A 144179-nucleotide genomic window follows, 5' to 3' on the forward strand; every position below is an offset into this window, starting at 1 on the left:
ATTTCTAATCTGTGTAACCATGAACTGCCTGGAAAAGTCTGCCACTTGCTTCAGGAGAAGGAATTGGAATAGTGGTCAGATACTTTCTGCTTTCCAGTTTGGAATGCATAGAACCCCCAGATTCTCAAAGTCTACATCTCATTTGAAAGCCTAGCCACATTTGAAATCAGGATGCTGTTTGATCAGACTCACCAAAGAACGCTATCATGATGATACGATCATGGTAGGATACCATCAACACATGATGAACACTTTCCGAACCCATCCCAAAGGAAGCGGCTCAAAGAACAGTGGCTTGAGCATTAAGCTGTGCTATGGGGGAAAGTACAAGAGGTTAAGCTGTAGTCCCTGTTTGGATTTTGGACACACACATATACAAGCCTTCACAGGTGTATGTCATAGAAGGAAGTATGCAGAGGCCTTCAGGCACTTGCATCATCTGCTGTGTCCTGTTTCTCTGCTGCAGCACTGGGAGCTTCAGTGTTCATACAGAAGTACTGCAACTTATCTCTGGGTCTCTCCTCTCTTGTGAAAGATGTGGAGTTTTCTCTTTCTATCCTTAGGAAGCAATGAAGAGTAGGTGTGGAGAAATCTATCTCTTGTAGCAAAGTTAGGCTCCATCTGTTCCAGCAGTCAGCTGGCAGAAGGGTAAATTCCATCAATGTCAATAATGTTTTGCTTAGATTTCTGTGAACTGTATAAGGAATAAGCACTGCACACTGTATGTGTTAGTAAAGATTTATTGTGTTTGTCTTGAAGGTGTCAGGTGGCAGAGAGGCTTGAGAAGAGAAAATGAGGGGAAGCATATGTGTTAGCTGAGCAGCTCCTGCAAAATCATGAAGATAAGCAGGCACTGGGACGACTGTGCTGTCATGGTAGTGAAGTCAGGAGATGTGATTCTCCTCCTATGTCTCCCAGTGATCTTGGATACCATCTCATCTCTAATCTCTTGCCTAGCTAGACGGTCAGTTTTCTGTTTTCAAAATGTACTCTATTTTCAAAATGTACCAGAGAAGAGGAGGTACTTTAAAGTCCAGTCATTCTTCATTGGTTACAGAATGAGACCCAGGGGAGGGTCAGAGGTTTAACAAGTAGAGATTGGCTTAACACAGACAATGAAGTCAGCAATATTCCTTACAAGATTGACTTATTAGCTGCATAAATGTTATTATCTTTCAACCAAATGGCTTTGTATCTAATTTACTATCCGATAAAAGGATAGCCCGAAAACCAATACTCTTGTAGTTATTCAAGTATGCTGCTTGCAATTCCCTGCTTTTATTTATACTGTAGTTTATTATCAGTCTGGTTGTTTGTCATAGACAAAAATAGGAAGATCATGTTCTTTCTTTGGCTTTGCTGTGTTTTAAAAAGAAAGCAGGTGATGACATATTCTTCATTACTGAGCTGATTGATAAAAAGAGCAATTAAGCAATACACCTATTGACAGAGGGAAGCCTTATGGAAAGAAGCCCTATCCTGAGTTAGTGTGATGTCATCCTGATAATGTAATTGAGATTTTTGGATGTATAAGAGAAGAGTCTTTTCCACACAGAGAGAGACTTTGTTTTCTGACATCACAGTCTTTCTTCTGAGGTCAGTGCAGGATCTATATGCTTCCCTTTGAGCTTGGACCAAGTTCCACACTCAAACCTGAAGCCCCTGCCCTTCTACAGTACAGACCCTGAGCCTTGACTACAGGGGAATAGCTGGGATGGTGCTGGCTCAGCTGAGCTGCAACACACATCATAGACTGCAGTCCTATGATATCAGACAGGGGGTGTCAGCAGGGAAGTGGGATGAGTTTATTTCTTCAACTGCTCCATGCACGCAGCCAATCATTTTGGGGTTTTGCAGGCAACTAATTACTGATGTTCATTAGCTGGCAATATTAATGGGCAGTGTAGGTCAAGGAACACACTGTACGTTAGCTTGGTGTCATGACCACACTCCCTCGCTTGAGGTTTCTGTCTGAAAAGATCAGGTTTTCTCCTGCTCAGAATCTTATGCACTTGGGGCACTCACAGACAAGTGCATATGTGTCACTGTATATCCTAGAGTCCCTTATCCTGCTAACTGCTACCAGACATCTCTACACCTTCCTGCCTTAGTGAGATTCAGCAGAAATATATGAATGCTCATATCCTCCCATTTTCATAGAATCATAGAATAGTTAGGATTGGAAAGGACCTCAAGATCATCCAGTTCCAGCCCCCCTGCCATAGGCAGGGACACCTCACACTAAACCATATCACCCAAAGCTAAAAAGCTCCCACCAAGGCTGCTATGTTTTGCGTGGGAACAGGTACATTTTCCAGTGATTTTAGTCTGGGAGCAGCAAATTCATTCAGAAGGGAGGAGAAGACAATTGGAGGTTTGCTATTTCTTGCATTGCCATGTCAGGATTCCTCAGAACTAATTTTGGAGATTAAACTTCCTGGAAAAGGAGTGTCCCTTACACGTATATATGTGGAAGGTATGAGGAGGCACTTACATGACTTCAGTTCTTCCATTATATGTTGTTTGAATTACTGGCTTTATAATCTTATTATCTGTAAGTCCTGTGTTGTTTTATTTCCTTATGAAAAGGGAACATAAAGAGAAAGCTGCTAATATCTCATGACCTAATTTAGCTGGAGCCATGCTCTTCTTCAGCATCACAATGTTTACGTCAATGGAGAGCTCCCAGGCCTAATGATTTGTCACTCCTGTGTTTAGATTGCCAGTCATACCTATGTATATTGCACTTAGCCAGTCCCACACCAGCTTTCATAGCAGTCTGTGTGGAATTACTCTCTATTCTACTCAAGTCTTTTATCCTGGGAGCAAAGGAAAAGCCAAAAAACCATTGAACCTCCCTCCCATCTGTTTGGGTTGTTGATTAACCTTTCTGACAGTCACAGGTTGTACAGACCTCTTAACACCATCTCTTTTCCAAAATGGAAAACCCCCTGCCTTTTGACATCCCTGATCAGGTTTAGAAGCAAGCTGTATACCGAGTTTTGGTATTGTGCAACACTCCTACTGAGCCCTCAAGCAGGATATTAAAAGCCTACACAACATTAAGCTGAAAACTAGAGGTGTTTGTACAATGAGGCAGCAATTTTGATGATTATGCTCTTGAACTTCAGTGTTTCTCTGTGGATGGGTCAGAGAGTTTTCGTGTCCTTTTTCCCAGCACTGCAAACCAGCTGGGTACAAGCCAGATCCTGTCTAGAAGCTGTGCATTGTTGTATTAGCCTGGGCCAAAAATTCCTGACTAGTGACAAGGCATTTAAACTTGGGCTCAGTGCCATGTTAATGTAATTGGATTTAAACATGTCTGTTTTCATGGAACACACATACGATACAAGTGAGATTGTGGGCATCTGCCTTGACAGCCTGTGACTTCTTCATGTTCATCTCAGGGTGTTGCCCTGCATTGGTTTTGCTTGCACTTTCCAACTGGGAATTGTACCCATATATTGTGTATACAGAGATATAAATACAGAGAATTGCACCAAAATAACTTGTTTTGAAGGATTCTGGCAGCAAGATTGTCCTTTCTCATAATCAGATAAACAGAATATCTTCTGCATTTCTGCTGTGTTGATGACTTATCTGTCATCTGAAAATATAGAGGCTTTATGGTATCTGAAGATATATGCTGCATTAATTGTTGCCAAGCTTTCATGGCTATGTCTACCTCAAAATAAGTCTTCCTTCCATCAATTCTCCATCCAAAGAAGAAACCACAATGACTTTTTTTATAACTCCTCCATAGCTGTCCTCTTACTGTGCTTATGGAAAACGTGTTGGAATTTCAGCTTATGTTCTAGCTAGAAATAGATAAATCTGTTTATACCAGGTAGTGATTTGACTGGAAGACTCCTTGCCACACCCAAAATACATGAAATGAGTAGTTATAAATATTCTCTTTAATCATGGAAAGGAGCCTTGTATCCAAATGTATGCAGACTCCCTTAAAGACATGGCTAGGTTCTCCTTTCATCATCAACAGATTTGCTTTGTGTCTCTCAGTTAGCTTCCTTTAACTTGTACCACTGGTTTATGCTAGAGTTAGGGACAGATCTTGCTCCCGGGCAGCTGAAGAAATGCCTCCCTTTTCCTCATTTTTTGTGTCTTTTGTTATTTGTCATATGAACTGCTATCATAAATATTTCGATGGAAATGCCCAATAGGAAAATTGTATGGTTTCTAAGTTCAATGAGCCATTAAATAGATTCTAATAATCTCAATAAAAGTTTGGGATATTTAATAATGAGAAGCAGATATATAGGTTACTTGATTGCTACCAGACTCTCAGTAAATATTGTCAGTGGCTCATACACTGTGGGTTCCTCAAACACCCTCAAAGAGACTCTGGGGGTGGGGAAGGGATCAACCAAATTATGTATAAACAAAGTGTTTTTCAAGAGAACATGTCTTTTTTTTTGGAAAATGCTTTTCACCACCTGTTTTTTATCATCACTGTGTAAGGGTTAGAGGTTTTCCAATAAGCAACTAAAGACCTAATCAGACTTGGCCTTTCTAACAATTCACACTTGTATTGCATGTAACAGCATTGTGGGTTTCCGTGGCCTTTTCTAGAAATGACACTCAAAAATCTGAAATTTGAGATATATATTTACCTTCTCCAAGGCAAAGCACCCTTTCCTCCAAGAAACCAGGGAAGATGTTAGTTTATTCAAATTACATCAGGGCACAAAGCCAGGTGGGAAACTTTAATTACTAGCATCTCCCTCTAGAGCCCTTCTCTTTGACTATATAATGCATTTAGGAATTGCCTAATTAGGTGATTGATAATTGATTGATAAGTTAGGATTTTAATGTACATTGCCAGTGTCCCTATTTAATCTATGCAGTGCAATCAATGAAATATTTATCAGGCCAGATGAAGTTAGTCAAAGGTCTGAGATGTGCTTCTGCAAATAGTTCCTTGAATAAATGTGAAGTGAATTTGTTCCATACCTTGGTCTGTGATATATGGGCTCACCACACCAAAACATTTATTTTAGCTGGCTTATGTCCTCATTGGATGTTGGATCTTGCGGCCTCTCAAAGGCAGCAGCAAAATGCCTCCTACTACAGAGACCCCCCAGTTGGTTGCATGTTCTCTAGAGGTTCCTTCCTGCGAGGCAGGACCACTTCTGTCCATCTTTATAGCCGTTTACGATATTTGATGAGACAGATCCAAGCTTCAGGTTGTACAGCTGCAGGAAGCAATAAACTCATTAAACATTCTCCTACCTTGCGTTAACTAGATAAGAGGTTCTCACGTGAGCTGAGTTGTGCGGCTTTTAAGTTTGCACTGAAGGAAGTAAGAGGGCGGGGAAAGGAGAGATGCTTTATCTGCTGTACACCTTCCTTGCCCTTATCTCCCTGTGAAAATGATAGATGAAGTTAAGATGCCTGTAATCCCTGCTGAGTGAACAGAAAAAAGCATGAATGCTGTTTCCAAAACATTTGCAGCAGGGTTGCACAACCTTCCTGCGATTTGCAGAGTTTGCCCAACTGTTTGTGCAGCTGTAGTTCTTCTTGGAGCCCTGGCCATGCCCGAACAGAGCTTCTCTGACTTAGCAGGTGGCACCTGCCATTAAGCAGTGTCGCTCCTATGTTGTTTGACTGACTGCATATAGATGTACGTACCTTGTGCAGGGTGGGACAGTTATCCCTCTGAAGACATTAATTCTGGGGGTTCATGCGTCATGTTAGTGTTAAGCAGCTGGCAAGCCAGGTCTCCTGTCTCTCAGACCACTATTTGTTTAATTAGAATTGTAGAATCATAGAATAATTTGGGTTGGAAAGGACCTCAAAGCTCATTGAGTTCCAACCCCTTGCCACAGGCAGGGATACCTTCCACTAGATCAAGTTGCTTCAAGCCCTACCCAACCTGGCCTTGAGCACTGTCAGGGATGGGGCAGGCACAGCTTCTCTGGGCAGCCTGTGCCAGCACCTCACCACTCTCACAGTAAAGGACTTCTTCCATATATCTAACCTAGATCTCCTCTATTCAACTTTGAACCCATCACCCCTTGACCTATTGCTACAGTCCCTGATGAAGATTCCCTCTCCAGCATCCTTTTAGGCCCCCTTCAGATACAGGAAGGCTGCCATGAGTTCTCCATGCAGCTTATCCAGGCTGAACAGCCCCAGTTTTCTTATCTTGACTTTAAAAAGGAAGTGCTTCAGTCCCCTGATCATCCTTATGGCCCTCCTCTGGACTTGCTTCAACAGTTCCATGTCCTTTTCATGTTGTGGACACCAGAACTGTACACAGCACTTCAAGTAGGGTCTCAAGAGAGTGAAGTAGGAGGGGCAGGATCACCTCCTTTGACCTGCTGGTCACGCTTCTTTTGTTGCAGCCCAGGATATGGGTGGCTTTCTGGGCTGCTAGCACACACTGCAGCCGGCTCATGTTCAGCTCATCATCAACCAAGGCTTATTAATCAAATATATTTTGGTATTTTCTGCCTGATGAATCCATCTATCTATTTTAAACTTCTATTACATTATCTATTCAGTATGGGAACAGATTCTTGGTTGTGCTTTACATAGCTTAAGAGGACTCTGAGGCACAAAACCTGTAGCTGTTACTTTGATAATAACTAAGCTTGTATTTTGGGGCATGCATGCACATGTGTAATTGGGTACCTCTTACATATTTTAGAAGCATAAGCACTGCCATTAAGGTCAATGATGAACACTGGAACTTGTTGATCAGCTTCAACTGGGTAAAAAAAAATAAAAATCAAGCATATTTTGACTTTATTTACAGTGATTTAACTTCAATGACTTTAGTGAAACACACTGCTGGAGAGAGCAACCAGAATTAGACTGAGTAACCAGTATGATGCATTGCCCTTTCAGACAGCTTGGGTTTTTTTTATAAATGGTGAGTCCCATATCTGCACAGAGTTTATGCTACATTTAGACCCTTGCCAAGGAATCCAATCTTTAACACTTGCACAGAATTCCATTAACAACAGCAGGGGCCCATCCAGGCAGCAGGACCCACACGTATCCAGCTAAAGGGTGGCGGCATATATTTACATATATATAATGTATATATAAAACAGAGCATTAGTCATAAAAATGTCTTGTTTCCAGGTAGGAAGGAAGCTGCTTTCACACATTGTGCGGCAGCACTGCAAGATAGCTTTGAGTCTCTTATCAAGCCGATGGCACTAAGATAGTGGGGGGCAGGCAGAAATTATGTGCCTGGAGTTTTGCCAGAGCCACTGAATTGCATGCTTAGTTCTTTCTAAAAGCACTTTGGGATCCTTGGTACCTTGTACTTCTAGAGCTGTAATCACCAGTAAGATGGTGCTCACTTTCACAGCCAATTATGAAATAGGTGGAAGGTTCAATTTTTTGCTGCCTTTAACATTCAGGTGGCTGGAAGTTCAAGTGACAGCCTTTCTATTCCCTAGTCCCATGCAAACAGCTGCTCTGTGACAGCGGGCATCAATGACTACTTTCTCATTTCTTTCAGGGTAAGAAATCTATCTTTAAGACCTGCTTTTGAAAGCCCAATAGAAGGGAAGAAATTGAAGAAAAACCTTTCTTGACAACACTGAGATTCTGTGTGCTAATTAATTGATTAGCAAATGAGGTGGGGATGGTTCCCTGTACCCTTCCTCAATCAGCTGAGATTCATCCGTATCATTATAATAAGTGGAAAAATGTAGTGGAAAGAGGAACATATGTTCTAAGCTAACTTTCAATCATGGCAGGCTCACATAGGTCTGACTCGTTTACAAAGCCTCTGCCACTGCAGCAGTTCAGTTAAATGGTGCAATGCTTGCAGCATTTGTATATCCATGCATGTCTCTAGTTCTCCAACTTGGCTGTCAAAGTCTTTTCTTTGCAATGCTTCTTGTTCTCTAGCCATAATAATAGCATAGCTTTAGCTGGCACCTTGCTTATGACTGGGCACTGCTTGAAATGATACAACAGGATGGCTTTCAAAGAGTGAATGCTGAGCCTGCAATTATGAATTCAAGTCTGCAAAACCACAGATGCAGCCCAGTTACAATAGTTTCTCAGAGGTGTGCGGCAGCAGAGCGTGGTGTTGCACGATGACTGATGTGTGGGGTAAGTAAACTTGTACCTCTAGCTTTCATTTGTGGTACTAGGCTGTGATCAGGAATGTTATTCAAGATAGAATGCCAGGGTAAGAGGTTATCATCCTTCTTGTCATGATCATTACCACTGATCTGGGTGGTTCTGAAATAACTGATTATGTAGTCCCTTCCTACCATGAGCTTCCCTCCCCCCTTAAAAGATGTGTGTTTAAACTTAATAATTTAGTAACATTTATTTATTCTTTAATCTATTTATTTATTTAATGATTGATTGATTTTCTGAATTGGATGGTTTTGGTCTGGGCTACACCAGTGGGATGGGGAGATGTTTTACACAAATTTACCATCACAAGTGAAGATGGCCTCACTTTTGTCACTCGTGGCTGGGCACTCCAATTGTTTCTCCCATACTAGGCTCAGGTTTTTGTCACAACCATGAATGAACTTTTTGCTAAGTGAATGAGCTGAATCAGCTCTCCAGAAAGGTTATGTGAGCACTAGAACTGGTAAAGCAAAGGACTGGGCTGTGCATTTGGGGCAGAGAGAAAGAGAAATGAGCACAGTAGTTTGCTAACAGTCCTTGGCTACATACGTGAACAGACAAGGGAACTGCAGGAAGCAAGTCTTGTATAGTTACACTGTTAGACCTGGTAACTTCAAGACAGATGATGAGTTGACATCCAACAATGGTGGATGTTCGGCTCTGTATTAGAAGTGTACAGTGAGAGAGAGGTCCCAAAATGCAGCCTTTTGAGGAACCAGTCTGTAGTTTGTGGCTTCTCCAGGCTGCAGCTGGAAACACCATCTGCATTCTGAAGCACATGAAGGATATGTTTGGTGAAAGCTCTTGAGCATGCTTGGTTGAAGGGTTGCTTCAGTAGAGCCTGTTTCTTTGAGTCTGATGGGATACTGGTGGGATGAGGAAACACAGTTACTGCTTGTCACTGCCTGGGTCCACTCCAAGCCACGTCAGAGCAGCTTGGTGTGCAGCTGATCCACTGAAATTGCAAATACAAACTGCTTGCAAGAGGTGATGAGCATCAAAAGAAGGAACAGTCTCCATGGGATTTAATTGCAGTATTTGGATTTGTTTGCCTACTTATGCCCTGAATCTTCAAGCTCCCCAGGCTCCTGTAGGAGTGTGGAGAGCTGGCCTGTGACTTGTGCAACACACCTCTTAGGCCAGATGTTCATCCATGTGCAGATAAATACCTTTACTGTTCTAGTTCATAAATGTGGGTAAATGAGAGGACTAAGCCCTGATTTCCCTTGATTTTCAATTCAGGCATGTCTTTGTAACCCATCCTGCTCCTATTTATACAGATAAATGTCAGCTCATCAGGGACAAACAGTATGATTTCCCACTCTTCCCGGTGCTTAAGCTGGCCCATTTTGTTATAAGTGATTAGGCCATTAACTCACCAGCTCCAAACAGTTCCAAGAAGGAATTAAATGCTGTGAGGAAGATTTGTTCAGAGGCATTTTAATATGCTCCTTTCTTCAGGGCAAGATCCATAAGCTTCTTGGTTGTAACCAGTGACCTGTTCAAATAGACCCTGACCCTGAGCACTTCATTGACGAACATATACAGTTTCACCCACTCTTTTCATCAGACTTTTCAGTCATCTCCTGTGTAGTAGCATCTTTCATAGCAGCTGAGAGATACAGTAGCTATAAAGCATGAAGAGTAATGGAGTTCATCCCTAATTGAATTGGACACCCCAGATTCATGCTGGAGCTTCCTGTTCTATTAGAGGCTATTTCCTCCACCTGGGTTGACACTGGAGAGGTTATACCATGGATCTGCAACTTCTCTAAATAATAAGAGTGGAGAGACTCGGTCTGGAGAAATGTGAAGCCTGAGAAACTCAACATCACAAATACCCCATCTCCCACACAGCCAAGGTTTGTGTGAGCCTGGAGGATCTCAGCAGCAGAAGGTGATGACAGGGATTATTTTGCACCATATAATTGTGTTTAAAAAGATGTGCAAACTCCTTGTTTTTTGCAGAAAGTCTTGGCTTTTTTCATGTGTTCATAATGGGGGCTGTGGGTAGGAAAGCAGAGGGAAATGTACTCTGAACTCATGCTTGGCTTTCAACAGCTTCTCTTTAGAGGCACCCAAAGTCTTGGCTTTAAGAAGGCTTGAAGATCTTCGAAAATGCTCTACAGAACAGGGATGATGGAAGGGTGATGCAGGAGCTCTCACTTTCTCACCTGGATTTTGTAGGTCACCCTGATTCCTGGAATTACACTCAGTGTGCTCATGTGTGAAGTGGGTCTGGGAAGGCTACAAGTGGGTGCCGCCAGGTTGGCTCATTCTCACTTGCACAGCTTATCTTGTAGGAGATGTTGGGAGAGCTTTTCAGCAAATGCAAGGCCAGGCTGTCTCTGTAGCTTAATGCTCACTGACTCACTGCAGCAGAGGTGGCAAAAGTGACCTATGGCAGGGATGGTTTTCAGGTGGCAACAGGTCTCTGCTAAGTGAATTTATCCATGGCATATCATCTTGATGTTTCTTTGCAGTGACATAGACATAGCTGGTGTGATGCTTGCAAATGAGTTTCAGTCCCTGACTTAAAAACACCAGGCAAGCATTAGATAATAAAGGCTACATAGCCTCCATGTCTCTTCTGATTAGAGGAAAAAGAGACCCTTGCATTTCCTCACACTGTGGTCAGTGCCATTCAGAGGGTTCTAATGAGTTACACAGAAAGAGGTAGGAGTAAAACAAGGGAAAAAGGCAATCCTCGCCCTCCTATGAAAGCAAAGCCACAACAACTCCCTGTATTTAGATAGTCAGGACTGGAAAAGAAAATGGCCTCACCCATAATTTATGTCTCACTGTATAGCCACAGAAGCTTTGCTGCTTGCAAATACGACCCTTAGTGGGTTATTAAGCTGAGTCTCGAGAGACTCACATTAACACATCCATCCTGTTAATTAATTAGCTGAAATATGCATGCCTTCCTCTGATGCTAGCTTGCAAAGGGTAACATGAATTTTGATTATACTTAATCCCATGCGAAATACAACAGACGCTCACGCTATGTAAATACTGATGAGCAGCTTAGAAACCTTTGTGAGCCAACAGGATCTCATCACAAGTGCTGGTGTCTGGCAATCTGCAAAAAGATTTCGACACAGAGCTGCCGTGGTATTCAAAATAAAGTGGTGTTCATTTCGTTGTAGGTTTGGTTTTGGCAGGAATGGAAGCAGTTTTAATATCGATGCCAGTCAGGCAGTCATTTTACTGAGGAGTTACTGATACACTTTTTGAACTTTCTTTGTGAAAGAGATATAAACTTATTTGCACCCAGAAGCTTTGCCATCGACAAAGCTGCTATAAAGCTTAGGTGGTGAATAGCTGACTCTGAATGTCCTGCTACACACCTTTCCCAAACATTTGATACGCAGCAGGTGAATGCGTAAAGCTTATCAGTCCAACCCAGTGTTATTTCCTGTCATAACTTTGCACAACAAAGGAAGTTTCTGTCCTTGCCGAGCTTTGGTGTTGCGATATTGTACTGAGGTTTCTTCAGAGGAACCACTTTAATCCTTGGGAAGCTGAAATCACAGAGAAAGGGACAGGGATATTGCTTCTGCTAACTGCAATTTTATCAGTACCCAGCCGTATCAAAGTGTGCAGGTGTGCCATGGGAGGTAGCTGCGGGAGATGGAGGGATGCTTGCCCAGGCTTCTGCTTCAGCAGAATGAAAAGAGAACCGTGGCCATGTTTCCAGTGTTACATTTCAGTATCCTAGTGCTATAAAAAAGGAAACAAAAAGAAAGGCTGGGATTTATATTTTAACTTATTTGATTAGAACTTCTTTTATGACATCTTAGGGAAAGATCTTGTAGACAGTGTTGAGTGTCTTTGAGGAGGATGAAGGGATAATGCATTGACCTCTATGCCACCAGAGTAGGTTTTCTTCCTTATAAAACTGCTGTGTCTTTGTAGTGTAGGCAGTTGGTCTCATAATGCCCTGTGTATTTGGCATTGGCATGGCAGGAGTAACAAACTCATCCACGTGAAGGTGACTCAGGATCCACTGCTTTTGCATGAATGGCCAGTGCAGACAGAGATTAGGACTTTGCGTTCATGCCAATGGAAATGCTCTTGCTGGACTGTCAGCCTTCAGAGATCTGCCTTGTCACCTGCCTGAAATGCTAAAAAGGCTGACAGAAAGAGGTCTTCTCTTCCTCTTCCTCACCAGTCTGCGTGATGAAGGGAGAACACAATGTTGTGTGCATCCCCACCTCTAACCAGAGCCTGGGAGGAGGTGGTGAATAGGTCCTGAGCCCACCTCAAATGGATGAAGTGCACAAAGCAGCAGTGCCAGCCAGCACACTTGCCTTCAGCTGAAGTGCCATGGCTCCTGTCACAAGGAGCTTTGAGTGCTGAGGCTCTGATCCTTCCCTGTGCACATTGGGGCATCATCCATCAGAGAAGAGAGCAGCTGGGGGACTGCAGCATCCATGGCCCAGGTATGGTGTGCATGTTGCATCAGCTGTGCTGGAGGAAAGACATGGAAAAAGAAAGGAAAAGAGATCCTCTGCAGGTTCCTTTCATACAAAGTGTGAACCAACATAAAAACACTCAGTGTTTGTTAGCATAAACATGAATTTAAACAAATATATTTCTTTAAAATGTCAAGGCCTTATCACATTTGCTGAGTATTTTGGAAATTTTGCTGAGTATTTTGAGTATACGGGAAAATTTTACTAAAGCATGCATATGCGTGCACATATATATCCATACATACACACAAATCTGTGAAGTTCAATTGTCTTTGAGATGCAGTGCCTTATGCAAGGCAGTGAGTGTGTATGCTAAATGGGGGCTTGTCTACATACACAAATCGTTCCAATTTAACTAAATTGGTTTCTAAATTAATTTAGTTAAATCAGTGCAACCCCTTTAGTAGCTAACATTGATTCAGCTTAATTGAGTTTGTTCCCAAATTAAGCTAAATCAGCAAAAAGCTCTTGTCAACCAACTTGAGCATTAAGGGCTGGAAATTTCTGCATGCAAGTCAGGCATGTGTGAGTTGGGGAATATCCTGATATCCCCAGTGTCCCCATATGTCTCAGTGGTGCAGTGTTCAGGGAGTGCTGCTACATTCTCTGCTCAGTGGAGCTGATTTAAGGACAGAGGCCATTTTTGGGATGACCATCAGCAGCTTTACTTCCTCTTGGCCCTGAACAAGGCTCTTGATGGGTGACTTTGTCATTTCATTAGAGGTCAGTGTCTTTTGGAAGTTTCTTCCACAACAATTATGTGTCCGGTGAATGACAACAGTTTTTATTGCAAGCCATCGGTAATGGATGTCAATTAGACCAACATGGCCACAGCGTAAAATACTACCGACCTATTTACTTTCAAGGAGAGAGCAGCACAAATTCTTTTCTTCTTCTTTTGATCCAGAAAGTCAGACTCTTAAAGCTGTGGGCTGACAATATCTCCTTTATGTCCAAGGAAACATAAAGCATTACTTAAGAAAAGAGATGCAAAGTGCAGACAGAGCTGGCTTTTCACTGGGTTATTTACTCCAGAAGTTTTTCTTGGATATCGCCTTAGTATATATCAATAATGGGACAATATTTCTTTATGGGGCATATAATTCAATTAAACATGTTAACGAGACAGTCACTTTAAAACAAACATATTCTTTACATCTACTGTCAGAAAAGAAAATATTTTGCTTTGCAGATGAATCAGATATGTATTAGCCAGAAAGTGACTGTTAACCAGAGTAACATAAAAACTACTGTAAAATGGTACTGGGAAAAATCACTTCGTATTCCTTTAGAAATATTGATTCATTGTGTTGGCTTTTAGACAGAGCACTACAATTCAGCAGACAGGGTAAGTGCATGAGTCTATAATAGGTTATGCTTTAAACAAGTATTCCCACTCCCATTTTCTTCTCTTTTTTTTTCCTTAAGTAAAGTAGGATTTCTGTCTGACAGGTCAGACTGGAAGTGAAAAAAGAGATCAGTGCAGGGGGACTCAGCTCTGCTTTAACACCAAAGGCTTCATGGGCTTTTACAGCAGGAAAGTCTTTAAGACTCTGAGGACTTCAAGAGATCACGAAGGCAGGACAGCAGCAAACCTGCCTCTTCAAGGGCCCCCTAAAAGCTTTCACATCAGGCACGTGTTGTGGACAACAGAAGGTCCTTGTTTAGTAATGAATAAAAGGCCAGCAGTTTTGCTTCTCCACAGCCAGATTTTTAAGCCATAATTGGATCTTGTAACACTGCCAAGGTAAAGGCAGAGGGCCACGACAGGGAAGCCTGACACTGAAAGTGAACTGAAACTAAATATAGTTCTCATGCAGTTTAAAAAAGCACACATCAAAGCCCAGAGCACCCGGCCCCATCTGAGACTCTTGCAGTGGAACAAAATGAGAAAACGACGATGATAACATATGTATTTTACTGCAGAACTACAGGCAGGCGAATGAAATAATCTGAGAGAGGCTTTGGCTGGTTGTGATTAAAGACCATTATGCGCCAAGTGATCCGAGACAGGATCCAAAACTGTGCCGCTGAGGAAGCTGCTGGACACGGGACAGAGTGAGCCCCGTGTGGGTGCTGGGGCAGCAAGGAGCTGAGCATGGCCATGCTCAGTGAGAAACTGGTGTGTGTGCTTCTGCTTGTAGGTCAGAATGATTTGGGGCTGTGTGGTGAGGTTATATCAGTAACCCTCCTCCCCCACAATAACAAACCTGTTTCACTCAGGCTGTTTCAATTGCTGTGTATCTGAAAAGCAGATGCTCCTTTCTAAATGACAATGGTATCTGCTGTGATGTTTAAGTCTCCTTGAGGGCTGCAGTGCTAGCCCCAAGAAGCTGTGGGTCTCGCTGTGCTAAGTGATTTGTCTGGGTGTGGTGGCTCTTTGGTAACTTATCCCAAAGCACGAAATGTCTGTAGCAAACTCAATTGGTACTTGCGAAAGGCAGAGTGCTGTGAATATGGACTTGGTTATCTTGGTTATCATATACTAACAATCTAAGATCCTGGATGGAGACTACTGATGGCAGCAATAGTCAGGGAGAGGGTAATTTTTTTGCCTTAGGATAAAGGGCTGGACTAGTTAACTTGCTGATATTCCTTCTAGCCCTACACAATGCAAAGTCTGGATGCCAAGTGTGGTGCTCTCTAAAACCAGATTAATTCAGGATTGGGAATTTGGTCAGCACCATCATTCAGACCAGGAGTTATCTGGAAAATTGCAGTCTGGGTTGAGACTCAGATAACCCAAGCCCTCACTCAAGTGACATACATTCTTCAGTTTGGTGCACACCACAAAAGTGGAAACAAAAGAAAAATGGAAATGAACATTCTATATTTTTTTTTTCCAGCGTGGGAAAGCAAAGCCATTAGAAATGGAAAGCTTTCACAGTGTTTTGCATTCAAATTGCACCTTTTATCCTAAGAGATCAAGTACTTCACGCGTAACTACAATCAGTGCCCCTCTCAACACAACCATTTCTGGGGTGGAGCACAGGAGAGAAAGATTAAATACATCTAAAGAGACAGGGGCAAAAACCCTCACAAGAAAAGTGAGTATCCACAATTATAGAATCATACAGTAAGGGCTGGAAAAGACCTTAAGATTATCTACATCCTTAAAGCAATTGCATCTAGAAAGCCTACAGAAGGCACGAGCTGTGTGGATCACCTTAGTCTATTGAAGAGGAGAACGAGAGTGAGTTTAATCCAGTGGGAACTCCTGTAGATAGTTTCCCTGCTATTAAGGCTTCCAAACCCTTTTCCAAGAGATGCAGTAGATTTAAACTACATGTGAAATGTCTGTCTGGCCAGAAGGAATTGCACGCTTGACTTCTGAAGAGAAACACTAAGGAAATAGAGTTTTCATGAAAAAAGCATCTGTTGGCTTTCATTCTTCCCTTTCATGGGAAAAAATGTGTTATGAAAAAATGAAGTTTTCCTCATATGGTCAATGTGGAGCTACTGCCCTTTAGCCCACTCCTTCCCTCTAATATACAAGGGGATTCCACAGTCATGCTGCTGTTAAATCAGTTGATATTTAACCCAGGAGGAAGCCTGTATGTGGGGGTCTGTCTAAGAAATTATATAGCAGCTTTGTCTATCTGTTGCTGTACAGGATTTCCAGCTTTTCAGCAACCTGCATGCCAAACCTAAGGTCTTTTTTTTCTTTTCCTTTTGGTCTGTCTGTGTGTGTGTCTTCCATTTATCCCACATGCAGCTCTTTTGGAGAACAAGCCCTTCCTACATCCCTTATGTCTCAGCAAATAACCTTTGTGTCATTTAGGTCTATTAAACCTTTATCCATTTTAATCCCAAAAGAATATGATAAAAGCAATAATACATAGCAGCAGAGCTGTAAGCCTTAGTGGTGGTCTGGTGGGACTCACCATGGGACTTAAGGGCTGATATGGAAGGTAAGAAAGGATGTCATTTGTCCAGGAGGTACAAGGAAGGAGAAAGGAGACAGTGCGTACCAAATGCTGGTGTTTGGGAAGGAGCAGAAGAGAGAATAGTTGAACATTTCTAGTAAAAGAAACAAAACAGGGGTGTTTATCGTAGGCTCTGAACCTGGTATTGATCAACTCACTGGGACAGGTGGTGGACATCCTGGATGTGATGAAGATGATGCTGCTTCAGAAAGTGACGGGAAATGGGCAGGGGAGCAGCTACTTTGAAGGCATTTCTGATTAACAGAGAAGAACAGCCTGACAATCCAAAACTTGGGTGGTAATCTGGATGAAAGCAAATATGAAATGATAAAGTTCATTATTCCAAGGGAAAAAGCTAGAGCAGCTGAATATGGATAAGGACTCAAAAAAAGTAGACTTCAGCAAACTTGGGGAACTGGTAAGTAAGGTCTCTAAGGAAAATAATCTCAGGGATAAAGGAATGCAGGAAAGCTGGCAGTTACTAAGCCTATTTTAAAGGCAAATTTCTCTGATGCAGAAGACAGATTGGAAACAGAGTGAGAGACCTGTGTAATTGCCTCAGGAGCTCTTCAAAGACCTGCAAGTGAAAAGGATTTGACAAATGGAGAATGCAGAGACCCCAAGCAGAGTTTCCACTGCATTTCTTTCCCTACCATTAAGTGAAGCTAAAAAGAGCAGGCTGGAGACCAGCTTGGAAGAGCCCTGGTGGAGGGCTGAACACAGTGAGCTGCTGTGGAATGTTGTGTGTTGTATGGAAGAGTGTACTGGATGAGCGAGATGTTGGTGAGCGTATGCATGAGAGTGGCATGGAATGAAAGGAGGTATGAATGACCTGAAGGTGCAGCATCCAGAGACAATGCTGAGAACCTTGTGAGACTGGCAAAGCATTTCAGCTTTTCTCGGTCTAGTGGGATAATGAACTGTGTTTTCCCCATTGTCTTTTGTATCTCAGCTTTTGCTCTTCCACTATCCAGTACACTAAAAGAAGGTCTTAATGTGAACTGGAGATTGATGTAGTTATGAGACCCAAGTCAGTAGAAAAGACTGCAGACTTTGCAGACTCTATCTAGTAGAAATCTTTGTTTTAGAGGGAGAATTAGCTGTGCAGCCCTGCACACTGGAACAAGCCAAGGACGTTTATCTCTGCAGCCCTTGCCTTGGTGACACAAAAAAGCCAGCATCTCTGGAGCTGCCTCTTCCCACAAAGAACCACAGTGTCAGTGCTGGTGAGGGAGGAAGGTGACTGAAGGTTTTCCATGGGAGAAGCCTGTGCCAGCCTGGGCACAGCCCACATGAGCTGAGAGGCTGAGGCTGTAGCTGGTGAGCAGCAAGGTGAGTTTTACTGATGGGGAGTCACTGTAGAGAGAAGCAGGAGCTCTGGGATGCAGGGCTGAGCAGCAAGACCTTGTGGAGTGACTGTGAGAGGCCGGGGAATACAGAGCAGAGGCTCTGCCAGGAGTGGATGAGGGACCATCTCTGCTACTTGAGGTAGTGTCCAAAGAAGTTAATTCTCCCTGCTGTCGCATCTCTGTATGAGCAAGGTTGCTTTCTGCCCTGCTCCCCTCACCCTCCCTGGGCATGAAGAGGTAGAGCATGAAGAGGTAGGTGAACCCTGTCAGTCCAGGAGAAGGCAGTCTCTTTGTTCTTTGCCTCCATCCCAACACCCCACTGAAGGCTTTCTGTGGCACACCCACTGCCTTGCGTTACGTGGGTCCATCCATGCTTTAATTAAAGCTATTATTAGTGCTGCTATGCTCAAAGCTCTCCTCAAACTGAAGGGTGAACACAGCTAACTAAGGAGCAGTTGGATCCTTTCTAGTTGGGATGGTGACCCACCAGCCTTCGTGAGTCTGTGGGGTTATCCTGCACTGAGCCCTCCTGGTAGGGCAGTGACATGTCAGTGCCTACAGGGCTGCAGTGATAGAGGAGCTACTACAAGGATCAAAGGAGCCCAAACTCACCCTTTCACTACTGTCAGGCTTGTGTTTATAGCTGGTGTTTTACATTCCAGGATCAACCACTTAATTGCTAATGAATTTGCCTGATGGAATAGGGACAGGGCAGGGAAAACAAGTCATAGTGCCGTGTGCATGTACATGGGGAATCAGGACTGTCAGATGAGGTGCCAAAGTGAAAAGGAGGAGAAGGGAAGGATGAGTAAAAAAGGCCAAGTCAATGTTGGCTGTCGGAGGGAGGGTGGGGAAGGTCACACTGCTAACAGGGGCAAGCTCAGTGTCCAGGATTTACAGCCAGCCACGCTATCTTTCCACACACTAAATCTCCATGTCTGGCAGAACAGAACCCTTTTTCCAGGCCACAGCCCTCACAAATCTTTGAGAAATCCTTAAGTCTTTCTGAATAAGGATTTACACCAGGAAATTTACTGGCTTATACCATAGAGATATAAGCATAGTGATCCTACTTGTACAATTTTCCTTCTGGATATCTTATGGAGGAGTAGACTTGCCTTCGTTTCTGATGCTTTGCAAATTGTATGTGACACGCCATTGAATAATCAAGTATTAAATGATAACGAGCTGTTTATTCATTACCTGCATCCCTTGATTCTTGTCCAGTTTTACCTGGCCTTCAGAATAACTCTGTGTTGATCAGCGGGTGTATGTTCTGCAAGCTTTATACCACAGATCACATTGTAAGAACAGCAGACCTCAGTGCTCTTTGAAGCAGACCAATAGGCTTGACTTCAGAGTGTTAAAAATACGGTATTAGGAACACGTTTTCTGTACAGCATCACCTGATTACTTTCCTCTCAGTGTTGTTCCTTACTTGGCAAGCAAGGTAGGACCTAAGTGTGTATACTCTAAATAATCTTTGGAAACTCTGAATGGAGATGGCCAGTTACTGTGTGAATAATAACCTCCTAAATATATTATCCTCTGAGAAGTAAGTTTCCAGCAACAGCTGTAGAGGTGAAAGACATGATAGTCTAAACCCAGGAGTCCCTGACCTCAATGGGCAAATAAAAAGTCCCTGTAATCCAGTAAAACACCACCTATATGTGCAGTAGTGGGAAGGCAGCAAGCAGAAGTGTAAAAGCAGCCCCAAGCCCCCTTAGGAGCTGAGTTTGAGAAGGCAGGCAACATTTCCATGGCATCAGGCAGAACCACCGCCACCACTGCCACTTTAGGTATGACTTCTAGTCCTCATTTATTAATGAGCATTTGGCAAATTCATACAAAATCTTCACTAAATCACTTTGAAACTTTAGGTATAAAATTCCTGGGGAGGTTCAGGGCAGGAGCTCTGACAAACTTAGCAGGAAGTAGCTACACTGCAAAATGTGTTGCTTGGTTTGATTGCAGCAAAACTGATTTATTTTTCTTTGATAAAATTGAACCCCAAGCTCAACATTAATTTGTATTGCTGTTTTCTCTACCTAGTGGCATGCTTGGTGAATCCCATTTGTTTTCACTCGATCAGCTAGTGTTAATGATGGTAGAATTCAGATACAAGAAGGGTTTTGTTATTGAGTTTCAATTGAAATCTTTTAGGCAGACATAAAGTCCCCCTTGTCTGCATGTGTTAAACAGTTTGCTTGTTATGGTTTCAAAAGGAATAAAGAATTGATGCAGTTCCCCTCAAGCTGACAAAGTTTATGACTTCCACATCAAGGAAAGACAAGGATTTTGTGGTTCCTTGGTGAATGCAAAACTCCTCCTTGAGCCAAAGGCCGTCTAAACAGAGGAACCTGAAGCATCATAATGGCAGTGTGTTGGCAGTGAATGCACATGAAAACATTTTCTGGAAGCAAAAAACCCAGCAAGCGATAATTTGCTGCACACTTTGAATAATGAATGCTTGAAGTCTGAAATGTTTTGTGTATTTTCTTCATGTTTTGAGGGCTGGGGTCAGGCAATATCCAATTGTCCTCTCCCTGAGTCATTAAAAAGACTACAATTCAAGACCTTTTCTTTTTTTAGGCCATGGGTACTGACAACAGGATTTCCTGCTTAGTGCGTAGATACTAAAGATTTTTAGTGTTTTGTGGACCATGCAGTTAAGAGAAGCAAAGTGTATCCCATGTTTTGCTACATCTGTACTCTGTGCTTTGAATAGCTGTTGATGTAAAAGATTATTATAAGATGAGAGAGAATCTTCTGAGTTTTGCTTAGGTAAGAGTGAGAACAGAGGCTTTTAGGCTAAGAATAAAGGCCTGGAACAAGACACCTGGGATCATCAATTTCAAACTTCTGCAAGTGGAGGCAATGCTGAATTGTGTTTAATTCAGAAGTCAGGAGCTGTTCAAGTTCAAAACACTTCCTGACTCTATGATAAACTACAAGCAGTGAGTACAAAAGGCCAAAGTCTCAAGTTAGCTCTTTTATTGTATACCTGTGAACCTGTGCAAGCCTCTTAATAAACAATGCATGTACTACACTTGGAAAATTCATGTGTCTGAGGAATGTTTCATTCCTTAAAAGGAGGATTAAGGTAGTGAAAAGGAAAACACTTCTTGTAGGGTATAAAGGGAAATGTCAAATGAAATGCTTCATACTCTGAAAAATGTTGTTATGAGTATTTTTACTGAAGAATAAAATGATGCACTTTTATCTTGACTGTTTAAGATGTCCTAGAATGCTTAAGGTAGATTTGACTTTCAAAGAGAGACTGGAAGATTGACAGATTGTATAGGGGACACACACACACACACACACACACAAATAAAACCCCTAAAACTTCTAATTATTTTTAGATTTATGTATATTTTTCTCTTATGATGCTGGAAAAGCCTGAATGATTTAAGTCCATGCCAACACCAATGCTAGCCATTTGTGCAAGAGATATTTCAGAACACCAGTCATAAGCCAAAAAGTCTTCTGGCTGGAGTTTTTTGTGAACCTTGAGATTATGTATAAGGCACAAATCACTTCTCAGTGTCAGTGATTCCTCCATCCAGCTCTGGTGGTTTGGTGCTGACATTCTTCAGTGGTGGCTCAGCAAATGGTTGCAGAATGTTCATTTTCTCCTTGCAATAAGCTACATTTCGCTCTTCCCTGGTTTTCTTCTCATTGGCAGGTCTCCGTGCCTTGCCAGTAACCATGCCAAGTAGTATGACAGAGAAGAGGGGAAAGACAGGCGTCTCCTTCCTAGAGAGCTCTGCCAGTGACACGCTGGCACTAGACGCAGTGAATGCATTCAAGACTCCTGCTGCTGAGCTTGTCAGCTATTACAAGAAGACAATTTCCTGCCAGACAACACAGTTTTGCTGAATTTAGGCATCTTAGCCCATTATGCAACAGCACCATCTAAATTACTATAATCTCACTAATGTAACAGCCTCTTCTTGGCATTGTAAGCCAGTGGCTCCAGCACTTACCAAACCGACACAGCTAAACACACCAGACCTCTCCTCTCAGATTTGTCATTTAACCTCAGGCTGGCTTTTGAGAGCTCTTCAAGGTCATGTTTTGTTCACCCCCTGAGCCTCTTCTTTGCTTTGGCAGCCTTGAAACATTTGATGGTGGGAAAGTCTTCCTTGTGTTGCAATAATGCTGCTCATCGTGCTGTCTAACCTAATTCACTGTTTCTTTTTATTAGCCTGCCAGTCCTAGACTGTAGACTCTCTGGAGGTGGACCATTATTTTGTAAAAGTTTTCAGTTTCACAATGGACCATTCTGTTGTAAAAGACCTGATCTGAAAGCTCCTACGGCATCATCCACTTTGGTAGAATAATATTCAGAATTACTACAAAGTGTGAATAAATGTAGGTGCTAGACTTCTGCTTGGAATGACTGAGCTGTTTGACCATGCAACAAACCATGCAACAGCAGTGGTAAATAACTGTCATTTTCTAGGATGTCGTGTACAATGAAGAAATTTCTTTCTCCATTTAAAGTTGCATTTCTTCACCTGAAATTTACATTTATTCCTTCCAAATTCTGGGTTTGGTGAAAAGTCTAAGCCTGAGGCTCTCTAGCTAAGAAGTTTGGAGTCAAACATCTTTGGCACAAAAAACAAAAGATGCTGAGCATCCAGTGGTGGACAGACAACCTTCTAACTCTGGTCCTTCCAAAGCCATTGGACTCTGTACTTGTGATCTCCAGAGACAAACCAGTAAAGCTCATATTTAAAACTTGCTTGGCTTTGTCTTGTCCTCTGATCACAAGACAATTAAAGAAATGTCACTTTTAGCTTTGCTCTTAGCTAAGGAAAATTCTGCAGGGATCTGTTCCTGCTTGTGTCTGTGGGAGTGAGAACGAGGAGTTCTGTTTAGATTTCGAGTTCTGTTGAAGTTGTGGAGTTCTACCAGTATTAAAGGAAAACCAGACCCAGAGACTGGAGACTTTTGCTCATGATAACTAAAGCTTCGTCTAGACTGGGGATTTATCCTGATTACTAGGCATGGATAATACTCTCTGCTGGATGTGTTGACTTTCTCCATTTGTACCGTGTGAGATCTGGTAGTGTTTTGGTGTCTGGGACAGGAACCTTCATACATGGGCCCCATGGATACAGAGACAGGGAAAAGGTTAAATTCTCCCAGACTTTTCCAGAAATCCTCAAAGACTTTCTAAAATAGCTTTGCTGTTACATATAGGTCAAATGGAGAACACATGAAGGTGTTGGTGGGGACAAAAAGTGAATATTAGCATAAGAAAAGGTTAGTTCTATTATACAAGAGTGCTGTAGGACACAAAGTTTAGAAATGCCAAGTTTATCAGTCCATCTAGCCCCTATCCCAATAATATATTAAGTCATCTCGCTATACAGTTTGCACTGCTTTGTCTAGTCTAGTTCTTAATGACTCAACTTATGGAGTCTGCACCGCTTCCCCAGGGAGAGAGTTTTCCAGTCTGAAGTGTTATGATATTTTTCCTGATATCCAGCCTACGATTTAATTTCATCCTATTATTCTTAGCCTCCTCCTTGCTCTCAAGCCCACCTAAACCAATCCTCTTTTTTTGGTGTTTACACCTTTCAAAGTCTCATAGGCATTTCTTTTCCTCTTAGCTGTCCCCCCTCCGTATGTTCTTATATTTAGCCCATTGATGCTTTCCAATGAAATACTCTGGACTGTGAAATGAGGAGCACGTCATGTGTAAAACAAGCAGGGTTGCTTTTCTGCTCCACTTGGCACTGGTGAAAGCCTCAGCTGGCTTAGTGAATTCAGTTTTGGATGCTGTTCTTTAAGAAAAGACTGACAAATTGGAGAAAGCTCAAAGGAGAATAACAAGAAATTATAAAAGATTTAGAAAGTCAGACTTATGAGAAGCAGCTGAGAGAGACAGGCATGTTCAGTCTGCACAGAAGACTGAAGAAAGACATAATAGCTGTCTACAAATACATGAAATGATGTGATAAAGGGAACAGAGGCCAGTTATTCTCATTAGTCAGAGAGGAAAGAAGCAGCAGAAACTGATTTAAGCTGCAGAAAGGAAAATTCCGGCTACATATGTGGGAGATGTGTTTCAGCTACTCAAACAATTAGGCAATGGAACAAGCTGCTGTGAAAGGTTATGGAGTTAGAATGGCTACAGAGAGATTCCAGACTAGACTCAACTGCTGAGGGTAATGAAAAAAAACCCTCATTTTGGAAAGGTAGCCAGATGGGCTGCTGATGACAGGCTCTATCAAGCAAATATAATTTCATATTAGGGATACCATGTACTCTAATATTAAGGCCCCAGAGAGATAGACGTGCTGTCTGTTCATCTCTTCAGCTGTCCATCTTACTGCAAAGCAGAGAAAGGAAGGGTGAATGATAGTCTTGTGGAGACATTGAGAAGACATGGAGATGGAGGCTATGACTAACTACCTGGGTGTAGAGAGGTGCAAGAAGGTTTTGCTTCATGTGTAGACATGTGGCAGCTTCAGTTCAAAGGTTGAGTGGCTGAATGGGCAACACACATCAGCTGAGTGAATAAGCTCAGCTAAAAGGTGAAAGAAGAGTTCAGGCCAGAGCATGGGCAGAGCAAGCACAGGTATGTATTTTTGTGGGTCAGCTTATCCCACTGGACAAGCTTGTCTGAAGTCACTGAGAAAATCTATGGAGGAACCAGATCCATGTGTCTGTATTCTCAGGCCAGCTCTTTAACCACAAGACCATCCTCCTCTTTGTAGCTCTGCTTTCTTACCACCTCCTTATGAACTCAACAGCCAGCCATCTGATCCTGCCTGGCTCATGTGTCTTGAATTCCTACGAACTCATGTGAGGAATTTTCATGTGTTAAAAAAACCCAAAAAAACCCAAAAGGAGAGAGGAATGGAGACTAAGCTGATGCTTTGTCCTGATGTTCTCCACCACGCACTACTAGGAGCTGGCATGGCTGTGGGCTGCATATGAAAATATCAACATCTCATGACATGGTAGCTGATGATTGGCAATACTAGAAACAAAAACCATAGCCTGCTGTTTTAATCAGAATCTTCACTGCACTCTGCTTGCCTGGAGCTGTACCAGTGTCATGAGCCTCTTGCCAGCTGAGCAGCACTGATGCCAGCAGTGGAGAATAAGTAAGGCTCTTCACTTGCTATTGTAGACCGATTCTTGTAATTGATGGCTGTGGCTTTGATCCTTAGAAATCTGTGGGGCTCAGCCCTCCTTGAAGTGAGAGCAGTATTTTTACATTGCTTGTGGTATGTTTAACATATTACGGGCGTTACTTTCTGGCACCGAGTATTGAACTTAAAACATCATTGCATAATTCCCCAAGATTGCATTACTATGAGCTGGCTGGACATTCCACCAAGTCAGGATAGTGCACCATCTGAAGATGGTTTTCGCAGTGGAATCACGAAAGTGTAAGCTGGTCAATATCCAGCCTGGATGTTCTGCATGAATTATTGTCCCTTGTCAGCTGGTATGCCTTTATTCATGCGAGCTACCACAGTGGAATTACCATTCTTCCCTCCCATTAGTCGTCACCACTACGCAAACTTTATTTGGAGGAAAAAGGTCATGGCAAGGACTCTCAGCTGTCCTGGCTGTAGCTCACAGTGAAGAGCAAAAGAACTCGGGCAATTCCCTGAAATACATGAAGACACTGTGAATGTAGCTTTACTTTTTACCTGCCTGCCTGTGGGCAGCCGGGTCTGTTTGAGTGGGATCTGAAACCCCTTCTCCTGGCTGATGAGAAAGCTGTAGCTTCCAGCACTACCTGGCACCATGCCACCCAGGCGTGGAAGGGGAATTCCTAAGCCAGCATTCCAGGGAGGTTTTCTCAGGCGCTTTGGGCTGTTGGAATTGGTTTTGCAATCTGTGCTTTCATCTTCCTTGAGATTTTCCACTCCACAAACTAGGAACTATTGTCCTGGCTGTATCTTACTGGGGAGAAATGGAAGGGAGAAAGCTTTGTGAAAGGGGTGGTGTGAAAGCTGCTGAGACCTAAGTTGGACACACACTCTTATTTTCTGTTTCTCAGTCTCTTAAAGTGACTCTTCAATCCTGCTAAGAGCCTGTCTTGGCAGAAGGTAGGAATGAGGTGTGACAATAGTCCTTTCTTGTGATTTATTTTCCTCTAAGAATTGTATATGTGTCAGACAATATTACCTATGAGCAATTTGTGCTTTTCCACAAAGCCTGATCTCTGCCCCACAGGAGCATCCAGTGTGTGTGGTACTTCTGTTGGCTACCTTGCCTTGAAAATCTGTAATTGTCATAATGATTGCTTCTGAGCTTAAGCCTTGAATTTGGCAGCGTTCAGATGTCACCAGACTCTTTTTGTAGCCTGCTGCTATAGAGGAAGAAGATGCAAGTCCTTGAGAATTGGCACATCTATGGAGAGATGTGATGAGGCATGATAGGACTTAACTTCCCAGCATGTGTTGGAGAGCTTCTGTTTTTCCTATTGTACAGAACCACATGAACTCATGGATTTAACTCAAACATATCTAGATGAATGTTCTCTCCTTCCTGACTTTCTCTGCAGAAGTGCACTAAATGGTCCATAACCTCTCCTTTCCACATTGCAGGGTAGGCCACTTTGAAGTCTATCAGGGTTACCGAGTGTTTCCCACTCACAGAATTAAATCCCAAATAATAGTGTAAATAGTCTTCTAAGAAGACCACCTTCAGTGGTTTATGGTGGATTATGGTTGGCAGAGTTTGCCCTTTAGACTTGATGCCTCCTCAGATGAAGACAGTGATTTCTAGATACACAATGCGTTCATACGGGCAACTGAAGCAGTGCACTGGAGCTATTGCCACTCAAGAAATATGGAGCAGAACAAATGAAATTGTCTCTTCCAGTACTTCATTGGAAAAGAATTTCTAGGCAAGATGCCTAGCAGGCACACTGCACTATATTCTTAGAAAGCAATAGATCTATTTAGGACTGCTGTATCTCTTTGGAATTTACTATATGAAAAAACCCTTTTGGCAGGATCTCATCTTTAGTACTGACTGAGATTTGCAGCTTCTGACTGACAAACTAATCCGAGCATTTTATTAGAAACTGCTTCCTCCTACGTCCTGTTTGCATTACATCTGAATTCAGGAGGATCATGTCAGAATGAGAAATGAAGCAGATCGCTTGCTGAATTGTGAGCCCCCATACACTCACGCACACACTTATATATATATATCCATCGGTAGATGTGCAATTTTTTTGTGTTATACACAATAAATGTAATCCACATTGCTTCTAATCCCTTCCTAATGAAAGAGCAGATGAGCTAAGTGACTGGGGATTTGTAATTATTTAAAAGGGCAGAAACATAGTTTTCTGTTTCCTTTTTTATTAGTGTATAGGTGGCATAGTCTCCATTAGAAGCATCTGTTCTTGCTCTAGTCTTTTTGTAAAGCTGGTGAACTTTAATGAGATATTTCATAGAGTCTAGTTCCAGCTTTGCATATTCTTGAGATCCACAGCTCCAAGATGAGGCTGTTGTGCTCAGCATTCATCCAGACTGGATTCAGAACTGTAATCCAAGGCACTCTGTGGACACAGTAGGAGGATAAATCTAAAGTCAGTGCTCTAGACTAAGGAGCAAGGCAGGTCTGGGACCTTTTCAAGTGATTCCTAAGTGGGCAATACACTCTGTATATGCTTCTTCACACAGAAGCAAAGTGTGGTCTACTGAAAACCTGCAACTGGAGTTTTGCAGTCCTTGCTGGAGTAAGGCAATTTAGTCCTCTTAGTCCATTTAGTTCATGGGACTGTCACTTACAGGTATAGTTTGGCCTTACACTAAAAATAAACTCTAATAATATATAAGCTAGGATAGAATGGACCATTAGGAACATACCCTACTACATAGGTGTGAATCACGACAATAATATTTCATCTTGAGGCACATTTTCCAGTGGTTAGAGAACAAGGTAAGAAGATACTGACCTTCATGTGAAAAGTTCTCTGATAAACTTTGGCTGAGAACAATAATCAGCTATGTCAAGTCCTTGAGAATAAGAAATCACATGGAAAATAGTAAACAGTTATCTGGAATTAAAATGTGGCAGATGGTACAGCAGATCTGCATAGACTTCTCAATCATTAGAATGAAAGCTCTTTAGAGCAGCAGAGCTATCACTCACAATGTGCTTGTAAAGCCTCCAGCACTGTGAGGCTTGTACCTTCTTGTGACCTTTACATGCTGCATGAAGAACAGGCTAAGCACCACGGTGTGAAAAAGAAAAATCACAAATGGAAATAATTTTCTGAAATTTGGGCTAGTTTTATTCTGGCAAAAGAATTTTGCTTTGAGTCCAGCCTTGTAAAACACAGTTCTTCTTGTCCTGTTGCTAAATGAGAGAATATGAGCAATCAATGTCCCACAGAGAAAGCAGCTTGCATATGTAGTGGCTTAAAAGGAAAATGAGAATCATCCAAATCACTGATTCTGTAACCCTTGCCACTGCTAGTTTGGAAATTTAATGGAATTATTGCCTATGAAAAACGTATATATACATCTTTGTCCTTCAATATAGCCATAACATATGCTTTAGAAGTTGTGCAGGATTATTGTCAAAGTTGTGATGCTCTTGTGATGCAAACTATAATCGTGAGATACAATTCATTATTAAGACTTTAAATACTTTTCTATGCTTGTGTTTGAGCCAATGAAAAACAATTTGTTCCCTCTACTAAATACATTTCAGAAGCACTTTTGTTTAAAGCTTAGCTGCAAAAGGAGATATTGTTCCTGTCTGCTGAAGACATTTCACTGTTTAGGTTTCCTTTTCCTTTTAATTTTTAAACATAATTCTTAAGGTATACTTTCCCAGCAGAATAGCTTGTCATTTACACGTGCAAACCCAGGTTTAGCTGCAGCAAGAAGAAACAAGCAAAAAACCAGTAAATGAATCTCATATATCGCCTAATTTTTGGTGAGCAACATTTAAGTATATCATGTTTGCTCTGATCTCATAGCTACGCTGACACCAGCATTTCAACTGCATGACTTCAAACTCATGAATCCAGAAGGACCACAGATGTGAACAAGAGTTCAGATTCTGTATGGAATTCTGCAGGACAGGAGGGGCAAGGTCATATTCAGTGTGCAGAAAAAAGCACACTGTGTGTTCACATGTTCTTTAGTTTGAGAATGGAGCTAAGCCACTTGTCCTTTATCACAGATGTGAAGTAGGGAAACAGTACAAGCTTTTCACAACCCACTTCTTTGTAATGGAGAGAAAGGTTATGCTACACCTCTCTTCCCCTGGCCAGGATGCTCCAGCAGCTCAGTGCTGTTGGGGAAAGTGAGTCAGCAAAGAAAGATGTTGCCTAAATCTGTGTCTTTACACTGGCCATGGATGGATTTTCTCTTTGGAAAGAGAAAAAGCTAAGCCATTTTCTCAAGGGGAATTAGGGAAGTGGAGAAGTTGTTGTGGCTGACCCTGATGTCCTCTTTGTCTGGAATAAATGTCTTAGTAAGATCTCTCAGTCTGAGCACCTCTTCAGTTGGAATGCTTCAAAGGGTCAATTTTCCTCCACATGACTGTAAAAGCTAAGCATTTTCCAGGTCCTTTGCAGACCGTGTTCTGGGTTTGTGCCATTTGAAGCATTTTTTAGCAGTTTGATGGCAGGATTTAGAAAACTTGTCAGGTGGCCTTTCTTGTGATTGAGTAACTCAGCAGTGGGCAACTCTATCACAGATATACATAATGCATCCCAGAAGCCTAATTTGGAAAATAGATTTTAGTGCTGAACATCATCAGTGGTATCATTTACTCTGGGATTTGATCCGCTTGGGTAGAACCATCTTGAAGAAACTGTGCAGAACGGCAGTGCTTGGCTGAAGAGAGACCCATTCCTCCTGCTGTTCAATAGGATGGCGAGCCTATATTTTCTCAGCAGCTCCTCCTTCTGAGTGAACACCTCATTTCGGTACTGACGTGGCACAGCTTCAGGTCTGGTCACAGCTGGAAGCTCAGCTGCAGTGAGATAAGAACCTGGGGTACTTGTTTAAATGCACAGCCTCTCAAGGACATCAGCAGGGTTATAGCAGCAGACAGTTGCCAGGGCACCAAGATTTCCTTGTCTCCCCATCTTAAGGCTTTCTCATCTCACATTTTGCTGCCTCCATTTCCTCATACATGAATTAAGTTTAGCAAGAAGACGTTATCTCCCTTTCCAGAGTGATGTGAGGCTGATTTAGGGGTATTTATACAGCTCTTTGCAAATGTAGTTAGCCTACAGTGTAGGTTACTATGGGCTGAGGGGGATGATTGAGTTAATGAGATTTCTATTCAGGAGACTGTACCTTTTGAACTACCAAGAGATGTGTTTCAGGACTCGGTGTAATGAGAAGTGAATCCTACAAGGTGTTGAATACCTCCTGTGAGATGCTGAGAGTTCTCAGTGCCTGATGGAAGATTGTCACAGGAATCTGGCTTTATAATCATAAATTTGAAATTTGAAATGTAATCTCATAGAGGATCCGTGTGGAGGATAACGAAGACAAAGAACCCTTTCTGGTGCTTAAAAGCTTATGAGAGAGGGGGAAAAAATCCACTCTTCCTTTGCTGAACGTTTAAAAAGAAAAAAAAGAGGAGGAGAAGGGGACAAATGAAATATGTTTTATCTATTTTACCTACTTTGGCAATTAAGATTGTAATCTAGATGATTACCAGAGCTTGTAATGAGATTACACCCTCCATTAAAAAGAATGCTGCAGTGTTGCAGTGAAGAATGCTTTGGATCTGTTTAGTATGCTATCTGTCTTAGCAGAAAGCGGCAAAATGCATTAAACACACTAGGAGACAATCCTGGAGACATACACTCCCAGTCTGATTTTCAACCGGGTGAGCTGGCATCAGATTTGTGGTTCTCTTCTCATCAGTACCTGTAAGCAGATCCACTTAGAAAATAGTTTCCATAATTCTCAATTCTTCCATAACTCCCATTTGGACATAACCCCTTACCCCCTTGTCTTGAAGACCAGAAAATTTGCAGACTGCTGTTTTATCGCAAAGAAATCCAGAAAAGACATTGTTTTAAAAAAAAAATTTTACTTTTCTATTGATCTATTGGTTTTACAGGTCTCAGTTTGTAGAGCTGTAGTAACAGCTCTGTTTCTGCAGTGTAGAGAGACTGAAAATCACGTGTAAAACTACCTGGCTCGTGCTGGGCTCTGTTGGTTTCTAAAAGATGCTCAAATGTTGCTAGAAGGCAAAGCTGTTACTATAACTCTTTCTTTGGGTATCCACCAGTGGAGTTTTCAGTGAACATAAATAGCAACAACACAGTAAATAGTAGATAAAAATCACCTCAGTGTAGATGTGGGGCAAAATGTCTTTTCCGTCTTTACAGTGTGGGTAGAGCAATGTCATCCTTTACAAATCCAGGGAGGAGGACAGGGCATGTAGGTCATCATGGTGCTTCTTTCTCCTGCTTATTCCAAACCTACCCGTTCCTAGTAAGTGTAGCACATGCAATACTATGCTGACCTTTCCCTGGTCCTACTGTTCAGCTTATGCACCATTAGGACAGCCACCAGGATGTTTATTTCAGTAGTACAGCCAAGAAGGACTGATTTTTTTCAACACTGATGCCATCTGCAAGACAAACTCTAGAAAACTTTCCAGCATTGTGTCATGGTTTAAACCAAGTCCGCACAGCTCATTCACTAACTCCCTCCACTTTTGCTCCCCCAACTCCCGGAGAGTTAGGAAGGAGAATCCAAACAATGTAGCCCCCACAGGTTGAGATAAGCACTGTTTAATAGCTAAGGCACAACACAAATCACTACTGCCATTACTACTACAAATAATAATAATAAAGCAAATAACAAGTGAAGAGAATACAACACCTCACCAGCCACCGACCCATAACTCACCCCACCCTGCCCAACCGAGCACCGACCGATACCTCCTCCATCCCCCCAGAGCTCCAGCCCATCCGGGTCTCTCCCAGTTACCTCCTGGGTATGACGTGCTATGGTATGGAATACCTCTTTGGCTAGCCTGGGTCAGGTGTCCTGTCTCTCCTTCCTCCCGGCCTCCCCTCCTCCCTGGCAGAGCATGAGCTCAGAAAAAAGGCCTTGGGCAAACCAAACACCTGAGCAGTAACTCAAAACATACTTGCTATCAGCAACCATTCTCAGCCTGAAAGTCAAAACACAGAACTGCACCAGCTACTAAGAAGGAGAAAAATGACTGCTACTGTTCAAACCAGGACACATTGTTTCAAGAAGCTACTACCCTCCCCACAACATCTGCACCTTCTCTGGATGCCATTGACAGCAAGAGAAAGCCTGCCATGCTCTGTCTGCTCCAGTGCCATGCTTCATGGTCTCTTTTATGAGCTTAGCACACTGAAAAAGTGGATTTACATTAAACTGGGTGTTGGGCAGCACTGGCAGAGGTACATGGGCACATGTTCCTGTAGTGCTGTACAGGGCAGTGGCAAACAGCTGAGGAGCAAGTATATCTTAAACCACCACAGTTGTTCAGGTAGAGAACATACAACAGAGCTGCAAATGTGGTTGGTTACTGGTCTCAAGACAGAGATATTTTTATTTTGGTTGAAAGCAGGCACTGACTTCAGGAGCTAAATTTGGCCTATAAAGGGCACAGCCTCTTGATTTGGGGCACCTTCTGCAGTGAGATTTTCCGTGTGTGAGATGCTTATTTCTCTGCTGGTTTCACTGGGAATAGCATCACAATCAACACAATAAAAAGGATGTCTGCTTCCATGCTGGTTTGTTTTGGTTCCTACATATTTAAAAGTTATTAGCTTAAAAAAATGGCTTGGTCTTTGTCTTACTGAGATGAATTAAATAAAATTAGTTGAATGTGAGGAATAACTGTATTCATGAGATAATCCTTAGTAATAGAATATTGAGGTTTTGGGAAATTTTCAAACTTAAGATCAAATGTGGTATTTTAAATAAGTAGCTCAGATATATCTACTCTGCTCTAGGTTCTGTAAGGAACAGGGACTTGCTGATCCTTATGGGTCCCTTCCAACTTGGCATACTGTATGATTCTATGATTCTGCCTGACACTTTGTGACTGGTTATTAGTTGAACCTCAAGCATAAAACTATTTTGATGTCAGTGGAAAGGAAAGGGGAAGATGTGAGGGAAAACCTGGGGAACTACAGGCCAGTAAATCAAACATCCACACAAGGCAAGATGATAGAAACTATAATAAAGTGGAACATTAGTAGGCATGTGGGTAAATATGATGTATTGAGGAAGAGTCCCTGTGGCATTTATAGAGTTGTGCGTCATAAATCTATCCTTTGAAGGAGTTAATAAACAAGTAGACTAGGGAGATCCAGGCGACACTTGGGTTTCTGGAAGACCCTTGACAAGGTTTCTCATCAAAGGCTTTTAAGGAAACTGAGCTGCAACAGAATAAAAGGAAAGGTCCTCACACAGATGAAAGAGTGGTTAAAAGGCACAAGAAAAAAGGGTAGGATTAAGCTGTCAGTTTTGTCAATGGTGAAAAGCCCCACTGGTGTTCCATAGACATGCATGGTTCAGTATTTTCATAGCTGGCTTAGGAAAAGATGTAAATAGTAAGATGACAAAGTTTTCTCATGATACTCTAGTGATAGGACAATGAGTAATGGGTTCAAACTTCAACAGTGGAGATTTAGGTTAGATTCAAGGAAGAAATTCTTTATTGTGAGGGTGGTGAGGCACTGAAATAGGTTGCCCAAGGAAGCTGGGAATACTCCATCTCTGGCAGTGTTCAAGGCCAGGCTGGACAGAGCTTGGAGTGACCTGGTCTAGTGCGAGGTGTCCCTGCCCATTGGCAGGCAGGTTGGAAGTAGTTGATCTTAAGGTCCTTTCCAACCCAAAGCATTCTATGATTCTATGAAGTTGTATATGAAAGGTCACTGTAAATAATTTAGGAAAAGACTCATAATACGTGACAAGAGTGAACAAATATAAAATAATACCTATGGAGAAAAGCTTACAGAGAACAGGCTATGAATTCTTGGGGAAACTAATGAGATCTTGGGGAAACTGGGAAAAAAAGTACAGGAACTCTATCAAAAAGTCAACTCAATGTTCATTAGAAACTAAAGCTGTATATCAAAAAAATAAAAGGAGAATAGAGAATAAAATATTCTGTGTGCTGTACGCAGCACTGTGAGGACAAAGTACGATTTTGTAATTCCCATCACTAAAATGATACAATAGAACTGGAAACCAAGCAGAGGCTGGACAATGAATGTGAGCGAAACTATGAAGGTATTTAAGCAGTGCCTAAGAAGCTTAATAGCAGAAGAGGTTGTGGGAGGCAAGTGTTTACACAGGCTTAAAAAATGATTAGGTAGATTTATGAAAGATGCGCTGAGGTTCATTACATGCAAAGATACTTCCATTGCTGCTCAAATTTGTGAACCATAGCCTGCTGGAGACTGAGCTATACTGAGCAAAATATAATGTACATGCTTGCTTGGTTCTTGCACCCTTTTCCGGGGCTTCTGACCACAGTTGGAAGTAGAATATTGGATTAGGTAGACCTTTGGTATGACTTTACAAGAGCATTCCTAGTGATTTAATGCCTCCAGATGTGAAACTTAGATGAAGTTTAAGCTGGTTTTGGTTTGTCGCCTGAGGTCAGTGAGGGATCAGGAGCAAAGCTGGGTGTGGAACATTAAAAAACCTCTCTTCACCTCTAAGCCTTGTAATTATTTCATCTTTGAATTATATTGCAGATCTAGGTTTGTAATCAGCCTTGGAGAGAAGCCAGAGTACATACTTTTGTTTGGTTTAGTGACACAATTTTAGGGAAAAACTTTTTTTTTTGTAATAAAATAAAAAAGACAAAATTTCCAATGGATCTGACCTGCAATTTTCTTTAGAAACCTGAGATTCTTTGTATGTTGCAATCCTAGGCATTCACAGGTTAAGACAACTGGTGGTCAATCCCTTCACTCCCTGGAGACAATAATGTAGCAGTAAACTTTCTGTAGAAATGAGGTGCAGGGAAGCAAATGACTGACACTTGGTTATAAGAGATCCCATGGCAAAGAAATAATGACTGAAGGTCCTGTGGAGTAATGCTGTGGTCCTGGATCAGCCCACTTCTCTCCTATAACACTCTACTGCCTCTTAAAGTGTGAAGCCTTCTGCCTGTGCTCCATCTCTGCTAGGCTGGAGCTGAGACTCAGCAGCACAAAGCCTCAGATGCTTCAGCTTTGGTCTTTGTTCTGCAATGGAAAGACATTCCATGGCTGTCTTCTGTGGAACCTGGCACAGGGAGGACAGTCAGGGAAGTGTAATGAGGCAAGGCTGAAACAGACTTGCAGTGTTATGCTTCTGCAATGGCCTGGGGATATTGTCCTGACTGTGATGCATTCCCTGAGGACCTGTCTCAGCCCTCTGAAGCAGCCCTAATTGAAGAGTATAAGTGTGTCTCAAAGTCACCTTGGTCTCGGCTCTTGGGCTGCGGGTCCTGTGCTGTTGCTCTCAGAGAAATTCCCTTGGGGAAGGATTTTTTTCCATCACTGATTTTAGTGAGACCTAGTTCAGGCCCTCAGTGATCTCTTTTACACTGTATTGATTGTTGCTTCACTGCAGCAAGTGATTAAGAGGCAAGGGATAGTGTCGTAGCCATTAACTGCCCCAAGCAAAAGTAATTTCTCTCTCCTTTCCTTTCGCAGTAATTGTGAATTTCTTACTAAACCTGGGAATAAATCTGTCTAGATCAATTCGGTCCCACTGTCATCTGTGACAGTAAGTTCCCTTTGTGTTGTTCCCATCAACTCAGGGGATATTGTTTATTGGAGGTTTTTAATAGAGAAAGAATAAATGAATGTACATGATATGGGGGAAATCCATCAAACACATACAAATCTGTAAGGTCTTTTGTGGGGGGACAAAAGTCTGTCTTTCTATAAGTGGTACTCTTCTACTCTTAGTATTTACTCACTAAAAATCTATGCAAATGATTTATCCATCCCATGTCCACTTTTGATTTTGTGACATTGCCATTATGATCGTTTTAATTCTCTAAACAGTTGTGGTCCATGGGTTGATCTCTGGATCAATATGGTCTAGTGTGAAGCATCCCTGCCCATGGCAGAGGGGCTGGAATGCGATGATCTTAAGGTTCTTTCCAACCCTAACTATTCTATGATTCTATGCCCAGCTCCTGAATTACTCTGCTACCTTGATTTATTTCTGAGTTTTACATTTGTACATATGAGAAGAATTAAGCCCTGGAAGTTTATTCTCAGTTTATAGATTTCTTCTCAAGAAGTTTCATCTACAAAGCTTTCCAGCATGCTGCTGTTTAGTTCCATGTTGATGGGATTAATCTTGTTAATGATTGTCCTGACTTCTTTTTTGAAGTGTAAGCTTTATTGTACTGCTTTTAAAGTTGTTATCAACTTGCAGATTAACATTGCAAATTCCAGGTACAAAGGTGACTAGAACTTGTATGAAGGTTTTAAGAAATTTGTTAAAAAAGTAATTATCCATAAAAAAGTAATTATACATAGTTGTAGTGTGCAGACACTGAGCAGATTCTCCAACATCCCAGGTCAATCACTTTGGAATGCCTCTGTAGTTAATAGAGAACCTCTTTTAGGGAGCAATTCAAAGCTCTGCAGTCAGGCTTTCACTCTGCATTGCCATCTGAAGAACCCCTAATTTCTGCCAAATCCAAAGGGAAATGGACAGAGGCTTTCCCCAGCTGAGAAGTGTGGGGTTTCTTTTTGGACAGTGAAGTCAGTACCTGAAGAGATGGACTCATGCTCACCTCCATGATTATATACCCAGCACTCAGGAAGGATGCCTTTGGGCAAAGAGGGAATCCACACATGCACCTCAGTGGCCATGGAGCTGCACCTTTCAGTTCAGTGCTTTGGTAGGATAATGGAGAAAATAGCAATTCTTGTACACAGTATCTACTATGGTTAGAGGTCACAGAGTAATCTGCCAGCATTTCGTTCTTCATCCTGATGCCTTGTAAATAGAGGCAAGGCAAACTTGAAGTTTGGAGGAGAGGTGCTCCCAGATTAATTCTGTATTAATTAATTCAGATTGTGTTGTTTTGTTTTCATTTTGAGTGTTTTTATTCATTAAAGAATAAATTCTGTCTTTGAATTTGCTTTAATTTCTGAGGTAGACTGAGACAGACCCATGCCCCTGCCCAGAGCAGGGGAGGTTGGAACTAGATGATCTTAAGGTCTTTTCCAACCCTAACTATTCTATGTTCTTGTAGGCCATTAGCATATGAACTAAAGGGCCATAGCTCATTTCAGAGCTGAAGCAGACACTGAACCACCTTTCTGAACTGTTCTGGTACAAAAGGACCACTGGAAAAAAACCCTGAAACTCTCTGTATACTCTGGACTATTCATTAGTCTATATTTTTCTCATGTACCCCTCTGATTTACCCTTCTAAGATAAGCAATCCCTGTCTCTATCAAATCTGTATTTTGTTATCCTTCTTTGATCCCTACAATTCCAGAGTTCCCTTTTGACATGGTGCAACAAACTGCAGAGACTGTTCCAGGAACAGCTATGCAATTGGTTTATTATGCATCGTGTGTCTTGCACTACTCTTTATGCTGTTCCACATTCTTGCAATGTCTAGTCAATGTTTTTTAATCTTTCTTTTTTTTTTCCTTTCCTGTAGCTGGATATTGACCTGAAGTCTTTATTGGCTGTCTTGAAAGAAAGGGATCTTTATTTCATTGAAGCAAATAACTTTGAAACCTTTGAGGTGTATGATTACTTGATATTTTTTAATGCAATGTCTCTTATTTTGTATGTAGGTCTGTTGTTCTCTAGCACATCTTGTTCCCGGTGTTTAAATGACATAGTGGTGGGAACTTCTGGAAGGGAAAAAAGAAAGACCTGGGATAATACAAGTTTCTTGACAGGACCTTCAGTGCCTGGCAAGATCATGGACAGATCTTGTAAACTATGCTAAGGCACATGGAAAATAAGGAAGTGATTGGTGACAGCCAACAAAGCTTCCCTAAGGGCAAACTGTGCCTAACAAATCTGGTGGCATTCTACAACTGGGTTACAGTGTAGGTGGATAAAGGAACAGCAACTGATGCCACCTACCTGGATTATGCCAAGGATTTGACACTCTCCTGCAAGACGTCCTTGTCTCTAAACTGAAGAGACAGGGATTTGACAGATGAACTACTTGGTGGATAAAGAACTGGCGGGGTGGTCACACTCAAAGGGTTGTCATCATTGGTTTGATGCTCAAATGATGAGTAGTGTTCCTCAAGGCTTGATTCTGGGGCTGGCACTGTTTAACACTTTTGTTGGTGACATGCACAGTGGAATTGAGTTCACCCTCAGCAAGTTTGCCAATGACACCAAGCTGTGTGGTTCAGTTGGTACACTGGAGGGAAGGAATGCCATCCAGAGCTACCTTGACACAGTTAAGAGGTGGGCCAATGCAGTTCTACAAGGCCCAGTGCAAGGTCCTACACCTGGGTTGGGGCAATCCCAAGCACAAGCACAGGCTGGGCAGAGAATGTGGTGAGAGCAGCCGTGAGGAGTACTTGGTGGCATTGGTTGATGAGAAGCTCACCATGACCGGCAGTGTGTGCTCACAGCACAGAAAGCCAACCTGAGCTGCATCAAAAGAAGTGTGACCAGCAGGTGAAAGGAAGTTATGTTTTCCCTTTACGTTGCTCTCATGACAACCCATCTGGGTTACTGCATCCAGCTTTGGGGCCCCAAATATAAGAAAGACATGTAAATGTTGGAGGGAACCAGAGAGGAGCTATTAAGATGATCAGAAGGCTGGAACACCTCTTCTATGAAGACAGGCAATGCAGTTGGCTTGTTCAGTCTGAAGAAGAGAAGGGTCTGGGGACATCTTATAGTAGCTTCCAGTACCTAAAAAGGAGCTACAGGAAATCTGGAGAGGAGCTTTTTACAAAGGTATGTAGTGATAGCAGAAGGGGGAATGGCTTTAAACTGAAAAAAAGGGTAGATTTATATAAGATATTAAGAAAAAGTTCTTTAGTTTGATGGTGATGAGACACTGGAACAGGTTGCCAGAGGAAGTGGTGAATACTGCACTCCTGGCAGTGTTCAAGGCCAGGATGGATGGGCCTTTGAGCAATGTGGTCTAGTGAAAGGTGTCCCTGCCTATGGCAGGGAGTTGGAACTGGATGATCTTTAAGGTCCCTTCCAACTCAAACCATTCTGTGATTCCAAGAGTGCAACACTGACTGTTCTTCTAAGTGATACCACAGGGACTCAATGCTGTCATGTAGTACATCTGACTTGGTTTATTGGCACAAGATGGTGGCTATGCACCTATGCTTTTGGGCAGAGGAGTTTTTTCTTGCAGCTTCCATGACAGATTATTGAGTACCAATTGTCAGCGTGTGGTTCTGAAAATTTCTTGTTTCATACGAGAAGGAATATGTCACTGATTCGTAAAATTAGGAACCATTTGTATTTTAAATAATGCAATGATACAATAAGTACTAAGAGAAAAGTTAATTGAATTGTTGAGAGTGTCTGAAAAATAGCAATAATTTTATGGTTAAGATTTAAATGTCACTGGAAAAGTTCAGATTATGACCTGTTTTGGAGTGTCCTGCCTTGAACAGTTTTTGAATAGCAAGTAGCGGATAGGAAGAATAAATTTGTTTAAAGCACATATATTTGCAAGGGTTCCAAAGAGAAGTGTGACTCTTGATTGCTAAAAACCCTTCTCAGCACTGAAAATGTGAAATGTCAGGTCTAAGTTCAGACCTATCTCCCTCATTGCAATAGAAATGATGGCTGCAGTTATGATGGGCCAAGTACATGAAAGGAAGCCTGTAAGTGGAAGCACTGTACTTATTACACTGACTATTTGGGAAATTGTATCTCAGATAAACTTTCAAGTACACAGACTCTTCCTCATCTCTCTTCTGTACCGAGTGGGTGGCTATTCCAACACTGCTCTTCTCAGCTTCAGAACATTCTAAATAGCAGTTGATTAGCAGTAAATTAGTTCAAGGAACATGAGAAGGAGTTTTGTGCCTCAAACTATCTGTGTTGACTTTTGGCTCCCCAACTTAACTCTCCATACAAAACTGGCTTAGCTAGAGCTTAAAAACAAATATATACCTTGGAGTATATCTTGGTGCACCTAAAATGACCAAAACTTTCAGAAACAACTAAATCAGGATTACTGTGCAATGTTTTTGTCAAGATACTATTTTGTCCCACCTTTCAGAATCTGGTAAATAACCCTAAATCATTACTTCAGGTTATTTATAATATTATAATACTCTTATAATATAAAAATTAAAGGAAATCAGAAGTTCTTTGAGTCTTACAACTTACCGGTTAATAAAAATGGTTTGTTTTCCAGTAATTTTGCATTTACTATTTACATGCTGCCTCTGTATGTGTTGTGTTGCTTTGTTTGTTTCTAGATTTCCAGTCACTGAGAGATGAGCTGACGCCTAAAACCCTCAGCCCAATACCTGGCTTCCTCAGTGCCAGGCTAGGAATTAGTTTGTACTGCCAAGATAGTAAAAGAACTCCTCTCTTCTTTGCATAGCAAACTAGCACCATTGAACAGGAGGTTGAAGTCATTTGTCATTTAAATTTTTGGGTTATATGAATTATCAAAAACCACCTTCCAGAAAAGATGACACTAATTGAGCCTCTTGCATGGATTCTACTTCATTGGAGAACTGCTGCTTAATTTGCATTACTACCAGAAGTCCGCATCTTAAGCCATGTGAATGAGGGAAAGGAATGATTGGTCAAGGGTTGCTCCTTCTGCTTTGAATCATGTAGGTAAAGAGGGCAAATTAAACTGCTGGGTGCCCAAGCTGCTCCGTGAGGGACATTTCTTCTATTTCATCTGCACATGCTGTTATACCACCCTTAATGCTCACGCACAGGATCTGATGTTGTTATGCAGTGCCGAGTGCATCTCACTGAAACCAGATGCTGTCCCTCTCCTTTTTAGTGCTAGGAAGTGGAAAATGCAAACAGAAATTTCCTGTCCTTCTAAGTAATCTTGAAAGGGCTGATTCAATGAAGAGAAAAAGTCTGGCATCACCATAGGTCTGAATCTTTCCCTAATTTTTGGCCTCAATGCTTTTATCTCTCAGCAATTGCTCTACTTTCTTCCTAATTCCTTTCTCCCTAAGGCTCAATGAAGCACAAAGGGAGGAAATGTGGGAAGCCAATGCTGCTCTTGAAGTGGATTACATCTCTTTCATTTTGTTCTGCTATGTATAATTTGATCTTTCTGATCAGTGATACATCCTGAGGGACATACAGTACGGTGCTCCACGGCTCATGATAGGAGAGGTTGATGGCTTCATGAGACATGGTATACAGCACAGCCAAGGTTCCTCTGCTTCTGGGCTTGCAAGCAAAGCAGATGAAGATATCTGCTTTGACTGGCTGAAGAGAAAAATGGTGGCATTCATGGGCATAGAGATTATTCCAACTGGTTGGATTTGGAGCCATCACAAAATGACACTATAATTTTATTTTTGCCTTTAGTTTGACACTTAGTACATGAGCAAAAATACCCTGGCTGTGGTCAATCATTCCAATTTAAGGAATTACTCTGGGGAAACCACATCTAAGAATCATTCCAAGATACAGAACAGGACAGAGAAAATGCTATTTATCTGATGTGTGAGGAAAATCTAATTAAACTCTTTGCTCTATTAAAGTAAACAAATGCCTCCATAAAAATGTCTTTTGCTGCTATTCTGTAGTGCTTGTCATGTCCTTCTTACAGGGCTAATTTGGAATCTGAAGTAGCTTCCCTGTAATACTTGTTGGCTGGTCAAGGGGTCAGGCATCAGTCTGAGAACAAGGAAACTGCCTCTGTTGTTGGCTTAAGCTGTTGCCTTACTGTGAAAGCCAGGAATGCTGATTTACCTTGCTGTGTTTATCCCTCTGCCTACCTTGTGCATTCAGACAGACTCTTCATCAGGGCAAGAACTTGGTTCCTGTCACAGTGCCTGCCACAAAAAGGCATTTGATTGATGTTGACCATCTCAAGCTTTCCAGCCAGACAAAATCATGCCTGATGCAGACATCATCTTGGCCCTGAGAAGAGGCACCAGGTTTCAGATGAAAGCTTAAGAGAAAGCTGCTATCACAGAAAAACAACAAGGAGTGAAATGTGTGCAAACAGATGCTCAGCAATGTCAGGGTCAGGGACAGCAATGCTGTGGCTGATGGAGGAAAGCAGCTGCTCCCCACTGTGTGATACGGAGCTTACAGGTACCAGCCAGCATTACTTTGTCAGAGAAAGGGTGGCTTGAGGTGCCCCTGAGGTTTTCTCCTGGTTAATTTCCACTGGACACACCAGCCAGTATCACAGTTTTAAAGAGACAGCTTTGCTTATTACAGCCTTTTCATGAAAGGAGCACACCAGATAAAACAGAACAAATCACTGCAACCAGTGGGTGCCTTTTATCCCAGTTGTGCTGCTGGTCCTCAGTGGCCATGCAAAGAAAGCTCTCTTCTGACACATAGAGAGCAAACTAAAGGGCTTGGGAAAGATCTGAATATTGTGTGGACAATCACTCTGTCTCTACAACCCCAAAAAAACCATTTCAATGGAGTAATAGAGTTGATTTAGTGCAGAATGGAACTCCTTGTTGCTGCTGCACACAGCTAACAAGCAACCTCAGACTCAAAGTGTGAGCAATTACTAATAAACAAATGACCCAGTTAACAAATGGCTCCAGCACCATGTTGTGAGCATTGTGGAGAGGTCCGGGGCTGGAGGTAGATGTAGACTCCTCTCTTTTTGTTGCCTTTCCTACAGCTGCTGAGGTTAAGAAACACTTCAAACAGGAAAACCAAAAGCACACATTGTTTCTATTCTGTTCAGGATGCCAATCCTACCTTCTATTGGCATTTTTGCAAGATTTTTAAGCATCTAATGCTGGTTGTTCCCACAAGGAGCAAGGACCATAAAATGGATAATATAAAGCAAAATATACATTTTCTTCTGTTAACAACTTCCTCACCATCCACTGGGCTCTGCAGTTCCATTTGTAAGAGTGAAAGCAAGCTGAGTACTGGAGGCTCTGGGATTTTTATGGTCCCACGGCCTGCTATCTCAATAGGTCCTTATCTCTAGCAGTTGGTCTAATGAAAGATACTACCACAACTTGCAGCTCATGCCTCCCAAGTATTTAACTGACCTTTGTCACTGACACCCAGGCACCAAACCACCAGAATTTTAATCTTTATAATGCCTATGTGAGATAGGAAAAGGTGTTTTGTCTGTGTTGAAGGAAAGAAGTTATCATGTCCTCACTGCTACACCGCAGCTCCTGCCTAAAGTCACCAGGAGAAAGCACAACACCCAAGGTGGGTATACTGCCCTGTTGCTCCCCACTGTGGCTACAGCTGCCTGACTTAGGTGCTGTGACTGCTTCTCTCCATCCATCCCTTTGAGAGCCTTCAGAACACCACAGGTGGCCTGAACTGCTTGGACGTCATAGGATTCATGATGCCTAATTTTAGATCCTTCTGGTTGGTGGCCTGAACATGGCCCTAAATAACTGGCCAAGGTCATACAGGAAATCAGGCTTGTTTTCCAGCTTCTAGGACGGATTTCCTAAAAATTGCATCACTTCTGTTGAAATACTAGTTATGGGATGTCAGAAGGGGGGAGTTGTGTTTACTGCTTCTTTTTCCTTTTTCACCTTGTTCTGTCTTTGTTTTTTTTCAGTGCTCAATCAACTGTTTAACCAAACTACAGATGAGTTCTTTCTATTCACAGGAAAAAAAACAGATTGAAGCATAGAGAGAGGATTATTTTCTTAAGACTACAGGTAATCAAAGACAAATAATGAAAAAGCAGAAGAATCTATGTTCACCTCGAAATACAGTCTATCAAAACCCAATATTTTCTTGGCATTTTAATGTAAATGCCAAATTATTGAAAAGCAACTTTTTATCATTGGACAAACATAAAAGCTTGAAAGGTTAAAAACAATCAATTAGCAATACTCAGATTCAAGGTACACAAATGCTGCTTCATCATTTCATACATCTTCTTGTTTATGCAGCTCCACAGAGAGGAAATCATTGGCTTGGCACTCACCGATTAAAAAATCCTTTTTTGTCAAGCTGAGGTTTGCTGTAGGCAGAATGCAAAGTGCAAAGTCTTAATGACTGCAAATCTGATCTAAATGTCAAAACCATTTTACTGTGTGCTTGAGTAGCCCTACATACATCTGAAAAAATAGAGACTCTTATCTTGTAATTATTAATTTCGGCCCACAAGTCATAACCCAGTAAAGGTCCCATGTCAGTCCCAAAGGTCCAGCTCAAGCTGAAGACATAGGTGCTGCATTGTTTGATACTAGATGTAGTGAAATACAAGTTTAGTTTGGTTTTATCACAGAAGCATTATTTATTATGAGCTTTTTTTATCTGACAAAGCTCATAGTCATGTACCCATAGACCAAGAATTCTTGTGGGTTTGGCCAAGCTGTAAGTGAACTCTGGGGATAGGGCAACAGTTTTAATGTAATTTTGGGTTAACAGTCTCTAGAATTGCTTGAATGGTTCCAGTCCATCCACTTCAGGTCAAAAACAGCCTCTAACTATTCCTTCCCTGGGACCCGCCTTGCTGAGTGTTCAAGGCAATCCATGATCCTTTAATGATCAGCTACTTAGCACTTTGCCCTGTACTCCTTGTGTTCTCTTTACCTTCACTATTCAATGAAGCCCACGGAGCTTTTTACTGTATATTGAGGGCATGCTGACCTACTCATGTTCACCCTCAAGGCAATCCTTACCCAGCCAGGGCCACGTGAGCTGCTCTTTTTCTCTGTTGTGAAGCTGCAGTAGGGACATCAATGTGCTATTTCCCAGGCTAGCAGCTGATCTCTTCTCCAGGAATCAAATCTGGTCTCTGTTACCACAGCTGGCTCTGAGGACAAGCAGGAGGCAGGATGCAGATGGGAAAAGATCAAGAATAAGAGAGCTGAGGTTGGCATGAACTGTTTCTCAACTCACATGCTATGAGGAGAAGGGGAATCCTCTTGTCTCAGTCTTAGTCTCTGGACTTGCAGGCTTGCTCAGTGGCCTCCAAGGGCTGACGTGAGAAAGTTTCAGTGTAGTGGTTAGAAGGCTCGAATGTAGCCACAGCCTTAATGTCAGGGTTTGCTGACAGTATATTGGAAACAGCTGTGAATTCAACTGGTGCCTAAAGACTGGACATTAAAGCCCCACAGCTGTAGTCAACTCAGATAAGGCAGAAAGTTTATTTCACTTCTATGATGCTGCAGGGATGTTTAGCAATAACCTGGTTGCAAATTACTCTTAAGCTGCATAAACACCTCTGTATGAACACAAGCTTCAAAATCTATGGCTGGGATGTGGCTGGAGGGCTGGCTGGGACACAGCAGAGGTGGATTCAATGCCTGCTGCAGAAACACCTTGGCTGTGTGGTGCAAGCCCAAATCCTCTTAAAGATTAAGATGCCTGACTCTCACAATGCTAATAGTTGGGATCCCAGCATTTAAGAGCCTTTGAGCTCTTGGGACTTGTATCTCTCTGCCTAAACACAGAATCATAGAATAGTTAGGGTTGGAAAGGACCTCAAGATCATCTACTTCCAACCCCCCTGCCATGGCCAGGGACACCTCACACTAAACCATAACACCCAAGGCTTCATCCAACCTGGCCTTGAACACCATCAGGGATGGAGCATTCACAACCTCCCTGGGAAACCCATTCCAGTACCTCACCACCCTAACAGGAAAGAATTTCTTCCTCATGTCTAATCTAAACCTCTGCTGTTTAAGTTTCAATCTGTTACCCCTTTTTCTATCACTACAGTCCCTAATGAATCGTCCCTCACCAGCATCCCTGTAGGCCCCCTTCAGATACTGGAAGGCTGCTATGAGGTCTCCATGCAGCCTTCTCTTCTCCAGGCTGAACAGCCCCAACTTTCTCAGCCCGTCTTCATATGGGAGGTGCTCCAGTCCCCTGATCATCCTGTGGCAATAGCAATCTAAAGGGAAATGGTCAGCAACTTGCTACTCCACTTAGATACACACAGGTCTGTGGGGCCAGATGGTATCCATCCAATGGCACTGAAAGAGCTGGCAGAAGTGCACACCATGTTGCTTTCTATCATTTATCAACAGTCCTGGCTAACTGGGGAGCACTCAGTTGACTGGAAAATAGCAAATGTGATGCCTGTCTACAGAAATGGCTGGAAAAAAGATCTGGAAGATCTTCCTGGAAGATCTGGAAATGCTGGAAGGAAGATCTACTGAGACTTTAGTAAAGCCTTTGAAACTGTTTCCCATGCATTTTCCTGGATAAAATAACTACTTGTGGCTTTGATGGGTGCACTCTTTGCTGGGTAAAAAAAAAGTCTGGATGTCCAAGCCCAAATTGGTGAATGGTTATATACAGTTGGCAGCTGGAACAAGTGGTGTTCTCCAAAGCCCAGTATTGGGACCAGTTCAGTTTAATATCTTTATCAGTGATCTGGATGAAGGGATTGAGTGAAGTATGTTGCAGACAACATTGAGTTGGGTGGGAATGTTGGTCTTTGGGAGGATAAGGAGTCTCTGCAAAGGGATTTGGACAGGCTGGATTGATGGGCTGTGGTCAATGGTATGAGGTTCAACAAGGCAAAGTGCCAGGTCCTGCACTTGACTCACAGCAACCCCAAGGAACGCCACAGGCTTGGGGAAAAGTGTCTGGAAATCTGCTTGGTAGAAAAGGGGTGCTGGTTGATGAAGCTGAATATGAGCAACTTGTGCCCAGATGGACAAGAAGGCAAAGAGCATCCTGGCTTGTATCAGAAACAGAGTGGCCAGCAGGACTAGGGAAGTGATCATTGCCTTGTACTCACCATTGTGAGGCTGCACCTTGAATTCTGTACTGAATTTTGGGCCCTCACTACAAGAGAGACACTGAAGTCTTGGAGTGGGTCCAGAGAAGGGCAACAAAACTGGTGAAGGGCCTGGAGCACAAGTCTTCTGAGGAACAGCTGGGGATTGTAATGAGTTGGGTATCCATCTCTTCTCCCAGGTAACAAGTAAAAGGACAAGAGGAAATGGACTCAAGTTGTGCCAGGGGAGATTTAGGTTGGATATTAGGAAAAATGTCTTCACTGGAAGGGTTGTCAAGCATTGGAACAGGCTGCCCAGAGAAGTGGTGAATCACCACCCCTAGAGGTATCTAAAAGATGTGTAGCTTTGGTGCTTAGGGACATGGTTTAGTGGTGGACTTGGTACTATTAGGTTTATGGTTGGACTTGATGATCTAACGGGTCTTTTCCAACCTGTAAGATTGGAAATGATTTGAAGATTCAGTAATTCAATGGTTTAGTGGTAGATTTGGCTGTGCTAGGTTAATGGCTAGATTTGATGATCTTGCAGGTTTTTTTCCTACCAAAATGATTCTATGAATTTCAGATCTAACCATTTGCAGTAGCATTGAAACTTAACTGCCCAAGGAAGAATGTCTAGAGCATGTTTGATTCCAAAAGATGTAATCAGACCCAAAGAGCCATTCCTGAAGATGCAAAACTGTGGGTACTAAAATATTTGGCAGATATCAGATCATTGTGTGAGCTAATAATTAAAGGAAAAAGCATATTCAGATTATGAAAAGCACACTCTTGCAGTAGCAGGTTTTTTTGGCAGGCTGTCAGGAATCATTCAGCATGGGTTTTGTGTATTTATTATGCCTTAGCACACACTTTGAACTTTTGCAGCACAGAGGGTCTTGCTGAAGATCACTGAATGTTACTGTAAAAGAGAAGGAGTGGAGATCAATCGCTATGTGCCACTTCATACTGGTGAGAGGAGGCAGCTGGCCACAGTGGATGTTTTTTAGATGTGTTTTTGATCTACAGCCTGCTTTCTTTGGTACATAAATATGGTTGTGTATCAGACCATGCCAAGGCGGTTTCCTTGTCTTTTCTGCCAGACTTTCCCTTTTTAGACAATGAATTCATTTATGTTTCCTCTGAGCATCCTGAACCGGCAGGGAGTGAGTTGGGAGGCAGAGATTTCTGCTAAGCGGGCATATGGTGCTTTTAGCTTGTGGTTAAACATAGATGGTACAAGAAACACATGTTAATAATAAAGATGTTAAGTGGGTACCAATGGACCAGGCTGATTGCTAAGAACAGATCTTGCAGTCATAAAATAGTTTAGAGTCTGAAGCACTTGGGCCAGTGCACTAATTATTACACATTTTAGGTCTATTGTCTTGGCTCTGGGAAATGTATTATTTTTAGTGATTTTCATTACATGTTGGATTTAAAAATAGACTGAATTACAGCTGGTCGTTGTTCTGCTGGGATGAATTATCGTTTGTTGAGGCAACTGCTTATTTTGTCTTGTCCCATGGCATTACGTGAAGCCAGACAATAAAAAAAGAAAATATGAGTGACATTAACCTTTTGAAATAGAAGGAAAAGGAGCCTTAATGAAATAGAGCAATCAGGCAATTATATTGCAGCTCTTAGTTATCATATAAAAAGGAAACTGTGTCCTATATCATTTAACCCTTTACCTTCTGCTGCAGAGGTGGAGTATATGCAATAGAAACACAGATGTTTTGCTAAATAACTAATTGGTGCTAATCAACAGGGCTAGAAACAAATACCTTATTTAGAGATCTACAGAAGAGCAGAATTATGTTGATGCTGGGTATCTAATTGCTGCAGTCTTTTCTGTCTGATGTTGCAGTTCTGAGTGATAACTGATTTTTCCCACAGATGGAAGGCAATAGCCTTGCTAAAGGTGGTGGTACTGTTCTCTATCCACAGTTACTTGATTCTGACTCTCAGTCTGGCTGGGAGGTGCTGTAAAGAGTGGAGTGTTTTTCAAGCATGTTAAGAATACAAGCTTCCAAATAGGTCCCACAGGCATTAAAGGAAAAAAAAAAGGAAAAACCCTCCCACTTCTTTTGCTGAGGGCATGATCAGATGAACTGCTCTGAAAAGTGCTGAGCCAAATGAAGCTATCTCCCTGCTGGGCCTTCCCACCCTGCTCTTTGTGTCTCCAGTTTGGTTTTGCAGGTTCAACCATTTGTCTGATTACTTCTCACCTACTTCAGTGAGGAATGTCAGTTAAAAAGCAAAACCATCCGCCTTTGACTTTTTTTCTCTCTTTAATATATGGGTTTTTTAAACCTTTTTCTCTTGATTGAGATCATTTTGCAGATCTGGGTTACTGAGTGAAGCTTGCAAAGCTGCAGAAATTACTCCTTGCCCACATCAAAGACACTCTTGGTGAACAGGAATACCTACAGACAGGGGATCCTCTTTTTCTTTTTCATTAAAAGACCCCCCCAAACTGTTCTGCAGTGTTAGAATTAGGAGGCTGTAAGTCAGAGTTTCTTATCTATTTATGACTTAGTAAAACATCCCTTTGTGTTTGACAGCAACTAAATTCATACACACTAAGCAAACTGCAAGTCAACACTGTTTCACTGAAGCAAAAATCATTATCTTCCATCCATCTCAGTCCTCCCATACTGAAGCTAGATGCAATTTCTATTGAACAGAGTGGATCCAGGTTGACTTACTGGCACTGATCTGGCTTTGTGAGGCAAAAGCAACCTCCAGGATGATGTCCCTATAGTGTATCTGTTCCTAAAGTGCCACAGCCTAGGAGTGAACCCTGCAACAAGGCTCTATGTCCCAGAGCTTCTCTTAATCATAGTTGTCTGTATGGTTGGTGTTTGTAAGCAATAATCACCCTTCTTGTGGAGTGAACGGAGCTTGATACAGAGGCAAAGGATGTGCTTTTATGAATATATCGAGAGAAAGGAGGCAGGGTTTTCTCTTCCAGAATGAATTTGCACTGATAATCATTGGGTTGATGTTCAGTGAAGGAGGCTGTCTTCATTTAAGTTGTTGGCCTAGAATTTATTTTTAATGAGCGGTCTTGCTTCAATTGTCAGCTCTTCTGTTTGGCCTTGGGCCTCAGTTTCATGCCAGAAAAGCAAGATGCTGATTATTTCCTTTGTCTGTCTTGTAAACTGTTTGGGGCAAGACCTGAATCTCCTGTTAACACAGCACTTGGCAGGAGAGGTTGCTGATCTACACTGGGGCCTTATGAAGTTGCTATGGTTCAAATGTAAATATGTAATTATGTACTTTTAAAGGTGGATACCTGAATTAGGCCCCCTAAATCCCTGTTTAGATATCTTTGATAGATGCAAGTTGTTTGGTTTCTTGAGCAGTTGAGTGCTCATCGGCAGTTCCTACCGCAAGAGCCCTCTTGACTCATCTGAGGTGAGTGGGGAAAGAGATAGTTTCATCTTCAGACACGCTGCCTACAGCAAGCTTTTCCCATTGGAGAAGATTAGGCATCCACCCAAGACTTGTATCTGTGTGTGGATGCATGTTTCATGCATGCTTCTTCTGGATTAGTTCCAATGCAAAGGTTTTCACAGGACAATTAAAATGCAAATGTAGATGCAAATTGTGACAGATTCAAATGACAAAGTTAGCTGCGAAAAGATCATAATATGTGTCATCTTTAGCATTTTTCTCCGTTTCTCTTCACTATTTCTGTTTCACCATGTTACAATTTCCACATACAATGAGATTCTCAAAGCCTTGTCAAAACACAAATGGCAGTCTAGTTTCAGGATGTTTCACAGTGTCAATTCCTGCCTCACACAAACATTTCCTCTCTGAAGGAAAATCCATCAGGCAAAGTGTTTGCATTTGAGAGCTTGGCCCACTGTAAGGACTGTGGGATTTCTTGGGAGTATGTAGCAGTACCATTCATAGCTGGCAGTCATCAGGGCAAAGACGCTGTCTGGTCTCAGCCACTTCAAAGCATGAAGGGCAGTATTCAAAAGATTAATTACCTTGCCCAGTTTAATAGTTTACTATAAATTAACACTTGTTATATGGTTAAATTATATCTTTTTTTCAGTACTGGGAGAGCTGCTGTGTGTACTAGCACACACACACATATGGAGAAGTGCATCTCAGACAGTTCAGAGGACAAAAAGGGAAATGGAAGAACCTGTTTGATTCACTCACAAGTTCTGTACAAGGATTGATTTGGACCTGTGCATGCCTTTAGCTCTTCATTCAAATGTTCCACTCCATTCTTCCCTTTCCATGCCCAGACTGTGTCAGTGCAGTTATTGGGACTGCTGTGGACTGCAGTGGTGTTTGCTGTGATTCCTGATGAGCTTGGCCATATCAAGAAGGGATAGCTACAGCCTGGGTTTGTTGTTCCAGCATGAAAGATCATCCAATCCGTCTTAGTCTCCTCTTTGCCATTCCAATAACTTCTTTGGGCATCCTCCTGTCCTCAAAGAAAGGGATGAAATAAAATGAGCTTGGAATCTAACTTTGGAACTATTGTGTCATTTGCTCTGCTTGTGTGTCTTATCCTTGCTCCTTCATCTCTGCTGCCTATTTAGACTGCTAGCTCTTGGGGATTGCTTGACTGTGATGCTTGTATAATACCACAGTCTGGCTCTGCTTTTGGTTGTTCTTCATTTACTATCTTCTTAAATGTGAACAGAGTTTAAAGTCTGCTGCCCTTAGAGAGGTGACCCAGGAGCCCCTATTGCTACTGAACCTCTGCACCTGTCCTGTAAGCATAAAAGGGCTGTTTTCAGAGACATAATTTCAGTGCTGCTTAATGATTGCTAGATTTACTACAAAGGATGAGACCATGTCGTGGTTCTTCACATCTTCTTGTTCTGCTTCTAAATGAAGGAGAATTCTTCAGTAAAACATTAGAAGCATGCAAAAATTTAATCCCCTATACAACTTGGATACTTTTACACCAGTGTTCTTTCAACCAGTTCTCACTCTGATTTTGCTAGATAGCAAACAGGCCCACAGCTGATGAATGCTTAGATCTAAAATGCTTACATTACCTTCTGTTCCTCTCTGCCCTAAGGATACACTTGGAGCATGTTTCAGGTTTCCCACTTCCTGTGTTGCTTCCTTGACTGTTAATAGGGAGTCTCCTGCAATTAGACCTGGATCTCTGCATAAATGTTCCTGGCTCTTCAGTGATCCCAGGAGACAACAAAAGTAATGTGAGTCTCTTTGTACTTTGTGGGTAGACCTCACCAGCTATCACTCAGCAGAGAAACAAATCTGATTCTTCCTTCCCTGATAGGAATTATCCATATGTACTTTTGTGATAGATCTTTGTCATCAGGCCTGTAGGTTCCTCCATGACAGGTAGGCAACGAAAGCCACTTGTGATGTCAGTACACAGATAGTATATATCTCTATTTTCACAGTAACCTGAGATGCTGCCTGGATCTGCAGAACCGAGGAAAGCAAAATGCCCATGGAGAAAACATAGATGAGTCTGATCTGCCTGTGTTTCAATGTTTTCAAAGGCTATTGAACATCTTTCTTCCTTGTATATCCCTTGGTGGTAGCACTCATTTTTATTATTATTATTTTAATTTCACCAGAGATTTTCTCGGGGGAGTTTGCATCAGAGTTGGGACATTGAAACCAAAGATGAGATGACCGAGTGTAAAAGGGATTTTCTGCAGTTTATACATCTTTCAAGTGTCTGAAAAATATCACTCTAAAAAGTCTTAGATGATTTCTTTTGTAGAGCACTTTAAGAACAAGGTGGAATTTTAAAATCGGAGCCTGTTTTTGTCACTGATGTTTTGTTTGAGGATCACAGAATGTCTCTTTTGTCAAACCTTCTACCTGAGGCTTATAAAAGTGAATATAATTGCTTGTTCCTGATGCTACATCAGTCTCAAAGCTACTTCAGTATTTGGCAAAAGAACACTTGGATCTTTAGTAGTTAGAGCAGGATGAATCAAGATGAGACACTATTATCTTTAAAATCAAAGGGAGGCAGCCAAATCCTGAAGCCTTTGTGGGGATGGCAGCTTTCTGCCTGTTTTCTGAAATCAGGCAAGAAAGAAACCTAACCTTTTATTAATAGTTTGGTTATACACAAAGGGACACACACAAATATTTCAACATCTGCACACAGGTACATGAAATAGACTGCACTAATTACACCAGTTGGAGGCTGGTTGAAGGGCAGTTAATTGGTTTTCAGAATATCTCAATCAACACAGGCAGCAAGACACATGTCCAAGGATTTGAAGAGTCAGCAGTAATAGATGTCTGTGAATTCTCTGTTGCAAAGTAAACCTTTATTTTCACTACAGCATGTTTTATAGTGCAATAAAAAAGAAGTAAGTCAATAGCTATATCTAATATAACTGTAGCTGAAAAGATACTTTACTGATTCAATATTGCTTGAAGGGCAGTGTAATATAGGTATTTGACCTTAACCAAGGGCTCACATGCAGGTATTGGGCTCAGGCTGAATTGTTGATGAAAGAAACTGAGCCCAACTGGCATCAAAAACATGCTAAAAGGAGTTTGATTTCATGTTATTGTTTACAAAAAATAAGTTGTCTGCTAATTCTTTTTTTCCTTTAGTCCTGCATAGGCCTATCTACTCCTGAATGTTTAATACAGACATGGTTTCATTTTTGCACCAGAAAATTAGTTGCTTTTTGATGTAATTCAGCCTTATGTCTTCTTGGTCATTAGGTTTTGTTCTTTTCTTGTCCTAGTTAGTAAAAATGGTTGGCTTGATTTTCTGTTATTCACTTATGATAAAAATATTTAATCATCTTCCATATAGATCATTGGAGAGAGCAACTACAACAACAAAAAAAGCAAGAAATGGCTGTACATGACATTGTGACAACCTCTTTTCACCTGAAATCTGAAGCACAGATGTTCCTCAAACACAGTAAAATTGCTATTAGAATTGCCAGGAACACTCATGGTACATAAACCCACATGTATTTTACAGGACTGATACCTAATCCATGAGGTCTTATAGCACAACTTATAAGTTTATCAATGCCTTTACTGTGACAAAGCAGAATTGCATTTCTGCCAATATAATGATGGGTTTGGAGTGAGTGAATGAAGTTATCCAAGGTTTGCAGGTGCAACTGCATAGGTTTTCAGGTGTAACTGCATCCTCACTTGAAGTCGTCCCTGCAGTACTTCCAGACAAGTGCGAGCTTGTTCTGACTGTACTGTTAGCAAACTGGAAGCCCTGTAGCTCTAGTCATCATGTTTCTGAAATTGAGCTAAGTCATCTGAGAGTTTGAATATACTGACTCTAGGCTGAGCTAATGCAACCAGAAATCATTTTGTACCTTTGACAGAGTAAGCTTACATATGCCTGGAAAAGGCTGTAGAGTTATCCTTTGATGTTTTCCTTAAGGCTTCCTGTGTCAACATCAACCAGAAATATTTTAAATCTATTCATAATGCTTCCATTGATTTCAGAAATAACAAAATTAGGCCAGTGCTAAAACCCAGACTAAATGGTCTTCCCAAGTTCAAGAGTGAAGCAATTCCAGATCTGTGAATGCAGTCCTAGGCTTTGTGCTCCCAACCTGAACTCACCTTAAAGACAGCCAGTGACTTGGATTTTACCCAAGATCTTAGATAGTGCTCAAACTAATAATTTCAGCAAGTGTGTAAAAGCTCAGCTAAACACAAGTCTTAGCTGATTCTGACCTGTGCAAAGACTTACTGACTCTAAACAGGTAGAAAGTAGAGACATATCAGCAAAAAATCCTGAATCAGTTTGTTCCGAGTTTAGGGTGTTTGTTTTGATTTAGTTTTTTGGTCATGCCTTTCATTTAGTTTGATGCTCTTCTTCAGATTGACATAGGCTGCTCTGATGCTGCTCTGCTGAGCTCTTTCCACATTCTCTTTGAGTCAAAAGATTTTTAAAGAAAAGTGTTTTGGAAAACAATACTTTAAAGTTTGGAAAACTCATTTAAAATCATCCTGAAGAGAAAACATTGATTTTGAGAGTCCAGCTGTTGCTACTGATTTGGAACAGGGACTATGAAGACGTGTTTCAGAGATCTCAGTGATTTTCTGGTTCAATGATTTCTATCAAAAAGTGATTATTTAGGAGTAAAATTAGTAAAATTAAGAACTAATTAGTCAAAAAAAGTTTTCTGGAAATGGTGTTCACTGGATTTCTGGAGAAGATTGTCCAGGATTTAACATTGTTTGAGATAAACTGAGATATTTTGTCACTTCTGGGCAACTGCCTCAAGCTTTCTGTACATACATGTTTTGTTATTTTGGTGTATATATCAGTGGATATCGTTGTATTTATCAGTGCCTCAATTCTGACTTTGACCCTCAGTGCACTAGAAAGTGTTTTGGACCTTAGCCTGGTGAAACAAAGGCCGAGAAGGTAAATGGTACCTTGAAATGGTGCCTTGAAGAAACTGCAGCAGTGTATTAGGTTTACAAAGAGTCTGGATTAAAGTGAAAGCAATGAGGACAAGATGTTGCCTTTTTCAAGAGGCTGTGATGCGAGTGTGTATTATAAGGGTGTTTTTTTGCATTGAGGGGAGACTCATCCTCTCTCTAGAAAAGCAGAAGGTTCTTGGCTGTGGACCAGCTTGGACTGAAGATCAAAAATCCTTCCTCAGCTCTGCTGTGCTTGTGTGTGTGTGACTGAGGTATGTACTTCTTGATAGTGTCTCCTCAGGCTTTGTCTCTGTGGGTTTGCAGCCTGAAATACTGGTTCCTTTCAGGTTTTCCTTAGAAAGGTGTAAAGCCAGAAATGCAACTGGCAATTATATTGTAAGATTGCATGCTTAAAAATAATAAAGTAGAACAAGTTCTATTATTTATCCAGTTGGTCACATTACTTCTTGGCATAATTGTTTGGTGATTGTATTTCATGTGATAGCTCCATATAGATGGGGTTACTAATCAGCTCTAAATGTTAGAGGGCTATCACAAAGTAGGACATTAACAGAGATTGCGGAGATGCAAGTAGATGATTTTTAAGGTCCCTTTCAACCCAAACTGTTTTATGATTCTATGACAATTGAAGTATAGGGCTAAACCAGACTTTGAAAAAGTGCTTGTCTGACTTTCATTTGCATTGCAGTACTACCCCATAATAATGCAGAAAGAAGCAAGGTGCCTCCAAAATCTGTGCAGGGATGTTATGTGACCAGTGATGTGCATGTAGGCCACGGGTGAGTGATTCCCTGTCACTTATGGGCCCAAGGCTAGAGAAATACATGGTTGACACCCATGTCACGCGTTGGATCACTTTTAACGCTTTGTCCTTTATTTGCTTAAGTTATTAATCCTGTGTTTACTCTTTGGAGGCTGTGGATGGAACATCTCTGTGAAGTGCAGGGATTCACTTCTAATCCACAGGGCTGACTCCAGGCTCATGAAGGTCCCAGTTGTGGAAAAGGCTTCAGAGGGACAGAGACCCGTCTTTCCAGAGATCCACTATAGGGCTTCCTGTAAGCAGTGGGATCTGCCTGAATCTATCCAGGTGGAGGATCAGACACTGTGCTGTCTGGAAAGGTTGTCAATGAGAATATCTTGTACAGGGAGAGCAATATGTGTTCATTTTATATACCTCAGTTGGAGGCTCCTATGTTTTCATGGTAATTTTGGATATATGCTTCTCTGTGCTTATGTGGATAGGAGTTAGTTTTCATTTTAAAGAACCTTTTTATTCCAGGAGTTTGTGTTGAGAGTCACTGAAACGATTGAAGATTCAGCTCCTGCTTTAATCTCCTCTTCTTAATTTATCATCTTCTGAAAATACCCCCATGGCAAAGGATGTTCAGAAGTATTTGTGCGACTTAGAAACTGAATACACGGAGGTAATTTTAATCTCCCCAGTAATTTTGCACAGCACAGGAAGGTATAAAAAATAAGAACATTTCTGAAATTTTCAGAGAACAGAAAGAAATCCCAAATAGCAAAGCACTGTTACAGAAATGTTTGCAATGGATTGTGGTCAAAATATCTGGAGGCTAAATTTCAAACTGACCAGGAAAATATTCTTCTGGTCATAATTCTTTTCTGTATGTGACCGCACTAATCCTCCTCTAGTCCCGTGTGAAAACAAACAGTCCTGAGGAACGTTGTGGCTTGGGAAGAGTGCAGAAATAACCTGTTTATTCTGAGAACAAGTGAGCAAGTTTCACTCATTGAAGAACTGCAGTAAGCAACAAGGTGTTTTCACAGGCCTGTGAAGCTTGTGGCCTATGTCATGTCCCTGTACTCTCCAAATGAAAATGAAATGTTATCAAAAGATCCTGCCCTCAGCCACAGGCTAAATCTTTGTGGACCTTGTGAGACACAAGACAGTTTGTTATTATTGTTACTTCCTTTATACAGAAAAATACACAAGGAGCAGAGTTAAGGTTTCTCTTTATCTTTCACATCTTGCATTTCAGGGGCATACAGGTAGGGCTGTGTGGGAAGTAAGAGAATTTCCAAAGTCTTATCATTCTGTAAATGGGAATATTTGTAGCAAGCATGAGCAAAACCTGTTTTTTTTTTTTATTCCCAGAAAACCATGTATAATATTGATCCTTTTTTTATTTACCAGATTCTTTTTGGGTGAAATAAGAGGTGATCAGATTTCTCAAGGTGGATACTTATTTAATAAACATCAGGAGATTGTTTCTATAAAATTACATCAGAGCTACCCACAGGAGATGAGTACCTGTAGTCTACTGTTTACAAATATAGGAATTGTTTCTAGAAAGACTGGGGATGTGTTAAGTGTTTGCAATGTTAAGGAAATCATGAAGCAAGTGGTGCTGGATGTATCTGGAGAACACATGCAATCTTTAACTTTTGTATAGCTTCTATAACTAACATTCAAAGACAGAATGGGTTTGTCCAGTGAGTCTGGACAACCAGATGTGACAGCATACAATGAAGAGCAAAGAGCATAGGGAATTTCTGCAACATGAGGACTGTCCTGGAAAAATGTAGGTCTTGGAAAGTCTTGTGAGTGACAACAGATCATCAGCTGAGCATGAGCTACAGACACTTTAGCTGAAATGTTAATACAGACTCATAAATATGAATATCAATGTCTCAGTGTGAAGCTGAGAACATCTGTTACGTTTGTACTTGAATGGTGCAGCATCCACAGCAATGCTATGTCCAGTTCTGTATCTCAGGAATGACTGAGAAATTAGCATGTTCAGAGAAGAGAACTGTGAAGGTTTGGAGAGCCACAAAACATGACTTATTGTGAAAGATTCAAGGAGTGCAGTCTGATTAGCTTATTGCAGGCTTAAAGGGTGATTTCACTGATCCATGAGTACCTACTTGGAGAGCAGAAACATGATTATAGAGGGTTCTTCAGCTTGGCAAAGTTATAGCAGATCGAATGGCTGGCAGCTGAAGCAAGGTATAATTGGACTAGAAATACAGCAATTAAAACCAAGGTAACATTAAGTGACTCCTTGATGTAGAAGTGGAAATTTCAGGTCAATATTGGGATGTGTTCTAAAAGATTTGTGCTCTAGTAAATGATCTCAGGCTGTCTTTGATATGCAAACCCCTGAGGATTTCCCAAAGGGAAAGATACACCTTTGTACAGTGTATATAAACCTTTATCTAGTGGCAAGTTTTGTACTTTCTATGGACATAATTCCCCAAGGCTCATGGGCCACAGATTGAAAAACTACCATTCAATCCTAAATCAGGGCTTGAAGCAGGAATTAGCCAAGCAAGTCCTGTGGTCTGTGGTGTACAAATGATCAGTCTATGTGATTGCTGTGGGTTCCCTCTAGCTTTGAAATCTAGGAATCTCAGCCCAAAATGTAGCTAGGTCTGAGGAACACTGATGCATTAGCCTCAGTTATCGCTCCCTGTCCTGTGAAACACTTCTGTACAGAAGATGACTAATGGGTTTAACCATATTGCTTACACGTTTTACAGCACTGGCGCCTCAAGCCAAATCCCTTCTGCTACTACTCTGGTTCAGTGGTTTTTATTGTCTCTGTTTTGTCTGTTGTGTTCACACATGAAAATGAGGCAGAAAGGTGCCAAGACAGGCTTTTTATTCATTTAAAATACCCTGGGTACTGAGAGCTGAGTGGCCAGTGGGTTGCAATACTAAGGGATCTGCTGTGCACAGACACTTGTTCTCAGCCCCATGCCATCCTCTTCTGTCAGAAGCATGAAGACAATTGGGCAGCAAGCCCAGAGGAAAGCAGTATTTTTTCTTTCTTCTTTTTTTTTTTCCTTTTCTTTTGGTCTTTACTTTTACTGAGTTATTTTCTAGCGGGATCAGTTCCCTGAGGTGTTTCTCTGTAGGGATACACGAATATTTGTCTACCTGACTTGGTACAAGATAGAAGGTAATTTTAGGACAGCACTGGGCATTTGGGGAATTTAATGATGCTTAAATAAATGAACAAATAATAATTAATGATATTAATAATAATAATAATGAAACCAAATTCAAACCAAATACAGCTGTGCTTTGCAGTTTAAACTTTTGCCAATCACTGCCTTCATATGGCTGTGCTCACTTGACTTTATTTGCTGGATAGCAAGAAATGCTTTGCTGGTGGTTCCACTAATTTTTTGTGTGTGCAGAAGATGATGCAATCAGATTTAAGGTTTAAAATATTTAAAGTATGTAAGTGATTGTTTCCTTTCATGTTCTGTTTGTCAGCTTTCACATCCAGCTTCTAAGCTGTGACTCCCCAGTCAGTTGAACTCATTTTGATAGATTGGATTGACACAGATACCCATTTACCTCCATTTTTATTCCAGCTTCCTTTTAGCAAACAATTATGGAACAGCAATAGCTTCCCGCTGGGCAGACAAATTCTTTCTGTCTTCCTTTAACACAGCCATGCATTTTTCCCAGTGATGAATGCAGTAGGACCAAATCATACGAATCTACGATCTGTTCCAGCTGCTATTGAAGAGGAATGATTAAAACAACAGCAACATAGGGGAAAGAAAACACTCTGCTTTTTCCCTGGATGCCAGCAAACACCTTATCATTGAGCATAAGCAGCAAAATACATTTTGAGACTCAAGAACCAAATGTGCATATAAGCAATAAGAGGCTAAATGAATAATAGAGCAGAATGACATGACACCATATCACAGTCCTCAACTAGTAAGTAGCACAGTTCAACCTCAAAAGCTACTGAGTAAGACGAAAATGTCTCTTTAACAGTATTAGGGGACAATTTATTATGTGTATCCTTCGAGTGCGGCACAATGTCACTGCAGGCCCATTGCATTTGCATTATTTCCAGACAACGGCAGCAGCAGAAAAGGACACTGATTTATTTCAGAGCAGGCACAGGTGATTTTTATGTCTGTTGGGACTCAGCCAGATATGGCTTAACCCATTCAAGTCTTTTCTGCTTATATGAAGAAGGTGGCTTTTTGTAACATCCTAATCTTCCAGCTCAGATTTCATTTAAGTTACTCAAGGAAAAGATGGAGGATTTTGAAGTCTTTTGCTTTTTTAGACAGTTACTAAAGCTTTGTTCAATTCAGAGAGAAGGAGTGATCGGTAATAGCTTAATCTGTTTAAAATAATCTGATGATCATTTTCACTATGCAGCTTTTAACGCAGTGTGTGATTTCCACACCCTACAGTAGCCAAATTGAATAGTCTCCTGATAATATTACTCCCTACTGCATGTAAGCTAATTTGCCAGGATCAAAAGATAACATGCAAGAAAAAAAGTCACTCTCTGGCTGTCATGATGCATTCAAAGCATGCAAGCTTTGTTTCTGCTCGATTGGAGATCCCAGAGGACTGCCTGCATCCCAGTTTTCCAGCATTATAGAAGAGGGAAATCTGGCATCTTGCTGGTAGTGTCACCCTACAGAGAGAAGCAGGACTGGGGCTGGGACCAAGTGCAATCACTAATGACGATTAGAGAGAAAGCAGAGGTGTTAATCCAAAGCAATTATGACTGGCTTCTGATAGTCCATCAATTTTATTTCTTCTGTTAACACCAGTATTTTTCCCCTCCTCTGAACAGCTGCCTGGTGTTGTGTGGGCATGTGGCTGTAATTCTGCTGATGGCTGAAAGAGATTCATAAAGCCAAAGTGTGAATTTACATGACTCTTGTGTAACTAGAGTAAGGTACACTGTGCTCAGCAGTATGGCTGAGAAAGGGAATGTTTTTCAGGAATGACGTACAGGGTTTGTCTCATTCCAAACAGGAGAACAACTTGAATATTTTGACATTTTTCTCAGGTCAGTTTTTCAAAATTTTCCTTTTATGTACATGAAAATACTTTCTATTTTGCTTTTGTTCAGGAATGGAGCATTATGAGTCTGATTGAAAACCTCAGAACAGTATAAACAAATTAAAACTACCTACATGCTACAAATTCTTAAAAAAGAACCATATTTAAAAAAGAAAAAAACAACCCAATGTATTGCTTCAGAGCGCTGAGAAAGGACAGTTTAATGTTTTTGGAATAGATGCTTTGTTAGTTTACTAAAAGAAGGTTCTGATCAATTCACCCAGTTTCACAGTGAGTTTTCATTTTCATTGCATTCAGAGCACCTGCTGGAGCACTGCCCTGCTGGACTTGACTTTGCTCTTCCCTTCTCTGCTATATGGTCCCTTTGCACCTGTACCTACTAAAGGAAAAAAAGAGTTTAGTCAGTGCACAAGTATATGAGCATAGTTCAGTGAGTACAATACATGTACATGTGTTTTTAAGGTTACTCAGTGTGTAGTCAATGCTGCTTGTAGGAGTGGAGAACATGTGCTTGTTCAGTACCTCTAGCAAAAGCAGTCATGGGTAGCAGCCACTGAAACTAATCACCATAGTGCCTGTGGACTTGCTAGGGAGTGATTCTTATAGTCCCAGTGTCTTCAACATGAATTGCTGCCTTTAACTTCTTACAGGAGGCTAACGGGGCTCAATAGCTATTGCACATCAGAGAGCCACTGTATTGTAAGCCCAGCTTACTGGACAGTCTGTGGCACTTTTCTGTAGCCCATTCATTCTCCCAATAACATAATTTGTTCATTTTTAAAGCATTTTGAAGGCTTTTAATAACATACAACACCTGCATGGCAGTGGATGGTACTATAGTTCCATTGTTTAAATAGTACTGAATAGACTCAAGGGGTATTGATGGATCATTTATTATGTTAACTGCTAGGAAGACCCGATCCCCAGTTTAAGGAGCTTGCAACAAGAAAGTGGGCAAGTCACAACAAAAAAATCAATAACTAAAAAGGGTGAAGTAGAGGAAGAAATGATCTCTCGAACACACATGGTCCCATAAGTTAACAATTGACACAACCACTGCTGAGTTTAGCTTAGCTTCTTCCTAGTCCAGCAGGCTGTCAGATCTCTTAGCTATAAATTAGATATTCTGAATAACAATTACCTGGTGTTATGGTGAATTAAAGCGGATACCTGGTCTCTACAGAGATGTTAAAAATGGCCAGTCTGAGTAATAAGAAATCACTGAGTTTTGGCAAAAATATAATAATGCTGCTTTCTAAAGAATATAGTCTCATTATTAAGCATAATACACCAAGGTGATGAATCAGATGGAAGAGAGGAAGAAACTGCTTTCTAAAAATTAAGGTATTATTTCTTTCTCTGTTTCTTCCTCATTGACAGATGAAATACCCTTGAAATACAAGAGGACCCAAATGATGCCTTTGTTAATCACATAGTTTAGGCATAGCTGAGCTGAGCATTAAACTTAGAAATTTAGTAACAGAGTTTGTAATTTTTTGTCACTTCAAATCGAATTGATGCAGAAAACAAGTAAAAATATAACTCAGGTTCTTACAGAAAACAGGTTCAAATTCGTGTATGACCTACACTATTCACATCACCCCCCAAGTTATATAAAATAGATGTATAATGCTGCCTAAATAGTTTATAACATTTTAAAAAGAAAAATACATATTTTAAGGGTAAGGAATGACTATTCATGACTGTTGAGACTGCCACTCATTACAGAAGAACTGTATTAACAAGCATCATTGGATGTCCCCTGCAGAAATGACTGTTCCTAGTGACAGTAGGGCAACCATCCAGCTGCTCATTACAGTCTTCCTGGCCCATGTCCATGATCCATCAGAAGGAGATATAAGCCTCCACTGGCTACCCTGTGCAATCAGATGGGTTGTTTTACCTTTTAGCTGCTACAGAGACAACTCCAAGTCAATCTGTACATCTAAGAATCAGGTTAAACAGGAATGGCTGCAACTACCATGAAATATATACAAATCCTTTTGGTTTGAATCATTCAGATTTCATACAGGGTATTCACACGTTTGAAAAACACCGTCTCTAATGTTAGCTTAGCTTGTTTTTTGTCTTCCTCTCTTGTACCTATAAACCTTCCTCTGCTGTCCTTCAGCTCAAGCTTTGCAGAAATAGTTGCTAGTGAATGTATTATCTGGTAATCATGACATGTATATCTCCTCCTTGGTTCAGACTTCCTCTTGTATGTTGTCCTTAATTCTGCATTCAGTTTTGGTACTAGGAGTGGTGTCCAGTCCATCTGGCAGTACATACCTGTTTTCTGATCCATGAGGAGGCCAGGTAGGGATTTAGGAGCTGGTCCTCAAATTGGCCCAGTATGTCTGACGCCCAGTTAACAAAAGACAGATTTAGATGATGACTATATGGTGACAGATGACTTTAACTTACATCACTGACATCACGAAGAGCAATTGTGGCCTTAATGACATGTATTTTATGTAACAAAGTAAATAAATAAGTAGAAAGGGATGAAGCATTTAAAATCAGATGATGTTAGCAGCTGAATTTATACACTGGCATCTGTACAAGGCTGCAAAAGAAACAGCTTCCATTGTGCATCGTGCCTTTCCACAACATTAATTCCATCGTAAACCTCTTCTGTATCACACTTTTACTGCCCTCACCGTGCACAAATTAGCTGTAATCTGGTGACAGCAGCCAAATGCTTCTTCCAAATAACAAAGCAGAAGTATTGTTGCATAACTACTTTTTGTAAAAGAGCAAAAACATCACATATCCATAATTAACTGTAATGCATGCCGCAGGGCGAGTTTTGAAAAGGGGGAAGAGATGTTATCAAGAATCACCTTAATCTATTTTCTAGGAGCCATTAGGACATCCTTTTCAGAAATACATGAGTGATGTAAGGCATAATACAATGTCCCCTTGGGCCTGTAGCTGGTGTGGTTGGAGATGACTGCTGCTTTCTGCATCCATATCTTGTTCATGAGCACTCTTCACTTTGGTCAGCACTTGGTCAGTTCAGCAGGAGCTACTGGGGGACTCAGCTGATGCTGCTGCCTGAGTGACTGTGCCTTCTGGTGACTGTGCTATGGGGCAGCAGTTCTGGCTACGTAGGTCGTGAGCTGGGACTTTCACATCTTGAGTTGCTCTTTCCAAAGCTGTGGTCTCTGCTAGGAGACCAGCCATTTCCAAAAACCTCTTTGGCACTTGAAAGCTCCATAGATTTTCAGGTGGCATTCCAAAAAGGTAACGATAGCTGCCTTTTCCCTTCCCACTCAAAGGTGCCTTGCTTCCATGTTCTTAATGTGTCCAAAACAAATTTCTGAAGCCATTAGTGTTCATTACTGTAAAAAGCACATTAAATCTTTGGGCCTGTTGTTTATTTGTAAAGGTATATTCTGGTGACACATGTTGAATTTAATTTTATTACTGGGTTGAACTAAGAGACTTAATGTTCAGAGAATTATAATGATCACCTAGGAACAATCATCAGAGGTATGTCCTCTTGAATAATATAGAGACTAGACCTAGGACTGATCTTACATATCTGCTTTTTAAGAAAGAAACCAAATCTGAGTTAAAAATAACTCAAAGTTGCAAGTTTTCTGAAATAACTAAGTTTTTATTATTATTCACCAGATGCCTCAAATGTTCCTGATCTTGTACAAAACCATTCCTACCTTCCTCAAAGGACATATAATCAAAATAGGTGGTTAAATGGCAGGGAAAGTTCCTGTTGGCATTGTCTTTGCTAGCCCAGTGCTTACTGTGTCTGTTCAGCTCCCTTCTGCAGCACTGCTGAGGGGCATCAGCTGGGTCGGGGATTTGCTTTATGTGTATGAAGGAGTCAAAGAGCTTACTGAGTAAATAAGACAGAGGATAGAAGTCCTTTCCACTGCTGGCAGCAACATAATCATCTGCTGAATATACTCTGCTGAGGCAGCAAGGAGAGCTGGCCTGTGCAAATGCAAAAAGACTCATTTATAACCTGGGAACTGATAATGTGTACAGTTTTAATTGAGGAACAGCCGTGGGAACCAGCTCTTGTGTGTCTGACAGGTAGTGGCTAACCAGCTTGACCTAATTTTTGTTTAGCATCTCAAAAGAAATGGTTATTTCTTTTTTGTGAGGGAAGATTGTTATACAAATGTGTGCAAGCCTATGTTTATATATCTGCACAAATACACGTATATTTAGTAACATCTCATTAAAGGAAATTAATACATTTTGTTTATTTTGTATAGTGCAATTCATAGCTGCTATTTTTTGTATTCTACTGGATGCCAAAACTCAGTAACAGCTGAGGGTAAAAAATGAAGCAGAAAAAAACTACAGTGCAATTCTATTAATTTATATTCATTTTAGGCAACAAAAATCACAAAAATGGATACAATTCAACCAGCACTTACAGGTGTTAGTTTTGTTGCATGTCTTTGGTATTATATGAGCTGGTTAAAAAATGTTCTTGTAAATGAGCTCTGGACCTTAAAACAAAGGAAAACTTTTGAAGACACTTTTGGTGCATAGGTTCAGGGTTATAGGGTGCTGCTTAATGTTTTAGCCATGGAGAGATTATTCTCTGTTCTGCAGTAATAACATTTGAAAAGAGTTAGAAAGTTGTAACATTAGAGGTATTCTGTTTTCTTCCTTACAATTTTAATGGACCAAGCTTAACAATGAATACTAAATATTCCTGGGCAAAAAAAGATGCTAGTTCTAAAAATATGCCCTAACATTGCACAGTCTGAATCCCTGTTTCACGGAGTGCTTTTCTTAGAGCTATACAATGATAACAGTTAAAAAACACCCAAGGAACCAAATAAACAACCAATTCTGTCTGAAGCTACAGGATCCCAATAAGCTAAACTCTGACATCCCACATGTCATCTCCAAGTCAATCCAGAGACATTGTACATGACACAGGTAAGTCAGTTCTCCATCAGGTTAAGTGCTAGTAGGAGACTGGATGATGATCTACCTAATTTGCTGGTCAGTAGATGGCTTGTTTTTCACACCTGGTACAGGCACAGGGCAGAGATCTATGCTGTTCCTGATTCTGCATTGTTTTTCCATATTTTTAAGCTCATATAGCTCTTCTAAGTTTCCTACAGATGAACTGAGATGCAGGTGTTCACATCTGGAACCATTCTCTAACTAGCAACAAGCCCTGTAAAAAATCCTGAGTTGGGAAGTGCCAAACTATTTCCCAGTTTCCCTCCATTTTTCTGGCTTGCAGAAGATGTAACTTTTTATAACATTTTTTGGGTGGTATTTTCAAACTGCTTTTATTTCTTGTGAATTGCAGTGATTTCTCTTTGTGAAGTGTGCTTAAATTTTATTAGCAAAAAACCAGAATAAATTTGGATTGGGAAAATGGTTTGAAAAAAAAAAGTTACTTTTATAGGGCTTCAGAGTGCTAATGAACAAAAAATACTTGCACAGAGATAACAGTCAGCCCAAAATGCTTTATACATAAGGAAACTATGAAAAAACTTTGCAGAAGGCCTTAATGAAATAATCTGTACTCTCAACCTGTGCTATACGAATGAAGACACAAAAAACTTCTCTACTCCTAAAGAACATAATAGCTTAATCCAAAAATTAGGGCATTTAATAGTCTTTCAAAAATTTGCTACTCCTCAATTTATGTAATTCCAATTAATATTGTTAGTCATATAAATGTCCAATCAAGTTGGGCCTTTGCATTTTAGGTCTCACGGAAGACCTACAGTCTTGGATCCCACGGGTTGATTGCACATGGTATGAAAACAGGTAGTTCCCTGAGTGGTTTTGCATATCCTACCTTTTAATTTAGTTGAGTGCCCTTTGTTCTTTCCCCTTCTCATGCACGTGTTCATTTCAATGTCTTTTCACACGAAAGGTTTTCCATGCCCTTCTTTTTCCACCTCCCTTTCCTGAAAACAGATTTCTCTTTGGCAGCATTTGCAGATTAGCGCAAAGACAATTTTATTTTCATGGCTATCCATTTTGACTATTTGTTTCCCAGGGAGATGTTTTCTTCAAAGATTATCTTCCTGTGCCCAAAACCTTTAGGCAAAACAGCAGTAGTAGCAACTACTGTATGTCCCCCCTGCTCCTGTGATAGTTGTGGTTGCTTCACAGGGCTTGTTTGGCGTCTTTATCTTTCAAGTGTGAGACTCATTCAGGGAAACCTGCCCTTTTCTTACGTGAGTAAGCCTGCCTATCATAAGACTTAGTATAAGCACCATAAGCAACTGCAATCTCTTCTAATTCCCACAAAGAAGCACGGAGTAGCTGTTTCTGTACAGGTTTAAATTATTTAATTGAAAAACATGGGTTTGCCATTGTTTATGATGCTGTCAATATTATTCTGGACTAAAGAATCCTTAATTTAAATGAGGAAGTGCTTAAATGCTATGGGGAAAGAAGGCCCATAGAAAACCTGCAGACAGACAGATAGCTTCTGTGGGCAGCTGGTTTCTGAAGAAAGAGGTGGTCGCTTTCTGAGCTGTTTGCTTGCATAAAAGATAACATTATCATGATATTTTCTCAGCTGTGCTTAAGTGAAAAGAAACCACTGGCCTTTGCCTTATGAGCATTAATTTCCTCTATTAGCCCATCTCCTGTTTTTCCCTGATGATGAATAGCATCACCAGTTGTTGTAAATACAGCTCAACTCAAAGTAACAGGGCAGAAATATTATATATGTGTTTCCTTTCTTTCTTTGGCCTAGAACTGCTTTCTGCTGTGTTTGTATATTTCTGTTAACCATAAAAACAGCTCTTCAACTTGCTGATTATATACACTACTCACACAGGATGACTACTTTTTGAGGTTAAATTCAGTCTTGGACAGAAAGAGCGAGGGGCCAGCCCAACACCAGAGGTGTTCTCTGTCAGACCATGCAGTTGGCCACCTTCTGATCTGGATTTGCAATTGGTGTTAATTTATATAAACCCTTGACTTGTCTACCTCGATGACTTACAAACTCACTTTTAGTCTTCACTTGAAGAGTTCTGTCATGATACCTAACTTACAGTTGACAATTTTTGGCCAATACAGATTTTAAAGCTTGAAGGGACCTTTACACCATTTAATCTGGCTGTAAAAACAGCTCTTTGCCAGAGACTTTAATGTGAACTCTGCAGAATTTTTGAACTCCATGGAAAACAATCACATTGAAACGTCCCTCACATGATTTAGGATCTGACAAAAAAACAGATGAAGTTAGACTCAATGCTGAAAGCTGAAACAGAAAGTTCTCAAAAGCTGGGGTGAAAACACTTCTGTTTTGAGGGTTGTCAGGATAAGTGGCTTTAAGTACAAGTGCCCAACTTAGACAAACTGACAACCACTGAAAGCAGAAACCTAAGATTGTTGTGTAATAAGTTTTAAGACTGTTTCAGTATTGGGGTTGGATTGGTGGAAGTATTTCATGCTATGAAAAACTATTTAATATGCAAGAAGAAATCCTTGCTAGGTGAAGTGTGATCCCCGATAACCTATCCTGTAATGATTTGCCAGCAGAAGAGTCACACAGATACTAGAAATTTCAGAGTTGGAACTGCTTTGTTTCTGTTATGAATTCAAGGAGAAACTGGAACCATCTTAGGCTTCTCTTGTTACAGAAGGAAGAGAACGAGACAGAAAGTTTATTTTGCTAATACTCTAATTCTGGGTAAACGTGTCCCTGTTGTCACTTAGACATAAGAAATCTGAACGCAGATGTCCTCAAGCAGGCAATGTACTGGAAATCCCCAAAGATTTGTCTGTGTGTATAGTACTAACTTCAGTCTCTTGTTTCCATACCTTAACCTTTTTTGATGGAGGACCACTTCATATTCCATCCAATTGACTCTTTCTAGATTAATTCCTTTGATTTTACTGTAGGTCTCAATAGTAGACAGCGGAAATGTCTTATGTGTTCGATAACAAGTCTCCCTGGATTTAAAGATTTTAGAACCATAAACAAGCCTGACAATCTGAGTGGGTACAAGGCCAACACTGGAAACTTTTCTGACTTATTACTTGTATCTATGCAAGTTACACAAGTATGACATCCATTTGTAAAAAGGAAGGGTCAGGGAAATACAGGCTGGTCAGCCTTACCTTGGTGCCTGAGGAAAGTGTGGAACAGATCATCCTGGAGACTATGCTTAGCACATGGAAAATAAGGATGTGATTGATGACAGACAACAAGGCTTCAGTAAAGGCAAGTTGTACCTCACAAATTTGGTGGCCTTCTATGGTGGGGCCACTGTACTTGTGGATAACAGAAGAGCAACTGATGCCATCTTCCTAAGCTTATACAAGGCATTTGACACCATGCACACAGCATCCTTAGGGATTTGATGGATGGAGCACTGGATGAATACAGAATTAGCTGGATGATCACACTCAAACAGTTGTCATCAATGGTTCAATGTTCAAATGATGAACGGTGCTCCCCAGGGATTGGTTTTGGGGCCAGTGCTGTTTAACACCTTTGTCGGCGACATTTACAGTGAGATTGAGTGCATCCTCAGCAGATTTGCTGATGACACCAAGCTGTGTGGTTTGGTCAGCACACTGGAGTAAAGGGATGACATCCAGAGGGACCTTGACACAGCTGAGAGTTGGGCCTATGTGAACCTCATGGAGTTCAACAAGGCCAGGTGCAAGGTCCTGCACCTGTGGTAGGGGAAATGCCAAGCACAACTGCAGACTGGGCAAAGAGCGCACTGAGAGCAGTCCTGTGGAGAAGGATTTGGGGTGTTGGTCCATGAGAAAATTAACATAAGCTGGTAGTGTGTGCTTGCATCTGGAAAGCAAACTATCCTGGGCTGCATCAAAAGAAGCGTGACCACAGAAGGAGGTGATCCTGTCCCTCTACTCTGCTCTCATGAGACCTCACTTGCAGTATTGTGTGCAGTTCTTGTTCTCAACATAAAAAGGACATGGAACTGTTGGAAGAAGTCCAGAGGAGGCCATGAGGATGATCAGGGGACTGGAGCACCTCCCCTATGAAGACAGGCTGAGAAGGTTGGGGCTGTTCAGCCTGGAGAAGAGAAGGCTGCGTGGAGACCTCATAGCAGCCTTCCAGTATCTGAAGGGGGCCTATAAGGATGCTGAGGAGGGACTCTATCAGTGACTGTAGAGACAGGACAAGGGGTAATGGGTTAAAACTTCAACAGCGGAAGTTTAGATAGGATATAAGGAAAAAAAGCTTTCCTGTTAGGGTGGTGAGGCACTGGAACAGGTTGCCCAAAGAAGTGGTAAATGCTCCATCCCTGGCGGTTTTCAAGACCAGGTTGGACATGGCCTTGAGAAACCTGGTTTAGTGGGAGGGTTCTTGCTCATGACTGGGAAGTTGGAACTAGATGAACTTTAAGGTCCCTTCCAACTCAAAGCATTCTATGACTTTATGATTCTACTATTCTGTGATTGTGTCGTATTCCAGGACCAAGTAGACAGACAAAGGACTTACCCCTCTGCATCCCTTTGAAGACTCAATAACCTGTCCAAATCAGAAGAATTCTCTGACCTGTTGAAGCAAGTTATGTTCCCTTCCTCTCTGTCGGAGGATGCAGGGACTGAGTTCCCATGGCAATATAGAAAGCTTGGTTTACAAGGAATGATGGAAAAGCTACAATGTCTTTTGCCGTCTGCTTATAGTCCTGGGGTGACCTTCAGTTGTAGCAGTCTGATCGCTTTTACAACTGTTGTTTAAATAACAGGGTTTCCTTGATGATGATAATCAGAAGGGAAATGTCACTGCAAATACATTCCAGAGGAAAAGAGCAATTCGAGTGAAACCACAATGTGCTCAGTCTTGGCTATATTCAGACTCATAAAACTTTTGCCTCTGGATGTTAGATCAGATTGCATGTAGATTGACAAGCAATATTGCCTAGAATAAATCCTTCAATAATGGGTGCATTAAAAATACAATAGACAGATTATATGGATTTATCCATCTATTTCAGATAGTAAGAAAAAGTACAAATGAGTAGCTAAGGAACTGTTGATGCAGGAGGCCATGTATACACTGAATTGCACTGCATGCTGCTCCTCCATCTATGGAGACCAGCAGTGAGGAAGACTCTTTCCAGACTGAGCTCCAGCATGGATTTGTCCTGAGTTTCTATGAGACAAGTCATTGAATGACTTGGGCATGTCAATCTTTCTATGTTATACTCTGAACATCACTAGAACTTCCCTTTTGGTTGCAAACTTGATGAGAAGGAGCCTTGTTTGCTCAGGGATCAATTCTTACAGGATATGAGCCAATGAGCTGCTCCTAGTTGCTTCACTGAAAGTCAGAGGAGGAGAGGAAGCATGCTAAAAAATTGTGAGGTAGGCACGATTAATTAAATCCCTTTATTTCTAAATTATTTCATAAATTATAATGGCAGCAGTCCGGCACCCCTTGTCTTTCTCTCTCTTCTACATCCCATGGAACACAATAGTCTTCAGTGTAAAAGCAGGTGTTTTGAGTAAACAAGATGTGGTAATACAGACTCCCTACCCTGACCTCCCCAACAGCCTGAAGCTAAATATGCCCCCTACTCCAGCCTTCCAGAGGGTATTCTGTGCAGTACTTGTTTGAAGCTCTTCTGGCTTGATCAAGAGGGTCTCAAATACGGAGAGGAGGCTGTCCCTGCCCATGGCAGGGGGATTGGAACTAGATGATCTTAAGGTCCTTTCCAACCCTAGCTATTCTACGATTCTATGGATTTTGGAAGGTTTGCTAATACTTTCAATTTTCCTCTTCCATTTTCTGTTACAGTTTTATGCAGTGCTTGCCAGCAAAGATGCAGATTGGGGTTGGTTGCTGTTCTTCACATTAAACTGTAAGTGATTCAGAGGAAGGACTGTGGGTTTTTCTTGCTTGTTTATGTACAGCATACACATTAATATCTATAGATATACACAACTATAAGGTAATATTAATGTTGTTGGTAAAAATAAAATGTTTGTGGTTCTATGTCCCACTTTTTAATCCACCTTAATATAAACCTCTACTGGGAAAAATGATAACAAAAAAAGCTTGAGGGTATGTGATTTCTCACAGTTAATATCATGTGTACCTCCAATGACTAATCACTCATGGGTTTGCAGCGATACTCTTGTCTCACACAAGTTTTCTTCTGAAGGTTTACTGTGGGCTCAGACTATGTAGTTCAAATTCTTCTCTTTAATAAGTCGCTGCACCTTTGCCCAAGGCTGTGATTGAGTATGTGGACAGTTATTGTGGTTCAGCTGACACTTGAAGACTTCTTTTGCCATGTTAACTTGATTTTGAATTTGCGCCTTGGGGGGTTTATATAACTTAAATATTCATTTTGTGGTGCCAAACAGAATCAAAGACTCCAAATTTCAATCAAGTGAAGAAAAATCCAAACCTAGGGAAATTCTAGCAAACAGAATTGACAGCACTAAGTAGTAGGTAAAAATGCATTAAAAATCTGAGAGGATTTTATTGCTGACAAACCATGCCTGAATTTGAAACTTCTTTAGAATTAGGAAATAAGAAGTGTTACTGGAGTTTCGTGTTATGTGGCATACATTTCACAGCAGTCCTGTGCTATCCTGGCTCTCCAAAGATGGTTTGAATGATTTCCCTGGTGTACTAAAATGCTTGTGGGATACCAAGGTGTATAGGGAGAATAAGTTGTGTGGGAGAATCTGTGGACCATCTTTGGTGCAGACAAGACGTGTCTGTCTGATCTGGTCTGATTGTTCTAGTGCTCTCTGGGAATGTTTTCCCTGGCTGGGTGGCAAGGCATGATCCTCCTGATGACTGTTTATGAGAAGGGTCCCAGTTCTGTTGGCACAGCTCTGATAGAAAGATCCAGACTCAAATGCCCATGCTACATCTTTAAGAATCCTAGCTAGTGATAATAAATGAGAGCTCTTTCAGAGACTTAAAAGTCATTTTTCTTCCAGCAGTGACACCTATGAAATGACCACTGTTTTGCCAAAAAGCATCACCATCATTGCTGTAGCCTTTGTATCCCTTTGTTATTGTAAGGGATGACTCTCAACAGTATATAACAAACAAAATCACAAATCCAGGATGATGTATGCTTGGCCATAATAGTCTCAATAGTATTTGGCTTAGCTAAGGAAGTCACAAAAAATCAACTGTGGAAATGTAAGCTATAGCTGGAACTATAAATATTTTCAGAACCATCACTGTAATTATTTCTGGATGCTAAATACTCTTCAGAAAAACAGAAAAAGAAAACAAGAAAGTAATTATAAGTGTTAACATTCTTACGCCAGATCCCCATCGCTAGAATAGGCCATTTAAGAGACATTTAAGGCAGAAGGGTTAGACTGGGAGGGTGGGAGTAGTTTTCAGCCGCAAGGCTAGAATAGACATGGTCCCTCCCCCAGGCAGTCTGAGGTGGGGCTGCAGCATTTGGCTTCTTCCCCCATCAATCTGCCCCTGAGAGATAATATTTTCCCTTCCCCCAAAGCACTTTTAATCTAAAAAGTGAGTGGGTGAAGCAGGAGTGGAACGTAGAGGGCAGATGAATTAATAGTGGCAAGGGCATGTTTTCACATATGCTAACCCATGTGTACAATTCGTAGGAGTAATAAGTCAATCTCTCTGCCTAGTGGGACAGAGGGTTTTAAAGGCATCATGGCTGAGCTGGGACAAAGCTTGAAGACAGGGCATGAAAGTAGAGATTGTACAGGGAGTTCACATCCCAGCACTTAATGTAATGTATTATTTGAGTTCTAGCTTGTCTAAAAATGTTAAAATGGTGCTGCCTGGTACAGCATGGGGTGCAGTAAAAGATTCATTACACTCTTCTGAATTTAATTTGCATCTTTACACATGCTAACTTCATGGCAGAATGGACTCTTACTCTATACAGGAGAAATATGTTTTTTTTTAAAGCTTAACATGCTTTTGATCTTTCATGCAACCCAGTGCTTGAAGGAGGGGATGTGGAAGACTCATTTGTATTCTATAAAGCCACTTGCTGTGCATGAGGAAAATAGCATCATGCCACATCACAATGTGAAGGCAGTGGGACCAGACAACTATTTGGAAGGGGCTGCCACAGGTTCTTGTTGATCTGAAGTACATGTGAACTTGTCTCTGACTATCAGCTGGTGTAAATCATCAGAGCTTCTCTGACTTTATTAAAGCTTACCTGATTTCAGTAAGGAGTTGTCCATTTGCATTCACAGTGTTCATTACATGCCGATATCTGATGAGTGTCAATAAAAAACCTCCCTTATCAGACCTCTGATAACAAGAGCTGAGAGGACACTAACACTGCAGGATATAGCTCAGCTTTTAGAAAATATTCTGCCAAATTAGAAATCACAAGGCAGAAAGGCTGGAAAAATCTCAGAATGTGTTTACAGGCTCCTTTAATCCAGTGCCATTTCATTACATTGCCAAAATTAATCACTGTCTTCAGCTCCTGTCTTGGCTTCTTATTTACTGCTAACTTGATCTCCTTGGTGAGATTTTATTGCTTCCAAACATCATGCTCTTTTAACATAAGATCTGATACAGATTGCAAAGAAGTGAATAATGTAGGGAGCAAGCAAATAGGAGCTTAAGGGTCACATGTGACTGTTAAATGTAATACCTATTCCATTAAATATACAGCATACATATAACCACAGATCCTTATGTATAAAATAATTGGGTTATATGTTGTTAGCTACCAGGAACAAGAAGCACAGATGTAATGGCAAAGCAATCCTCTTTATCAAAATAACAATCTGAAGCAGAGAGTGGTCTGTCCATGAGCCCTCCTGCAAACACAGTATTCCTAACACTGCCAGCCTGACACTCCATTGAAACTCAACTTTGCCACCTACATGGGGCCTAAAGTTGGTTTTGGTATGAGAAAATTGTTCCATTGTGGCAATGGGGAGAACTGGGACAACCTCTGTTCAGAACTTGGACTTGGTTTGGATTAGGCCTCTGAGGTGCTGTATGACTACAGAATGCTCTTTACTGTGCTGAGCCTTTCCCCTCTTTCCCCTCCACTGCCATTTTTAAAGGATGGAGACTGTATTTTTTCCATGTATATGCTGTGTAGCACAACAGGGCCCTGACCCTACCTGGATCCTTCGTACTGTAGTGCATGTTTCTTAAAAGATCTCTCTAATAAAATGCTATGCTGTAATAATGGAAAATTCCCTTAGAGTCACTCCTTCCTTGACCTTTGGAGGAGCAGACTAAGCCCAGCTCATTAAAAAACTCCGATGAAATCAAACCCCAGCAGAAGAATCCTATGAATTTCATAAGAATTCAGAACACTTCAAAGTATTTTGAAATAGATTGTGCATGGAGAAATTGCGCCAGTTGCTTCTGCATGTCTTGGCTAGATACATCAGACTGGTAAAAGAAGTGTTCACACAAGGAGGAAGAATTGTAATGAATGAAAGCCATATGGCTGCATCCTTCACAAAATATCCTCCAGTGCATCAATGAGAAAGTGGGAGTTAACCTGGCTCAGACAGGGATCCTGTTCTGATATCATAAAAGACGGCTAATCATATTTAATCGCATCGTTTCCTCATGTCAGCACTTCTCCCTCAACAACTTCATTGCTTCTGATTAGCAGCAACCCATTTTAATCGGCTAGTGATGATGAGCCCCTTTGACATAAATAGGTGCAGTTCCAAATGGTATTAAGGTTGTTACTATTCCTTAGCATAGCACAATAAGAACTCAATGTATCATTGAGTTTAGAACACTGATGAACTGGAAATGTGGTCTAGTAAAAGGTATTTCTCTCTCCTAAAGGACGGACCTAAAAAAGCTCAAACAGAAGAGGAAAGAGAAGGTATGCAGGTAGGTCTCTGAAAGCTCATCTGTGGCCATGTTTGCATCCTTCATAGTCAGCTTGCAAGAAATAAGCTCTTCTGCAGGTGCTTTGAGATCCTTCAAAGAGGGTGTGGAAGAGGGCCAGTGAAAGTTATCACATTGCAGGTTTTAAAGGGAGGGCACAAGTTGAGAGACTGTTAAGTATGAGCCACCTGATAGCAATCTTAGGAGATATATTTTGGAATGATAGGTACCAGCAATCAGGTCTTGCAAGGGCATATAATTATTGTGTAATAATTTCCCATTTGTCATGCAGGGTTACATGCTTTCATAAGGTGTGGAGCTGCTTTTTACACAGCAACTACATAGCCTGGGGTACTTGGTCCTGAGTGCAATTGCTGCACTGCAGAATACAATGGTCTCTGAACAGACAAATGCTCCGTTTCTGTTTCTGTGCAGTGATCTTTTTGTCTATGTATCTCAGGTCCCAGATGCCTCATGGAGGTACTTATTCTCTTTCATTCTGCAAATGAACTCAAATAGTTATGGGAAAAGTTATGAGTCCTACAGTTGGACATTTCAACATTGTGTTTCCTACCATGGAAAATGGTAGCTCAGAGGCAGAAGTTACAACCAACAAGACGCATAGTTGGGAGAGAACATGCTCTACCATGAAAACAAAACATGGATGCTAATACCAGAGATGTTTGGAAACAGTGATTTAAGGAAATAGTTCCACAAGCAGCAGACCTTTGAAATAGCCTTTTGATTGAGCCATGGTACTTCCTTCTCCTTTTTGTTTGACCTGGAAGGGACAACAGATGTTGCATGTTGTCCAGACCTGCATGTGTGACTGAGCAGTCAATACTTCTTCAAGAAACAAACCCAAATAAATGCCATGTACCTCTGATGTTGGTGAACTGAAAAAGTGCCTTTCCAGGCTACATGCAACCTCAATACATGCTTAATATTTATGCAGGCCCCTTGTAAAAAGTTGTTTCCATTAAAAGCCCTACCCTGTTATCAGATTTGGATGAAGCTGGACAAAATGCTTTCATGAAGTTCACATAAGCCTTGTTTCCCTGAGAAATAAGCAAAAATCTGTAAACTGTATGTGAAGATGTTTCCAGAATTCTTGGAAAACTTGAACTAGTTCAAGCATATCAACAAAGAAAGAGGATCAAGGAAGGTGTTTGGGCAGAAGGATTTGGTTGCTCACATGGGCAGCTGATTCAGCCTTAGGACATCATTCTTCATGGTGAGAACTTCTAAATAGCTCCTAGTGTCAAAACTGAACCTGTGAGCTTCCTGTTCTATTTCTACTCTGTGCAGAAGCCTCCGCTGCTGTTACTGCTTTCCTCACCAGTGTAGTTACCATTTCTCTACTTTGTGACACCTCAACTTTCTCTTTGAGCTCAGGATGCTGACATTCTGCAGGAGGTAAGAACCTCACATTTCTGAAAACAGCTTCTTTTTTTTTCCTTTGATACTTTCTACCCTCCTGGACAGAGACAAGAGCTTGAAAATAGAGCACAAATCAATCCTAAAAACTTCAAATACAAAGAGCAAAGTAAAAAGCCCTTAAATGATCTGGAGAGCTGAAAGAGTTATTATTTTAAGCTGGTAATGCTGACCACTGTGTTGCTGGTGTTATGTACTTGCTGACTTAGGTTCTTGGAAGGTATAGTTGTGGGTAACAAAGTAGAAATCAACAGAAATACATTGATTTGCACGTGTTGTTATACACCGACTGACTTGCTGTCTCTTTTACTGTCGCCCGCTGACAAGTCTTCTGTTTTGCCTTTGACTACTCAGGCATGAAGAACAAATAAATTCTAAAACCATTACACTCCTCAGCTTTGAAAGAGTTGAGTAAATACTGGGCACTCCATCTTTTTTAGATCCATTCTGGCCAAAACCCTGACTTCATTGAATTTTGTGATACAACACTTTGTCTTCAATGGATTTTGTTTTCAGAGTCTTCCTGTCTCTGTTACTGACTTGTCCAATATGGCCCTGCAGGTCACATCTTTGCAAATGCTCTCCTCCCACAATTAAGTTTGCCTTGTCTGTTTACATTGTCATGTATTTTCAAAAGGCTACAGCTCTTCTGTGTTTGTATGCAGGCTCTCAGCTGGGCCCTGAACTGGTGCTGCAATGGTTAGCAGTGTTATCATGAAGATCATTTCTAACATAAAAGGTACATGCAAAAAAGGTATTTGCTCATTTTTTAATATAAAAGGTAAATGCAAAACTCTTATGACATTGAATAACTGTCACTGGAACTTAATTTGGATAAATACCCTAAGGTGAAGCTTTCATCTTAACTAGAGGTGAATGAACTTATTACGAGCAGCATCCCATTTTTGAGAGGTTTATATTTGCATCCATGAGCCTATCTGTGATCTTTAATCTTTTGAGTCTGCAAATTTTGGCTGGAGAATTTCCAGAAAAGAAGTATTGCACCTCCCACTGTGAGTTATACAGGAAAAGTCTTGCTCTGGAGACTTTGGAGGGGCAGTCTATCCAAATCCCACAGAACTTGGGATGGATCTTACTCTGAAGGCAGATAAAAGTGTTGAAATCTCAGCTGGGTATGTCTGCATACACTTCCGTCATACTTTTGATTAGAATGAGATATAACCTGAGAGTTCGGCCTGTCGTAGCCTGTGGTTTCTAGTCTAGCAAGTCACAACTTTGTGCAATGTAGACATATATCCCTACATGGATAACACCAATGCAGTTCAACAATGCCGAGTTCCCCCTGGGCACAAGCTAATGAAGGTGAATCAGAGCTTCATGATAACTTGAAATGTGCTAACAAACACAGGCAATGGGCTACCTCCTTTGCAAACAGCTTTTTCTATTTCTGGCTGTGTTCCCCATGTACCAGACAAGCCAGTTTTCTGCATATTTTCATCTGGTGCTGTGCACTCCACTCTGGGAATTCCTCCCAATGTGAAGCTTACCTGACCTTGCAGAAAAGGTGTCTGGTACCAACAATAAAATAGACTTTGCAGCTGCAACTGCTATTAGGTTTGCATGCTAATCGGCTAAAGGTATTGTAAATGCACAAGACCCATAGAAAAAACACTTAACGTCATTATGAGAGAAACACAGTGAGCAAAGCATGTCACCATGTCACATGATGAAGTAAAAGACTATATTAACAGTGTAAACAACTGTTGTTCCATGTATTCCCCTTGTATTTGTGTATGTATGTCTGAGATTTTCTGGTATGTTTAACTATTCAGGTGCAGCTGTCATGTGTAGGAACTGGCATTTAGTGCTGGATGTCTTAGACATATAATAAAGATTACAAGTGAAAATAAATTAATTCCTCCAGCTTTACCAAGCCAAAGTCTGAAAAAGTGCAGTCCATTCTGTAATGAATGTTGCAATTTGTATTAAATGAAGCTTTCAGAGCCCCCTATCCCTAAAGAAGTCATGAAAGTTTATCATGATACACTTCTTATTCATTATCCTTAAAAATACAACATCTAAATACATAAAGGCCTAATGTTGACTCTTTAAACAAAAGAATGTTTATTTCCACAATCACTGTTCTGTGCCGATTGAATGAGCTTAAACATAAAAATAATCTAAGTAACTCACTCTTCATCAGATGGGAGATTTTGCAGACTCATACAGAAGTTTGACAGCACTGAAAAGCTGAGACAGAACAAAAAGCAGAGAATAATGGTAGAGGTGTCATAATTAAACTGCAAAAGAAGGAGGTATTGGTAGTACTTGTGATGCCACTGGAAAAATCTGTGTGTTTGTAATGTGTAGAGCACCAGAAAAGTGTTTTGCAGTCTTTCTGTCCTGTAAAAGAAGAAAAGGAGAGTCAGTTTCTGGTGAACAGAAATGTGATGTTTCCAAGACAAGGGCAGTACACCAGTGATGATTACATTTGGCTTTTTTATCTTCAAAACTCAGATAATATAAAGTCAAGCATAATCTTTTCATTTAATGGTTCAAAGTGGTTATTCTTTCCTCATTAGCTGATGGCATGCTGCAAATTGCTTAAACCCATTTGCACCAGGGAAAGGGAGATGGGGTCTACTCTCATCAATCATTTTGGCACACAGAAGTCGTGGCTGCCTTGGAGCCAGTTGCAGTGAGGGAGACACCCACAGATAATGAAGATAGCTGCTGTCCTGGATCAAATCAGTGGTCTCCAGCCCCTCCATCTAACACCTCATCCTTCAGAGAGCTGAGCTCTCCCTCCTACATCATGCACATCACTGATTTGGGGGTGTTTTGTGTATGTGTCTGTCTCCTCTCTCTCCATATTCTTATATTGACTAAAATTTGCTGCAATGTTGCTGCACCTCCAAGAGTAGAACAAGCTCCTTTCTTCCTGCACCTGGTCACTGGATTTGCCTACCCTTGAGGTATCTTAATATGTAGGATGAAAAATGTCATTCAAGCCAACCCCTTACTTACTCTCAGAATAAGAGGAATCCATAAAAGATCCATATATTGCTGTAAAGCAAATTCACTTGTATCTGGGATGAAATATCATAAATAAAAGATCAGGGAAAAAAAACCAAAATAAAACCAGAAACAAAACCAACAAAGCAACAACCCCAAATAAAATCCTGTAAAATTGAAGAAGGTTTAAGAAATCACAAAATCTCCTGATAGAAGTAAAACCTGGTTGTCTGGGAAGCCTGAGGGAAAGACAACAGAATAGAGGTAATGTGGGGTGCAGAATGGGACCAGGAATGATTTTACATCAAAGCTCTAAAGTGAAGTAAGAAACCAAACCACACATTTTCAAGGGTAATATCTTTTCCTTTATTCTAATTGTGATCCTTGTTCAATATCAGCAGAAAGTGACTAGTTCTGTGCATTTTTAATTCTTGTATGACCCAAGGCTTGGGCAAAGGCAGAGCTGAAGTTGCTAGTGATAGGTATTTACAGAGGGGCCATCTCAGTGGTGTTTTACTACGGCTTTATCAAATGGATATTAGCATGCTTTTGAGAAAAAAATATAGACACATATAAACAGAGAATCATCTTTTCACATCGAAATGCTGAGAAAACTTCAAGGGACCAAATAGAATTTTGCATTATTTGTGAGAGCATCTCAGCACTTTGGGTAAAGGTGGGCATTGCCAGGGGCAGTTTTTCGATCTGTTTTGTTTAAGCATCATGCAGCTTTGTGTTTACTTTCCAGGAATATTTTCACAGCTGATTTTTCCTGGCAGAGGTGTTTTTGAAGGCCAATGTCAGTGTTGCATATGGCCATACCCAAGGAACCCAAATATATAATCTGTACTTGTGCCAAGAGGTTATTGCACACGTTCAGTTGGGGAAAAAGCAGAGTCCCATCTGATTTATCTGACCGACCTAGTTTGCAGCCATGCAATCCCAGCATATGTTGGGATTGTCTCAGCAAACTGCTGCAGATTTCCTGGGACTGCTCTTTCTGCCAGGTCAGAGTCTTTGGAAATTCCTTGGTGTATGTATTTTCCAAGGCATAATTACAGACTATTAGATGTGCTTTGCTATACACCCATACACACAGACATGCGTAACTGTGTTATGCAAATGTTGACCATAACACAAATCACATTGCCTTGCTTCATGCCTATTTGTATTTCCTGGTATCTTCTAAAGATGAGGTCCAACTTATAAATGGGATTTCAATCAACAACCTTGCTGTGGACCTATCCCCAGGCCTCTAATCCCATCAGAAATCTGGGGGAAGTTCAGATGCTTCTCCAACTGTTGGTGGTTGGCCCCAAACAGTGATTGGAACTCCTCATTTGCTTTCATTATCTGATGGGTGACAAGTCTGAACGGCTCGCTGTGTGTGTGACTAAATCCACCACAGGAGCTCACAAATCCCAGCCTTTTGGAAGCGAAAGCTTCCTTTGGCCACAGTTCAAGCTTTCTTGTCAGGACATTTCAAACACTCCCATCACAGGAGTTGTTGCTCATATGGGAGCAGGTACATTAACACATTCTTGGCAAGTTACCAAGCAATGGAGCACAGGACTCAGTGAAGGTATTGATGGATTTGTGTTCAGGGCTTTTGAAAACCCCTTTTAGCAGTGGCTGATCAGTGTATATCAAGCACATTTTATGTCTTGCGCACATCACCTGTTTTTACAGGGAAGATTACAATATGATTTGATCACATATATATTATGGTGACCAGCTTGGGGAGCAGTTATTTAAAAATAGGCTTTTCGATCCAGCATGCAAATGTTTAATGGGATTTGAAGCCTAATGCTGAAGCTAGCCAAATTTGTGCTGAAAATAACAGACACGTTTTCAACAGTGGTGGTAAATCAACAAGCGAACAACTTCCTCAAATTATTGTAGGTTGTCCATCATTAGGAAACTCTTAATTAAAGGAGGAGATAGGATCCAGAGTGTTGGTTTTCAGACTGTGTTTGCAGGACTGCTGCTTCAGAAACAGTGAAGAAAAGCTGATCTAGTAGGCCTGAATTTCTTCTACCTGGGGGAAGACTCCTAGGAACTTTAAAGTGATTTGCAAATAACAGTAATGCAAATCTAAAACTGTGAGCAGCTCTACTTCCACAACTGGACCCCAAGCAGGAATTAGTCTAGATAAGACTGTGGTATGTATGGGATCTGTATGGGATCTCTTCAGGGGGTTGCAGATAGATTCTTGTGTCCTTAAAATCTAAAACCCACAATTTTTTCACAGCATGAAGCCTAGAATTTTGTTGCATTACTTTCGTCCTTTTTCTTCATGATTTTGAGCTTAACCTGACAGTTCTAATGAGGAACAGAAACATGTAACTTGTGAATGCAAGGAGCTAGAGGTGTTTGTCAACTTGTAGGACTGGAAACCTGCTGGAGGATCATTTTCTATATTTAGGTGCATATTCCTTGTTTCTGCATGAGTGACTGCATGACATGAAAGTGTGTGTGTCTCTACCTACTAATATTATGGCATTCTTCACTTTTGCCAGTGTTAAAATTATCTATAATAATCTTTGGTTGCTTTAAACCTTGTTTTCTCCCTCATGTGGTTAATCCCCTATTTCTGCATTAAAACATTGGCACCCTTTGGTTAAGAAACTTATTTAAATGAGATCATATACTATTATTGCATGGGTGGAGTAGTAAATGATAGTACAGCCATGTAGTCCATATTAAGATAATATTATAATCACTGAAAGATGATGACTTTAACCAGCTCAAATAGTCAATGAAGCCATTAGTAAGAGAAGCCATCCTATGTCAGTAGCATCATTGAAACAGGTGCTGCATAAACACAGAACAAAGGGGCCCATCCCTGCCCTTGAAAAAATTTATTGTTTCAAGGAAACAGGTTAAAAGCAAATGCCAAACCAGCTTTTTCTTCATTCATTTAAGTCTTTTGAATGTACCAGAATTAGACAGAATCACAGACCAATGCAAGAAATACTCGAGGGACCAGTTTGTCTCAAGAAGCATCACTGTCTGTCAGGACTATCTACTTCTACCTAGCTGACATAAAATATTAATGCAGAACAGATGACTGAAATGGCTGTAAAATACCAAAATTACTACCCCAGGGTTTTTTTAAATGTTTTTATTTCAAAGAATGCTGTTTCTATGCAGAGACATCTGAAGTCCTTTTTGTAGCCTGCTTTGGGCTTGTGAAAACTAGGGTAAAAGCATTGTAGGTGAGCACTGATACATATATATGAGATTTTAAGCAACATTTCCCTGCTGGCTCAGGAAGAGTGACAGGAGGAAGCAGCTCCGGAAGACTTGGGCTTGCCTCCTCACTCCTTAGGGAGTTTCAGGCAGTAGGTGGGCTGAGTGATGGACTGCGGAGAAAGCCCTGGGAGATTTGGATCCTCCTTGGGTTGCTCCAGGTCCTGGTGAAGCTTGGGGAGCTGCATCCAAGCCTGCAGGAGATAGATCAGCAGCTGTTTTGTCTGGCTTCCACCTGCAGAACTTGCAATGCTGCAGGTTTAACACCAAGAGTGAAATAAACTGATTTTTCCCTTGCAGAAGTTTGGAGTGTTCTTCAGGTTCCTGTGGTAAGCATGTGCCATGCTGGTATCAGTGCCAGGGGAGAGATGCCATGTATAATTTTAGAAGATAATTCAGAACTCATTGCGAAATGTGAGCATTTATAGCAGTGACTGCTAGGAGAGGGAATAAAACATGTATCATCATGTTCTTTTCTCAGAAAAGTGAGTTTGCCCAAACGCCACAATGGGGATGAGTCTGGCCAACTGCCCTTGCTGTGGGGAGAGCGAGCCTGATGGCTGCAGCACACTATGATGGTACCTAGGGGGTTGTTTCTTCGTGGTCTAGGCAGCAATAGGGAGCTACTAGGTGCTCTAAGTCCTTCCCAACTTCCAGCTATCTCACACTCAGTGAGGCTGTGCCATTTCCAGAGCTCTCAGGGCAATGGAGAGGGGCTGCATAGGATGGATTGTGGATCTGTCTTGAAACAAATGCAGTTTGTTATGCAGAAATTATTTGAAAATTAAAGTTAAATCTATGGATTAGTTTCAACTGAATAAGAAAATGAAGAGATTTAGAAAAAATGCAAATCTTTGAATTTTTCAGTTTAAAAGAAATTAAAATCAGGGTTTTTTTAAAAAAAAAAAAAGGAAAATTAGAGACATGAAATAAAATGTAAGAAAATATTAGTAAAATGAAGTAAAAGTTTTGTTGCAGGTAGAACAAGACATCTTAGTCATACAGGACCCTTCCTCCCAGTGATATTTATTTGATTTTATTAAGCAATTACACAGGAAAATATGGTTGGAGCTTATATGACGTGAGACAACTGCAAAACAAGTAAATTCAGCTTTTGAGTTAAAAACTCCACAGTCTGCAGTTCTGGGTGCAACTAACTGTTCCATTACACAGTTAGCTGGAAGGATGTACAGCCAGACAAGAATCCTGATCCTAAATTATTGTATGTATTTTTGGTAACTGCCCAGGTCTTAACAAAATGACTGTGTTCGTTACGTACTATGTCAAATCCTGTTGTATAATGTTACTTACCCTGATATGTATCAGTCGCAATTACTGTCTGCATTCAGGTAGATGTTACTATGTCACTTGGAACAATAACAAAGAAAACAAAATCCTTTTCCTCTTTGAGTAAAGATTGCATCTTCCCGGCATGGGAAGTGAGTCTATCATACGCTTCAGGACATTAAGCTTTTTCATTTAGGGAGGTATCCTGGGCACGGTCTTCCACATTCAGAAAGGCAGTTTCACATCCATGAACACTTCCTATGCTTGCTACTGATGTTAATGATTGTAGACGTATGTCTGTTGCTGGAAACTGCTGCTTTTTAGATGAAAATATTATAGAGGATCTATTGATGGATGCTGAAAGTGAGAAGTTGACCTGTTAGTTACTAGATTGATAATAAAATTACAAGACAATGGGAAAAACATTTGTATTATTATGTCCTTTCTGCATTACATTTTACACAATTTGGAGGAATACAACAGTTATATATTGTGCTCTCTGTTGAAACGCAACGTGTGCTACAGGCTTCATACGAGAAATTGGGTTTGAGACATCTCTGATGTCTGGGTCAGGTAATCCAACACTGTGGCTCTTCTTTCACAGCTTGTACAGCCTTCCTTGCCAGCTCCCAAGCCCTGTGCTCTTTCTTCTCCTCCCTGCTTCCACTTGTATATCCAATTATTTATGTCCAATAACAGCGACCCCCTTTAGGAGCAGCTATATTGTGCTTTATCACTTGTAAGCTGAGTATTTCTGCCTGCAGTCTCTGAGCTCTGGGATTCTTTGAGATACCCAGACTCCTCTAGGAACCATGTAATCCCCTTTATAAATCAGTTTGTCCCTGAAGACCAGTGGGAGATCTCTTGAGAATCAGGACTTGTATTTACCTGCCAAAGTAGGAGTGTAGGTACCCAGCTGATTTCTGAAAACTACTGGCTGTTCCTTACTGAGACTCCACTCCTGGACTTTGAATATATGTCGAAGTTTTCCTTCCCATATACAAGTTAAAAACCATATTTTTTGTTGTTGTTACCTGTAAGAATTTTGTTTACCTCAAATCTACATAAAGGTTCGGGGAAAAGACTCTGCTGTCTGCCAAAAAGGTCTTGGATAAGCGTCTATGAAAGTGGTAAACAAGGTCACTTTCCCTGTGTTGTTCATTAGCTCTGTATCTGTCACAGCCATAAATTGTGAAAACCACTGCTTAAAATACTTCCAGGATTCCTCTGTGTTGCCCACAAGTTCTGTTGCATATGTAATAATCACATCGCTCAGTACAGAAGAGTAATTCAGACTGTGGTTTTCAGCTCTCCATCCTTACTGCAGCATTGCATGTGGGGCAGCTTCTGGAACTGTGTTCTTCTGAGGCAATCTCTGTTTATCTGGAATTTTCCCCCTCTGCCTTCTGAGCTGTCATGTTTCACTCATGCTTTTTTCATCATCTTTCACCACTGCATGGCTGTTCTGCAGACACAAAGAATTACTGAAATGCAGCACATGGAATTCATTTTGAAGAGCCATCTGTAGCTTAAGAAGTACCAGAACACAGCAGAACTGGAGACAGTTCAGGGCAGAATCTCTTTCTTTTCAGAGACATCCTCTTAATTGTTCGTACAGTGCCTTGCACACGGAAACTCCTACTGGAAATACCTCTAGCACTAAAAACATGCCTACAGCCCTTCTCTGGCATGGTTCCCCTATTATTAAACTCTTTTGTTCTCTAAAACAAGGGGTGGCTGCATCCAGGTTGTCTGTTGGGAGTGGGCAGTAGCCTGTGCTAACTCCAAGGGAATTGTTTAGGAATGTGTTACTTGCCACAGGCCAGAAATGTTCTGTGAGCCATTCTGCAATTAAACAGTAGAGATGATGGACTTCTGTTGTCCTGCAATGCTCCATGGGACTGTTTAATTTACTGACATAGGCATAGGCTTTTTGTCTGTTACCACTACAAGTTAATATAAATACTAAATGCTAACAGACAAGCCACTGCTACCTTTACTTGCCTTGCAATACATCTTATTCCATGAGAAATAAACTGGGTTTGTCAGTCAACAAGAATAGTGCTGACTCATAGCCCAGATTACTCACAGTTTATATTGACAGACTATCAAGTAGAAAATATATAGGTAAACCAGAACATAATGACCCCAAATCAGGTTTTTCTCCTCCCAGTACTGTGTTTCACTCACATGATTGAAGGGTCACACTCTTCCTTGTTTAGTTTCTTCATGTTACCATTTTGGATGTGCCAATTGGGCTTATGTGGATGGGAGATGTGCAAGAAGTCAGCATGTAGTTTACTGGTGGTTAGTTATATCCTGCCTTGGAGAGGAGATGAAGGTTGAAGCCCCCCAGGCTGACAAGGGCCTGGGACCCTCTGCTCCTGGGAGTGCACTTTAACCATTAGGCTGTCATGAAAAAAGTGGATGGAGTCCCCTCATCAAGCTATTTTGTTATTGCTACGGTTTTCAAGGGCACTACTTTCAGAAGAGGCCTTGATGCTCAAGAACTGTTGCTGCATGACCTGGGTTAAGGCCACAGGCAGATGAAGCTTTTGTCTGCCGCCTCCACTCCTCACTGGAACTGTTTCCTACCCAAGAGCTCAAGAAAACTCCTGGCTTAGCACCTAGGAGCCCTGAATTGCCCTCGGGAAGTGTCTGATCTCGTTCTTGCTTACATTAGGAAGTCTTGGTGTCTGAGCTGTTCTATTAGGGCCAACTACTGACTTTTCAGACATCAGAGGAGATAAGTCAGGCACCTGAAGATGGATGTTGTAGCTCAGTTCCCAGTTCAGACTTTAACTTCTAACTATACAGGGGTTTGTTATGCCTGCATTAGAGCACTGATGGTTTAAACTGGCAGACTCCACTCTGCAGGATTTATTCTGTAATGGATTTGGATGCATATGAGGGAATAAGGCTGTGTAAACCCTGGTCACACCTCTAAAGTATGCTGGTTTCTAAAATTCATACATGACATTGGTAAGTCTATCCTTAGACAAGCACTGAGCAAACTAACTGATCCATCAGGCAGTCACTGGGACCCACAAATTAAATGCAAAGACAGTCCTAAAAATTAGGATCATAAATGTTTCAGACTAATTTATTCTTTAAAGCTGGACTAATAAAGAAGCGGCTCCTGTGTTAAAACATCATCTGCCAGGGAGCAGCCCACAAAGAATTACAGCAGGCGATTTTTATCTCTTTCCCACTCCTTCTCATTCCACCGAAAAGAAGGATTCATGCGGGAAAGTGCTGACACATCCTTAATCAAAGGTGTGTGAATTGCTCACATCAGTGTAATTTTATTATTCTGTTGCTGGGATACTTTAATAATAATAATAATAATAATGGTGATGATGATGCAAAATCTTATTAAGTCATTGAAGGATAATGCTTTGTTTTTCTACATTTATTTTTTAATTTATTAAGGAAGCCTGTTAACACTACAAGAACAGACAGTATACATATTCTCTATAAATGGGCAGGGAAATTCATAGCAAAATATATTCCCGTGGTTGGTACAGTAAACACGTTGTGGTTCCAAAAAGTATTCAAGTCCTATGAACACCTTAGAAAACATCAAACAGAGACTAGAAGGAAGGGAGTCTGTCACATGAACATCACTGACTGTTTTGGATACGGTGACAGACTGAAATCTAGCCTGCCATTTGGAGCTGGGTTTGGGAGGGTTCTTTCTCATGCTGTTCTCTGGCAGGGCCAAATTCTGGCAATTATTTATTTAAACAAACAAACAGAAAAATACCACTGTTCAGGAATGGGACATCATAACTTTGGCTCCAAATGCATTGCCCAAAGCAGTTTTGGATCAGTTGACTCCTAAGGCCTCTTCTTCCCTGTTTCTGTTGTGATAAAACAGCAATGCTCTTGATCGTGGCCTCTGCAAGATTATGACGTTTAATCTGTTTGCTCACATAAATTAACTTCTGTCTGAATACACAAAAGTTGTCTGAGATTATTTTTTTCTCATTAACAGCAAGACTCGTAATTACTTCCTGAGGCTGCCACCCAAAGTCTGCCTTTCTTACCCTGTAACAATTCAGGTGTTAAAAAAACATTTAAATCCCAAGCACAATATTGATATTGCAGATGCTAACCCTTGTTCTCTAGGTACACTCTCGACATGAGCTCGTGTGGCGTTAGCTGGCATTAACTAGCGAACTTGTAAACTATAGATGCCAGATTGGGAATCGTACCTATTAAATGCTTTGTGGTCCCATACACAGAGAGTGAGAGAGAGAAGCTCTGTAGAAATATCTCGCTTCTCTTGAGGAAGCAATATGAACAGGGTCATGGAAGAAAGCAAAGATGGCTGGACATCGAATGTTACAAGGAAGACAAATATACTGGGATAAATAATTCTCATGTCAAAACTGAGTATCATGTCAGTGAATGGAAACCCTTTGGAAATATGTAAGGTAATTAGAGAGGTTTAGATGCTTAGATGATGCTTAATTCTATCTGCAAGAAAAGGGTCAAAGAAAAGGGAGCCTATCAAAAAAACACCTTTTTTCTCACAAGACCAGACCTCAGTATTTTTACATCTAATTGCTTTCAGTTACCTCAAGTGGAGAAAAGTAGGTATGAAATTGCACTACAAAAATAAGTGTATAAAATTCAAATACCAAAACTGGATCTCAGTGAAAAAGAGTTTTTAGTATTTGACTGACAGAGGAAAGTTTAATTGTAGAACAGATTGTGACCTTGATCTAATGCTGAAGAGCTGCTTGGGGAGATATTTCAGTGGATCTCTTCATGAAAGACCAGCTCGCACTGAACTCAAAAGTTTGACAGAGACTAATAAGAGACAGAATTAACCCAAAAAGGCTGTTTTGAATTTGCCAGCCAAATAAAATCTGAGTCCACAGTTACTTTTATAGTGACCAGATGGTGATTTAGTAGCTCAGACCTGGTAGAGAAGGCAAAATATCTCTAAAGGGTTCAGGGGCAGGAAAGCATGTGAACTTTGGCTCAGAGCAGACCAGCCTCAGGCATTCCCCAAGGACTTCACTGTAGCAGAAGACATTAGGGCTGTCTACCTAAGGCAGTCTATTTATTAACTTTGCACTAGACACTAGTACATGAGCTCTGATGCTGCTGAAAAGACTGGCATTAAAACAAGAGGCGTTGTGGTGAAAAGTAAGTGTTTATCTTTATTGCAGGATATATTTGCATTTCATGTGTAGGAAAAATAATAACCTGTAAATTGCAACACTATTTTAGCAGCGGTGTGAAAGCAAGCTCTGGCTTAGAAGTATGTCAAGCTCTTAGTTTCTTAAAGAAGGTATTTTGTGGGAAGAAGGCATTACTAAAGTCCTTCAGGACATGCCTAAAAACATATTTCAGGGGATGGAGAAATCTCTCCACTGGGTACAGGTGTCAGGGAGTTTACCGTAAAGCTGCTTTCTTCTGCCCTAAAGCTAGAAGAGGAGGTAGATGGGGTTGATCAAATTGATGGGGTTGATCAAATTGTTAAGCAGTAGAGAGAATGTAAGAGCATAAATATATGATATGAAAGCTAAAATCCTCTCTTGTGTACAGGCATGTAAGATGAGAACACTTGCCATTGCCAGCAAAGAGAAATGTGTTTATTTGGGGTAAAGCAGGTATTTTTCCAGGTGGATATTCCAGTAGATGAAGTTGGAAGAAAAGAGCACATATTTATGCTTTCGGAAGATATGTATTTGGGACACTGTTTGCTAACTGAAATGTTTTACCAGGAACTAAGACATAATTTTCTCTGTATGTGGAGTGTAAACAATTATCAAGATGACGTTTTGATTGGGGGTAGAGGAGTGAAAGTTCACAGGCAAAGGCTTTAGGCAAGAGAGAAACTCTGGGCTAGAGTAAACTGACAAAAGCATGTATATTATGTAGTAGGAATAGCAGTTACCTGGAAGAAGTCAAGAGGTAGGCTGTAGCCAGCCAGCCTACTGCCAACATGACCATCCAGTGGAGAACAGGTAGAAAGGCTGTACAGAGCTTTACACATATCTCTAGATGTAACTAATCTCCTCAAACTGTCAGTCTTGAGAGTACTTGGTACAACACTGGCCATGGGAGAAAATGAAGAATGATGGTATTTCCACATGTAGAACTTTGGTCTATGTGTAATAGCTGAATAAAAACAAACAAGTCAAAAGCCCTTCTTTAGGTTAGCAACAGTATACCTCGTAATTCTACAAGTAGTAAAATAAGTATGCCCAGAACTGGCATCTATACCTGATAGTCTTCCTCTTTCTGACCCCACACTGGGCAGCTGTCCTGAAGTTTACCCTCTTCTCCCACTCAAGTTGTTCTTACTTCTCTCAGTCATACTGGTGCTGCTCCATGTCTAAAGTTGTGAGGGATATCCCTGAGTTCAGATCTTCCAGAATTTATTTTTGAGATACAATATCTCTGAGGTATATGGGTAAACTGCACAAGAACCTGGGGAATAAATAGGATGCAGCCCTGAGTTATTGCTATAATAAGCCTGAAGGTGAGGCATTTTTGCATTTTGGGGAAGCTCCAAAGGAATATTTCTCTCCCTTTTCAGAGCCGTACAGTTAAAACTGGAGGCCATTCACTGACAGAAATAGCAATGAGCTTTCAAACTTTCTTTATATTTGAGATGATTATGAAATTATTAATGCTGGAGCCAGAAAGGGACTAGAACACTTCTGTTTCTGCTCCTGAAGGTTTTTTCCCCTTTCTTTTCTTTGCTGGTGGCTTGCTTGCTTGTTTGCTTTGTTTCATTTGTTTTCTTTGCCTTTTCTCCAAAGGATAGGCTGAGGTTTGAATACTAACCCAAAGGGCATTTTATTATTTTGTGAATGCAGTCTCCAGAATATTTGCTGACTGGTCTCTGGAACTTTTTGCTGACTACAGTCAGAGTCAGGCATCATGCATGACAATATCGTTTTAAAAGCATTTTGTCTGCTTTCAAAGAAGAGTCTAGCCTTTCAAAGGCTAGACTTGCCATATCTATAGTTTGAGCTGAGGGCCTATAGTAACTATGTAGATGATTAGCATAAAGTGGCCAGGATAAACATGCTCAGGTATTTGAGAAATGTGTTGGGATCACATTATGCCATCTAAATACACCCTAAGAGATCCAAGTAAAACCACTCCTTAAGCCATCCGGTCTTGTGGTTACACTGTTCAGTTCACAATCTGACACATGTTGCAAGTTATGTCCAGAGCTTTGTACCTTTTCTGATCATTTGAGTGTCCTATTTTCATTTTTTCCTCCTAGAAGTGTAATTTTATTTTGTCATGGTTCTTTTTGTGAAGACTTACTGTCAAAACCTTTCTGACTTTCTATTGTCTCTCCCAAAATTCTGTTATATGCGGCAAATCACATATTTAGGTAGAACAAGAAAAAGTAATATCTGCAGGAAATCTCTTAAAATTAGGCAGGTTTCATGCTTACCTAAAAATGGATGTTCTTCTGCTCTAAGATTTCTTCTCTGCACTATACTTATGCACTTGTTTAGATCAGCCTTACATTTCTTGTACTCTTGCTTGTTATTGCTCTGGGTTTCTCCAGCATTTTATTTGCAGTATTTATATAAACCCATTATTATATATAATTATATCTTATTAATGATCAGTCTGCTAGGTGTTAACATTTGCCATTACAGGAGGCAGGAGTTCTTAAAAATCTACCTTTCATCTAGCTCAAATTAATGTGACATATAAGTATTACACCTCAGAAAAAGCTGACTCTGTAAAAGTCATCTTACGCAATTCCACCATGCAATCTGCGTGACACCTCATGACTTTACAAATATTACCTCGAGCTGACAATGCTTGGGAGACATTTTGTTCCAGCATAAATCTAGGCTACAGTAGGATTAAGCAAAGATATATCCATTCTCTTCAATTTGCCATGGTATCATAACTTTACACACTCTGTTGACTAAACACTCCTCTTATTGACACAATCAAAATCCTGTGAGCTCATTGTGATTCATTATACAACTCTTACTTTCCCTCCCATTTCTTCTCCTCTTTAACAGGTATTGCCTGTTGAGGGCCTGATCCAAAGGGCATGTAGTCATTACCGAGATGCTGAGAATTCGGGGCCCCAGGCGCGAGGGGGAAACAAGCCTTCTTAGAGGACTGATGTCAAGGAGGACATGTAGGGGAATCTGGGACATTAAAAGGCCACAGGGCTTCGTGGGAAAGGAAGGAAGGGTCTGGACAGCCTCCCCATACTGCAGGGTGATTGTGCAGGGCTGGTAGAGTCAGAAAGCAAAGGCAACCAAAATGCTGCAGTCTGGCCCCAGGTGGGAGCTCTCTGTCCCCCTCAGCAGTCTCTTTTTACTTCTTCATTGCATGCCTCTGAACTTGTCTCCAAATTTCCGTCTTCTCCAACTTTTATTGATCACATGGCCAAATTCCGTGACAGCAATTACAAGTCTTCTCTGAGGCTTTGCTAAGCCATGAGGGCCTCCCTGGTGGTCTGTGCAGAGTTTGAAATGGCTGTATGGGAAGAAGTTATGTTCTGTGCTGGCTTTTCTGTGTGTTGTAAGGAAAGCCATGGTGTGAGCAGGATGGAGCCTGGAAAGATGGGGAGTCAGTACTCAAGAGGTAGCTGTGTTGTGTGCCTCTAGGCAAAGAGGTGTCACTTAGTATATCATTTTGAACCTCAGTACTCAAGAAAGACCCTCTCAATATGGTTTTCCTCATTGTCCTGCTTAGTGCAGGATCTCTTATGTAGGACTTTGCATGGGGTGAGAATTTGGTGGATGATTTGTTGTTAATCAGTTTATAAAATAAACGAAGATTTAGAGACAGTAGGGGGAACTAAGCTGCACAGTGCAGCTCAAGTGAACGTGAGTGGTGGGAAAAGTAAATAATCTGAAACCTAGCAGATGAATTACCTAGCTCTGTAGCTGTGTGCAGCCTTTTTCAGACTGTAGCCAGTCAATAATACGTTTGTATGAATTCAGCATTTCACCACTGACTCCACCAGGCAGGATCAAATTCCATTAATGCATTAGCACATTAATACCGTAGATTGTTGATTATCATTGATACACCTGCAGACTGAAGTGCTTTGCTCTGAATGCTAAGGATGAGTGTCTAGGGATATGACTCAAAAGGTAATGCTTTCTCAGGACATTGACTCCTTTGAGGAGTATTGGTTGGATGAAGAGAAAGTTTCTAGAGATGTGAGGTCTACTTTGCATTACCCCTGGGGGACAGAAAGATTTTTAAGCAAGATAGACATGTATCCTACTTGTTGTTCTGAAACCCTTTAGTTTCCAAATGCTTTGTTCCTGGTACTAAGTAAACAATTGTTTTCTTGAATGTGTTTCTGATCACTGCGTATGCCATTGATCATAACTTACTTCAGGGAGGAACTGTGGGTGCTGGCACTGAGTTAGGTCCTGGGGCTAAGCATGATTGATGTCCAGGCTCTGGTGGCCTGAGACTGGGGTCAGCTTTTGAGCAACAGGAGCAGCAGTGTCTCAAAGCCTGATTGTTGAAGGGGTACAGAGTGTGGAGAAGTGTGGGGAAAACTATCCCCTAGACTGTGACATGTCCAAAAAGGGCTTTGGTTGTTGTCTACTGGTGTTGCTGACTGTATTACAAGCTTAATAAAAGTGATGTGTGCTGTTCTTCATGAGGTTGCTCATCTAAGTTTTTTAAATACTGGCACTGAATGTTGTGGTTGTTAATTTATAATATGCACTTATGTAACACCATGAATTACCATGCCACTTTACACACAACAATATTCCTAACTGTTTGGAATATTAAGCCTAAGCACTTGGAAGACAGCCAAATGATATAAGCAGATAAGGTCTACAGTTTATGTTTGTAATTTGCTTCGGTCCTTTTGATTTGCTTTCTAGAGGGAAATCACTAAGGTCAGTTCCTGCATATCTCTAATGGCTGGGACCTTTGAGTGACCAAAGGAAATGTATGCAAATACATTCGTATTGAGAAGTTGCTTTCAAAGGAAACATGGATGGTTTTGTGCTATCCTGGTTCTGAGTATTCCTACAATCCATGTGCACTGCAGGGTAAAGTAACAGTTGTGCATGGATCACTCAACTCCAGTGATGGCAGTGAGTATGAAAGAAGAGAGAAGTGAAAATATTTACCTGTTTCTTGTGGTGCTTTGGGCAAATATGCTCATCTGTGCAACAGATCTATCCTGTGGAAAATCAAGTCTGGTAAGAGGAATACTGTTTTAAATACCACTGAGCCAGAACAATAGTCCATACTGATTAAAACACTGGATTAACCAAGAGGTGTAACTTTCTGCTACTGTCCATGTCCCCTGGCGTGAAGGAATCTAAAGAAAGAGCAGGAAGAAGATGGATGCGTGCATTTTTGGCAAGAACAGCAACTAGCTCTGGCTTAATGACCCTAGACAACCTGGGGCATAGGAGTGAAGCAGGTTTAATTAGGCAGTGGGTCTAAGGAAGTTAGGAGATATGGCACTGCACATTGATGTTGCTTTTCTGAGCTCTCAGAGACTCATTATGGGAGAAATACACGTGATTTGCTTAGCCAAAGGGGAAAGGGCTTGACACAGGGGTGGAGACTTGCTCACCCCACAGGTGGCAAAGATTCAGGAGCTATATGCCATCTGCGCAAGTCCCATACCAGACACACACACTGAAATCACAGGGAGAGAGGTGAGCTGGTTACTGCTGTCCACCCTTTTGCATTTCTGAAGACAGAAAACCTGTAGAATACAGCATACAGCATGCCCTGAGTTGTCTTCTTCCTCCTTCCTATGGCCAAGGAGGCTTGGTAAGCTTCTGGAGAAGACTTTTATGGCAAGCAGGACTTGTCCCTAAAGCAAAAGGAAAGTGGGAGAGCTTGCCTCTTCAATTGTTTCTATATAGAAGAGAGCTTTGCTCTTTCTTCTTGTCTGGAGTGCAGACCAGCATTGCACCATCATTTCTGGTCACTCATGAGCTGTGTGGTGAGGCTTCTTCCTCTTGCTCCCACTTATTTTCACCTTTGTGTTAGTTACTTTCTGGTTTTGCTAGAATGCTCCTCTTCTCACTGCCTCTCCTTAGAGTGTTTATTTTAGAGCTGTTTTGAAAGCAGAACGAAGAGTGAATTATTTTGTGTTCCTTGGTGCTTACGGTTTTCAGGGTGGATGGTCCTGTATAAGTGGAAAACTGGCCAGGAAGTTCAATGATCTCCAATGAAGGTAAAGCTAACTGAATGTTAATGGAGAAAATGAGTGAGAGTTCTCCTCCAAGCTCTGCCAGGGTTAAAGGCCACTTTATCATAGAAGAACACTTTCTCCTTTGAAAGATAATGTCTCACCCTGCTTAGCAGATTGGATGGATTTTGACAGAGGATGGAGGGGCTCTGGTCTTGCTGAATCTGAAAGCATAGCCAAAAAATAGAGTTCTCACATTTCCTTAAAATTTAAATCTCTGCCTTGTAGACGCCTAAAATACTTGACCAAGTTTTCTTACCTTCTTGTTTTGAGCTGACCATGAACCTCATGAAAAAGCTTGCTCCTGTGCATTCCAGTGGTTTAAGTAAGTAACCTTTTTTTTTAAGTCTTCTGAGGTCAGAGCAAGAATTCTGAGTCTTTTGAGGTTTTAATTTTAAAAGTCAAATTTTAGAGAGGAGAAAATTCATATTTGAATTCTGTCTTCGTATTTTGCTTTAGTAAGTCTTCGGGTGCAAGGCCCAAGCCCACATGAAGGGTTTTAAATACCTTTCTTGTCTAAAAAGGGATTATGCAAAAATATTACTTCCTTACCTTCCAGATCTGGGCTCTGTACATGTTCACACTGATGACTGTTTACTTTATTAGATACAAATAAAGTGGTTTTTGTTTACTGTGTTTTTCTCCTTATATGCCTGCTGCTCTTGACACACCTCTAGAGGAACATGCTGGATTTGACTCTGCTTTCCCTCTCATCGGCAGGATCAGATACTGAGTTTCTACAATTGCTTTGCAGGGTAAACCCTTGCTCTTCTCACACATGCTGTGGTACATCTGTGCTGTGGTACCTTTTGCACAGTGCATTTCTGTGTTCTTGAATGATGTACACTACACACAAGTGGAGGGGTATATTGTGGAAACAGATGATACAAGGAACCAAGGAGATGAATATTTAACCTCAGGGCCTAATATGTATTTAGTACAGTCTCCTTAGTTCTTTCATTCATACTGTATTAAGGGTATAATGCAATTTGGAATAATACTTCTATACCTTTGACAGGCACAATGAACCATGGGTCCCTTTTGAAAATCTAATATGCCTGGGAAAATAAATGGCATAAACGATAAACAAAATACCTTTCAATGATGCATTGATAAGAAAAAACTGGTATTACAGCTTTCTGGGAAATAGGTATCATTCCCAGTAGTGATATTTTGCATATTTTAGTCAGAACTGGGAACCACAGGAGATACAGTGTTTTCCTGTCAGGACTTGATTGTAGAATTTGTACATAGTGAGAGCATGCCAAACCCTACCCTTATTAACTGTTTGACTATTCCTACAGGCCCATACATATAATCTATGTGGTTGCAAAACAGGAACAGTTGCAGGACAAAGAACATATTGTTAAATTAAAGAGTTTCATAGTTATTGCCTGCAGTATTCAGGGAAAGAAAAAAGAAATGTGGCAGGAGATTATGAAGGCAGGTATATAAAGCTGAAAAGAAAAGAGAATGCCGTGTTCAAGGAACTTGCTGAGTTCCTGCTCCTGACGCAGAAAAAGTAAATGAACTGCTGGTTTAACCTACTTCTTTCCTAAGTGAACTACACCATGTTTACCTTATTAGTTGGCAGTATGCTTTGATTTAGAACAAAATATCCATTGAAGACATGTCTGTCACAGTTTCATATTGCACCTGTTTGCTTACTCCAAGCCCCAGTGTTCAACTAATCTTTCACTCCTGCATTCAATCCTAAGATAGATTCATAGATCCCATTTTGTGCTTGCCTGTGCATAGGTGTCTCTAGCTGTGTACTAGCTGTACCTGTGCAAAGCAGTAAGTTAACTGTATTTCCATTGGGATTTCTATTAAGGCAAAAGTACTGTCTGACTAATCAGTCCATTGCTTCCATGCCTGTCATCACTTCCAATTTGTGTTAGTTTTTATCTTATTTGTAGTAGTTTTTCCATGTTACTGGCTATCATTGTTATAGAATTTTGCTTGCCTTCCTGGTTTTGATATTAAGCAAGCAGATGATTTAGCAAGTAGGGACGAGCTTACTTCCTACCACTATGCTGGGAGATACATCTGCTCTGCCCCAGCCTTGTGACAGAGTCAAAATTCCTGTTTCTCTTGGTTCTCAGCTCCTTCTAAATTTGTACTGCAATGGAATTTGGGCATTAACAACTTCTTCTTTCTCTCATGGCTCCAAGGGATTGTGATCCACTGTGCAGCTGTCAGGAAAACGGAAATCTAACAGGCTGGCATCAAACTCCCAAAGCAGAACACTACCATCCATAGAAATAGTACTGCCAAGTATGAGTTTCATGAATCATCTGTAAAATCTACATTTGGTGTCAAGTTCAAAACCACATTTCTTAAAAATATGGGATATACACCTAAGAGAAGAAAGCCGTGTTCTTACACCATTTAATAGACATTATTATTTCTACTTCGAACGTAGTTTATGATCTTTATCTTAAAAAAAACATACTCCTGATGTCACCAAGGAGGATTAAATCTGACCAGGTTCTACCACTGCAACATTGCACTTGTAACTTTGCAGTTATGACTTCAAACACAGCAGTGCAGCTTGCACCACCAGTTTGTTATTAGACACTTTCAGAAGGCTTTGATCATCACTGGTCTATTCTGCTTTTAGTTGCATCAGTGACATAAAGATGAAAGTATTTGGTCTCATTGCTGTTCTTTCAGGCTGTCTCAATCTTTACTAGCTGTGCACAGCAATTACAGTTTGGCCCATGTGTAGTGGCACCTTTTGCTGGCTGCTGATAGGCATAAACTTAATCTAGCTGTGGTGGTTTAAGCTAGTGGAAGAACTGGCCTGATGCACTGGCAAAAGTTTCAGTGGTTAGCAGATGGCAGAGTCCAAACTGGAAACCTCTTTATCCACTGACTGTTCGATAATGGTCTCATAAAAACTCTTCTTTACTTTTTTTTTCTTTCTTTTTTTTAAGCATGAATATTTTCTCATAATTGACCCTGTATTGCTGAAATAGGTACACAATATTCTGCCAAAACATCAAACTTCAAGGAAGTGTGAGAAATGGTGTATTTGGATAAGACCATTGTATGTGGGTGTTGAGTTCCTGTTAAGTTCCTATTAAGTTCCAGCTGACTTACAAAGAATGTCAAGAATGGAAAAGCTGGTCTCCAGTGTGGCAATAGGAAGTTTCATTTAAGGACAAACAGATTGCATGATTGCAGAGGTACAAGAAAGAATAATAATAAGATAGGATTATGGATTAAAATTGTATGTCATATGATTTGATTGAGGGAAGAAATTATAGTACTCTGAGATCTCAAAGATCCATCCTTTCCATTTCATGAATTCTCATAATCTGAGAAGAAAATGGAAATACAAAACAAACTTCCATACCACAGGAAGGCCAACACCCAATTTTAGGTATTCAGAATTAGTAGGAAGAAAAGAAGTAAAAATATTTCACTTCCAGAGAAATAAAGTGGCACAGTAAATATCAAATTCAGTGCCAAGTGAGAACATGGTTTTGATATAGAAATAAAAGACAAAAGGTAATTTTTAAAAGTTTCAGGAATCAAAAGAAATTCACATCGAAAAGATGAAACAGCCATGGACATGTTGCAAAGGGATTTAATGGGCTGAGCAAACTGATCCAACTTTGATATTAGTGCTGCTTTGAACAAGGGACTAATGGACCTCTAAATGTTTCTTCCAGCTTGAATTCTTCCACAAGTTTACCAACTGACTCTATGAGAAGAGATACAAAACATCAGGGATTCCTCTTGACACACATTGCCAAGTTTTTCATTAGTGGCTTCTACATAAACAGGAAGAGTGTGTAAATTAAATTAGCTGTTGACACTAAGTTAAGAGTCATCATCAATACAGCAGAGCATCAGGATATGGGAGACAATGAAGAATTTTGATGAGTGAGCTAGGAGAAATGGATGTGTGTGTAACTATATGAGGTGCAGGGTCATGTGCTTAGTGAATAATCACAAGAATTTCCAGTATAGACCATGGCTGTCTCTACTGAAAAGGACAGAAAATGCAGAGTACTGTGCACTAGTCAATCACAGGCTAATTACGTATCACTGCTGTGATGTGGCTGTATAAGAGCAAATGCCATGTAACAGTGATAACAAAGTACTGATAGTGTTGTTCTCAACTAAAAAATACAACCAAACAAATGCACCAAAACTCACAAAAACTCCAGGAATGGGAGCAACAGAAATTTCAAAAAGAGACATTATTTCAACTAAAGGCCACTTTTGGCATGAGAATAAACAGCCATCAGCTAACAATGTGTAGACTTGACACAGAAGGTACCTAACTTTGAGACTCTTAGATAGTTTCACATTATGCTTCAGGCTGGAGTTTGCAGATAGGATTTCTGAGTGTGACTCATTGTGAAATCAGAAATCATTTCTGATGATGCAGGAGGTCCCTACACTAAATGACCTTAAACTGGCCCAGGTTCACCTGAGACTTTCAGCCATCACCTCACCACTGATCCCAGAACTTTATTTACATTCAGGTCTGGGCCTCCAAAGTTATATCATAGGTGTGCCTAGATGAACACTGCAACACTGGGTATACTTTGCAGTTCTATTTCATTTTGTTCCTGGCTTGACTTCTGGTGAGGCTCTGAACCTGGTTTGCTTTTTGTGTGTGATTCTTAACAGACCCTGTTGTGTGATATGTTATGGATGAGAGAACAACCTGTGCCTCAGCTTCTAGCTCATCTTTCCTTATGGAGCAGTCCTACTCTTGCTGTTCCATGACATCCCTATTGGTGTTATGTTCATGTGTAGCTTGTTGTGTTCCAGGACCTTACAGGCAATATTGCTATTAATGAGTCAAGCCTGCTAATGCTCCTTGAAAGAACGGCTTAGTAATTCTCTGTCACTACTTCATGGTTTTCAGAGTAAAAGCAAAAGGGTTGCACAAGGTCATTGTATGTAGAGAACTCAAAACCAAACTTAGTCTGCTCCTCCAGCCACTAGACTGTATGTCTTCCCTCAAGAAAGCCTCATTCCTGAGCAGTGGATAACATGCAGGGTATGCATGCTCATGGTTAATGAAAGTATATCAGACTTTGCCTGTAGCAGTTTGCTATCTGAAATAATTACATGTCATCATAATGTGAGCTATCCTTTTCCCAGCTTCATGTTTTGTTGTAACACATTTGATAGTGTCGCTGTGAGTTATATCATGCTATGGCACATCAAGACTACATCCTGAAATAACAGGTTACAGGGAACCTGGTAGAACACACAGACACTATGGAAAAGTAAAATAATATATTTATAGGTAAATAGTTAATCTATTTGTTGGAAACAGCCATTAAGCTAACATCAAACTAGTGGGTTACAATAATTTAACTTCTATTAACTGTCATGGAATATGGTTTTATCCTAACTTCTGTTTGTTTTTAAAGTTTTGAGCACATTCAAGCACACATATACAGTGTTGTCAAAAGCCAGACCCTTATCTGATCCGTAACTGTGGTGAGTGGATATTGGCAGAAAATGTCTCTAACCAAAAGCTGCAAAGATCAGTCCAAGTGATCTCAGGTGCAAGTGAGCAGTGGAGTCATACTGACCACAGTACTGGGTTTCCAGGCTCACAGTCCATGAGAAGATTCTGGAGTCAACAATGTTTACTGTAACTCAAATTATACGAAACCAAGCTTTGTAGGCTTGACCCATTTGCTCATTCACAGAAGTTGTCTTATCTCAATTTAATTGAAAATAAATGCAGATGTTGCATTGGAACATGAATTCCCAAACCTACTATTCATAAACATGTGATTCCAAAATCCGGATTTTATTTTTGTCAAGGCTGGCTTATTCAGTCACAGTATTCATATTTGTTCTTCTACTATACAGCCTCTGTCATAAACTCACACTTGTTTTAAATCTAAGTCCGGATCTATTAGCTAGTATTATTATGCATATTGAAATACACTGGTGAATTGAACATTAATATACTATGAATCAGATTCATTAAGATCAATCTGAACTATGCTCACAGATCAGAATTAATGACTGCTGATTGTTAGGGCACAGAGTAATGTAGTCAAAGGAATGCTATACAATGAACTGGTAGAGTCAAGTGAAATCCTGTCGTTGGATGGCTGAAGGGCTTTAATATTCAAATTACTTTCTTCTAGGAAATAAACCTGAAGTATTCAGCACTTCACATAGCCCATATGCCACAGTTTACATACAGTAGAGTGATTTGTGCATATACTAGAATGATCGTCCAACTAGCCTCTCCTATTTCAAAACCTTAAGATTTGTCTTGTGTGACAACCTTAAGACATCACCTAGGAGGCTTTGGTTTAATGAATGTAGAGAAACACAACTACTTCAGCCACTTGCTTATTCTGATGACCAAACAGAGGGGTTCTGATTTACAGAACAAAGCTGCCATTTTATATTTGGAACTATATATTTCCTGCATTGAGTTTACCTCCCAGCTTGACTACAACCTTCACAGAATCATAGACGCACAGAATCATAGAATGGTTTATGTTGGAAGAGACCTTAAAGACCATCTGTCACAGTTCAGATAGTAAGCAGAATTCCCAGTAGCTTGAATGCATAAGTCTAAGAAACATACTGTGACTTCCTTTGTGTTAAAATCTTGTCTAAACTTCATCTTTAGGAATTATCTACTAAAGCTTCTTGTAGACAGATGAAAGCAAGTTCTGCCTATGCTGCTTGCCAGAAGGGCATGAATCAGCTGTGATCCAGAAGATGCCTGACAGTGTTAGTATGGTGCTGAGTCCAAGCTTACCTCGGGCTTGGCCAGACACAACTGCAGCTAGTTGGCTTCTGGTGGTATTGGACAGTAGATATATAATTATTTTGTACTATTGCGTCAGATTCTTCCCTCACTTACACCAGTCCAGCTTCATGGAGGTCAGTAGCTTTGAAGTGGTAAAAGAAGCATTTGGCTTAGTTCCTTGATTTTATGCAAATATCCTATGTAACATCAAATAAAGGAAATTTAGAGAGGAGGTGGAATAGCATTTAGAAATCATGACCAGCAAATGTCTGCTTGCTGTTGAAGAAGGTGGTACTGCTGAACAGTAGCTGTACTTGAGCTGTCAAGGAAAGTTTTCCCTGAAAGGTAATTCAGAGTCTGAGGTTCAAGGAAACCATCTCAACTTTTATGTATTTACTTACCAAAGACTGAATACAGACATTCCAGTGCATGCAAGCTGCTACAATTTCAATAAGGGATAAAATCCATGTTCAAACTGTTTTAATACAGACATCAAATTTAAATATGATAAGGTTAGCAGACACCTGATCCATCAGAGTGATTCATGCCACCTAAACTGGGCACCTAGGGCTCCCCACACAAGCAGTGGACAATTTAGGACCTCAACAGAGGAGCATATTGCTATTCATTGCCAATACAGTGAGTGTATACATTTATAGGGGTGATTCATTTCTGAAAGACACTGAGTGGACATCTGGCTGAGTTCTGGAAAACAGTAGGCAAAGGTATATGTCTGAACAGGCACTGGAGACTGGTCTTTAAATGTCCTGATGTATGCAGGAGTCAGAAGAGTGAGTGTTGTTTTGATGCTGTCAGTATTAGGCATAGTCTGAGCACATCTAATAAATCTGGCCTTTCTGAGGTAGCATGTCAGAGCCTCATTGTCTGCCTCTGAGCTGCAACAATTTAGATGCCTATTAGAGCAAAGCTGGCTGCTCCTGAGCACCCGTGGGAGAAAAGGCTGAAGCACCTCAGGAACTCTGAAGCAGAGAATAATAGAATAATAAGAAGCAGAATAGCTTTTTCACTACCTCCAGTATCACACAGTGTTAAATATTGGACCAGGTCATCACTTTGGACCTAGGGGTTACTTTCACAAATGGCCTAAATTCATTGCAACCTTTGCACCTAGTCGGTGAGATTCAAAGCAATTAATCAGACATAAGCAAGGCCCAGATCAAGGAGTTGTTGACAGATGCAGGTGGGAAAAGAGCATGCAGAGATTTGGGTGCAAAGAAGATGACTGAACATGGCCCTAGGCACCAAAATTGCACCAAAGACAGACGTGGCCCAAATTCTCTGCCTAGCAGTGGTAGCATGCTTCTATACACCCTATGACTTGGGCCCATGGGCACTGCAACTTGTGTGTTAATAGAGGTGAGGGAACCAGTGTTGGAGTGACCCTGGCTGGAGGTTAAACACTGTTGTCTTCTTCCTACCTGCCTACGTACTGGGTGGTTTTACTTGACACTGAACATAACCAGAAAGGAACCCCTGCAGTGCAGGGTGTGAGGCAATTACCTGAATTGTTTCTCCTAAAATTGGATTTGATTGTACAGGCCTTTTTCATTCCTTCAGAGCTTATGCCTGAGAATTAATACGGCAATTATCGATCCCTTTTGTACACTATGGAAAAGGAGGTTCTAATCCTCAGAAGTGGATTTGCTCTGATGACACATAAACAAAACCCTGGAGGGAGAAAGGTAAGGCATAAAGAGGTGTCGACAAGCCGTACACCACTTGGTTATGCAAACACAGATGCGGTAAAGGGCAAAGAGCAACAATTTTGCAAAAGTTGAAAGTGTGGGAACGCTGGCGGTTGCTCTTTAATGATTATAACACAAAGGAATGCTGGCAACTTCTCTCATTGACTTTACATTATCAAGCTGAGTCAGTGATGAGTAATAAGCCATACTATTGGAAATCTCCTTTTAATGTACCAGCTTTTTATTTGATACTTTAACTCCCTCACTGACACACAAAAAGCTTTCTGTGGGATAGTGTGGTGGTCCTAATGCCACCAGAGAACTTGTGTTTGCAGTTATAGTGCATTACTGTTTGCAGGTGATGCCCATCATGTGCTGCCCTGCTTACAAGCAAGCTGGGATTAGTAAAGTAAAATGGGAATGAGGTAGAGACCTCGTGGGTAAGCTTGTCAAAAGTGTGATTTATGCAGCTGTCCTTTCATGAGTGCCCAGTTTGATGCATCTGTATTGCTCTCATCCTCTAAAAATTGAGTCCTTTGAAAGAGCATTTCCAAGCTGACACCCACAGCTATGCCTGGGTACTGTAGCTGTTCAGCCTCTACATTATCACAGCTTGCTAGATGAGCTCTCATGTCAGCAACGTGTGGACCTGGGTCTGTAACACAATATAGGTGTTTCAGGGAGGGGAAGAAATAAGGAGGCTTTGGGTTTTTCCCCCCTAAGTTTGTGTGTCTGCAGGACCCCCAGTGCTTGTGTGGTGGTACAGGCCCTGGTCTCACAAGCCAAAGAAGTTTTTTGCCAGGCAAAGGAGATTTCTGCAGCCACTTAAACACATTCCTCATCTACTGATTTCTATGCCTGCAGTCAGGTCACAGGCTGGCATCTGTTGCAGACCCCATCAGATTTGCACAACCTATTTTTATGGCTCTTGACCTTACGTGCCCCAAAGTGCTGATGAGCTAAATACAAATCCTGAACACAAGAATATTGTTAGAAAATAGCAGTGTATGCAAGTACACACAGCAGAGCTAATGCAGGAAAAGGATCTGAGGGAACACTTGCTGTCCTTTTATGATCTATCCAAAGGAAAAAGTAGATAAGAACCTTTGTGGTAGAATATCTGTAGACTCTGGGACAGCCTGCTGGGATGATGAATATGGTTAGTTTAGAAAATCTACTTTTGGAGAATCTGGAGTGCAGACCTGACTCTTCACAAGTTTAAGAGGAAGGGATTTTTCTTCCCTCTTCTCCTGCAGATAGTCCCAAGTTCCAGCTCAATAATTCAAGCCAGGACATGCAATGAGCATGTTCCTTGAGGTATGCTCACAACTACGCAGTCTGTCAGGAAGTGAAAACCATCCCGTTGCCACATCGCCTAAGCAGAGATCTGACACACAAACAGGGAGGCTTCCATGCTGATTGCTCTTCGGCTTTTTCTTTGGATTTGGCCTGAAGCATCTCTGCTTTGCCCTGTAGTATGCAGAGACATCTAGTGGCTGAGCAATCCTGAATCCAGCAATCCTGGATCATGAATTACAAAAGGGAGTAGGGATGCCTCATCTAGTGAGGAATTTAGCATGGCCTGAGGCTTAGGCTTCCATACGTAGGCATCTTCTGGGAAGCAGATGGTCATTTCTATGGATCAGGTGCTACATTGCTAATGGTGAAGAAAGTGTGATACTGTTTCCTTAAATTCAGGAGAGCAAATCTGAGTGTTTCTTTCTTAGTCAGCTGGGCCTTTAAGCAAGGTCAATCAAATATACTGTTTGGAGACCCCGCATACCTCCTCGCACAAGTCCGATATAGTTTTTGGTAGCACATTCAGTGTCTTACTTTTCATACTTCCATTTCTCACAGGCTGTGTCTTCCACAAACCGTTAACTTCAGATTGGATCTAAATATGCTCTATCCCATGGGCTGCTCCTTTCCCTGCTGCTCTGCTGGATGCTAGCCCTGCTGCACCCCAGGCTCAGAGCCCTCACTGTGGCACCTGAGAAGAGCAGAGAAGAAGGTGTCTCCTGATGCACTGCTGTCTACTCTGCTCAGTCCTACTGGGCTCTTCCTCTTAGCTTTTGCTCTACTGCACTCTAGACCTTGGCCTCAATCCATACCTGAGTATGTGCTAACCACAGGAGCCAGAACATGAGATTAGATTCAAATCCACACTGTGCTGCCTGTGTAGGTGCACCCACAGAGGGCAAATGGAGTTGACATTTCTCATAAATCCCTGACAAAATTGTTCCTGTTACTGCAGAAATCTGGTAATGGTGGATGTTCTGAGACCTTTGGTCTTGTATTGGAGTGGTTTCTATAAAAGCAGTAGGGGAAAGCCCAGTTGTACAGTGTCGTTCCTGCTTATTTCTTTCACACATAGCAGGAGAGAGTCTCAGTTCCTAATAAAATTCTTAACACGATTGATCTTAAAGAGCTATGAGTCTCTGTGACTAACCACAGGGCAGAGCTGAGCCAACAAAGCTTTAATGGCAAGGTTCTGAAGGCTTTTCTCACGAAGATCCAGGTAAAGGGATTTTCATCAGGCTATGGGGCTGGATAATGCAGACATTTGAAATCCAACAGCTCAGCTGAAAAGTAAGAACTTCTAGAATTTCTTTGCAGGACTCTCACAAAAGTTTCACCAGCATCTGCTTGCCCCTTTTCAGGGGTGGTTCTTAAGGCTTTGCCCACAACAGTCTTCAATAACAGATGCCAAGACATCTCTTGAGACGTTTTTTGAATAGGAACTTCCATCTGGCGCTGCATCCTTTAGAGGCTGTGACTTGGCTTCTTTGTCTGCAGGGTGGTTAATCCTAATGAGGCAAGCACAGCAATTTGCTGAGCAGAGATATATGCTTATCAGATCCTATTACTGAGCTGATTCTCTTTTATAATTATTTATTCTGACTTCAGTAGATGAAGCAATGTGAAAACACTTAAACCCAGAGCTTTCATCAAGAAGACATAATCTCACACTCCTGTGAACAACTGAAAGCTGCCTATATGGAAATGTCTATACTGGAACAGTTGTCCCAGTATATCCTGCCAGTTAAACTACGCAGGCCCTTCTTATCTCAAGATAAATGTCGTGATTTAAATTATGTTGAGATGAGCTCCATAGAAAAGAAGTATTTTTATACTGGGACAGAAGTGTCCATAGAGGGAGAATTTTATTGGCGTAGCTAAGCTAGAATAATTATACTGGCATAATTATGCTGGTAATTTTCCCTGTGTATACAAGCTATGAGTCTCAAATTGTGCTTCACTGGCAGAAGAGCCTCCTTTGTTGGAGAGATTCTTTAGATCTGAATCAGGTTGTTAATAAGTGCTTCAGTACTCAAGTCAATGCCTCAAACTTTATGAGTTTTACTCTTTGCCTCCCAGAGAATCCCAAACTGTTTTATGCTTGTAACATAGACCCTACACAAAAACTCATCCTCTGCTGATAGAAAGCCAGCTCAGAGAAGTACAGCAGTTACTTCACATTAGCATCATCAGTGGCTACATGGCCTTGTGAAGAGGGAGGTCTCTGTTGGGAATCAACAAACACCAGGAAATACCTGCAGACAGCCATATGTGTAAAGCCAGAACACAGCATTGTACTGGCTACTAGGAAGAAAAATAACTGTTCCAGAAGAAAATGGGATAGTTTTGCTTCTTTGCCTTTGCATTGGGTTTGTGAGGCAAGGTTTTGGTAATGGGAAGGGACAGGGGTGACTTCTGTGAGAAGCTGCCAGAAGCTTCTACTGCACCCAAGGACCCACCACTGGCCAATGCTGAGCCCATTGGTGAAAGCAGTAGTGCCTCTGGGGTAACATAGTTAAGATGAGGGGAAAAACACCCTGCACAACAAAAACTATAGCTGGAGACAGGAGTAAGAGTACATGAGAGCAACAGCCCTGCAGGCCCCAAGGTCAGTGCAGAAGGAGGACAGGAGGTATTCAAGGTGCTGGAGCAGAGATTCCCCTGCAGCCTGTGGTGCAGACCGTGGTGCAGCTGGTTGTGCTTCTGCAGTCCATAAGGATCCACAGTGGATCAGATATCCACCTGCAGCCTATGCAGGTCCATGGTGGAGCAGATATTCACCTGCAGCCCAGGGAGGACCCAAAGGAGGCTGTGACCCTGTGGGAAGCTCACACTGGAGCAGTCTGTTCGTGAAGGATGCACCATGGAAAGGACCTACACTGGAGCAGTTCAAGAAGAGCTGAAGCCTATTGGAGAAGTTCATGGAGGACTGTCTGCTGTAGGAGGGACCCCACACTGGAGCAGCGGAAGAGTGTGAGGAGAAAGAAGCAGCAGAGACGTGTGATGAACTAATCACAACTCCCATTCCCTGTCCCCCTGCACTGCTTGTGTGGAGAAAGTAGAGAATTTGGGAGTGAAGCTGAGCCTGGGAAGAAGGGAGGGAAGATATTTCAAGATTTGGTTTTATTTCTCATCATCCTACTCTGATTTGTTTGGTAATAAATTAAACTGATTTCCTCAAGTCCAGTAATTTTTTGCTCATGATGGTAATTGGTGAGTGATCTCTCTCTGCCCTTATCTTGACCCACAAGGCTTTTGTTGTGTTGTCTTTCCTCTGTCCAGTTGAGGAAGAAAGTGATAGAGTAGCTTTGGTGGGCAGCTGCTGTCCAGCCAGGGTCAACCCACCACAGCTGTTCTATTTCTTCTCTCACATTATATTTCCATAGCCTGTTTTCCTCCCCTGTAATGAGACCTCATTCGAATGAGGACCATAGTTTAATTTGTAATACATATAAATACAGTAACTGTGGATGATGGTTTATGAGAAGAGATGAAGGCTCATACAGTAACCATGTGAAGTGGCATGAGTAATTTGAACAGAAATATCTTCAATGACAATGAGTGATCAGGACCATGATGTGATGCCTAATGTGAAAGTTAACCATGTCAGGTGGATGAGGCTGTTAACATAGTCACAGCTTTTGCTAAATATATTCATATACATTTATCAATTGAACTGGAAGTATTCAGAACAGCAAAATAAATGACTTAAATGATCATAAGACAAAAGAAAGCTAAACAAATATGGTAATTGCATTTTTTTATAAATAGCAATGTAAAGTCACCAATCAGTGGGTTTCTTTATAAGTAATTATTACAGAATGAAATGAATTAGAATTTATGATAGGTTTTACAGAATCACAGAGAAACTGACTGGAGTTAATTGGGACCAGCCTCCCTCTTATACAGGGCTATTGCAACAACTGCTGTCAGCTGTGGCTTTATCTAGTTAGGCTGTGAAACCCCTAAGGATGGTGATTTTGCAGCAGCTCTGGGTACCTGCTCCAGTGTTACCTTCCCAATAAACCTTCTTCTACTGTTAGCCCTATCTTCAGGTTTATCAAGGGCCGTATTGAGTGAGGCTCTGTCTTTCTGTGTCAACTACTCCTCATTTCCTAGCATCTTCAAAATTGCTGAGGATCCATTCTTATTATCCAGATCATTGATGTGGTTACTGGCCTACAGGAAGTAGTCAAGAAATTGATTGGTAGCCCTTGAGATCAACAGGCCAGACAGCTTTCATGACATCTATTGGACCATAAATCCTCAGCTTCCAGAAAAGAGGACTATGGAGGTGGGTCAGAAGTCTTGGTGAAATCAAGCATATTTTATCCACCACTCTCATCAAAATGAGAAGACATTTCATCACTGGAGGCAGTCAGGTCAATCAAGCATAATCTTTGCTTGGTAAATCTACACTCAGTATTTGTGATGACCTTCTTGTCTTGCACTTATATGGACAAGACCACACTTATATTGACCAGACCAAGCTTATTTTGTAGTATAAGAGAGAACAGTTCATCCACTACAGAGGTGAAATTCAGTCCTGGACGTTCTTCCCAGCTGCTGCTTCAGACCTTACAGCTCAGTCTCAGAGCCTTCACCGTGGAACCTAAGAGCTAAAGAGAAGGTATCTTTTGATGTACTACTGCCCACTCTGCTCAGTCCCAATGATATTTTCCTTTTGGCTCTTGCTCTATCGCATTCTAGACCTTGGCTTGCATCCAGATGGAGTACATGCTTACACACAGAGCAGAAGAGTCAGAACTTGAGATTAGACTCAAATCCACACTATGCTACCTGTGTAAGTGCATCCACAAAGGGCAGATGGAGTTGACATTTCTCACAAGTCCCTGCCAGATGTGCTCACAGTCGGGGTTGTGCAGCATAAACACCACAAGCAAACAGTTTTGGAGCTTGTTTCATTTGCAATTGCTCTCTGCCCTGGGTGATTAGAGGTTTAGCAGTTCTCAGGGTTAGATCCCCAGCTGGGCAAGCTGTGAACCACAGGCAGGGCCTCTGTCTTCCCTGCCATTAGGATCATCCAGACACTAACTTTTACGTGGACTGTATATTTCTTTCAAACTCCACAAAATCAAAGCATATATAAGCAGAGTGTTTTCTGGTTGGTTGGTTGCTTAGTTTTACTTGATACAAAAAAAAGCAAAACAAAAACTGTCCTTTTTTTCTTGCTTTTCTTGACATTCTCATTCATTTCTTTTGTTGCAAAAGTTATAGGATAAATATATCTCAAAGTAAAAAATAACTTTGGGTTTAAACATTTCATTTGGGTTTCCACTTGCAGCATTTTGTTTTATGAAATCCATATCACTGAGTGCTTAAAAAATCTATTTGAGATGTAATAATAATAAATTCATTTTAAGATCTAAATGCAATTTAATAAAAACAATGTCTTTGTAACTTTTTTAACTTACTAAATAAGAATTAAGCATTTCCTGAAAAATCTAATTGCATTTATTGACATTTCAGGAAAACAATCAAATAATTATTTCACTGGATATTTCTTTCGTTCTCCTCCAAGTTGTCTTATTAGAAAGATCTTTTGGTTTTTAGAAGGCAAAATGTCATGTTCATTTTCAAGTTTATTTTGCCCATTCCCATCAATTGAATGTGAGTTCAGGTTTTCAGTCACATTTCCAGCAGATTGTTGTATACCAGTGTTTACTCTTAAAAGCTTAAATCATGCTTTACACAGAATGAAAATTAACACTTTTTAGTTTATCAATCTCAAGAGCTTTTCTGTTTCAGCTGTATTTTTCCTTTATCTAGATTAAAGAATAATAGAGCAAGTTATCACAGACACCTTACCGTCTTGGAAAAATAATACTTAGAAGCAGTGAGTGAATGATTTCTCTTGAACTCATTTCCTCCTGAACTGTATGGCATAATTATAGTGGAGACTCAGGAGACTGTAGAGTGTAAAGGTGGGGTATATAACCCTAGATTTTATAAACTTTTTTTTCCATGCCCTTTTAAAGTTGTTTGCTGTTACATGGACCAAACACCCAACCTCTGTCTGTGTTTGCTGGGGGCTGATTCAGGAGTGGAACGTTATGCTTTCCATAAACCAACTTTACCAGTGGCTCTGCTCTTGGTATACTCAAAAAAATGATGGAATAATTAAAATGCCACTGATTACAATAACTGTTAAAACCATCCTTTGCACGGAGATTTTATTCAGATTGAGCCTTTGTTTCTTGCTTTGCTATTAAAATCAAGTGTTTGTTTCATGAAACTTAGCAAAAGCTTATGGGTGCATGGGCTTTTTCTTCCTCATGTGCAGGACTTTGTATTTCCCTTATTAAATCTCATGAAGCTCCTGTCAGCCCATTGTTCTATGAAGCTCTTGTCAGCCCATTGCTCCAATCTGTCAGGGTCCCTTTGAATGGCACTGCCACCCTTGGGTGATCAGCCGCTCCTCTCAGTATCCCTGCTTGCTGCCTGCAGTGACTGTGCATACATGTAAAAACTGATTGTGACAGATCTATGTATTTGGAAGAAAACTAGGAGACAATGTAATGATGCCCCAGTGTTGCCCAGAGCATGGACATGAACCTGTGTTTTCCTAGGTGTTATTGCAGACTCAGCTTGGGACTTACATTTTGGGTTTTAACTTCAGCTTGTTGCTGGTCGGTTGAAGGTTTTGAGTAACTAAGTCCTTCTATTATCTGCTTCCTTTCTAACAAACAGCGGTGTTCTCTCAGCAGAAAGTGAACTTATTAGAGCAGGGACTATCTGTCAATGTATATCATACAGGATTATTAGACTTGATTAGACATTGGTCTTGATTCTGTAGCTACTCCTGTGTTACACACAATAATACACATCACTGTGTCCTGATTTTTTTTTCCATTTGTTTTTCCAAGAATCCTTTAAGGAGCACAGAAGGATGTTAACACATGTTGCTAAATAGACTTTCCAATACTTCAAGACTTACAGCCAGACTGCCCCTACAATTCCCCATTCATAAATTCCAGCGTTGTTTTATCAAGGAATTCAGACCCAAAGGGCATCAAAATCCTTTGAGACTCTTTATGATACAGCTTGTTCTTTGATGCCAGCTTCCATACATGGAACTATTAAAATATGATAATCCAATCAAGCTGTACTAAGTGACAACTTTACCTTGTTTTCCCAGTCTGCATTGAATAAAGAGAGTGAATTATATCCTTTAAGCATTACTTAGCATGGAGGCATAAAGAGGTTTAATTTAGGCAATAAATTGTCTTCCAGCTTTCTTTTTTAATGCTATGATGAGGAAAGCCATTGCACATGGCCAAATGCTCCATTTTGCTCTCTATTTGACCTGTTAAATCTGACTTTCTCTAATGCTTCTTGTAATACAGAAGGCTAAATAGTCTCTTCACCTCAACTCTCACATACAAATCCCACTGGGTCTAAAAGATATTGGGTGTGGGAGTACTTTATTTAATCTGTCTGCCACTATCTGTGCCAAGATTTTAGCATCTGTGCTTATTAATGAAATAAGACCATGGGAAGGACATAGCAATTGATCTTTTCCAGGTTTAGGAAAAGTGTTAGAATGTTATGAGGCTCTAATTATGAGAGCACAGTTCCATTACCAGACCTGATTCTAAACCTTCCCAATAAAGGAGCTGCCAGTTCTTTCATAATAATTAATAGTAGTTTATAGTTTATGCATTGGATTTCTTCTACAGCTATTTGGGCCTTGATTGTGTTCTCATAAAAGCCAATGTTGTGCCTTTCTTCCTCATGAGGCTTTTTCATGTCATTTTACATGTCTTGCAAAATTGCCCTCTGTTCATTTCAGGGCTGTCCAGATTTTGTACTTTACAGACACACTGTGTTGGTTATGGGAGCAGTCAGCAGCAACTCATTGAGTTAGTCTGTGGGCTACCTTTGGGTACTAAGGCACTACACCAGTCATGGACAGGAGATCAAGTATCCCACAAGACTACCTCTTGGACCAACTTGACCCTGTTTTAAAATCATCCTGCTTAATTTTTCTGTGGAAACCTTTTCAATCCAGATGAAGTCCATTGAAAATTAACTTGTTTTGGGCAAAAAAAAAATTCCGTAGCTTTGTCCTTTTATTAATAATTTTGGCCATCTACTGCTTCTGTAACTATGATCAAAAAGAGAGGGAAAGGGGACAAAAAGAGAATGAAGAAGAAACGAGCCTCTAAGAAACCTCTGTATTGCCTTTTACACATACATCCATGTGCTTTCAAAATGCACAACATAGAGCATGTGCACATATACATGTGTGTATCATTTGCACTGAGTATTAAATTAGATGAAAGGAAAACTATGTCTCTAGTGAAGTTGCTGCGTGTGTTTATCAAACCGTGTAAATCTTGTAACCCAAGGGTTTCAATGTTTGTTTCAAGCAACCAAAGAACAACTTCTTTAAACAACCACAGGTTGCATTTGAGCTTTCTTTCTGTCTGTACATCCAAACTGACCTCTCTTCTGTTGGTGTTTGCAGGCAACTATTGAAAAATATTAAACAGGCTAATGCTATCAGTTTATTGAAGCTGCACAGAATTTCTTTTGTCAGTTTAGCAGAATGTGTTGACTGTGAATTTGCTTTGAGGTGGTACAATTTGGCTTGATATTCCTGTCCAGGTTAATGATGTCCTGCCAGATCTGTTGTGCTGAAGGGAAAAGCGTCCTTTGCCTTTCTGACACTTGTGATGGAACAAGAGTTAAGCAAAACAATCAGTTAATGTTTGTCCAGTGGCTTATCTGCAAAGAGAAGCCGGGCAAAAGGGATTTGATGCTTCTAGGAAAAAAATGCCGGCCACAAAAAGAAGTATTCAAGTCCAGAGCTGAACAAAATGTTCTCAATGTAACAGTTGAATTTTCAAAAAAGAAAAACAAAAACCCAAACAAACAGCAATTCAACAAAAAGTTCATTACTATGAGGGCGGTGAGGCACTGGTGCAGGTTGCCCAGAGAAGCTGTGGCTACCTCATCCGTGGCAGTGTTTCAGGCCAGGTTGGACAGGGCTTGGAGCAACCTGGTCTAGTGAAGGGTGTCCCTGCCCATGGCAGGGGCATTGGAACTGGATGAGCTTTTAGGTCCTTTCCAAGCCAAACCGTTCTATGATTCTATGATCGTGGAAGCAAATGACTGAGCTTAATCAATGTTCTCACAGTAAGAGTGACCAGGTTAATAGTTAGGGTTTGCTTCTTCTTTGGAGTAAGGAGGAAGGTCCCCAGCAGGAGATTTTTCAAAATCATGATATTGCCAACTCACAGAGTACTAGGAGTGAGCCTTGTTTCATGGATATTTTGTTCTAGATTGTAACCAGTATTTTCCCTAGACAGAAACAGTATTCCTTCAGACCATGCCACCTAATATTATGGTCCCTAATTATTTTTAGTTCATGTCTTAAAAAATCCTTGGGAGCAATGCGAATTTGTATTTTTTAGAATAATTTAAATATGGCATTTTTCAAAATGTAAACTTCAGGCTTGATGTATTTTCAGAGCTATAAATCAGATTTCAGTTGCAAAACAATAACGTGACCAAGAGTTCCAAGTACTGAATTTATCTAAGTCACCTTAAGCAGTTTACTTTCACCTGTGATGTACTTTTTATTTTATTCTAAACCTATGAGTTAATTCTCAGCAAACCCTGCTATGATTTGGCTTCTGCAGTCAACTTTATAATCTCTTCAGAGTGTCCAACTCAGTGAAATCAGTCAATAACTATTGCATACAGGAAAGGAATGTAAGGCTTTGCTCTGAATTTGTGGATGTCACAATAACTCAGAAATAACATAATTGAAATCTACAGTCCCAGCAGTAAAAGGCAACCCGTTATGTTCTGAAACCAGCACTAATTCAGAATTTCATTTTTACTATTTATGACTTAATGTCTTCTTGTTAAAGCAAGAAAACCTTGTATTGAGTAGCTCAATGTTGTCTCACTGTAAATATTTCCTATACAGAATTTGTTTGAAATAACCTTATTAATTCCCTTTACAACCAGTGAACAACAGGCATTAGCAGGTAATTCAGATGGATGTCTGGAACAGATGTATCTCATTCTCTTGTTGCCAGTTCCTTTCCAGTGCCTTGAGAGGTGCTTAGGTAACTCATTCAGATGCAGACATCCACCTTAGAGATGGCTTACATTTCTTTTCAAGACAAACCTGAATTATTGTTTTCTCTGCCTACTGGAAAGGAGAATAAGATTGCTATTTATTCTATAAATGATGGCTTTTGGAGGTAACAGAAGAGAGAGTGACACTAGAAGATGGGGAGGTGTTACTGTCATTTGCAAAGCCGGCATTTAGCTGCGGAGATCCAATGTCCTCTGTAGCTTACAAATTGAGGTCCAAGGAAGTTTCAAGCCACAAGAGATACTTATTGATACTTATGAAACATTTAAATGAAGTTAATGTAAATGTGAAATAAAATTTTCTGTTCCTTAAAAAAGAAGAGCTTGCTAGGGGAAGCTGGAAAAGCAGATTAGATGTATATACAGTTGATATACTATCCTGGCATTTGGGAAGAATAAGTTGCTTTATAGCATTCACTTTTTTGCTCCAGAAAAGAAAGGTTGTTTTCAGCAGAAAGATTTCCATAGCTCATTTAGCTACATGAAGAATTATTTCATTTATAGTTACCTTGTTTTGTTTTGTTTTAAAGCATATAAACCAGTTATAAAACAGTGCCCTGAAGAATTCAAAGTTTTCGTGAGACACACAGAGAATATGGGAGAAAGAAACAAAAAGGTAAGACAGGAAAAGATAGGGATTACATGATATGGTAGGATCCTGTTTCTTGCATGCCCGATTTTTTGTTGAGTAACATGGGATCTTGTGGCTGTGGCAAGTAGATGGAGGCAAAATCTCCCTTTGCTTCCAGAAAGAGGTATCAAGACATTTCAGCATTAATACCTTAAATATTGTAGAATCAGAGAAATAGGGTTGGAAAGGACCTTAAGATCATCTAGTTCTGACCCCCTTGCTATGGGCAGGGATGCCTCATCCTAGAGCATGTCGCCCAAGGCTCTGTCCAGCCTGGCCTTGAACACTGCCAGGGATGGAGCATTCACAACTTCCTTGGGCAACCCATTCCAGTGCAAAAGTTTTGCAGTGGACTGTGTAGCCTGATTTGACTTTGGTTTTGTTTTTAAAGGACAGTGTTTGTTTGGGTGATTCATATGTTGGCCTTCCAAGGACAAACAGATCATTGGAGACGTGAACTGTCTGTACTTTTCTGAAGTGAACCTTTTCTAATGGGACTGTGATGGAGTGATCCAGTAGTTTTGCCACTCTGGGGGTAGTTTACTCCCTAGGTCACTGGCATGAAGATTATTTCTGATGTCAACAGAGAACAAAGTTCCCTGTGATCAGCTGCCTGTTTACCGCAATTTCACCTGTGGCTGAAGCCTGATTAGAAATGGAAGAAACTCCGGTACATCAGGACAGTGAACTCTCTGGAGCATAAATCTGCAACAAACTTTCTTCAGTGCAAAAAAAGAAAATGGGCTTGTCAACATACCTCTTTCTGCAAGGCTTTTAGCATTGTGACTGCTAGATACACACATTTCTTGATCAATAAGGAGAAGCCTGTTTAGATTCTATTTTTATTGAGCAAACAAATGCTGTCAAGCTCACAAATATCTGTAACATCTGGCTTGGCTTCCCACGTTGCACAACTCTGCATTGGACTAAATCTGTGTTTTGCTAATTCATCCATTGACTAGAACTCAAGAAAGCGATAATCCACCTTTTCCCTTAAGGTGTCTCCCACTGGTTAAACTTCCTACTGTCAGGCCTTCCACTGCTCATTTTCTGTTTGAGGAAGCAGCAAAGCAATCACAGCTCTTTCTCTGCTCACAGCAGTGCATTTTCTGAGATTCTCACATAAATTTGCCAGCTCTTCTCTTTACATTCCATACTTTTTCTTTATATACATGTACTTTTAAAGTGTGAGACCCAAAGCTAAATATCCAGAAAATCCTTTCCATGCTCATGCAGCAAATTCTTCTTTTTCTTCCTAAGCTGTGAACTTCTTCCTAACATGATACAATTTCAAATTCTTTCTGTCAAATGATGAATTGGATTCTGTTGTATAAATATAGTTCAGAGAATTTCTTTCTCTTCTTTGAAGCAGAAATTGCATCCATAAGAACCAGCCAAAGTATTTATAGCAAATAATTTATTTCATTAGTTTCATTCTAACTCCATTTGCTATATTTGTTTACAACTTTGGAACTGTTTGTTGCATATTTTATGCATGAATATTTCAATCCATTTGCTGTGTACAGGATATTTGTGCCAACTGTGTCTCTGGCTGTTCTGTTCTCTTGTTCAATCTTGTTGGCATTTTTAATGAAAAATAGTCACTGTCAGGGACTGCATACTGAATCAGACAGACCTTTGCTCTGATCTGCTGTAACAGTTCTATTTATGTGCATCTAACCCTTCCTTAGAAAAAGAAAAGCAAAACTTAATGATAATGAGTTATTCTAATGAATCTACAACAGTTAAAGATGCTCATACACCTCAAACTGTCATTGTTTGGATGAAAGATTTCTGTTCTTTGCAACATGACAATTTTTTACTTCAACATTTCAGAAAGTGATCAATAATTTTTACAGAAAATCAATAATTATGGAAATGTTGAATATTTTTATTTTCTGTCACGTTTTAGGGCAGGAATATGCCACACAACTCCAGTTCCGTTCCAGAGACATGACTGGTTTATGGAGTCTTGCTCCTTTGTATATATGGGCAAAACCATTATATACAGCAGATAAGAAACAGACTTCAGCATAACTGTATTAGCTTTTTGCATTAGCTTTTGTACATATTTGATATACTACGGAAGGAAAAAAATATTCCTGAGAACTTTCAGAGGAAAAGTGAAAAGCATTAAACTGTAATAATTTTCCTTATCTTTATGAAAGAGGAAATGAATCATTTGAATGGGTACTTCTTTTTCTGAAGCATTTTCCAGTTCTAGTGTGTTTTTATATTAGGGAAAATCCTGAGGCTACCTTCAGAAGTGTAAGCTTTTTCTATAATTAAGGTGCTGCTTTCAAAGTATTGTGATCAGTACCTGGACCTGTCTCCTTCCCTCTGGCCTAGGAATGGTCAGCTAAGCTCTGTACCTCATGCTCTTTGTGTAAGGAGAGAATTAAACAATTTCTATCTTCTGCTCTTTTCTTCCTTTTTTTTTCACTGTACTCTCTTCTATGAAAAGGAAGACCTAGATTTATCTTACCTATCTTTCAGCACTTCAGGTGTCTAAGACATTTATGTGTAGTCAACACAGATAACCACTTCCAGAGGGCAACTGGCTGACAAATGTCTGAAGCACCCTACATAGTGCCCCATTGATTATAGGAGAAGCCTCAAGTGACCTGTCCTGAATCAGTCTTCTCTACTTCTGAACTGTCTCAATTTTGGGTCAAATTAATCTAGGATGGACTGCCTTTCATTAATAAGCACTACTTATCACAGAGGGTCCTGATTGCCACAGGGGCTACAAGTGAAATATGAATACCGACAAATAGTAATAATGCTTATATCTAGCAAATGATAAAGCTGGTTTCAAAAGTGTGTGGGTGGTTTTCACCCCTTTTTTTCCGCATCTGAACAAAGACAAATCTTCTGAAGAGATTTGCTTCTTTCTCTATCCAGGTTCTAATCTTTAAGAATACATCAAAGTTACTTAAGTAAAGCCCAAAATATAACTTGATTGGAATCAAAGTCAAATAAACTCAGCAAAAGGGTTATTGTACACTTGTGTTTCTGAAATGTTCTGTTCTTGGAACAGGAAAGGAAAATTATCAGGGGGCTTCCCCAGGTGACAACAGTTTTGAGCTCTTTCCTGCACTTTTTCAGTTCAAAGGATGTCTCTTCAACATTCTGTGAAGTCAGGTCACCTTATCAGCACTATACTGTTTGAGCTGCTCTTACACGAGTTTGCTCTAAAGGCTGAACATGCAGGTTCAGATCACTTGATTTATTTCTCTGTCCCTGCCTGCCCTGGGCTTGCAGGACTGAACGATAAAAGAGGATGATGGCAGAGCTCTTTTCCAGCAAATGTACTTTCAAGAGTGTCCCCATTAGGAAAATATTCTCTTGCAAATATTTACTCCACTTTTGACTGAACCCTAAAGACAAAGGTTCCAACTGTGCAGGCTGAACTGGCTAGAGGCCACCCTGTGTTATCAGCATGTGTGTATTTATGGGAGACAGGACATTGCAATGATTTACCTCTGATTTCTGTCAAAGTGGGCACCATTTTACCTCTAAAAATGGGTCTGAAAACTCAGTTTCTCTCCTCATCTGAAGAAATACGTCATTTTCCTTCCTGTTTTAACCTAAGGTCAGGGCAGTTCCTTCTTACACTATGGAAAGGAAGCACAGCCCCATTCCCATCCCAGCCTGTCTCCCAGTGGTGGGCGACAAGCCATGATGGATCATCAGCTGTGGTAGAGACCTCCCCATTCTGCAGGCATTTGCATCTTTGAGATAATGAGTCACACAGCTACATGTGAACACACATACATACATTCATACATAAGAAATTTCAGCAAGGCAAAGGATGCTTGAGTTCTTGTTTAAGTTTGGCCAAATATCAAAGAGTTTAAGAAAATGCAAATGAAGGAAATCCATAACCAAACCTAAGCCCCAGGCTCCTGAAGCCTTTGAGCTGAAGTTCTCAACCTTCACACAAGTACTTGGACGTTTCCTATCTAAAATCAAATTGCTCCCATCAGATCCCTCCCATCCCACCTGTCTAGACAAGGCCTACAGAGCACAAATGCATTCTGTCCTACGCAAACTTATTGTCTTGTTTCTTCCCATACACACACGAACTTGCATTTAAGTTATCTATCTGCCACAATGTCCAGGTCATGGTCATTTCCCCTTGCCCTTTTCAATGTCTGTGTGTCAGCATATTGAGTCACTCACAATGCAAGTGGGCAGAAGAAAGAAAATAGTATGGCTGAAATGGAGGAGCTCTCCTGAGCAGTGTTCAGTCCCCACCTTTCTCATAAATCAATCTGTTGGTCATGAGCACGTATCATTGTTTGGGCCTCTGAGTCCCATAAATGAAAAATAACAGTACTTTTGCTTCTAACTCTTTGTCTAACTTTTCTATTAATGTTTTAAGTTTTGTGGATAGAAGACTGTCTTGTGTCTCAGAAATGAGTCCCAGTTTTACACTGGGCTTTAGATGTTTCTGCTGAACTTAGAGAGATATGGATGAAATAGTATTTGGATAGGAGAAGCCAAAATTTCATTCACAAAAAGGTGATCTGACAGAGCTGTTTGCATGTTTGATCATTTTTTCTTAATTATTTTTGTCTAAGGTAATGTAAGAGCAAGAGGATTCAGTTTTATGGCATCTGTCTTAGGACTCGTTGTCCTAAAAAATGCTGTCTTTATGTGAAAAATTGACAGTCTCTACTTATCTGTTTTTCTCCAAAGCCACATATTTTTGAAGTAGTGTTTCTGTGTATTCAAAGAATTCTGTTTCTGTTTATTGGAAACCTAGGCTACTGTTTTCCAGAAAGAAACTACTTCTAAACAAAATGATATATGAGAAGGAACTTGACCTCTGCACAAATATCCTTGTCTCCATCCAGCTTCCATAAAGCTAGTGGAAAGCTGCTAAGGAGAGCTGGTTTGGATGCTCTTGTATGTAAACCAAGATATATAGCTTCATAACCTTTTCTCAGCATGTCTTATTTATTCAGTTTATTCTATCATCTCTTTCCACTGGGACCCTTGCGATCTCCTCTGTCAATAATGCCAGTCATCAAATCCGAATGGCCAAAATGCCACAACTAAAATTGTCACCTCCTTTTTGCTGTGCTGTCCTTCCTCACCTGCCAGAATCAATATATTTAAGACATAGCCTATAAAAACAACCAGGTAGCACACAGAATAACAAAGTACTCTGTCTGCTTGTCTTGTTTTCACTTCTGTTCTCTCTTTTTACTTTACTCTAATGATGAATCATGCAATCATAGAATGATTTGAGTCAGAAGGGAACTTAAATCTTATCTTCTTTCAACCCTCCTGCCATGGGCAGGGACACCTTTCACTAGATCAGGTTGCTCCAAGCCCAATCCAACCTGGCCTTGAACACTTCCAGGGATGAGGCAGCTTCTTTGGGCAATCTGTGCCAGTGCCACACCACCCTCATAGTAAAGAATTTCTTTCTAAAGTTTAATCTAAATCTATCCCCTTCCAGTTCAAAGCCATTCCCCCTTGTCCTATCTCTACATGGCCTTGTAAATACTCCCTCTCCAGCTTTCTTGTTGGCCCCTGTAGGTATTAGAAGCTGCTCTAAGTTCACCTCAGACTCTTCTCCAGGCTAAACAAACCCAACTCTCTCAGCCTGTTTACATAGGAGAGGTGCTCTAGCCCTCAGTTCATCTTTGTAGCCTCCTCTGAACTTGCTCCAAAATGTCCATGTCCTTCTTGCGCTGGAGACTCCAGAGCTGGATGCAGTACTGCAGGCAGAGGAGTCTCAGGGAAGTGGAATAGAGGGGGAGAATCACTTTCCTTAACCTGCTGGCCATATTTCTTTTGTTGCAGCCCATGGCACAATTGGTTTTGTGGGCTGTAAGTGCACATTGCTGGGTCATGTTGAGCTTCTTGTCAACCAACACCCCTGAGTCCTTCTCCTCAGTCCTTATCCATTATCTGCCCAGCCTGTATCTGTGCTTGGTATGAAACTAGGTGTTACTCCACTGGGGCAGAATCCAACACAGACTGTGAGCTCTTCAGGCAAGGAATTGTTTTTCTGTTGAAGTGTCCAGCATATTTTGAAGTAAGAGGTTAGAATAATGACTACTGATGTTACCACACAGTGGAAGACAAATTATTGTGTCTTGTGATTATTTTTCCCCCCACATTGCAAAGATATAAACATGAGCAGGGGATGTGTATGCATGTTGTGTGGCACGATAACTGCACAATCAATTACTTGTGCCTTGCATTTCAAATGATAGGCAATTGCTGCACACCCAGTTCTTTGTGTCTGATTGCTTAATTCATTTGCTTAATTCATTTAGGCAGAAGAGTCCTGGATGGTTCCAGCTGTCTGGCTTTCTAGGCTAGAGCTATGGGCAATCAATTAGCTTCGCCATTCCATATAGCAGAAGTGCAGACATGCAGCCTTCAAATCCTACTTATAAGGTTATTGCAAGCCATTTGTTACAGAATACAAGTCCTAACCAGAGCGTTTCGATTTCTTTGCAAAGGCATCACTTCCTTCCAGGAGTCTGAGAGCTGTTTTTCAATAATCTGTAGTAAGAGAATGGACAGATACCAGGGTGAAATGGTGTAAATGTGCCGCGGAAAGGACACGGTGCGTGTGGTCATCAGCTTGGATGAAGGTGCAGGAACCGATTGCCCAGAGAAGTTGTGAATGCTCCATCCCTAGCAGTGTTCAAGGCCAGGTTCTACAGAGCCTTGGGCAACATGTTCTAGTGCGAGGCATTCCTGCCCATGGCAGGGGAGTTGGAACTTGATGATATTAAAATGCTTTCCCACCCTTACTATTCTCTGATTCTATGATTCTAAGTGGCCATTTACAGGAGCTTCCCACCTGACTTTTAGAGTGTAGATAAATTCTGATGTGAGAATGGTCTTGAGAACAGGCTTGCAGAGTGAGTCCTGATGATGTTTTCGTCCATGGCATCACACTACCTGGGGAACTCTGACAGCACAAAGACCATGCCATGCTTGGAGAGACTGGGGATCAGGTAGAAATTTGCCATGTGTTAGTTATGGAGCATTAGAAGTTTTTCTGAACATTTTAACAAAACTTTCTGGAGGTGTTTAGGAATAGGTGGTCCCATCCTAAAAGACCATTGTTCACAGGTTCTTCATTTCTTAGCTAACTCCAGAGTTCTGGTTATGGACAACTACAAAAGCTGTTTCATTTTTTGTCTGTCACTCTCATCATTCAAATCTATTTTATTTGACAATAAATTCATTTTTCCCTAAGATTAATCTGTTTTACCCATGGCAGCTGTTGGTAATTCTTTCCCTATCTGCATCTTGATCTTGATCTTTTCCTTCTAATTTTCTCCCTCTGTCTTGCTAAGGAGGAAGAATAAGCAAGCAGCTGAGTGGGAGTTTGGCTCTTAGCAAAGGTTAATCCACCACAGTAGGAGTGTGATGGAAAGTCTTGAGAGCAGGCTTATACCTAATACCAATTGTAGTCATTAGGTCACAACAGGGTTGTGTCAGCTGCAAAACAGTACCATAACTGATCCTGATCTTGCTCTTTTGGACAAGGAAATCATGGTGTTATCTCCTGAACATTTTGTTTGCCACAGTCTGGCTGTACACACTGCAGTTTGGGGAGTGGGTGTTAGACTATTGCACCCTGTTGTGAGTGCATAGCTGATATGCTTTCTTTAAGCACTTAGGCATACATGGTTTGGAGCTAGATGCTTAAGGATCCCACTATACAGTATGTGAATACAGCCCAGGATTTTAGGCAGCTACAGAGGGCAAATTGTCATAAGTGTGAGCTGCTTGCCCTCTATAAATGCCTGTATGTCTCCACTGACTATAGGGGACCTACAATCTAACTGTGAGATTGAATCTTGGCTGCCTCTTGGTATCACTGAAAACAAGAATGAAAGGCCACTTGGGACATATCTATCTCTGCACCCCGAGAGTGTTCCCAGAAAGGGGATGCTGCATACATCTTTTTATAGTCTAGACTGATTCATAGCAATTTACCCCCAGCAAATATAGATGTAGGACTGTAAAAATACGGAAATATCTAAAAAAAAAAGAATTTGAAAATTCAGATAGAATACAATAGGAGCTCTGGAGTCATCAGTTGCATGAAATTACTCAATTGCAACAAGTGATTTGTCATTACAGTGTCATAGCCCTCAAACATTGTTTGTGACAAGGTGAATGCTTCCCTCTTTGAAGAAAAAAGCCTCAGATCCTTTGTGATACTTATTGGAGATTAATGCTTCAGAATTTCTCTAGCAGTGGGAGACCATTATCCCATGGCACTGCCCAATCTCTTTAAATGTGTGTATTTGATAATCATTTTGATTTGAGTTGGTCGCTAACAGCCCATGGCTGTGTAGAGAACACCTTACAATTATCCAGCGCCTTTCATCTGGAAGCCTTAGGGCTTACACATATTAGTAGTTGTATTAATAATTAATAATGTTAATAGTAATGCCTCATCCTTTATCAATGTGGGAATTGAGACACAGAAAGGCTACTGAGTGCTTAAACAAGGATATCTGAAGTTAGGGCCTGTTTAGATGAGAGGAGTTGATGTTGCTGTAATTAATGATTAATTTCATTGCTGGAGACACCCTATGAAGACAGACAGCTCCATTGCTGCACGAGGGAGTTGTTTTACTGGACTACTAGCACTAATGTCAAATAACATAGGTTTCTGCCTGTTTTCCCATCAGAGTATGGGCCAAAGCAGTCCAAATTGCAGAGGCTGTGATAGTTTACATGCTCCAGTGAAGCAGATAAAACAGAAGAAATTTCATACTTACAAACTTAACTTAGAGCTAAGTGCTCACTGTATAAAAGTAGTAATAGAAAAGCTGGTAATGAAAATAGGGTAGCAATTACTGGTGCACAGCTATCCTTGGATCAGTGAGGATCCATTGCATTGGTGAATGCTGGCTGCATCCCTGTAAATCTGCTATAAGATGGAGGTCCACAACAGGGACCCGAGGAAGAGGATGATGGAGGACTTCAAGTTTATTGTTCCGATGATGAAAACACTTAGGGGCCCCTGAGGAAATCTCTGCAATAAACCCCTAAGTATGCATCTAAGCACCCTTGAATAAGTTGTCATGAATGGGAATGTAATTTGAGGGTGAAGGGGAGAGGGAGATGTTCCAAGTACAAGCACTGCCAAGGGCAGTGCAGACAAACCCACAAATGAGCAAGCCAGGCTGGTCTCTTTGGTAGAGCCAAGAGGGTGTTGGTGAGAGAGAAGGTCCTGGTCGTATAATTAATTGCTTGATGTTGGCACAGCACTTAGATAATGCAAAGTGTTCCTGAAGTGCTATGTATTTATTATTCTTACCCATTCATTATTGTATCTGACACCAGTTGAAACAGACTTCCTAGCATATCTTTACACTGTCTTTCCCTTTAAAAATTCCTCTGTGCATCCCCCATAATCTTCCCCTTCCCAAGCAGTCCTATGGTTGTGCACGGCTAAGCAGCACATGATTGCAATAGGCTAAAGAGAGTAATTAACAGAGACCACATCAGAGCTCTTGCAAAACACGCAATGTGTTTATTCAGCATCATGTCGGCTAATTCCTAATGAAAGGGCACTGCGCAGCAGAGTGCAGGACCCCAGTGGTCAGAAATAACTCCACTTAAATGTTATTTACCTACAAAGAGCTCAGTTCTAATTAGGGGCGTGGGAGCCAGCAAGGGTGAAATCAAAACCTTGCCCCAACCATATCCTTCATGCTGGTGCCCAAAAATGTCTTTTAATAGACACAAATGCTCAGTTGCATTTGGTTTGGATGCCTTTCTGCCCCTCTAAGCTTCCTCTTTTTGGCTGGGACTGGAAGTAGGAGTGAGTGAAAGATCACAAAAAGATTTGGATTTGTGGCATTCCAGAAACCTCATGCACACACAAATAAATAAATAAATATTTTAAATTGTCTGATCTCACAAGGTTATGTAGCATGCTAAGGGCTAAACGAACTTTGATTTTCTGTGCTAGGCTGAAGAGAGTATAAGCTAAAACTTTGTTTTTCACAACATATTTGCAGCCTATTTATGGTGCTTACATGGACCCTGCATTCTGTGGAATCTCACCATTGCAATGTTTTCATAAATATTTATTCTCCCAGCACCCCAGTAAATGAGAAGAGTGTTATTGTCTCCTGTTAGAGAAGGGAACAGAGACTCATAAAAATGTTAAAATACTTATAAGATGCAGACAACCTTAAAGGCACCCTGATGCTTTTGAAAATTAAGTTTAACTGGCTAAAGGCTTTGACTCACAAGTGCAGCATGTTCTTATGGGGATGAGTAAAAGGGGATGAGTAAAAGGTTATACTATCTGACTACCCTCCTTGCTTCTGTGTTGGACATGCACACTCCCACTACTGAGGCAGCAAGACGGGATGGACAACTCTGCAACATGCATTTCAGCTGATGTTAGTATGCTCCAGAGATAATCACCCTTAGACAGTAGTATTCTGGAATGGTAAAACTCTCAGGATCTATTGTAAAAGGTGGAGAGTCAGTTTCTTAGAGGGCACTGGGGTAGAAAAGGAAGGAACTGGTAAAGAAGCCTTCATCTCACTACTGACTTCAATCATTTTGGTTAGTCCCTCCTGCTTTGTGTCATGTTTCTGGCTGCATAGGCACCTCTATTTGTAAGACAGACCTTCAGGGTCTAAGCATGTGATTTCTCTGGTGGATGAGCTAATCGAGAAAGTTCCCACCTGGATTTATCCTGTGGAGGTGAATCCTGAGAGGAGGCAGGGTGATGAGTGTCGTCTGCCAACTGCTTGTAATCCCCAGGGTGAAAATCCTTGGGCCAGACAAAAGTGGAGGGCTCTTCCAAGCTGTCAAGATATTTGGCAAGATGATGACAGGAGTAATGAGAAAATGCACTGATTTGTGCTTGCGCTTCAGACTTGCACCTCAGAGCTTGTTCATTTAAAGGTTCATGAGTTAGGGTTTGAAGAACAATTTTCTGTCCTGTAATCTGATAATTTCCCTGTTATAAACTTTTTCACTGTATTTCTTTGCTTTTGTGCTAGAGACAGTGAAGCGTGAAACCTGGCAGTTATCCTTCCCAGGATGTGGCATGAACTTTATCTTCACTTAGTTTTGAATGAGGCTGGTTCACCTTCAAGTTTCACTTTGAGTCTGAAGTTCAAACAATCCCAAAATCGCAGCACAAATCTCAGTCATGTGCAAATGAAAGTGTAAATTGGTGGGAATTAACCATTTTTTTTTACTGCAGTGACATTCATGAGTGTTTGGGAGTCTGTGTATGCACTAGCCATGCCTGTCCCAAGCAGTGTGCATGCAGTGAGGAATATAATATCTCCTTTCTCCATCTAATCCATAATGATAGGACTGAGTCAGTTTAAACCCAAATTGGCTGCATAAAACCCATCAAGCTGCTAACAGCAACGTGACTGCTTAACCTTGTGGGGATCTGCCAATTTAGCCTGAGTTCCCAAGCTCCCAGTTGAAATCCCTACATGTGCCCAAGGAAGTCTTTTCCGAGGCAGACGAATGACAGGTCTCTATCCAGACCTCTGTGGTGATGCCGAGTTAGATGTTTTGGACACCTAAATTGGATATCTATGGCCCCATCTCCTCCTTCCCCAGTTCTCTTCCAGGGCTGAAGGCAGAACTCCTAAAATATAGTATTACAACACGTCAGAAAGAGTCAATGCCTGCTTTAAAACTTTTTCTCTGTTCATCCAAGCATCTCAGTTCTCTCAGCTAGCAACTTCACATATGTCCTTTTATCTTTGTCTCCAAAAAATCACCCCTGGAGCAGAATTACATCCATCTTCCCATACTTGCTAATTTGCAACAAAGTAGGTTTTCTCTGGTTGCAGCAATGCAACCTGAATGCAGCATGTTCAGCAACAAATGCTCTTGGACCAGAAGGATTTGCCTCTGGCAGACCTGCACCACAGTTTACAGAGAAGCATTCCTGCACCACGACTTCCCAAACCTACCTGTTGCATAGCCAGGTGAGGAGCACTAAGAGTATCTACAATATCGCCATCTCCTGACTTAGGCTAAGACTGCACGCAGCCTCTATGACATTTAGCCCTAGCACCTAAGTGTTCTAGATTTGGTTATTGAAATAAAATTAAGCTATTAAGCACCGATTTTTTTTTCTCCTTTTTATTTATTTTTTTTTTTACTCTGAAATAGTCTATATGTGATTAACAACTATTTTTTTTATTATTATTATTTTTACTTTTTTGGGTAGAAGACACCATTTATTCCAACAGGGTAGGTGGGCAAGAGTAAATCTCTCAGCAACGTCTGGGGAAGAAGAACTTCAAGAACTTCCAAGTTATAAGCCATTGGTGTTTGAGTCACATATTGAAAACTTCTGCCAAGCTCTTCTCATCTGAAAAACACATACTTACCCAGGCCAAGAGATATCTGTAGTTGGCCTGATCAAGCCATGAATGTCTGTCTGCTGATTCCAATGGGCTTTTGAATGTTTAAAATTAGCAGTCCTCCCCAGATACATATGATCATGCACTGATGACATTCATTCAAATTAAACTATGAAATGATTAGCATTTAAAAGTTGTCACTTTGACATAAGCGTACCAGCATTTCTTACCCCAAATACTGGTGTACCTCAGACTTTGCGGTCCTAAGAGTATTGTTAAATGTTGCAGCAATATTGACATTGTTCCTATTGGTTGACTTTTATATGAAAATCATTATCCGTGCCATAGAAAGAGATTATGACGTAAGAGGAGTACACAACAATGAGGTTAAATATGTTTTCTCCCAGGTATCTGTGTTCCTGTTCCATTAATAAGCTCATCTGTTCATTTGTTTTTTCCTCTGAAAATCAATTAGTCCAGCCCCATTTTATTCCCACCATCGGTAAGAAAAGGGGGAAAAAAAATGAGCATGCTAAAGAAATCCTCCTTTCATCTTCTGAGTTAAAGCTTCCTTTCCACTCCCCGTTTGCTTCCCTCTAGCCTTCAGGTGCATATCAACACAGAGTCATTGTGTAACACACACTGTTTGTCCTGATGCAAAAGCCACAGAACCAGCCAAAATGATGCTTTCTAAAGCCAAATGGAAAGAAAAATACTCTGAAGCGCAGGAAGACATGAACGTTCAGTGTTTCCTTCCGACCCTGTGGCTTTCAGTGAGGCACTCCTAGTCATTTCTGAGGAATTATCACTTGCTTTTTCAGCTTTTTCATTGATTTTTTTTTCTATCCCATTTGTAACGTGAAAACTAAATCCTGTCATGGACTTTCTATAAAATGTATAGGAGAGGAATGGTTTATGACAAACCCTTGTACTGTCTTAGTCCTCAGAGCCTCTGATTCTCCAAACAAGGGGGAGATGATTCAGCCAGCAGTAAGTCATTCAGGGACATTTATTCTCTTTGGCCCTTGGTAATCCAATTCCTTCCATTTAGCCCTTCCTCTGCACATGCTATTTGTTCTCCTAGTAAACGTGATGTATGATAGTGATGTGACTGAGTGCTTAGTGACAGCTGTGCACTGCCAAGGCCCTTAAGTTGGTATTTCTGTAACAATTCCCCATAGGGCTTACACACAAAGATTTGAATACTAAATTCATCTCCATTCCACAGATGCATTGCTCATGTGTGAGAGCTGCACAAGGAATGAATGGCAGAACCAAGGCCTGAGACACCCATTTGGAGGACCAGTCCAGCACTTGAAAAGAAAACATCCAGTTTTCAGTTTTCCTTTTGGCTGGAATAAATTAAGGCAGCAATGGAAAGTACAGGTGCAAACTCAAAACCCTGTAGTGGTTCTGTTTGGAGAAGCGGGTGTAGAAGTACTTGATGTTTCAAATGCAAATACTGTTCTGCAGCTCAGCTCCGAAAGAGATAAACATCACTGTTCTGTGGAATTTAACTTTGATAGTCCCAAGCAAAGAATAAAAAAACAAGTGAAAGCGATACCCTGTCACACCAAGAGAAAGTAAATTGAAGGTGTCATGGGGCAGGATAGATACAGGCGCCTGGCATCTGCAGCATCAGATTAAATTGGCATGTGCTGTGGGTGCTCAGCACCTTCAAAAATCTGGCCCTTCAGCATCTTTTCCCTTAATCAGGAGCACTGGAGCATTGCCAAACTCTAAAAGGTTGGGCTAGGCAAAAGAAAGTTAGTTTAGCTTGTTGAGTCAAGTGATTTCGTGTAACTTGCTCTAGAGGGAGGCTTTTTTCTTTCCAAAGGGAATCAATTGCCAGTGGTTAAAATGCACTTTTAGAATTTATATGTTTAATTAGGAATCGGAAATTTGATAAGGCAGAAGGGACAGATGGGAACTTTTAGTGCATTCCTGCTTCGAGTATGGGAGGAATGATTTAAATTAGTTGAGAAAAGAGGAAGAGTCGGGAAAAAGATATTTTCAAGACAAAAGAAAAAGCATTCTGTCTCACTGATGAGGAAGTATTGGTCTGTCGAATTGAAACTGCTCAGCTGCCTTTCTTACACATCTAGAAACCCTAGTTGCTAAGCTAGGTAAGTGCAGATTGTATCTACTATCAAGCTCAAGTTTGTTTCCTTGGGCAGCAAATCTTCCTTGCCTAAAAAGTTTCCTCATGGTGGGATGTAGCCATTCTTCATTCATCTTGATGTCTCTTTCAAGTCTGGAGCCCACGTGGCTGATTTTCAAGTTGTGTACTTCAGAGGCGGTCTGGACTACATGAGACCTCTCTGTGAATGTTGTATTGCTGGGACAGGAGGTATAGAGAAAGGGAAAACATACTCATCACGGTTTTTCTTGGCTTAGTTGTCTCCCAGGAAATTTCATGCGAGAACATGGCAAAATTCTAGGTCCACCTGAAAGTGTTTTGGATTTTTTTAACCTTTGGTAAAACACAGCTGGGACTGAAGAAATATTTTGCTTTTTTCTGGAGCAATTATTCTGGGAAGGAAGCTAATGAGAAACTCATACACAGTAGCTCTACTTTTTTTCTGTAAAACCTTCACTTAGGATATTTTTAATGGGTTTAAATATGCTTTAAAATAAACCTCAATAAAGCAGGGATTTTAAGTATGGTATCTCATTTTGTGGATGAACACTGATGGTTTATAGCTATTCTAGGCTAGTGTTTTATCATCTACTCCTGTTAAAGGGCTTTCATTTTTATTTCAGCCTCTAAATATTCATTTACAGTCATGTACATTTACTCTTACATTTGAGACAGTACCATAGTCAGCCATAAGGACACTCACCTAGAAAAGAGCACTGGTGGATTCCAGGAGCTCTTGTAGTGACTTTTTAAACATAAAAGAGTACTACTTCAGAAAGAGAGGTAAACTTCTCAGTCAGCACCTCTTCTGAGAAAGAAAAAGCCTTTGATTCAGGTAGAGTCTGAGCAGAGTGAAGGTGTGTTTCCTGCACTGCAGTGGGCTACCTTACCATGGACACAGCAGAACAGGATCCCTCACCACCAGGGTAGTTTTGTGAGCTGTGCTCATGTTTCCGTGCTTCTCCACCACACTCTGAGCCAAAACAGACTGATTTAACAATGTCAAGACAAACTCTTCTGACACTCATGAAACAGTTCCTTGAATTTTCTTTTTATCAGGTTTCTGAATTTTATGAGGAGGTCACCTAAAATATGTCTTAGGACTAAAAAATATCTGGAAAAAGTCTTGTAAATGAGAATAAACTTTGCTTATATCCTGATAACAGTTTCAAGGAGCTTTTTTGTTTAAACCTTCATGGCACATTTTTGGTTTCATATTTGTGAGATCACTAAGACAGGAATGAGAAGAAGGTGGGTAAAGGCGTATCTTCTGTCTCAAAGCCCAGTGTTGACTCTCCACAATGCATTTTCTTTCCTTTCTCTATCTTGGCTATGGCAATAATTTGGGATAGCTCAGAAAAGGTAGGTGAGAAAACATGCATAAGCTGATTTTCATACTGTTCTTCAGATCTTGACTGAGCTTATCTTTCTATTTAATATTGCAGGATGTATTCCTGAAATAAAGCACACATACTGAAAGAAAACATGATGGAGTCAGTTAATAATTAAACAACGACAATTTGAAATACACCCATAGAAGGATCTACCTGATATCACAAGCCTTACATACTTGATAATTGCACAGGCAAGCTTTGTTTAATGAATGGTGATACTCAGAGAAAAAGAATCATGTTAGGAATTGTTGTGAAAGGTTTTATTTTAATAAAAGAATGTATGATCACACAAGCTCTTATATCATATCCTTTCCCACACAGACTCTTGCATACTTCTGGCAAAAGCACTAGCTGTTTACATTTTCTTTGTTTTCACTCCAGCAATGTGTGACTAATCCTTGAATGCAAGCGTTAAGGTTGACTCTGTCAAAAAAAACGGCATTGGAGGGGTTTGCTGTTTGTTGACAATGATCAGGAATAAGAGAAAATCTCTTCCTCTGAAATGTAGCATAAATAGAAGGGAGTCAGAGCAGCTGTACAGGGTGGGCCCAAAGGGCTCTCCCAACTAGAATCCTGACTCTGAGGCTGGATAGGAGCAAAAAGGAAGAGTATACAGAAGAATATACGGAAGAGAGTAAGAACAGGATAAGTACGTAGAAATCTCCTTCCTTTCTGCATTCATGGATTTTTGTGTTGGGCATTCTGCAAGTTAGAAATGGTGTCAGTGTTTAGATCTGGGTGAGCAGAATTATTCAAAGATGGAAGCTGGTGCTAGCACTGAAGACAACTCTCTTGGCCTTCTTTTCTAAGTTTTTCTGTACTCCAATCACTTGCCACTTCGTTGCCATGCTGCAGTATTCAAGCCCTTGTAGTAACCTAGCTCGTCAGGGCTGAGTCTATCCACTACATTAGTAGCCTCTTAGCATACCATACCTGGACTTGTGCAAAGCATTTTACACTGTCCCACATGATAGCCTTGTCTTTAAACTGAAGAGACATGGAACTGATGGATGGACCACTCAGTGGACAGGGAATTGGTTGGATGGTCACACCCAAAGACTTTTGGTCAATGGCTCAATGTCTAAATGGAGATCAGTGATGAGTGGCTTTCCTCAGGGGTCAGTGTTGGAACATTTTGCAAGTGCACATAATGACAAGAGAAGGGGAATGGCTTTAAACTGGAAAAGTGTAGATTTAGATTAGACATAAAGAGGAAGTTCTTTACTGTGAGTGTGATGAGACACTGGAACAGGTTGACCCGGGAAGTTGTGACTGCCCCATTCCTGGCAGTGTTGGATGGGGCTTGGAAAAACCCAGTCTAGTGGAAGACTTCCCCGCCCAAAACAGGGGGTTAGAACTGAATGAGCTTTAAGGTCTTTTGCTACATAAACCATTCTGTGATTCTATGACATCATAGCCCTGGACACCGATAACAGCTGAGGACAAGGAAAACCCTTGCTATTTCTACCAGCAGCACTTTTTCTTGGACTATCTCCTATCATCTCCCTTCCGGGGCTACATTTTCTAGAAATGACTCTAAATCTAAGCCTCTGGTCCTGTGAACCATTTGCAGACCCATACATATGTGAATGCCTGGTTACAGGTATGCCTCTTACATTCTTCTAGAGAAGGGTATATGCATACAGGTTTTATGTCCTTATAATTATCCATGGAGCTCCCAGTTTATGCTTCAGAAGACAAGATGACAAGACCAGGAGGCCATTCACGTATGAGGAGTGTATATGCTGAACAGAAGTGCAGAACACTTGCTCCTCTTGAATGGCAATTCGCTATCGGACAGCTCTCATTTCAAGCATTAAGGTAATGTCTAACAGTAGTCAAACAAAGATTGGTTTGGGGGTATTTTCTAATTAGCATATATTTTTGTTTTCTTCATGTTATGATCTTAGAAATTAAATGCATCTTTTTTGGTTATTATGAAGAGGCACAGTGAGGAACAGTTAGTGCCCCTGAATACTGATTTAGGGTTATATTTTATTCTGGCACTGATCTTTGGCATGATTTATGTTCTTTCTTCTGTAAAAGTGTTCTGTGACTTTTCTTTAAATGTTGTTTTGAGAGCTAGGGTGTGGAAAAGTGTTACAGAAGAACCGAGAGTCTGACTAATCACTCATGGATAGAGGGGGCAGGATTACTGGTTTTTATTCTTGCTCTGTCTTACTGCCATGCGTGAACTTGGCTGGCTCCAGCTGATCTGTTGCTTTGGTTCTAAACTTCTAATTTAATGATAAAACAAAAATTAAACTGAAAAATATGTTTTTACAAAAGCATCTACCTCATTCTCTCTTTTAGCTCTTCCATTAGCCTGCATCACCCTGCTAGCTCAGGAATATCTACATGTAAACCTCTTAGCCATATGTGCTTCTCAAGTGGTGACAATGCTTTCTGTGTCTATTGTGTGGAAGATAATTACTTGCAGAGATATTGAATTTCCTGGCCCGGAAGGTGTTTGTGGGTTTTGTAACAAAGGGATTACAGCACAGAGGGAACAGGAGGGCTTAGAAAGCATCCCGGTAACAGCAAAAACATTCTGTACTTTGGAAAGCCTGTTTTCCCTTTTTCGTCAATATGCAATTGTAAGTACATCCTTTCCTTGACAGCATACCCTGCTAGCAGCTCTTAACCATTCGGTGTGGAGGTCTGATACAAATCTCACTGAAATCATTAGAGACGCCCACAGACCACATTGAATTTGGCTTTAGAGGAATGTAATGTATGCAGCTCTTTCTTGAACATCTTAGCCCATATTGCTTTGCTGTAGATGCTTGTTAGGCAAAACAGGTTAGGTCAATGTTAATAATGTTCTTTGAGTCTTCTGTCTCTCTGCTTTGATGTATTTATTAGTGAGCAGGGTAAAAATGTACTGGGTGCAGCTTTTCAAGTGGCCTTGGTGAAGTGATTTACACCATTGTCAATCCTTGCTGAGCAGAGTCCAGCTAGTGAGATTAAGTTATCTATAAATGAGGGAAGGATGGGTTAGTGTCAGGGTTTTAACTGTGGTTTGAGAGGCTTAGACTTCAGTTTTGCAACTCCCCTGCACGATCCCTGTCAAATCATTTTAGACAGGAGCTGAAAAGTAACGTACTTGCTCAAGTTTGAGTTGAGGCAGATTTTAGGTTCCTAAACCCCCCAGAATGATACACAGATTGTTGGGGTTTCTTTTTAACTGCTGTGGGACCTCACAGTACAGAGATGCCAAGATTTTTCCATATAGGCTTGCCAAAATGTCTCTGGTCCCAAATGCTTTTGCTGCAAATGTCCACAAGTGCCTTGCAATGAAAGGAGAGTTGAGTTTATTCCACACCTGTGGAGATACTGGTGATACACAGGAACAGAGGAACACAGGATACAGAGGAACCTACCTTGCCCTGAGAGCAGAATAAGTCACCTCATCAGGAGACACTATAGAATTGCAGGACAGTAGCCAAAACATGGCAACCATTTGTCTTACTGTCATTTCACTAACCCCTTAAGCTAAAAACCTTCCAGGACTGAGGAAGACTCATTTGTCTGCCTCAATGACTACATTAATTTCTTCATTTTCAGAGGTGTTGAGCACTTGCCACTCAGCTGGTACTTATAGCCTGGAACAGGAAGATGTGTTGTCCTGCCCGGCTGATGTAGTGTAGTCTACAGTGTAGATTACAGTTTAAATTCTTGAAATACCTGACAGGACTTGACAGTTTAACCTCTCTGACTTTGTAAGAGGCTTTTGTATTTAACCTTTTTACATTTTAGGCATTCTCCTCTCACACGATTGTGGTTTTCTTTATTATGTACCTTTCTTAGAAGCTGGGGATTTTTATCATCGCAGCTTGCTATTTCACCTCCTCAGAAAACTCAGCTTTGAAAGGGATGGGTACTTAAGTTCATCTTGAGTTGTGCCCCTTCCTGGGTAAGTCTTTCTGAAAACAGGGAGGTTGCTCTGAGAGCAGAGCACTTTAGGCATAGGTGCAAAGTCACCACCAAGAGCAGTGGTTTCAGATTGCAAGGAGGGAGCTGTGGCAGGGCCATGATCCCAAAGACAGTCAAAGGTAGGAGTAAGGACCTCACACCTGGGTGGGGATGTAAGTTTAAGAATTATTGGCCAAAAAGGCTCTGACATAGGTGCAGAAAGACAAAATAGTGATATTCCAGTGCTGTCTCAGATGTTCTCTGTAGAAATTCTGGGAATAATTTCTATGAAAGATATTTACCCACAGGGCACAGTGTAATTGCTGATTTGGGAAATAGGGATGATTCACTTATGTAAGAGACGCCCATACTATTAGCATATAAGATGTACTGCTTATCATAGCTTTTCAGTGGCATTGTGCCTAATTAATTCATGACACCTTAATTAATAGATATACAAAGAAATATCCCTACATGACCTAAGCATTATGGAGTAGATTGTGCCGTACAGACTCTGTCTAATGTTGGTGTAAAGGAGCACTTCCCAGGTTTTATATCTATTCAAAGTGTGTAACAAGTTTAATTCTGACCTTGGTTATTTTTCCAAAGAGTGATTTGAAACTACTAGAGAGAGGACCTGAAACTAGATAGCATTCAAGAACAAAAGCATCCTCAAACACTGAAGATTACTCATTCTACACCCTACCTTAACAGATGGTTTCCATCATTGTAATGGGCCACATAGAAAACCAGAGTAGAAAAATCTGATCTGCACACCAGCCAAAAGGTATTGAGGTATTTGTGTCAGGTTATCTGGATGTCCCTGTGGAAAAAGCCAAGAAATACTAAATAATTTGTTATCTTTCCACAGCTTCATATTCATTAAAAAAAAAAAAAAGAAGAAGATTATTTTATTAGTCTAGAAGCTGTTAATAAAGTTGTAGTTTAGGAAATACTTAATGTGCAAATGAGACAGAAAAAGTCATGGGCTTAGAAGGCACAGGACCATTCATGTTTTGTCTTTAAGATGACCACTGATAAGGACAGTGGGGATGAGACTCTGGTAAGTAGAAGATGAAGGCTGCATGTCACTGCAAACATTTTCAGGCTGTGTTTGCTCTCAAACAAATCTGATTTGTATCATGCCGCCTCCCCCCCAATCCAAACTAAGAACCATGGAATCTTACTTTTGAATATTTGCTAAACTACCAGCTTTTGATTAAAATGTGCACATTCAGCTTGCAGGGTCTTAAATACATAATTTATCATTGTGTTTTAAAATGTTGGCATTAATATTTTAATATTTTGCACATTAGATGCTTAACAGGCCATCAACAACGTGAAGGACTGTGATGTCACCTTGGAGATCTATAGGTTCTTCCAGCTCATGGTTCTGATAGTGCCTAGAATGACAAATCTCAACCTTGTTTTGTGTCCGTTAAGAGTGTTGCCTGAATTCTGCAACAAACTTTGAGCAAATCTAGCCATATGTACATATCATAACACCATAGTTATGATATAGTAAGAAAATCAGAATATTTGGTCTTGAACTAAGTTCAGTTTTGGGTAGGTTTTGACTATTGCACCTTTGAATGCAATGAATTCAGAGCAAAACCTGGGAGATGTGAACCTGAGCAAACCAAGAACACCATGCAGGCAAAGCTCTCTGAGAGGTTTGCTTATTTTTCCTGCTTACAAGACATTTGGTATGTTTTTGGCTATTTGGTCAATGCACTCAAAGTAAGGCCAAACCAATTCAAGTCAGTGCTATTATTTTTTCTCCAGGGATACTCTTCAGCTCTCTTAAATTCTTCACCTAGGCCCAGGATTTTAGTTTCTATCCCTTAAGCTAAGGAAGGTTGGATAGTTCACCCATGGAATGTATTAATACCACTTCTTAATCATCCACAGCAATCACTCTAAGTTGTGCAACACAGAGCACTCCTTTTTTCTGCAGGGGCTGTGCTTCCTGACAGCCAAGGAGAGAACAAGACTGCAAATTAAATCCTGGTCCCCCATATGGAAGCACTATCTCTCATCCCAGAAAAAAAGAGCTCATTTTGCCATCTTTTATCATCACATGTGTGAGAAAATAACTTAGAACCAGACCAACAGAAAATATTGAGGAACAAAAACTGGATTTGTGTCGAGCATAAAAGGGTAGAAAAGACAGTTTGGATGAGGACTCAAGAAATGTGGGCTCTGTCCTGGCACCAGTACAAAATTCCTGCTTTGCCTTGGGCAAGTGACTTTGAAATTCAATTCCCTGTTTGCAAAATTGGGGTAATAAAGCCTCATAACAATGTTGGAAGGATAAGTCCATTAATATTTATAATGTGCTTGGGTACTCGAGTGCCAGGAACCTTTATAGCTATCTACCATACTAAAGGACACTCAAGTTCATGGTTATTTTGGTGAGGGCATAAACCAGAATGCCAACAGGAAGTTGGCAGTGTCTTGTTTGAATGCAGTTAAAGAAACCAAAATGGAATAACTGCCTTTTGAAAAGAGGCATCATCCTAAACAGAGGTAAAAAGTTGAACTAAATGTGCGTTGTATAACTGGCTATTAAGTAACGTACTATTCCAAGGGAAGGGACCAATACCTCCTGGGAGGTGTGGTTCAATGGCAAGAAAGCTTATGTGGAAGAACATGACTATAAATGACAAAGGGGGGTTGGAACTAGATGATCTTAAGGTCCTTTCCAACCCTAACAATTCTATGATTCTAAGATCTATGGTTGCCATGAAGCTCTTCACTCATTCAACAGGCTGTGGGCATTAATCCCAAAAGCAGGATTTTGAGTTGTTAGAAAATTGTTTCACCAAAATCTTTGTTCATTGTCTTGTTTGTTGCTGATGTTATGTGCCCCCCCACCCGGTAGATATGCTTGATTTTAGAGGTACTATCTGATGAGAAAATGACACACTGAGTTAATTTTTTAGGGTTTTTTGAGTAGCTCTCAATCCTTTCACTAAGAGTTTTTTTAAACCATTGGTTGTCTCTTGGCATTGGGAACTACACTCCCATGGTATCAAGGACTGATTTGTAAAGAACGTGAGATGAGATCAAAGAAAACTCTCTTCTTTACATCTGTACATTTGCATGTTTACCCTCCGCTGCAGGTGAAGAGTAGATTTGCCCGTGCTTTATGCTACCTGAAGACTTCATGAAACCATCCTGTATCTTTCCTTTAAGTGTTTTATCACTGCTTGGAACAGTGCTGGGTCTTGTGTTTCAGCACGTTTGTTTTCTGTGGGAACAGTGATCTGATTGCAGCGCACATGTGTGGGTGGGTAGATTATAAATTATAGGCTCTGAGCTCAGGTGCACATCTTGGGAGTGACTTTTAAATAGTTGCATGATTAACAAACCTTTCTCCTTTGTGGAATGGAAAGCAACTTCTTCCTCAAAGATTGCTGCTTTACTTCAGGAATTATCCCCCATGGAGCCTGAATGACTTGATGCTGGAGGGGAAATATTTGTTGTGTTATGAATGTGAAGCCAGCTAACCAGTGATCTATGAGATGATTTATAGCCAACAGACTTCAGGGGTGAGAAGAGAGGGAACTTTTCAGAAACATGTCCATTGCTTTGAAAGGAGGTGTTATGTAGGACCAAATGAGACAGCCTCTTGTCACTGGAGTGGTTTAAAAAGGTCTCGTCCCCAGTTCCTTGTTGTTGTCCCCTGGAGGGAAGCTGTCCTTGGCTGAGCACCAAATGTGCCTTTGACAAACTCTCCTCCTCCTTCAGTGCAAAGCCAGTCAGGTGGTTTTAAGCAGCCTGCAGCAGTGGGCTCAATGATGTTTTTGCAGCGGATGTAGTGTGCTCATGCAATTATTCAGGGTGGCTCAACTAACTGCCCTGGAAGGCCAGTAATGAAGACCCAGTAATTAGGCTAGATTCAGGGTAATAATATGACTTCACTCTTGGCTACTGTAAGATAGGTACTGCAGGTTTTATGGAGATGGGTGCCATATAAATATCTAGATAGATTAATGACATAATGGAGGCTTTTTTGTCATTATGACATCTTGAAACTTGCTACCACTGTTAGTCCATCTGTGTTATGGATTGCACACTCAGGCCAAGAAATATTTAAGCAGATGCTTAACTTTAATTATAGAATCAGGCCCATTGATTTCAAGGAGAATACTTGCATTTTTTTAAATTAGGCATATGTTTAAATGCTTTCCTAAACATAAACCTAATCCAATGTTTCCCACAAAAATCAATGCTCAGCAGGCCTCAAAATAAAAGGCTACAAAAATGAGAGCAGAATGGTTGTAGAACTACAAAACCCCAAAGCAGCATTATGATCACCTCTCCTTTGCAAGTGATCTTGTTGCAATTTTACTGCAGAATCCAACTGGATTGCTAAGATAAAAGAGGTGCAGACATATTTATCAAGTGTTTCTATTTCATGTTCCAAGTACTGGTCTAGAGCAGATGTGTCTGATTCTGGAAACCTTCTGTTCACAGAACTTTAATTGGTTTTCACAGGCGATGTGTGTGCTGCCTCCTCACAAAATGGAACCAAATATTTATTAGCAGTAGGAAATAGACTATTTGTTTTTATATGTGGCTTTCCTTTGGCAGTGTTCATGGAGAAGGCACACATGGTAGGCGCTCTTTAAAAGCCTTCTTTTGATACAGTTTGCTAGGTCTCATTTCATTTTAGTCAAAAAACAAACAAATGAAGGGACCCAAACAAACTGAGTTGAATTTCAAGAGTCAGTACCTCAGGGTAAATATGGCCTCAAATGCAAAGGTGGTAGGAATATACTTGAATACAGCAGTTTGCCAACACTGGCATTTCCAGGCGTGGTTTTCATGCCTGGAAATATAAGTATCCAGGTAAATAGCTTCCCGTAGGGTATAAATTCAACCAGTGCAGTGTTGACCTGATAAATAGTAAGGTTAAGGGAAAATTACTGGAAATTAAATGGGATCAGAATAATACTGACTCATGGCTGAATTCATATCTAACTGTTGAGAAGAACAAAAAAATAGACAAGGACAAATCAATAGACTACCGATTGATTATGTACAAAAGATTTCTGGCTGATTGAAGCAAATTGCAGTAAAAAAAAAGAAGAAAGTACATACGTTTTTAACCACATATTCTTAAAGGCATATTCTATGGGTATCTAAAGGCATATTTATATTCATAGCATATAGTAATCTAGAAGACAATGCATTATTTATGTATGCATAAAGATCTCCATATGTGTCTATGCAAACACCTAAAGAACAGAGGTTTAAAAGCATTGCTTTCACTACTTCATTTTTTTTCTAAGCTAAACAATGTCTCTTTGAAGCTGGCAGATTTTCATGTTGAGAGTAATTCTCCCTTACCTTGTCATCTCTGTGAGGGACACAAAGTCATAGCAGTTAAAGAAGTAATAACTTAGTCTAAGGTATAAGGCTTTAGAGCAGCTCGGTCAGAAAGACGGTAGAAGGAGCAGAAGCTGTTACTGACAACAGCTTTTTGGTACTGGCTCTTTTGATAGAAATGTCATTGGGCAGACTTTTAGGATGTTTGCAATTTTCTTATAAAATGGGGTTTAATGCAGAAACATAGGGGTTTTGACACTTCCTTTTTTTTTTTTTCCCCAGAGTGACATGTGATTCTGCAACCTTTGTATAATACCTTGGAGCTGGAAATATATTCCCATAGATTTTAACTGATATTTTTAAATTTGCTATTTATGTTGTTCATATTAGAATAGCCTCAGAACAAAACAAAACAATAAAGTTCTTTCAGGCTATATCTAGCAGTTTTCTATTAGATGAAGATGCATTTAAGTGACCAATTACCAATTTTAATAATTTATCATTTTGATTATATAAATTTGATTAAATTTGATAATTTATAATTTTGATTATAAATTTAGTTATATACAATTACAGTATGAAAAAGACTGCTGGAGAGAGGTCTGTTTTGTGTGTCCATAATGGATTTAGGATGAACTGGTAAGCTTTCATTGGAAAAGGAAAATTATAATCTATGGGATACTGCAGCTGGACATGAATTGCATAGAGTGAACATGAGGACCCTTAGTAACAACTAAACTGTGATGGCTTTGACATCAGAACAATCCATCCATTAGAGGAGTGGAGAACTGGATGGTCCTTGGAGGTTAGAGTGTTACCCATGTCACCACAAGACAGGTGCCTACATCTGGCTAGATGAATCCCATCCTAAACCTTAGCAGCCAAGGTTTCACCAGTTTTATTGGATGACATCTTTGTTGTACATACCTTAGCTTGGGTGAAAAGTTTTATCCTTATGATCTTGGTAAAGGTGATCTTGGCCTGATAGGAAAACTGTTCTGACATCTGAGTTCCTTTCCAGATTAATTTTACCCTTTCAAAGAGAACTTTCAAGTAAATACATCTTACCATAAATAAAGTTAGAAGCATATTGTAGAGTTCTAGCTCCAGGAACAAAGTGTTTCTGAAAGAAATCTCAATTGAAAATGTGAAGCCAACACACCTGGAGATCTCAGAAGTGCTTGAGTTTTTCAGACAGTTATACTGTTGAATGAGCCCTTAATCTTTACTTTTTACCATTTGGCACTAGTAGTGTTGACATCCTAATCTTAAAGATTTAAAACTTGGCATACAGCTATGACACCTGAGGAACTAGAAAAATGGATATGAGGGTTCCATGGAAATCCAGGCTAATGATCCAAGAGACGCATGCAAATGTTCTCTTTGGAACACAAAAATGAAGCCACTGCGCAACTGAGAGCAATACCTCCTCTTTTTCCTTTCTTTCTGAATGAAGGTAAAGGCAGCTAGTGAGTTCTGCTGCTGAAGTTTCTGGTACCATAATGCTTTAGCAATGGTGTTATCCACAGGAGTTAAGGCAGGAGAGCACCTTCTGATCATGCACAGTCACAAAACTGGTGCTAGTGCTGTTGAATGTATTTGAGGAATAAGGTGCATCTTTTTATGGGTTTGCTCTTTTGGGATTGAAGAGGGGACTTATTTATATATTTTCCACTTAAACAGCCATTGAGATGCCAGCTGTTGTTTTGCTTCCCAATCAGATGTCTAGGACTCTACATAAAAAGCAGGTAATTCACAGAGTTTTGTCTGAGTTTAGCACAGCACCATCCAGTCCAAAATATCAAGAGATTCTTTAGTATCAGTAGGAGCAACCTTGTCAAAATGGGTACAAATCAGAAACCTGGAAAAAGCCTGATTCAGAGAAAAATCAATGTCCCAGCTTTATGGATGCTGTAGGTTGAACAAACATTTTTCTTCCCCTTACTGAAGTCGCTTGCCCACATTAGTGCTAACCATGCCACAAACTGCCCAAGGCTGTTCCTGCATCCTGGCCTCTTAAGAAAATAAGAAACTTTTTACAAGGAGGGAGTGGAGAAATTGTAGCAGTGTGTAGGAGAGGGATGGCAGATTGAGATTAAAGGTAGAGGGTTCTAGAGACAAATGACATCCAGGGTCACACAGGGAGTGACAGAGCAGGGTACGAGGAGCAGAGAGTTGGCATAACTGTGCTGCATGACGCAAACTCCTGCTGGAGGAGTTTTGGAGTCACATCCAGTGGCTGTAAGGGGAATATGGGATAGAAGCTGAATGAAAGATGGAAGTGGGAGTAGGAGACAAGTGGGAGAGGGGACAGGAGCTGGGCTGGGGCAGATGTAGTGTGGGGAACACATTAAAATAACTCTCACAAGGAGTGAGCATTAGGGAGAGCAGGAGATGATGGAATAGACAAGGACACATGGGATACTTAGATGGTAATGAAGAGGTGAGCAGGGCTCATGTGGGGTGGAGACATGGGGTGGAAGATTGCAAAGGCATTTCTGATAGAGCAGGAAAGGGCTCGCAGGAGTCCCAGGAGGCAGTATAGGGAACTTGGCCAAGTTACTGAGTCTTAGTGTCAC

General features: G+C 40.8%; 1 long non-coding RNA gene across 1 annotated transcript; it reads left to right on the forward strand.

Moving 5' to 3' along the window:
* The first annotated feature begins 8039 nt into the window (after positions 1–8039).
* On the forward strand, positions 8040–78995 carry LOC115945612 (uncharacterized). The gene is made up of 4 exons (XR_004079917.2): positions 8040–8097; positions 71724–71787; positions 76228–77183; positions 77870–78995. It is a non-coding gene; the product is annotated as an uncharacterized lncRNA (long non-coding RNA).
* The last annotated feature ends 65184 nt before the right edge of the window (positions 78996–144179 follow it).

Source organism: Melopsittacus undulatus, chromosome 1, assembly GCF_012275295.1.
Source record: "Melopsittacus undulatus isolate bMelUnd1 chromosome 1, bMelUnd1.mat.Z, whole genome shotgun sequence".
NCBI classification, from domain to species: Eukaryota; Metazoa; Chordata; class Aves; order Psittaciformes; family Psittaculidae; genus Melopsittacus; species Melopsittacus undulatus.